Raw genomic sequence first — 144,179 nt, 5'->3', positions numbered from 1 at the left:
CCTTATCAACAGAATCAGGCTCCAGAGGTTATGGGCAAAGTGGAGCTTTTGAGGCCCTGAAGGTTGTGGGAAGAGTAGAACTGCTTTCTTTTGGATTAGAAGTACAGTTGGGCAAAACCTGGAGCAAGGGGTAAGAACAATCTAGACATGCTCTTCAGACTAACTAGACAGAAAAGTGGACGCAATGGGAATGTATAGGACAAGCAATAGTTAAAGCTGTGAAGCCAGCCTCTCCATATCTGAGCTCCTCAGGGTGCCCATCCCTCAGAGGCACCCATAAGCATACTTTATACCTCCCCATTTAGGTTCCTCAGAGGCAGGAGTGTGCTACAGCTGGTTTTGATTGATTTCTAACAATGCACTTAACCTCACATCAGCCCACAACCCTTATTTTAGCTTGCACAAGTTCACAAGAGCCAGTTGTCAATTTTTCAGAAATTGTGCAAACTGGTAATTAAATATAGCAATTTAAAAATTAAACCAAAGAATCACACAATCACATACATTTATAATAAAGTTACTAAAGTCCCCAAAATCCATCCTTAATTTATTAATTATGTTATGTCATATTGTTAGACCCCGGAAAACTCAAGTATCTGGGGTCTCAGGCCAGGTTCGCGGTCACCCCAATCACCAGGCGGATTCGAGAGCTTGCTGCAAACTGCACGAGGCTTTATTGTAATTTAACGAACTAACCCCATGTTAGCTCGGGTCTTTTACCCACCCGCCATGGCAGATGGCTAGAAAAAGACGGCTCCTTGGGTCTCCCAAAAGATCTTATAGGGCAGCGTAAGGGGAGTGTCTAGGGGTACGCACAGGCTCACGATTGGTGTGCCCTCCAGGCTTGGAGGGCTTGCCCTGTGTTGATTGGTCAACTGGTTGTTATGGCCCATAGGCCCTCCCAGGGTGGTTGCTATGCTCTCTACGTCATTGCTGTGTGCTTGTCCGTAAAGCACACCCAGGGTCGTAAAGCCTAGCGCCACCAGCTAACCTCTGATTGGCTCCTTGTCACGAGTCAGGCATCTGACTTTAGTGACTAGGTCAAGGTCATAGAAGCACATGTTCGACCATTATGGCTGCCAAAAGGGAAACCGGTTCCTTCAATATTATCTATGCTCCTGACTTTTTTCAATGTTTCTTGTAGTGTATGGTGAAAATACTCCATACTCCATAAGACTATGTGGCTAAGTATCTCTCTTCCAAATTTCTCATCAGGTTGGTATTCTGGAATCAGCCATGATGAAAGTAATTACCCCCATGGAAACTGGAAAAATTACAAACTGTACTGCTGAATTATTTCCTTCATTTAAATAAAACTATGTATGTACACTACATGCCTGTAATACCTGAAGATGCCAGAATAGAATTTAGAGACCCTGGAACTGGAGTTATAACAGGTAGTAAGCTGCCATGTGGGTTTTGGGACTGAAACCCAGATCCTCTGAAAGAACAGCCAGTGCTTTTTCTCTTTTCTTTTTTTTTTATAGAGAAACAATCATTTTACATATCAATCCTCCCAGTTCCCTCTCCCTCCCACCCTCCCATGTCCCCTACCAGCCCACCTAAGCCACCCCACCCCCACCTGTTCCTTAAGGATGGTGAAGCATTCCATGGGGAATCATCAATGTCTGTCACATCATTTGGGGGAGGGCCTAGGACCTCTTCCGTGTATCTGGGCTGCAATAGTATCCCTCCATAAGGAATGGGTTCCCAAAGTCCATTTGTATACTATGGTTAAATACTGGTTCCACTGCCAGAGGCCACATAGACTGCCCAGGCCTCCTAACCAGCACTCACATCAGAGGGCTTGGTTCACTTCAATGCTGGTTCCCCAGCTTTATGACTGGGGTCCATGTGCTCTCACTAGGCCAGGTCAGCTGGTTCTGTAGGTTTCTCCAGCACGTCTTGACTGCTTTGCTCATCCCTCCTCCCTCTCTACAACTGGATTCCAGGAGTATGACTCAGTGTTTAGCTGTGGGTGCCTGTTTATGCTTCCATCAGCTACAGGATGAAGGCTGTTCAGGGGGCCTGGTTTGGTGCTGTGTTGGTTCTCCAGCTGTCAGATTGGGGTCTATGCATTCCCACTTTCTCAGGTCAGCTGTTTCTGCAGGTTTTCCCAGCGTGGTCTTGACCCCTTTGTTGGTCATTTCTCCCTCTCTGAAACTGGATTCCAGGAGTTGGGCTCAGTGCTTAGCTGTGGATCTCTGCTTCTCCTTCCATCAGCTACTGGATGAAGGCTCTAGGATGGCATTTGACTGCAGCCAGTGCTCTTAACCAATGAGCCATCTCCCCAGTCCCCAGACTATTAATGTTTATTTTTGTTTGTTTGTTTTTACCAAGAGAGCTGTTTGTTTAACATTTGCCAACTTCCCAATAAGCATAAGGGAATTCACATAAAGCCATAACACCCATTCTCTGTTCCTACCAAGAACATCACCTATGGTACATTTCCTTAGCTCAAAGAATGATGTCCATAGTGCAGAAATTCCAGGAGAGTCACGTGACAATGTTGAGTGCATTGCCTCCAACATTGTATATATTCATTACATTTGAAGTTTTAATGATGTGAGGGTGACTGTGTAAAACGAAAACCCAAGGCAGTTTGTTTAGAAAGCAGGGGAAAGGTACTAAATTATGAGGCTATATCCGGCTATATCCTCCCCCCTTCTTTCTCCTCTCCCTATCTCTCTGTGTCGGTTTGTCTGTCTCTATTCCCCTTGTCATTGTGCTTTGAGTTTAATGTTGTAAGAAAAAAGAAATGCATAAATTATTAGCATAAATCTTACCAGAGATACATGGGCCTAATGGCTGTCAGCTTCTCTCACCAACTACCATATTGACTCTACTACAGCAAGACGGATGCCGGGCGGGGGGGGGTGGGGGTGGGGTTCTGAAGAAGTAAAGCTTGGGTTCTGGTGGGAAATGAGGAAATCTTGGAAATCTTTAAACAGTTGTACCAGGGCATACCAGGTATCTGAATAGGGTGTGGGCAAGATCGCTCCCACCAAGATGCAGCCTTCATTAAACTGTAACAATGCAAGTTTGAAGCAAGAAGGCCAACACTACACTATGTGATAAGATACTCAAAATGTGAGCCTGAACTCAAGCACTACTGTGTCCAGACTACTGGAGATAAAGGCAACAATGAAAACTAAGTCCTTCCCCTGTTCTCCTCACCAGTTCAACCTAATCCCTATCCTAGGGATCAGGAGGTCTGAGACTCCAAAGATCTGAGAAATGTGTCATGAAGGACCAGTTCTAGGGAGGAGGGAAAAGAATCTTTAAGGTATCGGCATGTATTCCTGTGTTTCATTGGACTTCATGGACAAAAGTAAAGTTAGAAGAATTTTGAGATGGTGACAGTAGACCATTAAGTCAAGTATGGGGTCCTTCAGAACACAAGGTCCTGAGTTTGTGTACAAGGCACAGAACCATGACACTGGTCTCACTCAGTTGCTTGTTCAAGTTCTTACCACAGGAGTTCTCTCTTCTGTTATCACAGTACTAGAATTAAAATGGTGTGCATATTTAGCTCAACTCTTCATGTAATGCCAATCATTGTCCTAATTTTATACTCTTTACATTTGAGCTCCTAGAATGTCTGAGTTGACTTTATTTGCCGTTGTCACCTGCCCCATTTTTGTCTGAATCCACACCAGTTTCTGTCCATCATGCCATTAAAACTGCTGCTATCATCAGTGCTGGGTTCTCTTCCTTTCTTTTTTCACTTTCAGACAGGTTAACTTAAACTTCCTGGTGACTGCATCAGCAAAGGCATCCGATATGTTTGCTGTCATCGATGTTGCCACCTTTTTCTGAAGTTGAGAATGAATGAATCTTGAAGCAATCTCCAAGACCTGTTTTATTCAAGACTTGTTTTCTTGAGAAACACTTCAGGTTTAACGAAGATTAAGGTGACAAATCAAGCTGTCTTCACTCAGAACGCCTGATTTATTTCCCTGTCATCTTGTAATTCTCATCAAAGAGAATGTAGACTCTGTGCAGACTGCAAAATCACATAACTGAGAATGTCCAGCTCTACCAGATTCACAACATTCTCAAGTTATCATTGCTGTAAGACGCTTATCTAGAGGCAATAATCTCAGTTCCACATTAGTCAATCGCTGTTTTCTACTTTAAACATGTCCTCAAAATGCAAATTAAGGCCAAGAGAGTGTTACTTTTAGTTATAAGACACCTGGCTTTTGGGATACTTAAGTAGCTATCTTCTAATCATGGCTGCAGATAATGTATTTTAAGACTAGACACATGTTTTCTTCTCTAGGATTTTTCTTTGGGAGATCACATCATCATCTTTCTTTTAGGAAAGGAGATGGGTGGCAAATTTGCTGCATACCAGCAACAGGTTTCACTTTTATGAAGCCCAGGGCAAAAGTCCATTGTGTTGAGCTCTGCCTGGAGCTTCAGCCATATGCAGCATGTCACAGCTATATCCACACTGCATTTCCATGTGGCAAACAAAAGCAAACCAAAATAGAAGAAAAAAACCCACCCTATTTACTAGTCTGCTTTTGACCTTATAATGACTAGGTCTCTTTTCTTCCTTCTCTGTCCTAAGAAGAGTTCAGCTTGTTACTTGATCATGTCTTTACTCTCCCAGTATTTTTAAAACCTCGTTTTTAGTTTAGTTTAGAATGCCCCTTCCCTCTCTCACCCTACTACCTTACACTTATTTAGTAGCATCATATCATGCAAGGATATGAAAGAAAAGATGCCCTGATAGAACTAGCCCCCCGGCAAAATAAAAAAAATTAAAAATGCTATCAACAAATTGACACAAAGAATAGAAGCAGTTACCTCATTACCTCATGAGAATAATGTTGGTGTATGACAGCTGCAGATATATCTGGTTCAGTTCCATGTAAGCTTCCAGAGGGCTTAACTTGCCTTTAGACTTGTGAAAAGTACACCAAGAACAGATGCTGACGCAAAATTCATTTGGAGTCAAGTATTCTGAGATGCGTGTTTTTGTGGGTCTGCAGCTTACAGAATTTAGTGTGTAGAGTGGAGGGCATCTACAAAGCCTACAAGATAGCAAATGCCAAATTAGGTACAGAAATGAATATTTATTTAGGGTAAGAATAAAGCTTGCAATAAATATATCAAAAGTTAAAAATAACACAATAGCTTATATTCATTAATTTCCTTAAATATTGAGATATATACTATTTGTATTGCTAGTTTCTTCATATAACAATACTTTAAATATGCAGTTTTTCATAAAAATGATAGAAATACTTCACCAACTGAAAATTTTTACTATAACTATAATCTATATTAGTATGATGTCCACACAATTCTTTTTTCCATTTTTTTATTTGAATTAGAAACAAGATTGTTTTACATGTCAATCCCAGTTCCCTCTCCCTCCCCTACTCCCCTACCACACCCCCAACTAAAACTCTACCTATCACATACCCTTTCTGCTCCCCAGGGAGGGTGATGCCTTCCATAGGGGGTCTTCAGAGTCTCTCATATCCTTTGGGATAGGGCCTAGGCCCACCCCCATGTGGCTTGGCTCAGGCAGTATCCCTCTATTTAGAAATGCTAAAAACTCATGACCTTGGGGTTTAAATATACATAGGATGCCAAAGTCCACACCTATGCTAGGGATAAGTACTGATCTACTACAGAAGGCTCCATGATTTCCAAGGCCTCCTCACTGACACCCAGGTTCAGTCCCATTCTGGTTTCCCAGCTATCAGTCTGGGGACCAAGAGTTCCCCATTGTTCAGGTCAGCTGTTTCTGTGGGTTTCACCAGCCTGGTCGTCCACACACATTCTTAATACTGATATTATTGCTACCAGCTTATGCCTACAAATATAGTTCAAATTGATCCTCTTTCTCTTGGTTAATAAAAGAAAAAGACACCATATGCACTTATAATTGTAAAGGCTGGATCTAAATGTATTAATATACTAGGGAGAGATACATAATAAATCAACAGAACTAGGTGGCTTCAAATAATGAAAAAAATGTATTCCTTAGAAGTGTTGGAAGCTGTATCTGAAATTGTGGTGCTGTCAGGTTCCTACATCCTTTGAAAAGCCTTTGCACTTTCAAGCTCCTAGTGGTTCCTGGAATCTTGGCTTATGGCAGGTAGCATCATTCAACATGAGACTTACTGAACTCATGGGCAATACTTCCACCTCTCATTATAACAAATAGAAATGCTAAAAACTCATGTCCTTGGGGTTTAAATACATAGGATGCCAAAGAGGAGTAGGTAAGGTTCTGGGTAGACATGTCTTATTGCTGAATATCTGCTATCAATACTTTTTTGAAATGCTCAGAAGAAATCCCCAGTCCCTCTTTGCTTTGATTCACTTCCAACATTTTTGTGGTAGGGGGTGATTATTGTGGCTTTCCTAATATAGAAAGAACATCTCATCCTCTAAAAATACCATAGATATACATGATTTATAGAAGACTAATGATCCAAAGACATACTATACTTTGCAAACTCTTAAGGATATACAGTGAAAATGTTAGATAGTAGCTTGAAAATTAGACCTGGAAAACGATGAGCTTTGCATGTCCTTGGGATAAATTGTATTTTAATGCACTATAACATATGATATCACTGCAACTGTGTGTTTTGTTGGAATTTTGAATGATTTCTGACATTTATTTTTTTCTTTTATTGAAAATAATTTTTTTTCATACAATACATCCCTATTGTGGTTTTCCCTCCCTCTACTCCTCCCATTTCCTCCCAACTTCTCCTCCCATCCAGATCCATTGCTGTTCGGTCTCTCATGAAAAAACAAATCAGGCATCTAAGAGATAGTAACAAAACAAAGTGCCATAAGACAAAACAAAAACAAATGCATCAGAATAGGACAAAACAAACAAACAGGAAATAGAAAGCCCAAGAAAGGGCACAAGAAACAGATACAGATGCAGTGACCCACTCATTCATACACTAAGGAATCCCATAAAAACACTAAACCAGAAGACATAACATATACATAAAAGACTTGTAGGGTAAAAAAAGAGAAAATAACAAATATGATACAATATGATAAAGAAAAGAAGGCCCTGAAAAAACATTAATGAGACAAGAAACCTCCAAAGTGCCATTGGGTTTGTTTTCTGCTGGCCACATACTTCTGGGCATGCAGCCTTCCCATAAGAGTAGTTTGTTTCCCCACTGAGACTCTCTTGGAGTGCTTGCCAATTGGAGATAGCTTCTTGGTTTGAGATGGGGGTTAAGTATCCAGTTCTGTTTTCAACTCTAGGACCTTTTCTGGTTTAGTCTGAAAGTCCAGTGAATGCTGCCTTAGTCTCTGTCAATTTGTGCATTGGTCCTGTTGTGTTTAGAAGGCCTTATTTTCTTGTTGTCCTTTATCCCTTCTGGCTCTTACATCCTTCCTGCCTTTTCTTCAATAGGGTTTCCTAAGCCCTGAGGAAAGGGTTTTGTTGGAGCCATCCCATTTAGAGTAAATGTTCCATAGTCTCTCACTCTTTCCATATTGTCTAAATGTGTGTCTCTGTATTTGTTTCCTTCTGCTGCAGGAGGAAGCATCTCTAATAATGGCTGAACAATGCACTGATCTTTTGAGTATAGCAGAATGCCATTAGGAGTCATTTTATTGTTACTTTTTTAGACTTGTAGCATCTGGGTTTACCCTAGGTCTCCAGGCTATAACTGGTTCATCCAAGTAGCATTGGGTGAGGGCTCCATCTCATAGAATGGGCTTTAAATCAGGTAAGAATTGGTTGGAAGCTTGCACAAGCTTTGTGTCACCCACTAGTGTATCGTGTAGATAGGTCATTCTTGTAGATTGAAGCATTTGTAGCTGAGTTTGCACTTACATTTCTCCTTTGGTAATGTGCAGAGTACCTTCGAGTACCAAGAACATGATCCTGTAGGGTGAAGGCTCTAGGTAGGCATCAGCTCAACTTCTCTGTATTCAATGAGTTGTCTAGGTATTGTCTTCAGTAATAGGGTTTTTCCATCACTTTGTGGAGAGCAATCTTATAGTCTTAGAAACAGCCTGTGTAGTTTGGGGCTTCCCATGGAACCTCCTTGACCAAAATCTCAATTAGATGAACCCATTCCTGGTACTGGAAGCTTCATTTGGTGATGAGAAATGTCTGCTTTTTTATTGGATTGCTTTTTTTCTTGAATCTAGTTTTTTGAGTTTTTTAAAAATATATTTTGGATATTAGACCTCTATTGAAGTTGGTAAAAATCTTCCCCCATTCTGTAGACTGCTGCTTTGTCTGAATGATGGTGTCCTTTGCCATACAGAAGTTTCATGAGGTCCCATTTATTAACTGTTAATCTTAGTTCCTATGCTGATGGTGTTCTGTTCAGAAAGCCTTTCTGTGCAAATAGGTTCAAGGCTATTCTGCAATTTCTCTTCTATCAGGTTCACTGTATTTGTTTTTTTGTTGAGGTCTTTGATCCACTTGGAGTTGAGTTTTGTGCAGGATGATAGGCATAGATATATGTGTATTCTACTACATGGAGACATCCAGTTTGACCAGCATCATTTGTTGAAGATGCTGTCTTTTTTCCAGTGTGTATTTATAGCTTCTTTATCAAAAGTCAGGTGTCCATAGACATGCCAATTTATGTCTAGGATTTCAAATATTTGTGTTGACCAACATGTTTGTTTTTATGCCAATACCATGCTGTTTTAATTACACTAGATCCAAGCAGACCTTGAAATCATGGGTGATACCTACAGCAGTTCTTTTATTGTTCAGGATTATATTATCTATCGTGTGGCGGGTGGGGGTGGGGATGTGCATTCAGGCATGTGCTTCCATAGGAAGCTGAAACTGTCCTTTAAAGATCTGTGAAGAATTGTCTTGGAAGTTTGATGAGGATTGTGCTCAATCTGTGTTGAATCTGTAGGTTGCTTTTGGTAAGATGGCCATTTTTACTATGTTACTCCTACCGATGCATGAACATGGGAGACCTTTCCATCTTCTGATATCTCCTTCAATGTCTTAGAGGTTTTTTTCTTTTTAAAAAAAAACCATAAAAGTCTTTTACTTGCTTGTTTAGAGTTACCCCAAGATATTTTATATTCTTGAGGCTACTGTGAAAAGTGCTGTGTCCTTTCTGGTTGTTTTTTCTCAGTCCATTTGTCATTTATACATAGGAAGGGTACTGATTTTAGGGAGATAATCTTATATCCAGCTACTTTGCTGAAAGTGTTTATCAGTGGCAGGAGTTTCCTGGTAGAATTTTTGGGGTCACTTATGTATACTATCATATCATTTGCAAATAGTTATCTTTCTTTTCCAATTTGTATCCCCTTGATCTGCTTCAGTTATCTTATTACTCTAGCTAAAACTTCAAGTACTATATTGACTAGGTATGGAGAGAGTGGACAACCTTGTCTTGTTCCTGATTTTTGTGGAATTGCTTAGAGTTTCTCTTACTTTAAGTTGATGTTGGTTATGGGCTTGCTGTAAACTCCCTTTATTATGTGTAGCTATGCCCCTTGTGTCCCTGACATCTACAGGACTTTTATCATAAAAAGGATGCTGAATTTTGTCAAAGACCTATTCTGAATATAATGAAATGATCATGTGTATTTTGTCTTTCAGTTTGTGTACATGGTGGATTACATTTGTCAATTTACCTATGTTGAAACTTCCCTGCATCTCTGGGACAAAGCCTACTTGATCATGGTGGGTGATCTTTTGGGGGTGTTCTTGGATTCGATTTGCAAAGATTTAATTGAGAAATGTTGCATTTATGTCTATAAGGAGCATTGATCTGTAGTTTTATTTATTTGTTCTGTCTTTATGTGATTTAGATATCAGGGTAACAATGGCCTCAAAAAACCAGTTGTAAAGTGTTCCTTCTCTTTCTATATTGTAGGATAATTTGAGGAGCATTGCCATGAACTTCTCTGAATGTCAAGAAGAATTCTGTTCTAAAACCATCTGGCCCTGGGCTTTTATTTGTTGGGAGACATTTAATTACTGCTTCTATTTCACTAGGGGTTATGGATCTGATTTAATTGTTTATCTGACCTTGAGTTAACTTTGGTACATCATATATATTGAGAAAATTATCCATTTCTATTTGATTATTCAATTGGTGAAGTACAGGGTTTTTTTTAAGTACATTCTTATGGTTCTTTGGATTTCCTTGGTGTTATGCACCACTTTTATCTCTAATTTTGTTAATTTGGATCATTTCTTTCTGTCTTTTAGTTAATTTGGCTAAAGGTTTGTCAATCATTGATTTTTCTCAAAGAACCAACTCTTTGCTTCATTGATTCTTTGTAGTGGTTTTTTATTTGTTTGTTTATATTTTATTGATTTCAGCACTGAGTTTGAATATTTATTACCATCTATTCTTTTGGGTATGATTTCTTCCTTTTGTTCTAGAGCTTTCATGTGCACTGTTAGGTTACTAGTAAGCGATTTCTTCAATTCCTTTATGTGGATACATAATGCTATGAACTTGCCTATTAGAACAACCCTCACTGTATCTCATAAGTTTGGGTATGTTGTCTTTTCATTTTTACTCAATTCTAGAGAGTCTTTAATTTTTTTCTTATTTCTATCTTGGTCCATTTTTCATTCAGTAGAGAGTTGTTTCGTTTCTGTTGTTCTGTTGTTGCTGTTGTTGTTGATATCCAGTTTTAATTCATAATGGTCAGATAGGACGCAGGGTGTAATTTTAATTTTCTTATATCTGTTGAAATTTGCTTTGTGTCTGAGTATGTGGTCAATTTTGTAAAAAGTTCCATGAGGTACTGAGTAGAAGGTATATTCTTTTGTGTTTGGGAGAAATGTTCTATAAATATCTTTTAGGTCCATTTGGTTTGTGATGTTAGTTAGCCTGAGAATTTCTGTTTAGTTTTTTTTTTTTTTGGATGACCCACCTATTGGCAAAGGTGTGGTACTGGCATATATGCATCTGGGTTTAGGATGACTGTAATTCAAGGTGCTTATGTCTGTTCTTGTCTTTGTTGGTTTTGTGTTGTTCCTTGATTTCTGTTGCCCTTTCTTGTTGTTATAATTATGTGTGTTGCCTGGTAAGTGATTCTTCTGGGATCCTGTCAGTGTGGCCTATGAGAGTTCAGGGTCAAATATGTTTCTGGGCATTTGGAGCTGACACTTAGGAATGGAGATGAGTTAGGAAGGGTGAGGGGATCCATAGGAGGGGAGAAAGCAGAATATTCCACCAGGATGTGCCTAGTCCCCTGGGAATGTGGGCAGAGAATGAGCAGAGGCCACAACAGGTAGTCTGTTACAGATCTGGGGATGAGACTGGGGGATTGGATTTGGAGGAGAGGAGGGAGAGTGAAAATCTGAAGCTTGCCTACCTGCTTTACTGGCCTATCTGCTTCTCTGGCAGGCTTGGGTGGCAGGTTCCAAGGGAATACTTTCTTTGGGGCTGGGAAAAGGGATGAGTGGGAGGAGATGATGACAGAGAAGGAAAGGCTGCAGCTGGGGTGAGACTAGGGTATTGGATTTGGGGGGGGTGGAGAAGGGGTGAAGATCTGGAGTTAGGCAGCCACTTTGTCATTTAAATATGCATATATTTATGTATGACAATTTGAATGGTATATAAACAAAATTCATTATGTGAAAATGAAATTAAAAATAATTCAATAATGCATTTGTTGAAAAATTACAGATTTTTAAAAAACTATGTAGTTTCTGAAAGTAAAAATCTAAAGCAACTCAGACCTTATATTGGATCAAAGAGAAATGACCATTTTTATTTAATGTATTAGTATTCCAGTAGCAAACAGACAAAAGAAATTCTTTAAAGGAAACATGATTTTTGGTAAATTTAAAATTTCTGCAAGCAATGTCAATAATACATAAAAATTATGGCATAAAACTACTTATAGATTTTGTGAGCAACAATTAAGATATAATGCAAGTTTATATATTTACATGTTGAATGGTTCTGAAAGATAACAAAAAGGAAAAGGATTCTTCTGACTTTTCCTAGTTTTATTCAGAAAAATTCTGATAAGAAAGAAGAGGGGGAAAAGCTAGGATTCTATAATAAAAACAAGACACATAAGCAATTTTCTTAACTTCACACTGTTCAGGAGAGTGACAAAACACCAATTGCCACAAGATGGCCTGTCTTACAAAATATGGAACATTTCCCACTCAAGTAGGTATCCAGGACATTCTGGGTAAGTCAGCCAAATCTGGTAGCAATAGCATGTAAATGAAAATAGCATCCTTCCCCATCCTGAGTATTCATCCGTTGTGTCACTGACATATTGCAGAAAGGATGCCAGACCTTCTCCTGGCATAAATATCATGTCTGTAGCCTGCTGTGAGGGAAAAAGCCACCACTTACAGAATGTAGGGTTTCTTTGTTGGTGGCTTGCACTTGAGAGGAGGAAATAACATACCATTTGGCATCCTTTAGGGAGGTCTGTGAACAGACTTGTGCTGGGTCCTTGTGCTGCTTTTTCAAGCTGCTAGAGATGTGCATGTGCTTTATGCTGCAACATGCAAGTGGCACATAAACAAACCTGTGCTGGTTTCCAGGAAAAAGCAATTATCATTTTAGGATAACCATCCCATTTGTCTCAACCCAAATGCTTTGGAAAATGAAGAATTGTTGCTTGTTAGGGTGGCTGTTAAGATAAATACTTGATCCCTAGAAGTACTATCCACAAGCTCAAGATGTGCTAGGCTGTGAAGTTAGAAACTAATAGCTGTTCTTCCTGTATTCCTTCATCCTTGCCACTTAATTGCATTCTAGCTTGGCTTCCACTTGCCAGAACATGCACTTCCTTGCCTTTTCTGGCCTCTGAGGTCTGCATTGCTCTCTCATATGATAGGTTGGAAGTGATGGGAAATTAATTCTGGTTGCCTGCAGTGATAATTGGCTTGATATTGCACCATGTATTGGCTGCCCTGGCTGTCTTGTTTCGCTTTTGTGCTTCTCTATACATTGTTTCCTCTGAGCAATTCTCAAATCAGCTGTGTGCACTTGTGCCTTTGTGTTCAGGTTTGCCTCTGGAGGAGCCCAATTATCTTCTCCTAGAAGCCCTAGGAACATGGGATTTTGACAGGACTCAGGATGACAATGTTTCAGATATGTTAGAATACTGGATGAATGGAGCACACAATTTCCAGTTTACTGAATGCCTCAGAAGTTATTTTTGCATTCTAAGTCAACCACTATGTCTTGATAGTGTGTCTCTTTGCTCTATTGCTCAGATAAACCACTGAGAGTCTCCATTCTTCTAGATTCCTACAACTTCTCTTGTGCCTAAAGATCAATAGGCTGCTTCCACATGATGAGGAAGCCACCAAGACACAAGAAACAAAGCAAACATTTGAGAGAAAGCACCGGGGAGGAAGCTAACTGTGCCTGAAAAATATGAGTAGAGCTAAGGCTATGCTGAAATTAATATTGATATATCTGATTTGGATGTACATTATTACATTCTTTTCTTTTGCTTAAGAGTGAGAGAGGGGCTTCTGGTTGCTTTGGTGCCTGTGGATTTAAGAAGACATGTAATAGCTGTCCTTTTTGTGTCTGAATTACCTTTGCTGAAACATCATATCCTCCAGGTTCATCCATATTATCAAAAATAATAGGATGAATTTCATTCATCTTATAGTAGTTATCAATAATGCATTGTATATTTTCAAATAGAAGAAAGGTACACCAATGACAGTTTATGCTAGAGAGGATGTGGAGAAGGGGGAACACTCCTCCACTGCTGGTGGGAGTGCCAACTTGTACAGCCACTTTGGAAATGTGTATGGCGACTCCTCAAGAAAATGGAAATTAGTCTGCCACAAGATGCAGCAATTCCACTCTTAGGCATATACCCAAAAGAAGCACATTCACACAAGGACATCTGTTCAACGATGTTCATAGCAGCATTATTTGTAATAGCCAGAACCTGGAAGCAGCCTAGATGCCCCTCAACCAAAGAATGGATAGAGAAAATGTGGTATATTTACACAATGGAGTAGTACTCAGTGGAAAAAAAACAATGGAAACTTGAAATTTGCAGGAAAATGGTTGGAACTAGAAGAAACCATTCTGAGTGTGGTAACCCAATCACAAAAGGACAAACATGGTATGTACTCACTCATATGTGCATTTTTAGACATAGAGTTAAGGATTACCAGCCTACAATCCACACTGCCAGAGAAGCTAGTAAACAAGGAGGACCCTAAAAGAGACATACATGGTCCCATGGAGAAGGGGAAAGGGACAAGATCTCCTGAGCAAATTGGGAGCAAGGGAAGAGGGGGGAAGGGAGCTAAGAGAATGAGAAGGGGAGAAGAGGAGGGATGAGGAAGACATGAGGGTGCAGAAAGGTTGAGTAGGGGGAAGAATAGAAGAAAACAAGAATGGAGATACCATAATAGAGGGAGACATTTTAGATTTACAGAGACATCAGGCACTAGGGAAATGTCTGGAGATCTACAAAGGAGACACCAGCTATCAATCTAAGCAACAGAGGAGAGGCTAACTTAAATGCCCTCCCCTGATAATGAGATCCATGACTGACTTATATGCCACCTGATAGCTGGTGGAAGTAGAAGCAGACACCCACAACTAATCACTGAACTGAACTGGAATCCAGTTGCAGAGAAGGACGAGTGATGAGCAAAGGGGTCCAGACCAGGTTGGTGAAACCCACAGAAAGAGCTGTCCTGAACAACGGGGAGCTCTTGGTCCCCAGACTGAAAGCTGAGATAGCAGCATGGGACTGATCCAGACGCCAGTAACATGGGTTTCAGTGAGGAAACCTCGGAAATCTACGGGACCTCCTATAGTAGTTCAGTACTTATCCCTAGCATAGGTGTGGACTTTGGGAGCCCATTCTGCATAGAGGGATACTCCCTGAGCCAAGACACACAGGGGTGGGCCTAGGCCCTTTCACAAAGGATATAATAGACTCCAATGACACCCTATGGAAGGCCTCACCCTCCAGGGGGAGCAGAAAGGATATGTTATAGGTAGGGTTTTAGTTGGGGGGGGTGGTAGGGGAGGAGGGGATGGAGAGGGAACCGAGATTGACATGTAAAACAATCTTGTTTCTAATTCAAATAAAAAAATCTGCAAAAAAGAAAGGATTTTGAATGCTATACCATAAAAATGCAAGTGTAAGAAATGATGGCTATGCTAACCTATTCATTAGATCATATATACATGTATCAAAACATCATACTATACTTCATAAATATGTCCAATTGTGAGCCAACCAAAAAGTGAAGTAAAACAGTGATGGGGAAATGGTTCTGGGAATAAGATCACTCATTCTAACTCCAACACTCATATTAAAACCAGGCATGGCTATATGTGCCTTTTTGTGGTTTGAATAAAATGGTCCCCAAAGACTCATGTATTTGACTTCTTAGTCACCAGGGAGTGGTACTATTCGAAAGGGTTAGAGGGATTAGGAGGTTGGCCTTGTTGGAGGAAGTGTGATTACGATGTAGCTCTTAACTATTGCTCCAGCATCTGCCTGAATGCCACTATGCTCCACATTGTGATGATAATGGACTAAACATCTGAAACTGTAAGCAATTCCACAATTAAATGCTTTCTTTCATAACAGTTGCCTTGGTCATGGTGACTCTTCGCAGCAATAGACCAGCAACTAAGACAGAAGTTGGAACCAGGGGCTGGGATTGCAGTGATAGGCCTGACCCATGCTGTTTGTTGGAGAAATATTGCCATATTTCTTTGGGACTTTGCACTACAAAAGCAACTAGACACTTTAAATGGATCTTAAGGGACCATCCTAATAGAAATATAGAAGACAGTGCTGAAAGCAATGCATTTTGAACAGCTCATGAAGTTTCAAAGGGGAAGAACATTAGTAAGTGGCCTAGAAACAATTCTTGTGATATTTTGGCTGCTATCTGTGTGTAGTAGAGACAAGCAAATCTTGAAAGATTGCTGGACAGTCATCTTATCTGAACTGGTCCAATGAAAGACTCTGTCTCAAGGCAATAAGGCAAAGATCAATAAAGGAAGACATGGCCCCTGCATTTGGGTGCCTGAGCTTGTACACACTCATGTGAATGCAAAAACACCTCACACGAAAACATACACACAAGTAAATAGATAAATAAAAAACATGAAAATGTGAAAGTAAACATCTTTTTTATTACTAACATAATAAATGTTTATTGATCTCTTCAAATGCTAAGAAGCAGGCATCATTCTCAGGCCCAATTTTGTGCATTGGTGAAGTTGAAAAACAAGTGTGAGGATTCTTGACCTTTTGTTTACACCTAAAAGGAAAAAAAAAAAAGGAATGCAAGTAGGGAGGGCTCATGGAAAGTTGATTGAAGTATTGGAACCTTTTTATTTGGAGCCTGTGACTTAAAGCTCTTTTGTCATCATGTCCATTTTATGACTCAAGTACCCTCCTCTTTGAGTCTTCTGTCAGCTAACTGCCTCACTTTCTAGTCTGCTGATCCTGTGAGGTCTGTCAACTGAAACTCCATCATGGTATGACCATTAGCAGTCCCTCCTCTTCAAGGTCTTTACTGCTAGCCTTCTCTTGGGCATCTTTTCTTCTTTCACTCCTCTGTTCATTTCAGTATCTTGCAATACTGGATGATCGTGTGGATCCAGTCATTCTCCATCATTACCCTATATGGCTTCTTGATTTGTGGCCACCCACACATCTGCTGTCTTTTAGGTAAGTGTATCTACCCAGTTTGCTGTGACCCACAAATAAAGTCATGTGGTAATAGAAGCATAACTTCTTAGTGGAAAACCATTTGAGAGCCAGGTATGGTGATGCACATCTTTAATACCAGGGCAGAGGCAGGCCGAGCTCTGTGAGTTTGAGGCCAGCCTGCTCTATATAGTAAGTTCTAAACCAGTGCTACACAGTGAGACCTGGGCTGGAGAGATGGCTTGGAGGTTGAGAGCACTGCTTGCTCTAGCAGAGGTTCTGAGTCTAATTCCCAGCAACCACATTGTGGCTCACAGTGAGACCCTATCTCAAAAACAAAAACCAAACAAAACAGAAAACACTTGAAAGCAGGGGACATTCATCGGGGCCCTCCAGGTGTGGCTGATGGTAAGAGGTAGAAAACATCTAACATCAATGAAGACTACTGAAAAAAGTCAGTGAACTTACAGACTACGGTCTTATTTGACTTTATTTTCTCTGTTCATTGGCTTATTTATTTGAGAATCAGTTGTTCTAGAGAAGTTGGAGCAGGTGTGAAGCAAGTAGTTTTCTTTCTCTACTCCGGGTATACAGGATGCAGAGAAAAGCTGTCTTGAAGGCAACTTAACAAAGGATATCTAAATCTTGTGCATCCCTTGTGATCTAAATTGGAGCTTGGAAAATATGTTAGGCTTTTAAAATGGTGGGTAAAGTAACTGGCTTTTTTGGCTTATGAAGTTTTTCAACTAAAGAGTTAAACCTACAAAGACAAGTGTACACATTGTAAGTATACAGTCCACTGACATTGTACAAAGTAAAAATCTGAGGAACTACCGGCCAAATCAAGAGACACAGCAGGAGGCTTTTGTGAGGGCTCTGGAGATACTCATTACCATTCTGTAGTTCATAGGTCATAGGAGCACAGAAGACAGTTTTGAAACAGTTTGCCCAGCAGCAGTTTTGAATAAACTGAGTCTTAGAATGGCTGAGTGTCATGTGTGAGGCAATGCAGCTAGAGACCATCTGTTTCTTTTTTCTTCCTAAAACATCGGGTAGTTATTTCTGTTGCTTAACTAAGCTAATGTCTGTGGCTGACCCATTCTGCATCCTCACTGCTCTTGTTCATTTGTTCTATGAGCTATTCTGATTTTTCTTTTTTTTCTTTTGTGCTCACCTCAAAGTAAAATAATCTACAACTAAGATTTTTACCTCAAGGTCTCTGTGCCTGATACAAGAAAAGAGAACTCTCTTATCACATCAGTAGTTAGTGGCAGTCTGGAAACATGTGGCACACACAGAAAAAAGTGTAATGTCGGCTCCAGGCCTGGAGCAGTGTCAGCTGAGAGGCCGGTATCACAGCCCAGAAGCAGCATTATAGAAAGGTCAGAGCTTCAGGCCCAGAGCAGCTTCAAGGGAGCCATGAGCCCCAGACCTGGGAGCAGTGTCAGAAGGAGGTCCTAGCCTCAGGTCCAGGAGCAAGAAGTGATCATCTGGTGACAGTGCCATCACCAACAACAAACATAAAAATAACAGGAACTAGCGATCACTGGTCATTAATATCCATTAATATAAATGGTCTCAATTCACCTCTAAAAAGACACAGGCTAACAGATTGGATATGAAAACAAAATCCACCCTTCTGCTGCATACAAGAAACACACCTCAATATCACAGACAGAGTAAAGGATTGGGCAATTTTTTTTTCAATCAAAAGGATCTAAGAAACAAACTGGTGTAGCTATCCTAATATCTAACAAAATAGACTTCAAACTAAAATCAATCAAAAAAGATGGATATTTCATATTCATCACAGGAAAAATCCATTGAGAGGAAATATCAATTCTGAACATCTATGCCCCAAACACAAGGACTCCTGCATTTGTAAAAGAAACATTACTAAAGTTTAAATCACAAATCAAGCCCCACACACTAAGAGTGGGAGACTTTAACACTGCATTCTCACTCACAGAAGCTTAAGAGAGAAATAAGGGAACTAACAGATGTTATGACTCAAATGGACTTAACAGACATCTATAGAATATTCCACCCAAACACAAAAGAATATACCTTCTTCTCAGCACCTCATGGAACCTTCTCAAAAATAGACTACATATTGGTAGCAAAACAAACCACAACAGGTACAAAAAATTGGAGAGGGAGGAGGGATGGGCAAAGGAACCAAGACGGTGCTAGAGAAACCCACAGAAACAATTGACCTGACCTCCTATTGAGAGCATGGAGACCCTAGTCATAAAGCTAGGGAAACAGAATTGGACCGAGCCAGACCCTCTGAATGTGGGTGCCAGCTAGGAGGCCAAGGCAGTCTATGGGACCTCTAACAGTGGAGCCAGTGTTTATCCCTAGAGCACAAAAGATCTTTGGGGGCCCATTCCCTATGGAGGGATACTATTGCAGCCTAGATACAGCAAGAAGGGCCTAGGCCCTCCCCCGAATGATATGATGGACTTTGAAGGTCCCTGGTGGAGGGCCTCACTATCCCTGGGGAGGAGTTGGGGGTTGGGTTGGGGGGGTTGGGGGAGAACATGGGAGAATGGGAGATTGAGGGAATGGGGGGCTGGATATGTAAATATGAGTAGTAATTAAAGAATTTAAATAAAAAGCAAAACAAACAAAAAATGGAATAAACCCTTGTACCCTATCAGATCACCAGAGCTTAAAGTCAGAATTCAACAGCAACATTAATTTCAGAAAACCCATAAACACATGGAAATTGAACAATGATCAACTAAACCACCACTAGGCCAAGGAAGAAATAAATAAAGAAATAAGACTTCCTAAAATTTAATGAAAATGACCACAAAACATACCCAGACTTATGGGACATAATGAAAGCAGTGCTGAGAGGAAAATTCATAGCACTAAATGCCTACATAAAGAATCTGGAAAAATCCCACACTAGTGAATGAACCGAACAACTGAAAGCTCTAGAACAAAAAGAAGCAAACTCACCAAGAAGGAGTAGATGGCAAGAAATAGTCAAATTGAGGGATGAAGTCAATGAAATAAAAACAAAGAAAAAATGCAAAGAATCAATGAGACAAAGAGATAGTTCTTTGAGAAATTAAACAACATAGACAAATCTTTATCCCAACTCACCAAAAGACAAAGAGAGAATATCCAAATTAACAAAATCAGAAAGAAAAGGGGGGATATAAAAGAGACGCTGAGGAAATCAAGAGAATCATCAGTTCATACTTCAAAAACCTGTACTCTACAAAACTGGAAAACTTTAAGGAGATGGACAATTTTCTAGATAAGTATCACATACTAAAATTAGATCTAGAACAGATAAACAAGTTAAATATATCTATAACCCCTAAGGAAATAGAAACAGTTATCAATAGTCTCCCAACCAAATAAGGCCCAAGGCCAGATGGATTCAGTGCAGAATTCTACCAGATATTCAAAGAAGATTTAATACCAACACCCCTCAAATTATTTCACACAATAGAAACAGAAGTAACATTGTCAAATTCATTTTATGAGGCTATAGTTACCCTGATACCCAAACCACACAAAGACACAACGAAGGAAAGAGAATTACATTCCAATTTCCCTCATGAACATCAATGCAAGAATACTCAATGAAATATTGGCAAACCAAATTCAAGAACACATCAGTAAAAATCACCCACCATGATTCATCCCAGAGATGCAGGGATGGTTCAACATACAAAAAATTCATTAATGTAATCCATCACATAAACAAACTGAAAGAAAAATAAGACACATGACCATCTCACTAGATGCTGAAAAAGCCTTTGACAAAATTCAGCACTCTTTCATGATAAAGGTCTTGGAGAGAATAGGCATACAAGGAATATACCTACACATGATAAAAGAAATATACAGCAAACCAACAGCCAACATCAAACTAAATGGAGAGAAACTCAAAGTGATTCCTCTAAAATCAGGAACAAGACAAGACTGCCCACTCTCTCCATATCTATTCAACATAGTACTGGAAGTTCTAGCTACAGCAATAAAGCAAAAAAAGGAGGTCAAAGGTATACAAATTGGAAAAGAAGTCAAACTCTCACTATTTGCTGAAGATATACTTTACATAAGTGACTCCAAAAATTCTACCAAAGAACTCTTACAACTGATAAACACCTTCAGTAAGGTGGCACGATACAAGATTAACTCAAAAAAATCAGTAGCCCTCCTATATATAGATGACAAAGGGGCTGAGAAGGAAATCATAGAAAGATCACCCTTTACAATAGCTACAAATAACATAAAAAATCTTGGGGTAACTCTAACCAAACAAGTGAAATACATATATAACAAGAACTTTAAGTCTTTAAAGAAAGAAATTAAAGAAGATATCAAAAAATGGAAAGACCTCCCATGCCTTGGATAGGTAGGATCAATATAGTGAAAATGGCAATCGTACAAAAGTAATCTACAGATTCAATGCAATACCCGTCAGAAGCCCAGCACAATTCTTCACAGACCTTGAAAGAAAAATACTCAACTTCATATGGAAAAAGAAAAATCCCAGAATAGCAAAAGACGATACTGTGTAATAAAGGATCATCTGGGGGCATCACCATCCCTTACTTCAAGCTCTACTATAGAGCTATAGTAATGAGAACAGCTTGGTATTGGCATAAAAACAGACAGGTGGACCATGACCTGCCCACACACCTATGAACACCTAATTTTTGACAAAGAAGCTAAAAATATAAAATGTAAAAAAAAAAAACATATTCAACAAACAGTGCTGGTGTCAACATGTAGAAGAATGCAAATAGATCCATATGTATGGCCATGCACAAAGCTCAATTCAAATGGATCAAAGACCTCAATATAAATCCAGCCACATGAAACCTCATAGAAGAGAAAGTGGGAAATACATTTGAATGCATAGGCACAAGAGACCACTTCCTAAATAAAACACCAGTAGTACAGACACTGAGAGCAACAAAAATAAATAGGACCTCCTGAAACTGAGATGCTTCTGTAAAGCAAAGGTCACAGTCAACAAGACAAAATGGCTCCCTACAGAATGGGAAAAGATCTTCACCAACCCCACATCTGACAGAGAGGTAATCTCCAAAATATACAAAGAACTCAAGAAATTAGACATCAGACTACCAAATAATACAATTAAAAATGGGGTACAGATCGAAACAGAGAATTTTCAACAGAAAAAAAATCTCAAATGGTGGAAAGACACTTAAGGAAATGCTCAACATCCTTAGCCATCAGGGAAATGCAAATCAAAACCACTCTGAGTTCCCATCTTACACCTGTCAGTATGGTTAAGATAAAAAACTCCAATGACAGCTTATGCTAGAGAGGATTGGAGAAAGGGGAACACTTCTCCATTGCTGGTGGGGGTGCAAACCTGTACAGCCACTGTAGAAATCAGCTAGGCAGTTTCTCAGAAAATTAAGGATCAATCTACCTTAAGACCCTGCAATACCACTGTTGGGCATATACGCAAAGGACATACCACAAAGACATTTGCTCAACTATGTTCATAGTAATATTATTCGTAATAGCCAGATCTTGGAAACAACCTAAATGTCCCTCAGCTGAAGAATGGATAAAGAAAATGTGTTGTATTTACACAATGGGGTACTACTCAATGGAAAGAAACACTAACATCCTAAAATTCACAGGCAAATGGACAGAACTAAAAAACTAAAACAAAAACATCCTGAGTGAGGTAACCCAGAACCGGAAAGACTAATATAGGACATACTCACTCATAAGTGGATACCAGACATAAAGCAAAAGATACTCAGCCTACAACCCACCACCCCAGAAAAGCTTGAGACAGAGACAGATAGAAGAAGATGCAGAAATCCACAACTAACCAATGGCCCAAGCTCCTGGAGTACAGTTGAAGTGAGGGAGGAGGAATAATATGAACAAAGGAGTCAAGACCATGCTGGGGAAACCCACAGAATCAGCTGACCCGAGCTAGTGAGAGATCATTGACTCAGGTCTGACAAATGGGGAAACTGCATAAGACCAAACCAGACTCCCCTAATATAGGTGACAATGGTGTGACTGGGACCACAAATGAGGCCACTGGCAGTGAGTCCACTAATTCACAAACTGACTTAGTGGAGCCCATTCTATATGGAGAGATACCATGCCTAGTCTAGGCACAGGGGTGTGGGGGTGGAGAGGTTCCTTGTTCCTGCCTCAACGAGATGACAGGTCAGACTTAGTAGACTTCCTAGGGGAGGACTTACCCTCTCTGAGGAGCATATTGGAAGTGGGGTGGGGGGAAGTGGGGTAGGTAGGAGGAGAGGAGGGAGGGGAAACCTGGATTGGAATGTAAATAAATAAATTAATAAAAGTGTAAACAGTAAAAAAGTGTAATGTCAATACCACACCCTTCCACAGAGCTTTCCTACACCCATCGGCAGCCTGAGAAACTGGAACTTGTTCCATCCCAGATGCTCAAGGCAGAAAGGAGCAGCTAAACATGAGGACAAGGTCTTTGCCTCCATAATGTGGAGTTGAGGCTAGAAAACAGCCACCCATTATGGGAGATGGTCATTTCTCAGACCTCTGAAGGTGGCCATTAGAAGACTGATTATTAGTAATAGAATGTGAGTTAAAATACATTTATACTTCTGAGCTAAGAGGCATAAGCAGCAAGTGTGCTTTCTGCATGACTTTTTTCTACAACCACTGACTCTGAGGACCCCAAGAATAAAGAAAGAGCTTGAGTGTCAGAGGTAAGCAGTAAGAGACTACCGGATAGCAGAGCCTTGGCTCTGGAAATGGTTTTGGCTGTGAAGAATAAATGATAAGTGGGCTAATCCACTGAGATTCTAGTGTTCCTGTAACAAACACGGTATCAGGGATGGAAGAAAGGCCCATAATATTTTGGAAGGCTCTTTGTAACTGTATCTTTTGCAAGTCTTGCCAACCAGACACTTGCACTTACATAGGAAGTACAATTCCTAAATATTATAAGCACAAAGATAAGCTACTGACCTTTTCACATGTGATAAAGCATTTTCTAGAATCATGTGGCTTTTTAAAGATAAGGATCCTTGTAATGACAAGGGAAACTTGGTACTCAAAAATCAGGAAAGCCCTGATTACAGCTACTGAACTGCTCTAGACATCCTTGCACTTCTACATCTTCTAAAATATTAGACTATCACCTGTATCTGTGACACAAGTTTTATTAGCAGAAACACCAGTTTTTTCTCTTGGAAATCTTGTCAATAAAAGAAGTAACCTTTATTCATAGTGTTCTTTGACCTATTTAAATGAGACAGGTGTTTTATAATGGAAACTTTAAAGAAATGACATGTAACATTATGATTCCTTTATAATGTTGATATTGAGAAAGAGCCATAATGGTGCCACTTTATTAGCTCGTGATACATAGCCACCATGTAGGCACCATGAAAATGGCTGTATTGGACTGCCTGAGTTTCAATCCAGTCTCTACTAAGTAGTAGTCAAGTAACCTTGGCTAGTGAATTAATTTACCTTTGCATACACATCTATGTATAAGCAGTAGAGCACTGCATATATCTCTATCTCTCAGTGTTTGGAGGATTAAATTATTTAAAACAGGTTAAGCAGTTGGAATAATGCCTACCATGTAGAAAACCTTCAACACATGTCAGCTATTAGAGCTGCAATGTTTTGAGACCCTTAGTTGTCTGTGGCATATTTGAATTTATGTGAGAATACAAGAAGAAACCAAGCCATTGCCTCTCTGGATCAGATCTGGAGTCCTTGTGTTTTCAAAAAGAACATTAAAAGGCAACCATATGAGCCTAGGGCATTAGAGAGATCTTATAGGCTTCTCTTTGACATCAAGCTCTACTTGAATTAATAGCATTCCTACATAAGAAATTGAGAAATAAAATATATGTCAAGAATTTCAAACACCATTTAAATTAATAAATTAACTTTAGGAATTTTGTGTATATTCTAATGTGTTTTATTTTTATCTAATAAAAATGCTATATGGCACAAAGATTCCTTTGAACAACAAACTATAATGCTGTATTGGGTTATAATCCAAAATATAAAGTTAATATTCCTGAGTCTGGACTAGTATAAATGATTGAAAAAACATATCAATAAATGAGAGGAAAGAAGTACATTTCTCATGTAGAAGAATTTCATATAAATTATGCAGCTAGTCTGCCTTCATAAGGTAGAGCAAAACTCACTAAAGTGTGGATTGCACAGTGGATTCTTTCCATAGAGCACAATAGGGAAAGAGGAGAGGTAAAAGGTAACTTTAGAATGAAGAAATCTAAAAAATGCTACACTGATCAAGGGACCAATGCCAATAGCAGCAGTCATAGATCGTATTGAGAATATATACTCCTGATATGCTATGATAAAAATAACACCTTTGTGATGTTTCTCACCCAAACCTGAAGCTACAGTTTAACTATGAGAAAAAAAATCAAATGAATTGCAATTGAAGCAAAGCCTCCAATATACCTGACCCATACTCCTTATAACAATCAAGGGCATCAAAAACAAGTCTGAGAAACTTCCACAGCCAAGAGGAGCCTAAAGAGATTTGACAACTAAATATGATCTGGTGTCTTGACAACCAGAAAAAAAACTAAAGGAAATCGAAAACTAAGGAACTCAAAGTAAATTATTATATGATGGCTAATCTTTTTCTTTTATTATTTTATTTTTTATTAGGGAAAGGGATCATAAAAAGGGGAAGAGGGAGGGGGTAGACCAATCTCTGGGGACAGGAGCAGTAGGAGAGAGGAAAGAGGGATAGATAGACAGATAGATAGATAGATACATACATACATACATACATACATACATACATACATAATACATACATACATATATACATACATAGATTCATAGATACATAGATACATAAATAGATAGAGGGGAGAGGGAGAGAGGGGAGAGTGATGGAGGGAGATACAGAGAGATGGAGAAAGGGAGAGAGGGAAGGAGAGAAAGAAAGAAAGAAAGAAAGAAAGAAAGAAAGAAAGAAAGAAAGAAAGAAAGAAAGAAAGAAAGAAAGAGAAGGAAAGAGAGAGAGAGAAAGAAAGAAAGAAAGATAAGGAAAGAGAGAGAGAAAGAAAGAAAGAAAGAAAGAAAGAAAAAGAAGGAAAGAAAGAAAGAGAGAAGGAAAGAGAGAGAGAAAGAAATAAAGAGAAAGAGAGAAGGAAAGAAAGAAAGAAAGCATGATGGCTAATCTTGATAATCTTGACTGTTAACTTTAGGGAATTGAAATCACCATGGAGGCAATCTCTGAGCATATGTGCAATGTTTTGTCTAGATTAGATTATTTGAGGTGGGAAAATTGAATAAAAAGGAGAAAGTAAGCTGAGCACTGGCATCCATCGTTCTCTACTTCCTGACTGTGAATACAATGTAATCAGTCACTTCAGGGTCCTGCTATCATTTCTCTGCCATTATAGACTACACCCCCCAACAAAATATACCCTTGCTTCCTTAAGTGCTTTTGTCAGGGTATTTTATCACAGAAACAAGACAAGTAATTAACACAGATAGACTGTTGTTAATAAGACTGTAACAAATGTACTCTACTAGCTTAAGGGACCTGTGGTGGGGAAAGCTGTGTAGAAGAGTGGGAATACTTTTTACTATCTGTTCATTTTTCTGGAAATCTTAAACTGTCTTAAAACATAAAGTACAATCAATTTTCATTAGCCACATTAGTTATGTTCTATGACATCATCAAGAACACTAGGTTAGTAAAATCTGAATTATTTCCCCTGGCTAGAGCCTCTAAGGAAATCTAAATTATGGTATGATAGTTAATCTTGATTTGCCAACCTGATGGGATTTCGAATTACCATGGAGACAGCTCTGGGCATATTTGTTAGGGATTACCTAGATTTGGCTAAATGAGGAAGGGAGACCCACCCTGAATGTGAACAGTACAATTTCATGGGCAGCAGTCCTGGCTGAATGAAGAGAAAAGAGAGCTATTTCCACCAGAAAATACCTTTTAAATATGTTTTTGACTTAAGTATAGGCTGCATTTAATATATATTGTTGTCTCATTAACATTGAACTCATAGCTAACAGCTGTAACTCCTGACTGGCTGAATCTTTTTTTTTTAACTATTTTTTTACTTGATAATTTTTTTACTTTAGAAACAATCTTATTTTACGTATCAATCCCCCATTCCCTCACCCTCCCATGCCCCCACCAAACTCCCAATCCACCCCCACCCACCCCCCAAGGATGGTGAGGCCCTCCAAGGGGGACCATCAAAGTCCTTCACATCATGTGGGGGAGGGCCCTCTTTCAAGTATCTGAGCTGCAATAGTATCCCTCCATAGAGCATGGGCTCCCAAAGTCCATTTGTGCACTAGGGATAAACACTGGCTCCACTGTTAGAGGTCCTATAGACTGCCCAGGCTAGCTGAATCTTATTGAACATATCTTTCTCCATAAGGCACATTACAGTTTCCCTTGTAGCTAGCTACTGCAGAGCTTTCCTGAGAATTTGCAATCATTGTGGATCTAAGTAGACCAACAGAAGGATCCTTATTTACACCCTGAGTGCTAAAACAAGAAAGCTTTACCTTGTTTGACCTTAGCAAGGAATGTGTGCATTGAGCAGTTTAAATTAAAAATGGTATTGGTGTATATTCATTGTATGCAGTGATGGATTCTAGAAACATTTTCATTCAAGTATATCATGTACTTTGACCATATTCATATCCTCACATCCTCCATATTCATTCCCCACTCATACTAGGCTCTTCCTCCCTCCAAAAAGTTTTGCTTCTGCGTTCATATCTCATGTGTGTGCTTTATTTATTTATTTATTTATTTATTTATTCATTCATTCATTCATTCATTTATTTATTTATTTAAAATCTCAGATCTACAAACGAGAGAAAACACGAAGTATTTGTCTTTCTGAGCCTAGCTTATTAAACTTGATATGTTGGTCTCCAGTTGCATCCACTTCCTAGTAAATGACATAATTTCATTCTTTATAGTAGAATAACACTCCACTGTGTGTGTGTGTGTGTGTGTGTGTGTGTGTGTGTGTGTGTGTACATTTTCTTTACCCATTCGTCTGTTAACATATATCTGGACTGATTCTATACTTTAGCTATCCATTAAGAAAACAAAGGATGTGGGAGAAAGAGAACATTACACACTGCAGTTAGAAATGTAAATTAGTCTAGCCCCTGTGGAAACTGGTATGGGAGTTCCTCAAAAATCTAAAACTAGAATTACTTTTTGACCAACTGTACTAGGTAGGGTTTTTTAAAGGAACAGAACTGATAGAATGAATATTTTACAAAAGGGACGCTATTACATGAGCTCACTTCATAGGGGCTGGGTAATCCAGCACAGGTTGTCTGCATGCTGTAGAGAAAGCAGTGGTTCTCAACGTGTGGATCAAATGACCCTTTCACAGGGGTCACATATCAGATATCCTGCACACCATATATTTACATTGATTCATAACAGTAGCAAAATTACAGTTATGAAGTAGCAACGAAAATAATTTTATGGTTGGAGGCCACCACAACACGAGGAACTGCATTAAAGGGTCTCAGCATTAGGAAGACTGAGAACCTGGGAGCTGCTCAGTCTGTAAGGATTGATGCCTCAGCAGTCCCAAACTGGTTCTGAGAGCCTGGAGAATTTGTAGAGAGCATTAGTCAGTCTTCAATCCATGAAGGGAGGCAAAAGAAGCTGGTTTCTGATGGCAGTGAAAGATAGCAGCACCAAGAACTGCATAGACGTGCTTATCAATAAGCAGCAAAGGCAGCCAAGCAAATTCCTGATTTTCTTGTACCTCTTTACTCCTGGGCTGCTAACAGAAGGTGCTACTCACTTTGGGAGAAGGTCTTCTCCCTCATTTAATTTTCCTGGAAATTGCCCCATACTCACTCAGAGCCCCATTAATTTGTTTATTTCAGATCCAGTGAAGTTGACAACCAAGACCAACTGTTGTACTCATTATTATACTACTCCTGGAAACATACTTGAAGGATAAAATCATAATTCAACTCTTCGTAGTTCTGTGAATGTGTATTCCCACAGATAGCCATAATAATTTGGGGGTTACAATTGAATTTTAGTGAGCAGAAACATTCACAAATGTACATTACATCAATAAAAAGAATCAACTGTATGTTCATTTTTTACAAAACTTTGATCTGTCATTCTTTAATTTATCTTTCTAAATTTTATTTACTCATTTTTCTGTTTATTTATTTGGCTTGTTTTTGTGTTCTCCAATATGATAGCCATTGTGCCACTTGTGAATATTTGGTGCTTGAATGCTGCTAGTCCAAATTAAGATGTGCTGTAAGAATAAGCATCACATTTTGGAGATTTCACACAAAATAATGTAAATCATAACATTAATGGTTTAATATGACTATAAACTGAAATGACAATACTTGAATACAATTGTTTGACTAAAGCACATCATTAAACTTCCCTTCAGCTGTTCCTTTCAACTCTTCTATGCGGCTACTACATCCCAAAATTGTACTTGCGACTTGCATTTTAATTCTTCTGGGCACTGCCAAGCTGTATGATCTCAGGGGAAAACCAGTTCCAGGTAAATGTTAGTAGCACAGGAAGAACATAGAATTGTAGAGTCATTTTCTTCTGTTAGAAGCCACTGGATACCCTCCTTTTAGACAGTTAAGGCACAAAAAGGTGAAGGATCTTGTCTAAGTTTGCTCAGCCAGTTGGTGGTAGAGCATCATGTTCCAGTTTGCAATGTCTTTCCCCTCACTCTTCTTTCTTATGTGCTCCCTCCTCACCAAAAAATCAAAGCCTATGTCTTTTAGAGAAAAAGCAACACTGGCTGCTCCTGAATTTTAAAGAAGACCATTTCATGAAGTCTGACTAAGTTTCTGTAAGTAGGGCTGCCAGTGTTAGCAAAACAGCAAACACAAAAATACAAGCTTCCCTGTGACAATTTGCATTTCAGACAAATGTATAGCATGTAAGTATTTTCCAAATATGTCATGAAATATGTATTCTCTCTCTCTCTCTCTCTCTCTCTCTCTCTCTCTCTCTCTCTCTCTCTCTCTCTCTCTCTCAGCCTCTCAGCCTTGTTTATGTGAAAACAAACTGGGCATTCAGGTTTTCAGTATTAAGTCTATCCCATGCCACATTTGGGATCACACACTGAAATTCATGTGTTGTTAATCTGAAATGCAAACTTAACCAGTACCCTGTATTTAGTATGGCAGCCCTACCATAAAGCCTTTCGGGAGAGAACATTTTCACTGATTTCCTCCAGGCACTCATCTTCCCTGTTCCTCCAAGAAGGAACCAGAGTGAGTCATTCATGAGCTCTGTAATAAAATCCGGAACCTCCAGCCTTGCCTTCCCATCTGCAGGCTATCTCAGCTGTCACTGCTATCTTTCCAAACAGCCAACTTCCCCGGGAATCAAGCTGCAGATCTCAACTGGCCCTCCCAACCTTTATAATCAATTTGAGTTGGGCAAGATGCCAGCTATAAAAAAATTACACAGAACCAACTCTTGTAACTATGGAGATAAGAGGGAAGGAATAACCCAAGGAAGCCGGCAAGCTTCCCTCTTCATTACAGAAGCTCTTAAATGGAACAGGCGGCAATCAGCACAAACATACCAGCTATTTCCTGAACATGTATACATAGCAAAGAGAACAAGGCAAATGTTAGCCAAATTGTACATGGCATAATTCTTTCCTTCATAATTATTATGTTGTTGTATACTAAGGGGGGAGGTGATGCAAGTGATCCCGGGTGCAGACAAAAAGGGGAGACAGGCAATAAGGGGTTCATCTCCTTATAGAATTTAAAAACAATAATAAAACTGACTAAAAGTTGCTCTGCTTTTTATTACCACAATGTTCTGGCGATTCTAAACAGTGTCATTGATAAAATACTCCTCCCACTGCACACACACTCCCTCCCCAACCCAGACTCTTCTCATTTTAAGCAATGCCATCAACCCTCTTTTTTCCTTTTTAAAGAAAACTGCTTTATGGAGCCTCTCTTTTTGTTTTTTGTTGTTTTTTTGGAGGCCTGTAGAAGATGGAAAGCAGGAGAGAAGAGCTGGATGGAGATCGGATGTTTAAGCAATCAAAACTGCAAGAACCATGAATTTCAATGAGTGGAAATTTCCTTCTTGTATCAGATTCTGTCTTGAGGCTCCCAAAGAGGGAAAAGCAATATTATAGTGAAAGGAGCACCAGAAGTCCAGTGACTTGGATTCAAGGTGGGGTTTTGTATCTTCATAGCATGTACATCCTATGTGTAGATGCTCTGACCACTCTTATTTCCTTCACCTGTTTCTCGCATACAACTGAGTGGAAACATATGAAAGCATTTGCAAACTAGAAAGTGCTTTACTTTGGTAAATAACAATTCATTTTAACAGAGACCAAAATAAAAGTAGCTCAGACAAAACAGTCTAGTTGGGAATATGTCCATGCTTGTTGATACGGCCTCTTGATAGAGTAAGATAACCTTCCTCTGGGAAGTGATCTAAGGACCCAGGTTCTTTGTTACTGCCCTATTATCTTATAGGGTGTCTTGCAGATTGAAATTCAACTACCATCTAGCAGAGCCCATTCTTACCCACTAGGCAGGACAAACAAGTAGAGAAGCAGTCTCCTTTAAGAGCATGAATCAGCTATTAATATCGTGTTTAATGACATTTTATTGGTTGAAACTTAGCCACATGTTTTCTCATTGCCACCATGGAGGCTGGGAAATGTAGTACCTAGCTGGGCAGCCATGTGTACAGCTAGATTCTGAAGATCCTATTTCTGTAAGTTGAGATGGATGTAGTGTAATATTGAGATAGTGTACATAAGACTTTGTTTTCAAGGAATGAAACAAGATGAAAAGCTACACGTTTCCTACATGACTGATAAATTTTGGGAACATGTCAATGTAAAACTTCCAAATTTAAATGGAAAAACACATTCCTACAGCAGTAGATTTCAAAAACACTTTCATCTAGGGTCTATCCATGACTTCCCCTCAGACCTTGCTGAGTTGAGATGCATATTATAAGTATAGCCCTGTGCTTCTTGGTAACTAGGTCCAAATCCCAGGAGAAATGTGGAAATGAGACCACCCAGCCATTGTTCTGACTCTTTTCCAGTCACCTGGGAAATTTTAAGTGAGAGAGTGGTACATCATTTGGTTAGTGACTGATCATCCTTGAGGCCTCGTGTCACTGCCTCCATAATTAAACACAGACCATTAGCTCTAACCCACTGCACCCACATCAATTATGCCAGTTTGGATAACAGCCACAGCATCCCTTCTTTCCTGTCTTAGCCTGCCTAGCAATAATACAGGCCAAGTTCCACCAGTATTGTTGGAGTTACCATGGCTTTTATAAGGTGTCAGATCAGCAAGACTGCAACACCATGATGGAACAGAAGCACTTATTCTTTCCCATGCAGATTAAAAGATAATTTAACCTCTTCCAAAGGTGGTCTAGCCAATCCCCAGAAGCACTGACATTGTGTTAATGTGAAATTGCTCCCCAGAGTGACAAATTGGCCTTCTGAGACCAGTATGAAAGCCCATCTTTACTGAATGGCTCAAGCTTAAAGAACAAACTCGGTTTCATCACCCTCTACCCTTTCAAATAAATCTGCATGGAGTGATGCATTGCATCTGAAACCCTGGAATTGTGCAGTCTGAAATGCACACCATTAGCCTTCTCAGTAGTGCTAACTATCCCAGCACACACTGCTTTCTCCAAAGTGCTAGGTCAAGTTCACTATAGCTTAGCAGCAATAAGGCTGATTAACACCTTGTTTCTCAGAGACAAGAAATGCAATTGACCACAAGAAAGGAGAGAAGAAACCCAAAAGATCCCAGAAGGCATAGGGAGCTTTTGTATTCACTTACCCCAATATTTTCATGTTTTTATGGAGAAACTGATGCCCCTGCAAACGAAATACATCAGTCAGCTATGCAGAATTCTGAGGCTGCAGAGATGAACAAGAAATCTTTTGTGACACAAGCTCACTGATTTTTTTTTTACCTGCCTCTGTTTATTCTGTTAACTAAGTACACACCAGCTGTCACATCATCCACAGATACTCATTCTACTTGTGTTACTTTCCTTGCAAAGAAAGGATTTGTCTTGCTTAAGAATAGGAAGCCATCTTCCTGTAGCTATCAGACATAAACATCAATCCACAATTTCATGTGAGTAAGAAACATTGAAATGTCTTCATTTTCAAAATATCCCCTACCATATCCCTGCTAAGCTGGAGGGAAATTCAACCACAGACATTCTTAGGCCTTTCACCTCGTTCACTAGGGTGTACCTTGGATCTGTGTGCCAGGTAGTACTAAGACATGAGGGAAGTCCTGGGGATCTCAGGCAGATAGATCACAGAGCTACCACCACACAGGGGTTCTTTAGCCCTTTCGACCCTTTAGGTCATTGGCCACAGAAGGGGCCGAGGAATCCCTGGCTGCTAGGAGCTAATGCTTGGCTAACCTCCAACCCTCATCTCAATGTCCACTTATTTTTCCTGTAACTGACAGTATGCAAAATATAGATACCTGTGGCTCTCCAGGCTCTCAGACTCATTACTCCTGTTTCCAGTTAGAATTTCTTTTTGGAGAAATTCTTAACTCACATTCTCTAAGACACTACTATAATTTTTGAGGAGGTGAAGTTTTGGAACCAAAATCCAGGAAGAGAAATATTTTGTAGGTAACTTTTACTCTCTGTCCAACTCCAAACCTTTGCCAGAGAAAGAAAGCAGAGTCGGATAAGAAAAGGGAAAAATGCAGGGAGAGGAACTATAAATTACTTCCCCCAAATTTAGGCCAGACATGGCATTGCATGCCTATAATTCCAGAGGTAGAGGCAGGAGGATCAGGAGTTCAAGGCTTTCCAGACTGGACTATATGAGACACTGTCTTAAAAAGCCGTTTAAAAAGTTATATAGTTGTCTCCCCTTATCTTCTATTTTACTTTTCACAATTTCAGTGACTAAGAAACTGTAGTAGGAAAATATTAGTTGCAGAACTAAAAGTTGTCAACTGCATGCCATTCTGAGGAGCATGATGAACTATCACATCAGCCAATTCCATCCCACCTGGAACATGAGACATTCCTGTGTCCAGACACCATATGTAACACCTGCCTATTCATCACTTTGTAGTCATCTCAGTTTCCAGATCCTCTATTTTCCTTCTCTAGGTGCTCAGATACATGATTTGCTATTATTATAGTTTCAAGCACCTACTGGGGTAGTGTCTTGGAATATATCCCAAATGTTGCTATATGTTAATATAGTGTAACATTATATTGGTCATGGCTACCACTTTGGCCTTTTCATTTCATAATTTCCTGTACTCAAATATGTATCTTTACAGAAAAGGAACCATTTGGTTTTAGAACTTATTTTGTCACTATGCCATGAACATTAACTGTACCATTATATTTTTTTTTCTTAAAATGCTCTTAAATTTTGGGCAAGTGTATTATCTGAGAATATTTTTTAAAAATCTATCTCCTCACTCTCCCTCAGTATATTTATCATTGGTATATAGAAAGAGCTGAAGGAGATAGGGGAGTAGTGATGTGGAGCACTGCTTGAAATGAACTCATGGCAGCTATGATGATCTGCAGAATATTGGAGCTGTCAACAACCTGTTGTGGAGCTGGGAAGAGCTTATAAAGCCTCAACAGTCCCTGTGTATTTATACACAATTAATGCATGATGGGAAGGGGAAATATTTATTTCAATATAGTTACTGGTAAAGTACACATGATTCTGTAAAAGAACTCCCTCACTCATTCTCCTGTATGCAGCTTGAATATAACCCATTGGGTAATTTTTAAAAAAAGGCATGCAAGCATTGGATGACTAGCTAGAAGAGGAAGTTGCTAATCAAGAGTGGGAGGGAGGTAAGAGAGGGGAATGAGCAATGAATATATATCATCAAATGTAGAAGAAGGACCAGTGAAGAAAGGAAGAGAACTACTAAAGGGGGGCTGGCAGTTGAGAGAAGGGATCAATAAAAACAAACTATGTGTTTGTATTAGTCAGGATTCTCTAATACAACAGAATGAATATATATTAAAAGAGAATTTTTCTCTCAGTTTATACAGTACAACTGGAGTAGTTCAACAATGGCTGTCTCCTACCAGAGAGGGTAAAATCCAGTAGCTGCTCAGTACATAAAGCTGTGTGCCTCAGCAGTCCGAATCTGATCCTAAAGGCCTGGGACATTCCTAGAGAGCCACTCATCTTCAGTCTTCTGAATGTTTTATGTGGGAAGCCTGAAGAACTTGATTCTAATATGAACAAAGCAATAGGTGGCAGCAACAGGGTAGATGAACTCAAGAGTGAAGGGAAAGCTTGTCTTCTTCCAGTCTCTTTTAAATGGGCTGTGACCAGAAAGTGCTGCTCACACTGAGGGTGGGTCTTCCCATGTCAATTAACAATCAAGACAATCCCCACATATACACCTACAAGCCACCCTGTTATAGACAATCCTTTATTGAGGCTCTCTTCCCATGGAATTCCAGTTGAAAACTCATCATCACAGTGTGAAAATCTTACAATGAAACACATTACTTTGTATACTAATTTTAGAAAGAAAATTCATTAAAAATAATAAGAAAATATATATGTGCATATACATATATGCACTGTGTGTGTGTGTGTGTGTGTGTGTGTGTGTGTGTGTGTGTGTGTGTGTGTGTGTGTATTGGAACTGTACTTCCTTATACTCAGTCAAAAAACTGGTTCAGTATTCTGTGAAGAATCTGGGAACCTGTATTTGATTGTTTTATTTGCTTTGCTCTCTCTCTCTCTCTCTCTCTCTCTCTCTCTCTCTCTCTCTCTCTCTCTCTCCCTCCCTCCCTCCGTGTGTGTGTGTGTGTGTGTGTGTGTGTGTGTGTGTGTGTGTGTGTGTGTGTGTGTGTGCGCGAGTGTGCATGCTAGGTGAGTATACACCCAAACGTGGAGGCCAGAGGTCCACACCAGCATGTTCGATCATCAGTACCCAACTTATTTTTTGAAACATGTTTCTCACTGAACCTAAAGCTCACAGATTCTGCCAGATTGGGTAGCCAATAAGCTCCAAGGATCCACCTATCTTCACTCCCCATCACAGCGCTGAGGTTTTAGACATCATGCCACTACATGGAGGCTGGTAATCTGAACTCTAGTCGTCATGTTTGCACCACAAGCATTTTACCAACTAACTCATCTCCTGAGCCCCATGGAAACCTATATTTATTTAACCAATTACCCAGAAAACGCTAATAGAGTGGTTTCCAGTTCCCAGTTTACTGCTTAAATACTGCTAAAACAGAACAGTATTTAAGGACTGGCTCATTTCTTGTTACATATTTTGTAAGTTATGTACCAAGCTCCACTGACATATATGTAGACTGGTTTCTAATTACTTAATATTATTACTTCTAGGCTTTCTTTACAAGTCCCTCAGTCTACCCACACATACAATCTGCTTCAGGGTAAATTTCTAGAAGTAGAATTTCTGGGTGTATAAAATTATATTATGTGGTACATTATATATTGCTGTATTGCTCTTTACATAATTATATTTTAGTCACAGTATATAATATATGCTATAGTGTTACATATTAATTTATAGTGATGTATTAAATATACAACAATTAACCTGATATATTAATTTGAACATGGTTTGGGTGGTTTTATCTGGCCCCTTGCACATGATTTATATTTATCAATATTACTTTCATCTGGTTATATTTCACTCATAGCGATAACTTTTCATTCAAAGTATTTGTTATTTTTCTAATCACCCACATATTTGATATATGGCTTCTATACTTTCATTCAAACCATGCAGGGGAAATAGTAAATAGGATAAAAGCAATAAAAGCCTCACTGTTCCATCTCAGAGTTTATCATTTAGTATTCTTGATCATTCTTCAAACATTGATAATAATTTAGTAGTAATGAGCTCAAGACTTTCCAAATTTTCTTTAAGGCTGTAATTACATAACATGCACTATTTGGTAACATTCACACCATTGCTTAGGGCTCTTGCTTAGCTATCAAGGGACAAACATAGTGAATTGATTTTCTGCATTCATCTTCACATTATTTATTAGATTCAGAGCTCTGTGAGACTTATGACATGAAGTGTATTTATCCAGTTCTTAACGTCTAATGGTGAATTGGGATATCTGTTAATCTCTGCTGGGCTCGCTTTGCATCTTTGAGTCAATTAAAATAGGCTGTAATTGGCTAAATAGTTTTGCTTCAGGCTATGGTGACTGGTGGTTCTGCTGCTCATTTCTCTTATGTTTTCACTAAGATTAATCAGCCTCTAATACAACAGTGGCAGAGGCAAAGGCAAGGGGAAGTACACAGGCCTCTTAGAGCAAATGAACAGAATAGACACATGGTCCCTTCTGCCTAGTCTACTCTCAGCATCTACAACATGGCCAATCCTAAATCAAGAGTAATGGAAATAGGTAGCTAGGGAGACAGCTCAGTTGGTAAAGTGATTTCCTTTTAAGCATGAGGATCTGAGGTTGTGCTCTGGGTCACATGTAAAAAGCCTAATGTGGAAGCACACATTTCAAACCCAGCACTGAGGAAGGATTGCTTGGGCTCTGTGGCAGGCCAGGCTAGCCTTATTGGCACACTCTAGGTCAATAAGAGATCCTGTTTCAAAGGTGAATTGCATGTTTTAGTATGACAAAGATTGTCCTCTGACTCTCTCTCTCTCTCTCTCTCTCTCTCTCTCTCTCTCTCTCACACACACACACACACACACACAGAGAGAGAGAGAGAGAGAGAGAGACACACATGCTAAATAAAGGGTGTGGCTCATTATACTCCACTTTAGCAGAGACACACATGCTAAATAGCATGCTTCCTTCCCATATTAATGGCATTTACTTTTCTAAATTTTGTTCTTTTGTTCTTTCTCTCTTTCTTTCTTTCTTTCTTTCTTTCTTTCTTTCTTTCTTTCTTTCTTTCTTTCTTTCTTTCTATTTTTGAACCAGGGTCTCATTGTGTAGCCCTAACTGGTTCAAAACTGGCTATGTAGACCAGAGAGGCTTCAAACTCACAGAGATCTACCTATCTCTGCCTTCCAAGTGCTGGAATGGATTAAAAGATGTGTGCCACCATGCCTGACACATACTTTTCAAGATTTTAATAAACAACTTTGTCTCAGAATCTATAACAGTTTAATATCTTAATCTTCACTTTATTTAATCTGCTTTCTTCATCCTTTTGAAAATCAGAAATAGTAATATCCATTTTCAGACTTGGGACTGTAGTGAATGATGCAGTGCTTTAGTCTATAAAATCTCTTGATTCTTATGATTATGTCACATTGTCACCAAAGGCTGAGTCTTTCATAATTTCACTTAGTTTTATCAATGCTGTCTCTGTATTAATAACTAAAAGAAGTAGATAGTAAAGGGGAGTTAATTGGCAAGAGATATTTGCTTCTTATAATGTTTCCTGTAGAGATTGCTTATTTGACCTATAATGAACTTGAAAGCATCTTCAGGAGAGACATATTCTGCAGGGAACAGAACCTTAATTACACACACACACACACACACACACACACACACACACACACACACACACACACATGATATAATATTAAACAACATATAAAAGGTGAATACAAGTGATGAATGGTACAAAATTTTCAAATATACAATTGAATTTAAAATAAGGACAATTTCACATTTGATGGTGATGTATTAAATATATTCTATACTAATGCTATCTACATATTATGCTATGGTTCAAAATTTTCAAAATAATCTTTCACAAATCTTTTTCTTGTTGTTTTTGTTTGTTTGTTTTTGGTTGTTGCTGTATGTATTCAAGGCTGGCACAGTACTCTCAATATATCACAGGCTGGTCTCAAATTCATGTTGATGCTTTTGTCTTAGACTCTCAAATCATGAGTCAGCACATCTGCCTTCTTCCATTTCCTTTAAAAACCAAATCATTTTATTCATTGTTATTGTAGGTGTTGAAGCAATTTAAATCTTAAGAGCTATGCATTCTATTCCTAGGTCAGGTACTCTCAGCTTAATATTGAAAACAAGTGGCCTTAATAGACCAAACAAAAAATTCTATAGTATTCTTGGAAAGATGCCTACATTTTTTATTTACAGGAAGTGAATACTGTTCAGGATTAGCATGACCTGAGCAGCTAGTGGATCTGAAATACTTAAGATAGGAAATAAAATCACAAAATTTGTTCCTTGCTGTACCATCAGAAAATCTCCATCACATCTTGCATAGTCTTTGTATAATTTAGGAAAAGGCACCTCTTTGGGGCATCTACTCTACTTGGAGCAAGGGCTTGGAATGCAGTCCATCTAGGGTCCTTTATGAGGGTTGTGGTCTGTATAATCTTGGAAAGAATGATAAAATTACTGCTAGTCCCTCTGGTTGGGGAGTGATCAAGAATAAAACAAAGAAAACAGGGTGCAAAGGACTAGTGGCAAAGGGGAGGGATTAAAAGGGATATAAGGGAAAGAAGCAAGCAAGGCCTGTAGGCTGCCTATTAGTGACAACTGATAGCAATAATAATAAATTCTAATATCAGCTGACCCTTTATTAAATGTCTAGCACTCTATTAAATTTACATGTGTGGATACTACTATTCTCATAATCCTTCAAGATTAGAATTACTATTCTCCCATTTTCAAAACAGAGGCTGAAACACAGGTTAAGAATTGTGCTTCAACATCACAAAATTATTAAATAATTTGGTCTTGATTTCCAACTTGACTAACTCTAGAATCAACTAAGAGAAAGTCCTATGGGCACACCTTTTAGGGATTTTCTTGATTAGAGTAACTGAAATGTGAAGACCCATCTTGAATGTGGGTGATACCTTCTGGTGGCAGCCTGTATATAAGAATGTCAAGGGAATTTTTTTTTGCATCATTGCTTTCACATCTCGCTGATGAATTCACCTACTCTGTTTAGAAGTTCATCTACACTTTTGCTGTTGCTACCATTATTCCCATATCCTGTAGATATTTAATCCTTTGGAGGCCTGACACCCAGCTCCCAGATAAATACACAGACTTATTCTTACTCATGAATGCCTGGCCTTAGCTTGTCATATTCCTAGCCAGATTTTCTTAACTTAAATTATACCATCTGCCTTTTGCTCCTGGGATTTTACATTTTTCAGTTCTATGTATCTTTTTTCCTTCTTACTCCATGGTTGGTTGTGTGGCTGGGTGGCTGGACCCTGGAGTCCTCTCCTCTCTCACTCATCCCTCCCCTTCTCTTCTATTTATTCTTTCTGCCTGTCAGCCCTGCCTGTCCCTCCCTGCCTAACTATTGGCCTTTTTAGCTCTTTATTAGACCAATTAGATGTTTTAGGGTGAAGAATCACAGTTTCACAGAGTTAAACAAATGCAACATAAAAGAATACAACACATATTTGCATCATTAAACAAATATTCTATGGGCATAAATGAATGAAACACATCTTATTGCAGAATATTAGTTTAATATTCCCTTATGGACATGAGAACCCAGTTTCTTTAACCCTTCAACATACTAAAGACAGGTGGCTCTCTAGGAATCTTCCAGGCCTCTAGTGACAGATAGGGACTGCTGAAGCATCCAACAACATAGACCTAGGAGCTATGTGTGCTCACCCTTTCCACTGTAAAGGAAGCCACTGTTGGACTACCCATATTGTATCCTAATACATTAAATATATATTCTAGTGTTTGTGTTCTTCTACAAAATCCCGAAAAATACACATAGCATGTCCTAGTTAGGGTTTCTATTGCTGTGAAGAGACACTGTGGCCATGGCAACTCTTATGAAGAAAACATTTAATTGAGAGGAGGTCTATTACAGTTTCAGAGGCTCATTCCATTATCATCATGGCAGGGAACATGACAGCATGCAGACAGATGCTGGTGAAGCAGCTAAGAGTCCTGATGGGGGATCAATGAGAAGTCGATTGAGACACTGGACAGTATGCTGAGCATAGGAAACCTCAAAGCCTGCTCTCACAGAGACAAACTTCCTCCAACAAGGCTATACCCACTCCAACAAAGCCAAAACCATACCTCCCAATAGTGCCACTACCTTTGGGGAGCATTTTCTTTGAAACCATCACATGGCGTAACTATAATTTTGCCTGGGCTGTCTGATGTTACCAGAAGCATGTGAAGTGCTTATTACAGTGCATATTATGAGCTACACTGTCACCACAATCCAGATATGAATATAGCACACAAACACACACACACACCATAAACAGGCAGAAAATTGCCCTTGGACTTGTCTTTGCTATATACACAGAAATGAATTAGTCTTAAGACTTTCTCCTTATGCTCACTTATGATCAGTATTTCATGAAAGGGGATCCAAATAGTGCTTGTCTTTGGTCCCTGACTCATTCTGGTTTGCAGGATACAAGTTTTAGAATCAAAATTCTCACATCTAAGGTAATCCCTCTTCTAAATCAAATCAGGAGAATTTGTCACACTGCATATCCTAGAATCAAGAACTGCACATTTTAATTATTATTTCATCTGTAATCATTCAGTCCCATTTAGTAATGTATGCCTCAAATATTTAGTGTGCACCTAATCAAAGGTTAGACTGCTGTCTCCGAGCCTAGTAATGAAGACAGGATAGAGTGATAAGTATGGGGAGCCAAGGAAGCCCTGAATGAAGGTGTAAACAACGGATGAACTCTTGAGTGAATATGTATCATTGACATAGGCTCAACCATGATAAGAAGACCAACATTTCAGACCCATAACAGTTGCCAAAGCCTTACTCCGAGAGAGACCCACAGGCAATGCCAAATCCTTTCTCTGGCCCACGTGAATATTTATGAATAATAAACCAGTGTATACAAAAGCTAGCAACTGCACCTTCCTCTTCCTGAACCACCCATGAAGACCAGCTAAGATCTCCTCTTGCTGAACATGCTAAACATACTGAAATTTCATGCTGTCCCATAGTTAATGTTGTTCCATCAGAGTGGATATAACCTACCTACCTTATCCCAGATTTCTATAACATATGTCTGTGTGTCTATCCTTTCCTGGACCAAGTTGTGCTGGATGTGGAGTACAAGAAAGTGAAAAGCGAGAAAGTGAGAAAGTTAGAAGGAATAAGATGTGTATTTAAATGAAGAAACACTATCACAGCATTTACTATGTCTCAATCACTATAGTAAGGGCCTTTACATTTGTTCCTGTAAATGAACACCCTGTGAGATAGCTACTATTATTGCCATTCCCAGTTTTTAAAAAAACAAGGCAAAAAGAAATCAAGTACCATGACTGACATTATACAAGCAAATGGTAGGTACAAAACAGAAAACAGGTTTTGACCCATTTTTCCAGAGTCTGTGACATTGGTTACTGTGAATGCTAAACTCATCAAAGAGCCAGTACCCCATAAAGAACAATTTTTGGTCTCAGTATCTCTGGCCTTTCTTAGAGGTTCTTCCCTATATCAGTGGCTTGCAATATTGGTTCCACATTAATAATAATCCAGAGTTTAAAAAGCAACACTAATTTCCCAGAGCTCTACTTTCAGAGAGACTTGTATTTAACTGAACTGATTTTGCCTGGGCATCAAGATGTTTAAGATTTCCCTGTGAGAAGCTAATTTGTACCTTGGTATGAAAATAAAGATAGGCTAGATCACCCCTTTTAGCAATCTGGGTTACCCAGTGTTCTCTAATTTGGTGCTGTCAAATCTTAAGGCACAGCTCATGAGCAAAGGACCTGATTGAAGTGCAGATTCTGATTCAGTAGTTTTGAGGAGGGGGGAAATTTAAGGTGTTATGTTTGTAACAAGTTCCCAGCAATCCTGAGGCTATTGGTGCATGAATGTAGCAAGGATTTTGAGCTAAAGCCTAGCATTTAGACCAGAACCCTCATCATCTTTAGTTTGCTAGAAATGAAGACTCTATATCCCCACCCATTCCAGACTCATGTAGAGTCTGGGAAGCATTTTAATTCGCATTAATTTTCAAGAAGCTGCTCAAAAGCTATTGGCAATTGATAGCTTCTGGGAATGAGAGTCCCATTCCTTCTGGAGTATGACATTGTATAGGGTGTCCATGCCCCCAGTGGATGAATTTATACACACACACATACACACAATACTAGTTTAACTCAAGTTGTTATTTAAGAGATAGCACATGAAGTTGGAAAAGGGACATGGTGTAGAGGGTAGGTGTGATTAAAAAACGTAAACACATGAAATTCTTAAAGAATGATTTTTTAAATTATATTTTTTAAAGAGCCACTCAAAGCCTAAGATCCCCCACATGTACTAGGAATGAATTATGTATGTTCTATCCATGTCCAGTGTGTGGCTGGCAGGCTGTATGCATCCTAGGATAGCTATAAACATAGTCTAACATATTTGTAGATGGCAATGTCAGTTTCAGTGTCAAACGATCAGACACTTCCAAGGGTATTTCCTCTCCTCAGCTCTTAGGAAATGAGACAGTGACTCTCAAGGTCCAGCTACAAATAGCATTACTGAACTTGTGTGCATATAAATATCATAAATTTCAATACTGGTCAGGGGGCCCTGCTGTAATGGAGTATTGTTGCTTTATTCCTGTATATTCCCAACAAGTCTTTACTACACTTTCTCCTACCTGCATGGTCTTTGGTTAGCCTCATCAAGATCTTGAAGGTCTATCTCATATTGTAATTCCTCCTTCTTGGAACCATTCCCATTTACACACGGCTATTTGAACCAAGTGGATATCTTTTCACACAACAAAAACACATAAAACTTTAGCATTAATTCATTTCATTCCTGTTTTACATGTCATAAAAACTTAGGCAAGAGGCTTACAATTGCTCAAAGTCAATCCATTGGCAGTTTAGAGGTTCAAGCTCAATTAATCTGGCTTTAGAACTGTAACATTCTTCTAGTGGTGTGGACTTAGAGAAGAATCTGGGAATAATACATAGTATGGACAATGAAAGAAAGAACATTAGTTTTCTGTGTCTACTCTAACAAAGCACCACACACTGGGTGGCCCAAAACAACGGAAATATGAATATTTCACTATACTGGAGGCTGGAGATACATTATCAAGTTTTTAGCAAGTCTATGTTCCCTTTGTAGGCTTTAAGGAACACTCTTGCATTACCTCTTCTGAGCTTCTGATGGTTGCCAACAACAATCCCTAGAATTCAATGGCTTGAAGATGTATCACACTCTTATCTGCCTCTGTTGCTACATTACCTTCTCAGTGTATCTCTGTCTTCTCCTGTCTTTATATTGGACCTTATTTATTATGGCTCATGCTAATTCAATGTGACTTCACCTTACCTACTTATATGTCTTATTTGCAAATAAAGCCACAATGCAAGGTGTCAGGTAGACATGAACCACTACTGTTTATTATTATTATTATTATTATTATTATTATTATTATTATTATTATTATTATTAGCAGTGGGAGAGCTAGTCAACATAACACATAAGAGCATAGATTATTTCAGGAGGAAAAAATGTTATTTAAAATGCTTAACTAGGTACCAGTTTGAAATGCTGCTGAATCCTTGGAACTTGTAGCTGATACCCTCCAGGCTCATTGGAAGAGTGACCCGTGCAACAGCTGCAAATTTCAATCAAGCAACTGCAATTTTTTCAGCACCAAAATGACATCATTTTCCACTTCTACACAATGTTCAACATCTGCTAGTGCTTGCAGTTTCTCCCAAGAAAAATCAATCCACTTGATTTAATGTGTACAATAGGTGCTATCAAACCTGCTACTATGTGGAAGATTCTTCAGGAAGAAGGTGCCAAGATGACCTGATCCCTGTTGGAACGGGCATACAGTATTTGGGTTAGCTGAGAGTCAGAAGTGGTAGCATCTAAACAGTAGCAGCTGTGTTCTACAGTACTATGGGATCTTTGGGTATAAGTACTTGGTGATTGCAGCTTCTCTGACAGATCAAGCCCTCTCTCAGATAAACTAAGGAAGAATCTTGTGGTGGAATATTTGTATACTGTTTGAAGATGTATTACTGTATTGGTATAATAAAAAGCTGAACAGCCAATAGCTAGGCAGGGAGAATAGGCAGGATTTCTGGGGAAAGAGAAGAAGAGGAAGAATCTAGGTGTGTGAATTATGCCATAGAGATGTCAATGAAACATGGAGGGAGTCGGGCATACAGAATTAAAGAAAGGTAAAAAGCCACATGGTAAAATGTTAATTAATAGAAACAGGTTAAGTTAAGTTATAAGAGCTAGTGGGACAAACCTAAGCTAAGGCCAAGCTTTCATAATTAATAAGTCTCTATGTGATTATTTGTGAGCTGGCGGCCCAAATAAAAATACAGCTACATCTTGTCACCATGACTCTGAAGCTATAACAATGATATTCAAGCTATAATGAACTGGAGTGAAGAACATTCCATTTGAAGGGGAACTGAAGAAAATGGTATTCCCACGCAGAAATTCCCCTAGCGAGAAAGCTAGATCATGCCACTGCTTCAGACTGAGTGACATGTGAGCTCCGAAGGAGGCAGTAGCAGAGCAGTTCGGAGGCTGAAATAAAACACTAGAAGCTGCTGAGGCTGATCAAACCAGTGGAAAACAAAGAATGCAAGCGACAAAAAGTATGACAAAAGTGAGATGGGAAGGCGACCTTAAGAACTCTCTATCCTTAAATGATTGCATGGATAGAGAAATTACTCTTACAGATAAATAGGTAGCATTACAGAGAAGAGAAATTCAACTCCTCAAAGTGTTCCTGTAGTTGGAACCTTGAGAAAAGATGGGCATTCAGACTAATCTAAGGTTTTGGGTCCTTTGTCACTGCCATATCTGAAAAAGAGGGCCAGCTCTCAGTTCTGAAAGCCCAGGGATGACCTCAGGCCCAAAGGAACAAGCAGCTGGCATTTCAGAACAGAAGCTGCCCAAAGAAGATATGAATGGCTGGCAAATTGTCTTGAAGCCATGCAGTGTATGTCAGAGAGGTCAGCAGGCAGGAATCTTACTCATAGGCTATCCTACCATGCCTCTTGTTTTCACTGTGCTGGGAGAGTAAAGAAACCTGGGCTCTGCATCCTCTTTGGAGGAAGATTTGGCTTGTTATGAAGGTTTGAAAGGCACAGACAAGATGCAAAGAAAGGATAAGCAGGGCCAAGTCAAATGAAAGCCTCAGCACTGAGCATCTCCACTCAGTGTGACCCACTTCATACCCCTAGATAGTCTTGCTAACTTCTCTATGTCCAGCCTTCCTTTATTCTGAAATCTTAAAAATTGAGATCATGTCTTTTAAATTAGATCATCAGTTTGGAGACTCCATTACACAAAAGCTGTTATAACCACTACATGCTTCCTCCTAAGAGAAGGTCTGAGGAAGGAGCAACTGCAAAGACAAACAGAGAAAACAGAAAAATATATTCATTTGCTAAATTAGCTGTTCTCTGCTGGGTATTATCCTCGTATTTTTCCTTTCTATTAGAGAATAGTCTTTTTATTTTATTTATTTTTTATTTTTATTTTGAGACAGGGTTTCTCTGTATTGCTTTAGAGGCTGTCCTGGAACTAGCTCTTGTAGACCAGGCTGGTCTCAAACTCATAGAGATCCACCTGCCTCTGCCTCCCGAGTGCTGGGATTAAAGGCGTGCACCACCAACGCCCGGCTTAGAGAATAGTCTTAAACACAAAAATTCTCAGCAGCTACTAGAAAAACACTAACATTAAGAATCACAAAGCCATAAACAATTTGATTTTGTTTGTTTGTTTGTTTTTCAAGACAGGGTTTCTCTGTGTATCTTTGGAGCCTATCCTGGCACTTGCTCTGGAGACCGGGCTGGCGTCACAGAGATCCGCCTGCCAATGCCTCCCAAGGGCAGGGATTAGAGGTGTACACCACCAATACCCGGCCAATTTGATCATTTTACCTTTATAGTCAAGCTATATGGTGGTTCTAAGAAACGAAAAGTAAAAATCTAAAAAAATCAAATCCACGAAATGAAAACAAAATCCATCAGGAGATATCTTGACGTAGAACTAGAACAATGATTAGTGAACATTTTTGCTAAAATATACTAAAAATAAACTTTAAACATTATTTTATTTTCTGTCTATGAGTATTTGGCCTACATGTATATATGTGCACCATGTGCATGCCTGGTGCCTATAAAGTCCAGAAGAGGATGTCAGATCCCCTGGAACTGGTAATACTGATAGTTGTGAGGCACTATAGGGGGTGCTGAGAATCGAACCTGGGTCCTCTTCAAGACCAGTAAGTGTGAATAATTGCTAAGCCATCTCTCCAGCCCCTAAAATAACTATAGGTGGCTGGAAATATAGCTCAGTGGTAGAACGTTTGGCTGTAATTCATAAGGCCCTAAGTTCAACTTAGTGCTGTAAAACAAAAATTTTGAAGAACTGTACACACTTCCATACATTAAAAATTGTGATGAATTATAGACACACTAACTTGGAAGAGGGAAATCTCATGGGTTCCATCCCTAGACAAAGAAGTACAGGCAACTGGAGAGAGAGAGAGAGAGAGAGAGAGAGAGAGAGAGAGAGAGAGAGAGAGAGATTAGTCTCTCTCAGGGATAAGCACCCTAAGTGGTTATCAAAGTCAGCCTTGAAATCTTGCACACAAGCAACACCAAATAGACTCAGAGGGCATATTTCTCTCTCTCTCTCTTTCTCTCTCTCTCTGTCCATCTCAAGTGTGTGTGTGTGTGTGTGTGTGTGTGTGTGTGTGTGGTTGTGTGTAACAAAACTAATAAAGAAAAAGAGGCCATCATCAATTTGAGAAGTGAGGGGGAGATATAGGAGTAGTTGAGGTTGGAGGAAGGAAAAGAAAGGGGGTAAGCAATAATTAGGTTTTAATTCAAAATTTAAAATATAAATAGATATGCTGGGATGTGATTCATACACAAGAAAATAAAAAAGCTCAGAAAGGTTTTTTGCCTATATGGTATAAGCAGCTGGCTAAGCACAGATCACAGTAAGCTATAGACCATTGCACCACCCCAAGTTTGCCCCTGTGCCTCTTGTTAAATAATCCTGCTCACACATTTCCAGACTTTCATTCTGAATTAATTTCCTTTTGTGTGACTATCTTGCAAGGTTTTAAAATAAATTACTTACAAGGCAACTGACTAGCTAAGTTTTGCATAGTTCCTTGGTGATATATAATTGCAGATGCTTACTGAAACCACCTTGAGTATTGCTTGGAGCTTGATTCATACAGACTTGGAACTGAAGCTGCTTTCTTCTCACAGTTTGGGCCCTGGGATTGATTTAATCATTTTGTGCTCTGTCTTCAACAAAACATTAATAATATCATTGGGGAAATAAGAACATTTGCAACTGTGAGTTTGGTACTGAGAGGGAGCCACCCATGCTAACAGTGCCCTTTCCAGAGCAGTTGCTCCTTTTTGTTTTGTATTCGGCCTAGGGGTTTGGGTTGTGGTTAGTGGGAAAGAGAGAACAGAAAGAAAGATCTTATTCTATAGAGGGCAGCAACTCCTTTAATATCTTTTGAATCTAAATCTCTAATGGTACACACAATTTGTAATCAAGTTTTACTAGTGGCTTTCTAGCTGTAAAAATTAACAGTGGAAAAATAAACAATAAGTAGCTGGCAGTTTGGGGAGGGAAACAACTTGATACGTAAGTGTTAATTTCCTTTTTTTATAAATTTTGGGGTGGTATATCTATTTTATCTATCAGTTTTGACCACAGAATGAGACAAGTTGAAACTATATAAGCCGCCCTACTATGGCTTGTCCTCTACTGGGACCTAAGACATCTCTAATCAACTGAAGGGAGAGAGAGAGAGAGAGAGAGAGAGAGAGAGAGAGAGAGAGAGAGAGAGAGAGAGAGAGAGGTTCATATGTAAGAGGTTTCTATGGGCCATGATGCCTGGAAGTGGCACATGCCATCTCTTCCCAAGGTCCATTGATTTTGATTAGATCATGTGGCCGTCCATCCTCAGCTGCAAGGGAGACTAGGAAATCTTATGTAACCATGTGCACAAAAGGAAAAGAAACTTCTGTACAGAAGTTAGCACTGAAACTGTCTATGCCACTTAAATGCTTTACTAGAAAAAAAGGTGGTTAAAAAAAAGACAGATACCAGAGAAGGCTTTCTAAGGGATTGGGCATTAGTTTTACAGAATAATTAGGAGGGTGAAAGGAAGAGTATGGGAAAAGATCATAGTATGTGCATAGCAGCAAACATGCTGATGAATTTTGGGCAAAGTGGCTTCCCCTTCCTTGAGCAGTGGCTGCAGTTTGAGAGCCTGGAGACATCCTGGAGAGAAAGGCAAGCTGCATAAGACTCAATATAGGTGACTCTAGAGTGTAAGCAGAGGCACAATAGAATCTGGGTTCTATTAGAAAGAGCATGGGAGGTAGGAGGAGGGTAGATAGAGGAAGGAGATAGGGGATTTTTGCAGTGAGCCAACCAAGGAGTAATTTAGGCTTGAAATAAGTGGTAGAGTGTTATTGTGGGATAAAATATGAGAAATGAGATACTCATGAGTCAAAATTTACAGGATTCATTGCATATGGTAGATAAGAGTCGTTTCTTTGGTGTATTTGTTGGTTCACTCATCATTTGCTAAATACTTATTGACCATGTATTCCTCCAAATGTTGGAGATACAATAGTGAGTAAACAAGTACTGTTCTTGTCCTCATACAGTTTGCAATCTGGTCGAAATTTCAACGTTGCAAGTAAGTCTATGTTTATAGTACTATTCCAGTTGTCATTTAATAAACAGCATGCTGTGCTTGAGATTCTTGTAGGACATCTGTGCAGAGCTTATTCAATTTGGAAATTATTTCTGTAAGTCTGTGTCTTAGGAGAGAAGCTTTGGGCACAGATGTGGATTTGGGAGTCATCAGCATGTGGAGAGTTCCAAGAGACAAACAAAACAAAATCAATACAGATTATAGTACATGGAAAAAATTCCTTAACACCTTTGGCTTCAGACACCACAAAACACTGGGGGTTGTTTCTTCAGCTTCAGGCATAGCAAGGGTGAGTGATTTAAATAACAGTTCAGGCTTGTATGTTTTTTTTTTCTTGTTTCTTATAATCTCTTGGTCACAATGGCCTCTGGAAATGCCAAGGCCACAATTTGCAACTGTTCACTCAACAACCCCATCAGAGTTGTAGCTTTGTTTTTCCTTGTTTACTAACAGCTCCAACAAAGTCTCAGTGCAGGCTATGGTTGATCCACTGAGGATTACATGCCCATTCTTGAATTAAGCCCTATAAGTGGGAGTTAGCATATTTTGATATGAAGTCATGCACTTCAAACCTGGGATCATGGGTGGGAAAAGGTAAGGTACGTGAAAACACGCAGCCATATTCCTCCCAGAAATAATTTGTGTTCATTTTTATCCCCCATTACTGACCAGCAACTTCTTCTTCTCCCACTAAATTCTTTCCTCTTCCAACAAGTGTCCCTCCCACTTTAATGCTTTTATTTTTGTTTTTTTTAACTCACCAAATTTAATACCTTTGTGGGAGGTTGGACCTCATGAGACCCTTTCCTATCTATGATGAAATGTTGGTGCACCCAGTCTGGTGCTAGTCTTGTGCAGATAACAATCACTATTGTGAGTTTATGAGTCCAATAGCCAAAGCATGTTCAAAGGACAGAATTTCACAGCACTCCTACCAAACCCTAGCTCTTACATTCTTTCCACCTCCTCTTCCACAACATTCTCTGTGCTTTGGGGAAGGAGGTGATACAGACATACTCTTTAGGACCACACACTCAGTAGTCACTTTTTCTTAGCACTTTGATCAGGTATTAGTCTCTGTATTAACTAGCTGCTTCCCACTGCAAAAAGCAGCTTCTAAGAGTAGCACTAATCTGTGGGCATAAATATAACTATTTTGAAGACAGTTTAGTGGCATATCTATCGATCAAAACAACAGTACTACCTACTTTATGCATTCCTATTTGCTGGATATTTCTAAATCAAGCCCTAGATAACACTTCATGTCATCAGACACATATTCTTAGTTTAGTTGGAGGCAAAATAAGTGTAGAGATATTCTCTGGTATACATTTATATATTTATTTTCACTTCTAAATCACTGTAAAGGGATTCAATTAAAAACAACATTTTTAGCAAATCAGACAAATTGCCACTTGGCATTTTGCTGTTTCTTTCTTTTGTGTTTTGTTTTCTTTTGTTCAAAAAACATTTTAAAATAAATCAAATTTTTAATAAATGGCACTAATAGCCTATGACATGAATGTCAAACAGAATATTTGTGTTACACACACTGTGAGCTAGGCTCAAGTCTTTAAAAAGTACACATTTCTTTAAGGCTAATTGAATAATAGCTAAAACAAAAAGATTTCATCCTAATTATATTTTTAATAAGAAAAATTACAAAGAGTCAACATCAGCTGGTTTCTATTTGAAAGACAGCCTGAATGATGACACTGTTGGCAACATCTCTGGGCTCCTCTCACACTTCTAAGCATTTAGAGTGTGCTGTTTTTCAAGTAGATCTTGGCTCCCTTTGAGAATTGTTCATCTTATTACCTGGGAAGCAGAAGTAATTCAGACTCTGAGACATCATTAGTTATTGACCACAGGTCATCAACTGTGGAGATTTACAGATATGACCTTGCTTTAGGTTTGTGGAAACTTACTGTAAGATTCACAGTGACACTCACTCTGTGAATTCACAGTATGTCACTATGTCACTCCTGATGTGCTACCACAAACAAAGACAAATGGCAGCCATATTGGCTTTTACACCATGACAAACCCAGGAGGGTAATGAACCTTGTCCTAGTTTAGGTCAAGCAAAGAGGAAAAGAAGAGAAATTGAGCATTTTCAGTGCCAACAGCAGAAAAACCTAGGCAAACAAAAAGTCATTGGTTAAGACCGTAAATTGGAGTCTGTTATGTCCTTTGGGATAGGGCCTAGACCCACCCCATTGTGTCTAGGCTCAGGGAGTGTCCCTCTATGTGGAATGGCCTCCCAAAGTCTATTCCTAGAATACCCCCTATGGAAGGCCCTGGAGAGCAGAAAGGGTATGGATAGGTAGGGTGTTAGTTGGGTGGGGGTGGGGGGGAGGAAGGCAGAGGGAACTGGAGTTGACATGCAAAATAATCTTGTTTCTAATTTAAATAAAAATGGAGAGAAAGAATAAACAAAACAAAAAGACTATAAATTGGTTCAACATATTTGCAAACATTCTAGCAGGACCAGTTAAAACTAAACAAATTTATACCTTATGATACAGCAATCCCACCTTATGGCACTAGAGGTCAGAATAGTGTTAGGGGTACTGGTGGGAGAAGGACATGGGTAGGGGGTGCTGGTGGGAGAGGGGTGTGAATAAGTGATTTGGGAGCCCAGAAATATCCTATAGGTTGATCTGATAGTGATCAAGTGTAGACACAGCTAGATATTCATTAAACTGTTCAATCCATATTTGTACCATTTTCTACTCATAATTTCTGGAAGTTATATCTCTAAAAGGGAAGAGTTATGAGTAAAAGTTCCTAATAAAGAGCCTTTTACAGCATGTTGGTGATTTAGAAAGATGTAGGTCTTGGAGTGAAGACAATGTTATGTTCACAGGAGATCTCTATAGTTACATTGTCACAGCTAAAGCCCTCCCCATAACAGGTGGAGATATTATTTGTGTTTCCCCATCAGAAGAGTGATCTTACCCACCTCTTTTTCTAAGAACCTAAGACCCACCAAGAGAAAGACCTGACTCACCTAGACGACCATTGGTCTTGTCACGGGCACTGATATAGACTCCTGAGACATTTATTTCTGGCACATCCATGTTCAATTAACCTTTCTTCGATGAGTGGCCAGTTTAATCTTAAATTGTCACCTCTTAGCAAACCCAAAATTTGTTACTAATAAGTCATATGCTATAAGTTAAATGGTAGGCTCTGTTCATGCTGATTGCCCATGTTTGTATTGGTGCTTCTTGAATTGAACATTGGGTTTGAACTTCTTTCTGTCACTTTCTTGGCATTTTAATATTCAGTTGCATCCATTTGGTAGTAAGGCACTGAAAACCAAACCCAGGTAAGATTTGTGTTGCTATAACATCAGCTGATATCTGGTATGTATTGTGGGCAACAAGCTCATCTCTGTTTACTAATTCAGATACACTTTACTTTGTAAAGGAAGACACATCTGTTCTTTACCTGGGAAATTATGATGGGCTCCTGGTGAGAACCATTTATGATAAGAAAATGGGAGAGTAAAAACATTAAACTTTCAAGAGTACAAGAAATACTCATGACAGCAAAAATATGGATGGCTTGAGGCACATTTCCTAAGTTGAGATGGTTTTATATTTGTTTATATGTAGGTTTAAGAAATATGATAGCATTAATACAGAATATGGAAGTGATTTGGAAAGAATTGATGCTAAATTGGGAAACAAAAAGAAGTTCCATGAACTGAGATGGGATATGATTTTATTATTCATGATTAGGTATCTCATTCAACCGTATGGAATCTTTTAAATATTAAAAAAAAAACTGTGAAGATGTAATGAGTTAAAGCTGTTGGAAGCTTCCTAGAGACAAAAATCTCTATTAGAGATATTACATCCATAGAATGTTTTTATTTTATTTTAATTCAAGGAACAAATTTTTATGGTTGAGTAAACTTGAGAAAGGTTCCATCAGCTGCCTTGGCATTAGTGTTATACAGAGAAACAGAGTATACCTTTGCTATGAAATTTTTTTATAAGAACAGAACATATGTTCCACTTCATGGTATCAAACACAGAGCAAAATTACTCTAATTGAGAACATACTTGGGTAAATGATTGGACTAAAATGACTAAGAGTTATAAATGTCTGAAATGTCTATTTCAGGCATAAGTAGGGGAAATGGCACTAATTTCTAAAGTGTGCACATAATGATTAAATTATCCCACAGAGATGATGAGTATATTGGCATGTACTCTGGGAAGAAATGCCATGTGCGTAAGGAAAGAGGCAAGCAATCCCTTCATGAGAAAGTCTTTCTACCTCTATTGTCACACAAACCGTAATTGCATCCATTTCTCAACAATCTCATTACTCTCATCTATTGTATCTGCTAAACTAAATAAAAGTGACGTATACATCCTTAATTTTTACCGAACTTCCCTCTTTTTCCTTATGTTCCCCGTCTCTCTCCCCTTTTCTGTGTGTATGTGTTTGTGTCTGTCTCCCGCCATCCCTCTCTCCCTACCCCTCCTTGTCCTGGGTTTCACATTTAGAGGTTTTAAATTGAGTCCCATGAGATACACAAGGTTGTCATTTTTTATAGTGAAAAAGGTTATCAAAATTTCCACTTTTGACTTAAATTCTCATCACCAACAGTCATGCATTTTCCTGAATAACTTAATTTTGGAATAAGTTAGTAAATTTTAGGCACATAAAAGATACAGATAGATACTGTCTACATACATACCAGTCTTTCACACTTCTCTTTTTCCTTGATCATGACACTGAAATACAAGTAAGATAAAAGCCTATCTCCCAATCTTATGCCTGCCTTGTGTGTGTGTGTGTGTGTGTGTGTGTGTGTGTGTGTGTGTGTGTGTGTGTGTGTGTGTTAAATATTCTAAATTAAGAGAAAACATTCCAAATGGCAGCAGGTTTGGTGTGTGGGTGTAGACTAAAGGGTCAGTAACCATTGGTGGTGACTCTTCTCATATTCCTTGTGCATGAATTCTTCCTCATTTGTTAGTGGTGTTTTATATCAATGAGTATTTGTGACTTTGTCCTTGTGAGATTCTTTCTGGGACTGAAAATCAGGAGGAATTATGGAATAAGCTCCCAGGAGAGTGCCCCTCCTTCAGTATAGGGAGGACATTGGGGACACATCACACATCATCTGGATAGAACCCCAAGGCTCTCCCACCCCAGCCAGAGGTTTCTAATGGAATTAAGCCCTAGTTAGGCACAGCCAATGTGCTCAATAGTACACCCTCCCCACCTTTCTGTGGTATTTTTAAAACCAGGGCTTCTTAACTTTCTCACTTGCAATCTTTGTTTGCTCCAGAAAACTTAATATAGTCCCAGGTATATAGGAATATTAAATGAGCATTTGAATCAAACATTTATTGATTGCAAATCACAAAAGGTTTATTTTAAAGCAACTCTTATGTATACACATAATTTTACAAATTTTTATAGACAAAAGGAAATTTGCACACTAATGTGATGGATGTGCTTATTTAATTTTACATGAAGAATTTCATCTTGGCTGAATATTTGATTCTACAGGATTTAGAGCAACTTCAACATTTTTCAGAGTTGATCAATAAGATGATTTTTATAACCATCAGTTCTGAGAATGTACTTTCACTTAAATATATAGTACAAAATGTCAGAAGTAAGTTTGGGGTCATCTCAGAAACTGTTAGCAATTCTATAATAATCATAAGCCAAAATTCACTGAATACTTTTTAAAAATAAAAACAAACCATCAATTCAAAAAATATTTTTAAAATAATATGCAACAATGCATTCCAGAGATATACTAATTAACTATTTATATTCTCAATAATAGCATTAGGAAAATATTAATAGTCTTTTTTCTCCTATAATTCAACCATTGTACTTCTATATGAGCAAAAAAGTCTGTATGTATGGTAACAACACTGTACTTCATAGCACAATTGTCTGGACTTTGAGCATAGGTAGGTCTTCAAAAAAGTGTTTGTTGTCGTTGCATGGTGTGAACACACACACAGTACAAAGTGTGTGTGTGTGTGTGTGTGTGTGTGTGTGTGTGTGTGTGTGTGTGTGTGTGACATGTTTATAACTAAGGTCTTAGTGACAGCTAGAAGTACAGCACAGGTAACTGTGACTAGAAACACCATGGGTTCATTTGCTTTTGAATTAATTTTTCTTGGACTTTACAAATATTTCACTGTTGTCACATTTTCATGACATCCTTCCCCATTCAGTTATACAGCCCCAAACACAGTTTAGGGAGCTATGTTTTATATTGCCTATCAAAATCTATGGATATTAGACATAGAGCAATGGATAGCCAGTGTACAATCCACACCTTCAGAGAATCCAGTAAACAAGGAGAACCCTAAGAGAGATATACATGGTCCCCCAGAGAAGGTGAAAGGGACAAGAGCTCGTGAGCAAATTGGGAGCATGGGGGGAGGGGAAAGGGAGGTAGGAGAAAGAGAAGGGGAGAAGAGGAGGCAGGAGGATATGAGGGAGCAGGAAGATTGAGTTGGGGGAAGAATAGAGGAGAGCAAGAAAAGAGACACCTTAATAGAGGGAGCCATTATAGGTTTAAAGAGAAATCTGGCACTAGGGAAATGTTCAGAGAACTACAAGGATGACCCCAACTAACAATCTAAGCGATAGTGGAGAGGCTACCTTAAATGCCCTTCCCCGATAATGAGATTGATGACTAACTTATATGCCATCCTAGAGCCTGTATCCAGCAGCCAATGGAAGCAGAAGCAGACACCCACAGCTAAACACTGAGTTGAACTCTGGAATCGAGTTGCAGAGAGGGAGGAGTGATGAGCAAAGGGGTCAAGACCAGGCTGGGGAAATCCACAGAAACAGCTGACCAGAGCAACTGGGAGCTCACGGACCCCAGTCTGACAGCTGAGGAACCAGCATAGGACCAAACCAGACCCCCTGAACGTGGGTGTCAGTTAGGAAGCCTGGGTTGTCCACTGTTAGGAGGCAGTGGAACCAGTATTTATCCCTAGTGTATGAATGTGCTTTGGGAGCCCATTCCCCATGGAGGGATACACTCTCAGCCTAGATACACGGGGAAGGCCCAGGCCCTGTCCCAAATAATGACAGACTTTGATGATCACCCTGTGGAAGGCCTCACCCTCCCTCAGGAGTGAATGGAGTATGGGATGAGGGGGTCTGTGGGTGCATGGGAGGGAGAGGGAACTGGGATTGATGTGTAAAATAAGATTGTTTCATATATATATATATATATATATTATTATATATATATATATATATCCTGCACTTACATCCTTGTTTCAAAGTCAGTGTGTAGGAGACCCAACTTGGCCAGTTGGAACTCAATTCCGCATTGGAGTCTTGCCTTTGTGGTTGACTGCAGCCATATGGGAGCTATTTGGTCATCCTTAACCTATTTCTCCATCTGTAGAATAGGAATAACAGTGTGCCTTTGCTTCTTACCATCTTGTTGGGAAGAATAAGTTGATGCATGTGAAAGTATTTCAAAGCTTTCCAGGAACATACAAATATTGTTCTTTTTTTTTCATTTTACCCTCACTTGAGAAAGGGACGTTTTTGTCTAGTAAAAGGACTTCTCAAAAATATTTTATTATAAAATAATTATAGACTCAGTGACAGATGCAACAAAAATATGCAGAATGTCATGTATCATTCCACCAGCTTCTCTTAAGGGTGACATTATGTGAATGTTATAGGCCATCAAAATCAGACTATTAATATTTATACCGGACTAATAAATATATTATACATATTATCCAGTTTTGTGCTTTTTACCCATCTGAAATTCTGTTTCTCCTCCATTTTTTGTTCTCCACTTTCTCTAGCCACAGTGATCTTTGAAGAGTCTAAACTAACCACTTGAATTAAGCCATTAACTTAAGGTCTGCCATATTCAAACAGGTTCTGACTTAAAATCTCTATCCCTTGTCCTAACTATACTTGAAATCTCTGTAAAAAATTCTCTTCTTTTTATCTAAATACTTTCTTTCACTGTTCATTGGCCAACAAATGGGTTTTACTGAAAAAATCCCAAGATCTTGGACCTCCTCAGCAGCTTACTAACATGGTAAATGTAGCCATTATCAACAAACTTGCATCAAATGACAAATTTTATATTTTCATCAACAGTTCACATAATTTTCTTTGGTTGTTTAATAGAAATATTGTATAAATTCTTTCTTAGTTGATTCATATCTTTCTTAAATTTTAAAGTTGTTCTGTCAACCTTCCTAGTACTGTTTAGAATTTCCTTAGTAGCTAGAAAATGTGGATAGAACTTGGGGCTGGAGAGATGCTCAGTGGTTAAGAACACTTGCTGATCTTCCAGAGTACTCTTGTTCTGTTCCTAGTACATACATGTCAGCTTACAATTCTAATTCTAGGGGATCTGATACCCACCTTAGTTATCAAAAACACATGTGGTGCATGTACACACAGACAGGCAAAACACTCCTAATCAGAATTATTTTAATAAAAAATAAAAAATTTGAACCCTTTCTCTATCAATCTTCTCATTAAGACAGGATTGCGGAATCCTTTTCAGTACTGCTTCAGTATTCTTGTTCTCTATCCCTTAAAAATATTTTTGTAATTGTATGTATATGTCAGTAATCCTGTGTGGGTTTATGTACACTAAGTGTGTACAGGTGCTTTGGGGGATCAGAAGTGGACATCATCTATCCTGAAATTGGAGTTGCAGGTGGTTGCAAGCTGCCTGATATAGAGGCTGAAAATTGAACCCAAGTCCTCTGCAAAAGCAGTGACTTAAAAAGTAAATGGGGGCTGAAGAGATGGCTCAGCAGTTTTTAAATAGATTATTCTTTCTTTATGAATGGGTAATTGTTCTCCAATTGCCTTCTTGGTTAAAGAGTAGCCCCATCAAGTTCAAACCCTCAGAATACTCAGGGTCCTGCTTTCGACAATGTTTTTCATAACAAGAAAACAGGAAATGTATCAGGGCCAAGTCTCAACAAAGTACCAATTGCCCTGCATTTCTTTCTGTTTGATGAATATGGGTCATACTGACCATCCATAAATACAAATGCTTTAGGACAAATATTTCCAAGGGCCCAAGACTGTTTCTCTTATGTCAGTGAAGGGCCCATTTATCAAGTGCTGGGAATACATCTCTCAGAGTTTTTGAAGCCCTCATTCTTTCCTGTATTCTCTCTTGGAGCTCTCACCATTAAGTAATAGACAGCTTCCCATTAGTAACAAAACCCCTGAGATAAGCAATTTGTGAGGAAAGAGGTTTTATTTTGGCTCATAGCTTAAGTACATTTTCAGACAATGCTATTGATTTTAAGCCTACAGTGGGAAGCAGCATCATGTCATGGCAGGAGTGCATGGCAAAACAAAGCTATCCGCTTCATGACCAGGAAGCTAAAGAAGAGGTGGAGTTCCCACAATCTATGAAGGCACAGCCCCATTTAAGAAAACATTCTCTGGTGGGTTGCATCTCTTATATGTTCCATGGCCTCCCAATAACACCAGAGGCTAAAGACCAAACATTCAATATGGACTTTTGTAGGACATTGAAGATCTAAACCATAGCACAACCTTCTCGGTTTCAATACATTAGTCATGTTTATATCATAATGAAGCACCTATGTACAATCATTAAACAATAATAAAAAGGAAGACATTAGAAAATAACTCTACAAATATGATTCCCAAAACTACCATTCTCAAGCATTCCCAAGGGATTTGGTGTGATACTTCAATTTGGCTACAAGTTCCACCTTGAACAATGCTAATATCATTCTAACCACTTCTAATACTGAGAATATAAGGCTTTGTAGACCCCCCTTATTGTTTTTTTAAAAGTGCTCCTGAAACTATACATTCCAATTATGTCACTCCTGCCTAACACAGACACCACATATCTAAACATTTCAAGACCTCAAATGTCCAAGAAATGGATTTTAGTGGTTTTCTAACTTTGAGCAAATCAGATGAGACATTAATAGAATGAGTCAAAAGACAAAAACCCACAAATCACTCTCTCTGTCTCTCCAGTTCTCTGTGCCCAATCTTAGACTACTAGTTTTAGCTCGTTTATTTTTCTTGACCAAAACTATGTTCTTGACTCTTTTTCTCTCTGTAATATTCAACTCAGTTAAGGCATCTGGCTATTCCCAACTTTGCTACTCCCAGTTGTTAACACTAATGCTATACAACTTGAAACTGTTTGCTCATGTTCTATAGCCTTTATCTTCCTCAACTAGATTGCAAGATCCTTAGGGGGGAGAAACAATGTCTTTTGTTTTTGCAATTTCCATAGTTGCTGAAAATGCCTCATTTCAAAGTGGTGTTATATTCTTCAGGATGAGCTAATTGCATATTCCCACTAATATCAATAAAATGGAAAGGTAAATTTTTAATTTATATTTTCTCCCCACTCCTCATAAATCCTCACCACTTCCCCACACACCCAACCCCATGCACTTTCTCTTTTCTTTTGAAAACAGACAAACAAGACAAGCCAACCAGAACTTTTCTCCAAAATAATATTTGTATTATTTGAGAATTTTACATGATGCCCCCTATCTCCCTCACTTCCCACTCCTCTGAGGTCCACCCGCCCACCCTTGTGATCCCTCAAAAAAAGAAAGAAAAAAGAAAAACAAAATACAAGTCTAATTTTTGTTGCCCATATACTCACTGGAGCAAGTCAAACTCACAGTGTCAGGCCCTTAAAGAAAACTGAGCCCTTTACCACCCACCCCCACCAGAAGCCATCAGTTGTGGAGAGCTACACTACAGAATCTACAGACTGTAGACACCAACATGGCTCTGGGGAATATGGACCAATATGTTCCCAGTAGCAACCCACAGGTATCAACATGGCTTTAGGAAGAGCCACAGACTGTGGACATGTTTTTGGCCAATGGAGGCCACATGGGCCACAATATCAACATGGCCCCAAGCTGTACACGGACCCCCAACAAGGTGTTCGGCAGCGGGATGAACAACAGACATCAACATAGTCTCTTGTGGCTGCACAGACCACTCACATCAACATGGCCACCAGCAGTAGACTGGCCCATGGACATCAACATGGCTTTAGGAAGCAGCACAGACCACTGATATCTACATGGGATTCTGTGGTAACACAGGCCATGAACATCAATACAGCCCCTGGTTGTGGCAGGACTATGGACCAGAACTTAAAAAAAAACAGAAACAAAATTCAAGAAACAACACCACACACACACACACACACACACACACACACACACACACACACACACACAGGGCAGGGAAAGAAACACAAAACAAAACCAAAAATATAAAAACACAAAATTGGAAACCATAATATACAATCAAAAGACCAGTAAAACAAAAATGCCCAAACAAAGCAATGTGAGATAAAATGTCAACAAAGGTACCATTTAGTTGTTTTGTGTTGGTCATGCACTGCTGGCTATGGGGCCTACTCTTTTGTGTGAATAGTTCCTGTGAAACTCCACTGGAGAAAAGTAATTTTTCCTTGAATATGGATGTCAATTAAAGATAGTTTCTTGATCAGGGATAGGAGCCCGTGTCCACTTACTCTTCCAGCATTTAGTCTTCATCTGACTTGAAACTGAGGAGGCCCTATACATGCTGCCACAGTCTCTGTGAGTTCATACATGTGTCAGGCCTGCTGTATCTAAAGTATGCTATTTTCTTGATGTTATACATACTTTCCTGCTCTTAAAATCCTTATGTCTCATCTTCTACATTGCTCCATGAGCCCTGAGGGGAGGTGTTTGACAAAGTCATTCCGTTTAGTGCTAAAAGTTCCAAGGTTTCTTACTCTTTGCACATTGTCCAGTTGTGGTCTTCTGTGTTATTTCCTATGTATTGCAAGAAGAAGCTTCTCTGATGATGGCTGAGCAAGGCACTGATCTAAGGGTATAGCAGAATGTTATTAAAAGTTATTTGATTACTATGATGTAACCACTTGCTTTCTTAATATGTTTTAATTGAAATAGAATATCACTTTCCCCCTTGTCTTCTCTCCAGACTCTCCAAGCCTCCATCTCTTGATCCCTTTCCAAGTCTCCCACTCCATTCTCAAGTTGATATCCTCTTTTTATGTTGTTGTGTATATGTTAGTTGTGGAAAAATTATACTGTCCTTGAGGGACAGCTTGTGTTCGATGAGTGGTCAATATTGCAGTATAAAGATTCATATTTACCTTACCTGAGGGGAACTCAGACAGATTATATTGTTCCAGACCTTCTGTGGAACTGGCTGAAGCTTCTGCTACAAATGAGTTTAAGTTCAACTTTTTCTTCTGCCCAGTCTCTCCTCTTTCACTCCCTCTGCAAGTGTTTGTAAGAGTATGCAAGTGTTTCTAGGAGCGTCCATAAGCATCTTTCTGCACACAGAGGTCTAGTTATTAGTTCATTATCTAGGCTTTTCATTTTTGTACTTTTCATTCTGTGTATTTATGCGGTATGCATACATATGTATGTATGTTTCTCTGTATGTGGGCACACATGTGTGGGGGCACATGCACATGGATGCATGTGCAACTAGAGGATCAAGCTTGAGGGTGAGAATCATCCTTAATTGCTTTTCTATCTTGTGCAGTGGGGCAGGGTCTCTCTCAGTCAAATTAAGAACTCAGGAATATGGCTTTTCTTGCTAGCAAAATTGCCCTGGGAATCAACTGTGTCCATCTTCCAGGGCTGGAGTTACAAGTAGGCTGCCATGCCCAGATAGTATTTACATGAATTTGGAGGATCTGAATTCTGGTCCTCACACTAGTGTGACCAAGCACTTAAACACTGAGCCATCTGCTCAGCCTACTGTTTCCTTTAAAACATTTCATGAGGATGTAACTCTTGTCTATCCTACTTATTGCTGGATCTAGAATAGAATCCAACATTTGATTGGTGCTCAGAAATATTTTGTGGACCATGAATAAATGAACAAAACATTTTATCTAAATTTTATATGCCTGCTATTTTTCTATATGGTAAGTCAAGGACAGAGAAGCAAATTAAGTCCCCTAAGATCACAAAGTCAGTCAGTTATGGAATGAGGCCTTTGCTTATATGAATGCAATATCCACATTCTTTACAATAGCAAGCTTGGCCTCTTGATGTCTTTGTCACTGTAAATAGTACCTCTCACTTGGCTGAAGACATATCCCTTTGGCTCTTACACTCTGACTAATCTGGTACACTTGGCATGGAACCTTCAATTTAGACTTCAATCTCTCTCTCTCTCTCTCTCTCTCTCTCTCTCTCTCTCTCTCTCTCTCTCTCTCTCTTTCTCTTTCCATACACACTAGCCCCACCAATTACTCTACATGTAACTTTACTCCAGTGTTGGGCCTTTTCTTCTCTGATCTCACTGATTTGGAGTTGGAATAATCCCAAATTTAATTGCTCTAGTCATTGCTTTGATTCCATCCTCCATGCTCTCTTCTTCTCCAGTTAACTGTATATGTCATTCCCAATTCTTTTCATCACCTCAGTCAGGATCTAGGTAGTATATAAGATTCACAGCCAATGCTTTAAATGGGGAAATTTGATGCAGGAATTCACTGGGATATGGGCTAAGTTAGGAGGACCAACTATGTTGGCACAGCATTTAGGTACTAGCAATAATGGGGAGGAATTATTACCACTAAGTCTGAAAGAAATAGTATTAGCTGAGCATAGTAAGAATTGGAGCCATTGCATATAAGATCTCTATGCAGTGGCTTCAAAGCGTCTTTTCCTAGCCACTAGTCATGGTGGATGAGTGAAAGGCCTGAGCTAACATGGAGTTAGCTCGTTAAACAACTACAATAAAGCCTCTTGCAGTTTTCATCAAAAAAAATAATAATTGGAGCCATGAGGTAGGAGTCACTTAGTGAGAACTGTAATCCAGCCAGAATGTGGATGATAGCAGAAACATGATTCCAAATCAGGGAAAGAGTTTCTGTCTAGCCATGGTTGAATGTACAGTTGGTCTCTTCTATTGGCCTACCACAACCAGATGCCATATGACAAGAGAGACTGCTGATGCAATAGCCTGGGGGTAAGTTTCTGAGGAATAACAGAGACAGTAACTGGGGATTGTGGTGGGCACCAGAAGAGCCCAGGTCAATTCTTTCATGTAAATAGGATGGAAATTTTTCATCTTCTCCACAACACCATCCCACAATATACTCCAAAGTATGGGTTAGGGTACAGGATATGTACTTTTCATCTTATGATATCTCCATAACTATTATGACCTACCCTGCTATAGTTTTGGTAAGTGTCATCCAAAGGATGTATAGTAAAATCTTGCCTCCAACCCATGATGCTATTGTGAGGTGGTAAAAACTTTAAGAGAAATTATCTAGTGGGAGATATTCTACTGGAGGAGCTATTGGAGAGGCTGTGAGGACTCTGCTCCCTTCTTTTCTCCTTTACTCCCTGACCCTAAAGCAATTCAGGTTTTCTATGCCATGCCTGTCTGCCATAATGCACCATGCCACCATAAGCCCAAAGCAATAGGTCCAATTGGTCATGTATTTAACCTCATGAGACAAAAGAATCTTTCCTTCTTTATAAGTTGATTTATCAGTAGTATTTATCAGCAGTATTACCATAATGGAAACATGAACTAACATATTCCCCATTTTATAGATAAACAAGTTTAGACAGTGTGTGTCTCTTCCAAGACTGTCATCACAGAGCTAAGAAAAAAGAGCAGTTAAAACAAGAGCCTAGATTTGTAAGTTCAAAAAATATTTCAGCAAAATCTGTTACACAATTAAGGCGTACATTTTGTTGAGTAGATGTCCATTACTACCATTTCCTCTTTCTACATAATACATCACTAACCCACCTCCAACCCTTAGCTTTCTGTTTTTTTCTCAGCAATTTTGATTGAGATATTTTTCATGCCTCCTCATTGTCCTTCTTTTCAGTTAACTCAGATCCATCAGCTCTACCTTTTGGCACCTTAACTATTTACCATCTTCCTCTTCCATATAATGTTGAAAGTGGGATCATACACAACTGTCCTATTCAATACAGTAGGCACTGTTTGCTTAAAATACAACTAGTCCCACTCAAGAAGCCACCTACAATTAACAACCACCCATAAAGAATAATTACTTTCTCCAGTGGGGTCTCACTGCATATATAATTCACATAAAGACAGCCCCCCCCCATGACCAGCATTAGATGGCCAACACATAATGATCTCAAAGGTATTTTTGGAGATATTTTTGTCTCATATTACTGTTTTGGTGGGGGCTTTTTTAACATTACTGGTCTTTTCCTCAAATATTGTGGTTTCCACTTTTGAGTTTTTAATGGGTTATATGGGTTGTGTGTGTGTGTGTGTGTGTGTGTGTGTGTGTGTGTGTGTGTGTGTGTGTGTGAGTGTGTGCGTGCGCGCCTGCCTGCCTGCCTGCATGCATGTGTATACATTTCTCCTGCTTTCTTAGTTTTGTTTTTTATTCTTTGTGTTTGTTTTGTTTTACTGTTGTTTGTCTTTTTTGTTGACCTATTGGTTTTCTTAGAGAGAAACAGAAAGTATGGAATTGGAAGTGTAGGGAGGTGGGGAGCATCTGAGAGGAGACAAGATAGGGGAAACTGTGATCAGAAAATACTGAATGAAAATGACTTTATTTCCAATGAAAAAATTTTAATAACAGAGCTATTGTGACTATAGAATTAATTTTTAATTTAATTTCAAAAAGTGAAATTTTAAATTAGTACTTATAATAAACTCCTTACCACATACCATCCTTAAGCATCAGCTCTGCTTACTAATGTACTTTTGCAATGGAGAAAAATGTAACAAAGTTCAGAAACCTGACACCAGTGATCAGTCATATTGATAGCATCCACCCTTGATACATTCTGGTGAAAATGGTACTTCATTTCTGTGATCATCTTCTCTCAAACCCATAAGTACCAGTCTAATCATGACAAAATTATCAGTCAAAGCTCAACGGGGAAACATTCTTCAAAATACCTGCCTTGAACTTCTCAAAATTGTGCAAGTCATGAAAGATAAGGAAAGTTTGAGAAGTTATCCAAGCCCAAAGAGAATAAGATTGTGTGATTAAATGCAATTTGGTATCATGAACTGGACCTGGAACAGAGAAGAACAATAGTGGAGAACTTTGGAAAGTTCAAATAAAGACTGGGATTCAGGAACAGTAAGCTATAGATGTTGCTTCTTTCATTGTAATGTGCAGGGAAGTGTGTTAGAACCTGGTACTATTTTTGCTACTTTTCTGTGAATGCAGAATTACCTGAAATGTAATGATTATTACAGAATAAAAATAAAACTGTTAATTCAGTAACTGGAAACTACACAAATATGTTTTGTGCAATTTGAGAATGTCTATCTAGTTTTTAATCTATAAATTTTATTTAAAAATCTATCCTCGTGTTCTTCTCCCTCCTCCCCTTATTCCCTTCCCACCTCCTTCCTTTCCCCGCCCCCCCTCCCGGGAGGGAGGAATAGAGGAGGGGCAAGAAAGGAGACAGAACAGGTTAGGAGAGAGGTCTAGCACAGGGAACATGTTAGGGGATTCACAGGGATGAACCCAACTAAGAATCCAAGCAGTGGTGGAGAGGATGCCATTGATGCCCTTCCCCTATAATGAGATTGATGCCTACCTTGGTTACCATTCCTAGAGCCTTCATCCAGTAGCTGTTCGAAGCAGAAACAGGAACCCACAGCTAAGCACTAAACCATACTACTGGAATCCAGTTGTGGAGAGGGAGGATGAGCAAAGGAGCCAAGACGGGACTGGAGAAACCCGTAGAAACAGTGGACCTGACCTACTGATAGCATGGAGACCCTACATATAAAGATGGGGAAACAGTATTGAACCAAACCAAGCCCTCTGAATGTGGGTGCCAGCTAGAAGGCCAAGACAGTCTATGTGACCTCTAACAGTGGAGCCAGTGCTTATCCCTAGAGCACAAATGGACTTTGGGAGCCCATTCCCTATGGAGGGATACTGTTTCAGCCCAGATACAAATGATATGACAGACTTTGAAGGTCCCCTGTGGAGGGCCTCACTAACCCTGGGGAGGAGTTGGGGGGGTGTTGGGGGTTGTTGGGGAACATGGGAGGATGGGAGGGTAAGGGAATGGGGGATGGATATGTAAATATTAGTAGTAATTAAAGAATAAAAATCTAAATATCTAAGGATATTACACAAAAATTAAGATTCTACAATGAGATTTCTTATAAGTGCCAGCTATGAGGCTAAGCATCCACAACACAGAACAAGGCAGGGAAAAGTAGACAAAGATGGATAGGGGCTGGGGGCAGACAAAGAAGATAAGCACAATGACCCACTACCTTTGTGGCAACTAAAAACCTAAGGCACACTCACCCAACTTCTGTGGTTCACCCTTGACTCTCAGAAAAATCATGTTTAATGCATTTTGCCTAGCTACACCCACTTCTCAGTACATACAGATTCAGCCATTTCCAGACACAGAGATTCCAAGCCATCACCAGCTCTGAACATCATAATTTCAGAAACATTTTATATATGTGAAGAGATGCACAAGTTTTATCCCCCTACTGGATATTTGCCTTTATTTTGTAAGAATGGTTGATCTTTGAAGGCACAAAGCAGATATTCTGAGTACCATGTACACTGTAGCTTGAGCTGAATGGTGGATGAAGACAATGGTGATGATGTTGATGATGATACCTTCAGAATTGTATTTTTAGTCAGTTTTCCCCTTACAGAATTCTCCACTTTTCCCAATGTTAACCTTAGCTGGCCAAGTAATCATTCTCTAAAAGAAATGAAGCTGGGTTGATCTTCATGCAGAGTGGAATTATCTTAGTGAATCAATTTTACTAGCTTTCTTCTTATGCTAGCCATATGGCCTTGCCTCTTCTCAGTTTTTCCAGTATAAAGAATCTAATCATGGATTCCATCCAGCCTCTGGGCCATTATGTAAATAGGGATCCTCTAATATCCACTCACATCCCTTAGGACTCTCTAATTCATTAACTTGAGTTCATAAAAGGCACGATGTTAGGTGGTCTTAATAGTATCCTACTTTGAAGTGTGGTTCTATTTTGAAGGATAAGGAGCACATGGTTTTATGATACCTGCTACTTAAGTGCTCAATATAATTAAGCTCCTAGAATCCTCAGTTGCCCACAGGGTTGCCCAATGGGCTATTTCCTCTGCCAATAATTATATACTTTGGATTATTTTATTAGACGTATACAAATTGAGAAGCATTTTCTACTTTTAAATAATCTAATCCTTCATCACTATTTAATGTTCCTTTCTAATTCTCTTGATGCTTTTTCATATTAAATTATATGTTTCTCAATGTAGCTTTATTTTCAGTTACTATTTTCTTAGTGTGCCTTTGCTTGTTTGTTTGTTTCAATCCTGTTGCTTTCTATCAGTCTGCATTCACATGCCTTGAAAACAGCCTTTATAATCAATATACAGCTACATTAAAAAGCACTCTTTTTAATGGCTATTTCTGTTTTAATTGACTGTTTTAAGTTGCTTGCAGATATGCCAATTAATGGGACTTGTTATATTTACTCTTATTAAACCATTCTTTGGTATATATTTTGGCCATATTCACAATTTCTTGTTTTAGATTGTTTAAAATCTATTTTAGAGAAATTTTAGGTTCAGAGCAAAATTGAGAGGAAGGCACAGGGGTTTCTCATAGGCCCCCTTTCCCACATACACTCACTTTCACCCATATCAGCATCTAGCCCAGAGTGGAATATTCATTAGAAGTGATGAACCTACACTGACATATCACTATTATGTCAAAGTACATAGTTTACAATAGGGTTCACTCATGGTATTGAACATGTGCGGATCTGGACCAATGCATGATGATATGTAGCCACCACTACAGTATCATAAAGTATTTTCCCTGCTCTGTCTGTTCTACTCCATTCTTATTTCCAGCATCCAGGAAACTCTGATTTTCCTACCGCCTCTGTAGGTTTGATTTCTCCATGCTGTACCGTTAGACTCACACAGCACAAAAGCTTTTCAGATTTCCTGTAGTCACTTAGTAATACACATTTCAGGCTTTTCCCTGATTTTTCACAGCTTGCAAACCTATTTTATTTTAGACTTGAGGCAATTTATACTTCCACCCATTTTCTTAATTTTTCATTTGTCTTTCTTTTTATGTTATCCCTTTTTCTCATTTCTTGCTATCTTAGGGCTGATTATTTGTGATTTATTGTCTATATTATTATTTTAATTAGAAAGAAGAGTATTTTACATGTCAATCCCAGGTCCCTCTCCCTCCCCTCCTCTCCTGTTCCCCAACTAACACCCTACTTATCCCATACCCTTTTTGCTCCCCAGGGAGGGTGAAGCCTTCCATAGGGGGTCTTCCAAGTCTGTCATATCCTTTGGGATAGGGTCTAGGCCAACCCCCTTGTGTCTAGGCTGAGGGAGTATCCCTCCATGTAGGATGGGCTCCCAAAGTCCATTCCTATGCTAGGGATAGGTACTGATCTACTACAAGGGGCCCCATAGATTTCTAAGGTCTCCTCACTGACACCCATATTCAGTCTGGATCAGTTCCATGCTGGTTCCCCAGTGATCAGTCTGGGGCCAAAGGCTCTCCCTTGTTCAGGTCAGCTATTTCTGTGGGTTTCATCAGCTTGGTATGGATCCCTATGCTCATCAGTCCTCCTTCTCTGCAACTGGATTTCAGTTCAGTTCAAGGTTTAGCTGTGGGTGTCTGCTTCTACTTCCACCTGGATGAAGTAGAATGCTGGATGAAGGCTCTAGGATGGCATATGAATTAGTCATCAATCTCACTATCAGGAGAAGGCATTTAAAGTAGCCTCTCCTCTGTTGCTTAGATATTTAGTTGGTGCCATCTTTGTAGCTCTCCAGACATTTCCCTAGTGCCTGATTTCTCTTTAAACCTATAATGTCTCCCTCTATTATAGTATCTCTTATCTTTCTTCTTTTCTTTCTTCTGTTCTTCCCTGTAGGGGATGCTGTAGCCATGCCTGCTTAGGGGCTGGCTACAGGTGTGCCTGACCATGCCTGTGGGTGTGGTCAGGGTGATGTAGAGTGAGGGACACCCCACTCTCACCACTGTACAGGTCCAACAGACAGAAACTTAACAAAGAGACAGAGGAACTAACAGACGCTTTGATTCGATTGGGATTAACAGACATCTATAGTACATTCCATCCAAACACAAAAGAATATGGAGAAGTCCAGTGTAATTCTGATAGGCTTGTCTTTATATGTTACTTGGCCTTTTTCCTTTGCTGCTCTTAATATTTTTTCTTTATTCTGAATGTTTGGTGTTTTAATTATTATGTGACCAGGGGACTTTCTTTTGTGGTCCAGTCTTTTTGGTGTTCTGTAGGCTTCTTGTACTTTCATTGGCATGTCTTTCTTTAGGTTGGGAAAGTTTCCTTCTATGATTTTGTTGAATATGTTTTCTGCACCTTTGAGTTGTGTTTCTTCACTTTCTTCTATACCTATTATCCTTAGGTTTGGTTTTTTCACGGTGTCCCACATTTCCTGGATATTTTGTGTTAAGGATTTTTGGATTTAAGATTTTCTTTGCTTGACGAGTTTATTTCCTCTAGTTTATCTTCAGCATCTGAGATTCTGTCTTCCATCTCTTGTATTCTGTTGGTTATACTTGCATCTGTGGTTCCTGATTGTTTACTCAGCTTTTCCACTTCCAGCATTCCCTTAGTTTGTGTTTTCTTTATGGTCTCTATTTCAGTTTTCAGGTCTTGAACTTTTTCCTTCAGCTGTTTAATTGTATTTCCTTGATTTCTTGAATATTTTGGTTTGTCTTTTCTTCCATTTCTCTGAAGGATTTTCTCATTTCCTTTCTTAGGGTCTCTATCATCTGCATGAAATTGTTTTTAAGGTTGCTCTCTTCTGCTTCATCTGTGTTGAGATGTTCAGGTCTTGCTGGTGTAGAGTCCCTAGACTCTGGTGGTGTCATATTGGTTTTCCTGTTTCTGGGTGTGTTCTTTTATTGCCATCTTCCCATCTCTTCTTCCAGTGGGTGCAGGTGGTGTCTCTTCCTTTCCTGGTGTGTATGGGTCCAAGTTTCTCTTCTGGTAGGTGCAATTGGCTTCGATACTCTGGTGGGTCTCAAGGTGGGTTCAGGATGGTTCTAGGCACTCACTTTCTAGATGGGTGAGAGTGGGACTAGTGCAGAGATGTCAGCAGACTCTGGGTTGCTTGGTCCTCAGGGGTGGAGCCGATCTGCCTGCAGACCTCAGGATGGGGTTTCTCAGAGTTGGCAGGAGGAAGTTGGGCCCAAGGCAGGGGCTGAAGCAGCTTACCTCTGCCCTGCATGGGGCAGGAGTAGCCCATTGATCTCAGTAGACTCAGGGTCACTTGGTCCTCAGGGGCCGAGTCAATCTGCCTACAGACCCCAGGACGGGATTACCCAGAGTGGGCAGGCAGAACTTCTTGTCTATATTCTTTGTTTTGTTGTACTTTTTAATATCTATTTGGAGTTTAGAGACGCTATGTCTATACTTTTGGTAATTGTTCTTTAATCATAAACATTTAACTTACAAAAAAAATTAAATAGTATTTATTTAAGAGCCCAAAAATCAAACCTATGCAACTACAATCTTTATAAATAAGCTTATATTGAAATCCAAATATGTTTTTCAATCTTGTATTGCATATGGCTGTTCTTGTACTACAATGACAGTTGAGAAGTTGTGACAAAGATTGTATGGGCAGTAAATTAGAATATTTTCTATATAATCGTTATCAGAAAACAGTACCACCTTCTGCTCAATAATAACAGATTTTGACTCTCATCTCCTATTTTCATTTTTATGTGATTATTGGCCAGTATTTTATTTTTGTCATCTTTAACTCAGAAAAAGGTCGGTATTATTCACTTTACCAAATTCCTTTTTGCTCATATGTACAAATATTTTCATCATTTTTTTCTGCTCACCATTTCTTTTTGCATCTTAGATCATCCTTCTCCCATGATTTTTCTTCTTCATGAAGAATGTATTTTAAAGGCATTACCTTAGCTTTGGTTTTAAACCCCCCCCATGTCACTGTTTCTTCATGTGCCTCCACATATCACCATCCTATCCTCCATCCCAAAACACAATTTTTATTTGACAGTTATTTTCTTTCAACTATTACTCCACTATCTTTTGACAGTGTTCTCACAGACAACTATTTAGGAATAAGGAATTATGGTTGGTACCACAGGTGGCAGGTTCCCAGTCCCATGCTGGGACCGCGATCCATGGCAGATGATGGACTGATGAACATGGGTGGATGGGGAAGCAGAGGCCTGTAGACTGACTCATTGAAAGTTTTATTGAGGGAGAGGTAAGAAAATAAGGTAAAGAGACACAGAGACAGAGAGAGGACAGAAGAGAGGAGGGAGACAGGAAAAGTCCTGTCTACCCCAGAAGAACAGTGGGAAAGAGATTGTAAGAGGGGTGTCTTTATTTGCAATATAACAAAGTCCCATTGCTGGCTCAGGATATATATATATATATATATATATATATATATATATATATATATATATATATATGGGTCACATATTTTCCTTCATAAGATCATAAAGCAAATCTTGCCACCCTCTCTGGTACACCCTCATTTACACTCTGATGCATCTTTCTGGGATTTTCTTTTTAAAAATGAGAGACAGACAGACAGACAGACACACACACACACAGAAAGAGAGAGAGAGAGAGAGAGAGAGAGAGAGAGAGAGAGAGAGAGAGAGAGAGAGAGAGACCACACACAGCATGGAAGTTTCTTGTCAATTTCTCGACTGTGGCAAGATTTTAACCTGCTGCCCTAAAGAATACCTGAAAACCACCCCTGTTAGGTAAGATGTGGTGGGGTGGCATTTGTGTGGCCTCATTTACTGCCCACTGCGGGTGCTGGCTCCACCAGGACACCAGCACCCTCCCTTCCCATTTCTCATGGTTTCTGATAAGAGTCTGGAAAAGGAATAAAACTGGAGGAGCATTATAGAACCTGTGGCTTTGTGCTATGGATACTGAGTGGCAGACAGAACCTCACACTCCCTCCTCTGGCCTGTCCTTGCCCCACCTGCCCCGCCCTTGGGTTGCCATGCAGGTAAAAGGCATGGGCAACATAGGCCAGGGCAGGCATGCAAGGTGTTTTTCTTTTAAAGGGGTCCTTTGTACCTGCATGAAGACTACGTAGCCATGGAACCCTGGGCTGACCAGTTTACTGCCTGATTGCATTCTGCCAGGTGACAGGAGCAGGCCAGAATAATGACTGAATCTTTACAAACTAGTGCAATTATCATTCTTTGGAGGATGGTCATCTTTTCCCTCTAGCCCCCTTTAAGATCATTGAGCAGTTGGTTCTCTAAAGTTGAATTATGAAGTGTTAAAGTGTGAATTTCCTCTTTTATTATTCTACTTGGTATGTGCTATTTTGTTTTCCACCAGTCTTGAAATATTCAGGCCACTGTCACTTCAACTACTCTATCTGTGTCTCTGTGCCTATCCCTGTCTCTTTCTCTCTGTCTGTGTCTCTGTCTCTACTCTCTCTCTCTCTCTCTCTCTCTCTCTCTCTCTCTCTCTCTCTCTCTCCAACCCCCATACCTCCCTCTTTCTTTAGGTCACTATGGGAGTCCTATTAGATTTATGTTTCACCTCTGTGGTGCGTTCTGGGTAATTTCTAATCTTCCTTTCAGCTAGATTTTATCTACTGTTTTGCTTATGGTTTCCTTTTCATCTATATGACTGCATCATTTATTTCTTTAAATATTTTACAGATAGCTGTTCTCTAGTCTGTGTATCAGATTTCCTTTCCTCCAGCCAATGTGGAGATCTGAATCTATGTATATTGTTTATGTTGCTTCTGACTCATGGTGGCTTGCCTTAGCATATTATGAGATTTTTGCTTGATTTTAGATAATAGGAATTCTGCAGGTCTAAATGGGGTTTGCTTTAGGTAACAGTCAGAGATGTTCCTGATCTCTTTTCAGTTACTGTGCAGATTGATAATCACAGCTTATTAAATGAGTCCCTGAATCACCATTCTCATCACAATGCTGACCCGACATTAAGCATCCCCATAATGGTGTTGTTGTTAATATCTGCTCTCCAAGTAGTCATCCTGCTTTTGTCTGGACTTGCCTTAGTTCTGAATTGGGTCGAGGTAATTGTAAAAGCCTTAGAAAATATTTTTCAATCACCTTGTAAGACCAGAAATATAATAGCCTCAAAGAGTGTCTTCTATTCAGTATACAGCTATTATCTGCTACAAAATAGCTGAATTCCTCAGAGCAATCTTGCATTCTCAATATCCATGTGAAACTGTGCACACAAACACATCCACAAATTTGCCCAGTTTGCTGTATTTATATAAGCAGAAGGCTTTTTATTAGATCATTTTTAATTAAAAAATTTTCATTTTGATCCTGGTTTTCCCTCCTCCAACTCCTCCTGTGTCCTCCCCACCTCCCTGTCAAAACAATTTTATATTTTCCTTCCCTTCAATCCCCTCTCTTCCTGCCTCCAAAAAATTAAAAACACAAAACAAAGAAAAAATATGACAAGAAATTCAATAATAAAACAAAGAGCCCACAAAACATGGAATCCATATTGTGTTGGCCAACTAATATTGGGCATGGGATCTGTCCTAGTATATGGTATATGATACACTCAGTGAGACTCCATTGGAGAAAACTGATTTTCCCATTGTTGTTAAGTATCAGTTACTGCAGACAGTTTTTGCTTAGGGACCCTGTATCCACTGCCCCTCCCCCATGAGAACTTGTGTGGCTTGAACTTATGCAGGTTTTGTGCATGCTCCCACAGTCACATGAGTTCATATGTATCTCAGTCCTGTTGTACCTGGAAGACAGTTTTCTTGGAGTTATCCATCATCTCTGCTCTTCCAGACTTTTTGCCCCATTTCTACATAAATCCTTGAGTCCTGAAGGAGAGGAATTTAATGAAAACATCCCATTTAGAACTGAGTGCTCCAGAATGGGAAAAGATCTTCAAAAATCCCATGTCTGGCCGGGTGCTGGTGGCACACGCCTTTAATCCCAGCACTTGGGAGGCAGAGGTAGATGGATCTCTGTGAGTTGGAGACCAACCTGGTCTACAAGAGCTAGTTCCAGGACAGCCTTCAAAGCCAGAGAGAAACCCTGTCTCGAAAAAAAACAAAAACAAAAACAAAAACAAAAACAAACAAACAAAATCCCATGTCTGACAGGGCTCCAATAGCTTAGGCTTGTTACTAACTAGCTCTTACAAGTTTAATTAATCCATTGTTATCAATCTACTTTTTGTCTTGTGGCTCTATTATCTTTACTCTATACTGCCCATGTTGTTTTCATCCATCTGGCTGGCAACTCCCCATGTCTCTGCATCTCTGCCCTTCTTCTTCCTAGTGTCCTCTCTGCCCACCAAATTCTTCCTAGCTATTGGCTGTTCAATTACTACAAGCTGCTACAGAGCTCCTCTTTAGATTTTCCATTCTTAGCTAAGCCAAATTTATAGCTATTATTACGGTGATTGCATACCTAATGTTTTTATTGGGGATACAGAAACATAACTAGGATATGCAAATTTTGGAAAGCATCTTTTTTCTTCTTTTACTATGTATATATGGTGTGTGTGTGTGTGTGTGTGTGTGTGTGTGTGTGTGTGTGTGTGTGTGTGTGTCTGTGTGTCTGTGTGTCTGTGTGTAGGCCTAAGGTTGATTCTGGAGGGGGGTTACTCTCAACTAAACCCAGACCTTAACAATAAGGCTAGTCTTAATAGTCAGCTTGCTCTGTGGATTCCATATGTCTGCCTTCTGATACTCAAATTACAAGCTAACCACCCAGCTTTCCAAAAGTGGACTCCATAGCTAGCCAAAAGACTTCTGTTCTAGAGGGAAGGGAATAGGAAATTATTTGCAAGGAGATATTGACAAAAATGTGGGTGGACATTCCATTCCGTTAGCCATGGGTCCATGAAGCTCCTAACCTCAAAAGATAGAGTCAAGGAAATAAAGAATTGAAGAGTTGGGTTACTGTTTGATAATCTATGTTTTCTAACTGTGCCTTCATAGTTCTGTGTGGAACTTCAAGGAACCCAATAATTTTAAAGTCAAAGTTGGTCTTCCAGATCTTACAAAGATATCTTTATCAAAGTTATGAGGGTAGACATGTTTTGATTGACAGCTTGTAGCTTGCTTCTAATTTGAAACTATGTAGATATATGTGTGAGGTTTCATTTGTTTCAGGGCTTAGGGTTCAACATGTTGTGCAAAAGCTTAAATAGCACTCTACCTCTCAAATAGCAAATACAACATAGTCACCATGGCCTTTCCCCTGTTTTCTTCCCACTTGTTTTATTATTTTCCTTTTCTCTTCCTAACATTCTCTTCTAGTTATAAGAATAAATCACTCATAAGCAGGAATTTGGCTTTATATTTATTTCTAGCCTTCTGGTCTCTTAGCACAAAGCCTTCTGGGTACACTGATTCTGTCACTGCCATATCCCAACTCTGAGTTTAAAACATGGATTCCCAAATTCCATCCCAGTAAATCTGAAATCCAGAATTAGGGAATCTGGATATTTTTAAAGTTATACAAACACCAGTGCTACCTAAAATGAGTTACTGAATACAGTAACTCATTCACTTACTGCCTTAAGATCAGTATCTCCAGATATATTAAAAACAAGAGTGAGGAGATAAGCGTGGAGTAAAATAAGAAGTAGATTGTACTGGGCTTTGTAATTCCTCCCTTAAAGCTCTTTGGCATCTGCATTTCATTTTTACTTGTCTCTTGTCATTAGAATGATGTATTTATCATTTCCCATCGGTCAAAGTCTGATCATGGATTTCTAAATCATGGAGGTAATAGTTCCCCAATCTGTATCTGTATCCATTTACAGTTTTTACAGGTACATCCCCAATCTTCTTGTACAGTTTCTTAGACAATATTGTGATATAATGAAAGATATCAAGTAATTTACTTTTAAGATGCATGTGTGCGTGCGTGCGTGTATGTGTGTTACAGCCCTGAAGGCTGGGAAGTTCAATATCTGGTAAGGGCCTTCTACATCTACCTCACACAGATCGGGATACCCTGACAGTTAAAGAGGTAGAGGTATAAGGAGAGGGAGAGGGAAGAGGGGGACAGGGAGGGGAAGGGGGAGCGAAAGGAGGGGGAGAGAGAGAGAGAGAGAGAGCGCTTTAAGGTCAGTCATACTTTCCATTTGAAATGACACCACATCTATGATAAATAACTCAATAACTCATTCATATGAGAAGGCATGAATCCATCCTTGAGGACAATGCCCCCATAACTCAAATACTCAGCCCCCATTTCCCAGTACTACCACATTAAGGATGTGATTTCTAATACATGATCTTTGGGAGACACAAACTACAGCATGCAGTGACTGGAATAAAGTGGCTATTTATTGATTTTGATCTAAGAAAAATATCTTAACCTGAATATAAGGGGCACTGCCATTGGTCCTGGGAAAATGCTGGGATTTTATGTTTCTAGAATCACTGAGGGGTTTTTTGTTTTGTTTTGGTTTTGTTTGGTTTTTTTTTTTTTCAAGACGGGGTTTTTCTGTATTGATTTGAAGGCTGTCCTGGACCTCACTCTGTAGACTAGGCTGATCTTGAACTCACGGAGATCCTCATATTACTCTACCTCCAGAGTGCTGGGATTAAAGGAGTGTGCCACCAATGCCTGGCCAAATCACTGGGATTTTATATTCAGTTCTCATCAAAGAAATGAATTAGGGGTTTCTAGTTTTACATAGCTGTTGACCAATAAACTAATCTAGTTATCAGCTACTGCCCAAGGTTAGAAATATGAGGACTTAAAAATCCCAGTTATGTTAAAAAATACCTGCCAATGTCTTTAACCTCATATTTCATAGGACATTTTAACAAATACTTCAGACATTTATGCCTTAATATCACTATTTAAAATATAGGTAGGGGGTTGGAGACATGACTCAGGGGATAAGAGTACTTATTGCTCATGCAGAGGACTGCAGTTCAGTTCCCAGGGCCCACATTGTGCAGTTCAAAATCATCTATAATTCAAGTTCCATGGGAATCATTGCCCTCTTCTGACCGTCACAGACACCAGGTACTCATGTGATACACATATGTGTATGTAGAAAAAGACTCATACACATAAAATACATATAGACATAAAACCCACAAAAATTAAATGCAAGTAGGTTCACTGATACATAATAGCAAAATTCTTGAAGCACTTAGTGGAGCATTTATTTTTTTGCACTGTCTTCGTGTGTGTGTGTGTGTGTGTGTGTGTGTGTGTGTGTGAGAGAGAGAGAGAGAGAGAGAGAGAGAGAGAGAGAGAGAATGTGTGTGTGTGTGTGTACATGCATGTGACATATGCTTTTATGCACATGTTATATGTTTGTGCTGTTTGCATGTGCAGCTGTATTCATCTATGTAAGCATATGTAGGGGACAGAGTTTGATGTCAGGATGTCTTTCTCAATATTTCTCCACATTATATTTTAAGACAAAGTCTCTCGTTGAACCAGAAACTCACTGTTTCAGCTAGACTAGCTAGCTAGCAAGCCCCCTAGGATCCACCTGCCTCTGGGCTTTTTCTATTTGTGTATGGAATCAAAATTCAGGTCTCCATGATCACACAGCTAGCACTTTATCCATAGAGCCATCTCCCCTGCTCCTTATGCTGCCTTTTAAAGTAAAGGTAAGTTCTTTTTGTAAAACAAGAATACACAGCAAAGCTGAAACCCAACAAATATTTAGATAACACAAAACAGGAAAACCTCCAATCGTGGAGCCAAATGTCCTGAAGAATTTGTCTAAGGCAAAACTCTTTGAGATGAGCTGTCTCTGTTGGTTTGCTGCCCAGCCCTTTTCTCATTGGAGTTGCTATTGCACAAGAGTATAACAATGACTTGATCTTTGTCTAGATCTCAGTTATTTTTGGCCCTGATAAGCTGGGATTATTTTCAATAACTACAGTGGAAACAGCTCTATCAAGTCTTTTCTTTGTTTCATGCCCCAGATCTTGACTGAAAATAGTACAATGGCTTCATTAGGAATATAAAAGGCTCATGCCAGGAATCCTTAGGAAGCCACAATAGAAAGATACCAATGCTGTTTAGGGGGATGAAATGGGAATAACAATGTACCAATGGGCCAATTAAACATGCTCTTCCTCCTTTGCCAGAACATGCAAAGACTCAAACTTCAGCACTTGGGGTCTGCTTCTTGCAATGGCTGTTATTGACTCATCCCACAAAGCACTATGCCCTGGGGTCATCAGCCTCAATGCTTCATTTAAGCCACACTAGGAAATGAGTGCCACGTCCAGGTTCCCTTGAAGGAAAATGTTAAATTGAAACCAAACTCATTGACAGAGTTTCTCAGAATAAAAAGAGTCTGCTAAGTGGGATGATTATAAAGTACCATCTCTGCCACACTGCTTTTTGCCTGAGTATTCTATTAACTAAGCGACATTCAGAGCCTTGTCAGAATTCCATATTACAGTTCACAGATTTAATTAGGTCCATACAGAGAGAATAGAAAAGATGGGCTAAATTTCCCAGGGCCTTGAGTTTGTTGAAAAGAGGGTCACATATTGTGGGTTATGCTTGAGAGGGATGTGTAGCAAACACAAGGACTCAAATACAAGAACAATTACAATCTAGAATAACTTAAATCTATTTAGCTTTTTCTTTTACATGAGAAAATTTTAATTAAGAATAATTATCCAGGAAAAGAGTCTAAAAGTAATCCTCTTAAGTTTGTTACCTAAAGTACCAGGGATCCATAGATGTACAACTACTAGATAGAAGACTCAAGGTCACTCAGAGAAATCTCTTTGTACAGTGAATGGATCTCATAACTGGTCAAAGTGCAGAGGATAAGTGTCAGTGGAATGCTCAGCCACAAATGGGACATCAATATCACACACACACACACACACACACACACACACACACACACACACACACACACCATGATATCATAGTTCAAGGCCATCATAGTAGAGAAAGACAAAGGTTGAGGAAGATTAGAGCAAAACAGTCTCATTAGGACATGAAAGTAACACTGTATTCATGAACTCAGAACATTTGTGGTTGCTTGAACAAGACCTGTGCAAGATCAGGCCAGTCAACATACTAGCACTGAAGGAAAAGGGGTTCATGAGCTTTCACCACTAACTGAGGCACTATTGGCAATTGATGGATTCTGGAAGAAGGACTGATCCAATGGATGCCCCCCATACTCGTGAGTGTAACAAAAACTGGACTCAGTGGGGTTTTAAGGAAAAAAATACATGAAGTTGGGAAGGGGTGGGGAGATGTGGGGAATAAATCTGAAAGGAGTTATAGGGGAGTACAGGGTGAATATGATCAAAATAATTTGTATGAATTTCTCAAAGAATTAAAAAAATGTTATAAAAATTCCTCTGGGTCACACCATACAAATTTGAGTTGTGGCTTATCTATGCCCACTTGTCTGTGTTCAACTGTTAAAATAGTAGCTAATGGTGGTCAGGGAAAATGTTTGAGTGAATGAGGGCTCACTCTCCACCTATAGCAACAGAAGATTAAGAAGGAAGCAATTCATGAACTACAACCTACTTCTTTACATGAAAAGTGCACTCAAATATGTACACTATCTTAATACTACAGGGAAAAGACTACCTTTTCATTATGATCAAATCAGGTCACAAGAAATCTTCCTAAAACTATTGGACAAGGGAACATCTAGAGTTCTGGGATTTTTTGTTTTTTATGTTTTCTCTTTGTGTTTATGATATGTTGTGTATGCATATGCCACAGAGCATACATGTAGATAAAGAACAAAATATGGAGTCAGTTCTCTCTTTACATTATATGGAGGCCGATGATTTAATTCTGGTTGTCAGGTTTGATGGCAAGTGCCAAGACATCTTACTGGCATGGTTTCAATTTTTGAGTGCCATCTGGGCTGTTACGATGACTCATGTACAAGTAGCATATTACTAAAATATTTGAGCTGCTCCACATAACTCGAAATCATGGGATTTCATCATTAGAGGCTCAGTTCAACATTCATGAAGCCAATTAAGGAGTTGTTTATTCATTATTAAAACTCTTTCTTATATTTGCTGTTCTTGTTAGCAAAACCTAGGTGATTTAGATAAGCAGAAACAGGTAGAGCAGAGCCTCTAGAGCACTGGTTTCTCAACCTTCCTAATGCTGTGATCCTTTAATAAAATTTCTCATGTTGTAGTGACCCGTAATTATAAAATTATTTTTGTTACTGCTTGATAACAGTAGTTTTGTTACTGTTATGAATCATAATGTAAATATCTGATATTCAGGATACCTGATATGTGACAACAGTCAAGGGCTGTTCAACCCCCAAAGGGGTCACAACACACAGGTTGAGAACCTCTGTTGTAGAGGATGGCTTCTCTGCTTAAAATATATATAGACCAACCTTGTTATGTGTACATTGGCATCTGGGTTATTGCTTAACCTAAACTCGACACATATAATGCCACTGTGTAATTGGTAAGGAATTTAAATTTTGAGATATGATTACAGGCCTCTTAGTGATAAAATAAAAATTCAAACCCAGGTCTCCAAGTTATGTTTGAAAATCTTTAACAAAAGAAATTGGGATTCTCTGAAATTAGTGTTCTCTAACTTTAACAGAGGGGTAGTTTTTATTTTGTTTGTTTCTTTTCGAGGCAGGGTTTCTCTGTGGCTTTGGAGTCTGTCCTGGAACTAGCTCTTGTAGACCAGGATGGTCTGGAACTCACAGAGATCCACATGCCTCTGCCCCCCCCAGCCCGAGTGCTGTGATTAAAGGAGTGTGCCACCACTGCCTGGCACAAAAGGGTAGTTTTTAAAGATATTTGAGGACCCACAATTCTCCAGAGCTTCCAGCAGACACAGGGTGACTTTTAAGTATTATGGCACATGAGACTCTAATGTCACTTTCTGGTTTGGTGGAACAGACTTATTCCGTATGGTGACATGGACCCATAATAGTCATTCAATGAATACTTACAAATTTGTGGTAAAATTCCTCCTGGTTGCTCCAGAAAAATGAGAAGGAAAATGTTGGACTTATCCATGCGGCACTGATTCAAGTTTAAGATTATTTATTTCAAATTCAGTTCATCAGCTTAGGAGACAGTTCGGTAAAATGTCTATCATGCAAGCATAAAAATTTTAATTGGAATTCCCAGAACCCGGGTAAAAATCAAGGCATGGTATTTTGTGCCTATAACCTCCAGTAATGTGAGGGAAAGGCATAGATTCCATAAGGGTCATTGGACAGCCAACCTAGAAGAATGGATGAGCTTCAGATTCAGTGACAGACTGTCAAAACATAAAGGCAGAAAGTGATGACAGTGATTGAGGTAAAATAGCTGATATCTGCCTCTAACCTACATACATACACACACACACACACACACACACACACACACACACACACACACACACACACGTACTTTCCTATACTAACAAGTATATATACATTGCACACATACCATAACACAACACATCATACAATATACCTCCCCCAACACACTTCAAAATAAATAACTAATTCTGTCTCTTCCATTTTGTGTAAACCAGTGATTTCTGTCATTAGCTTCATGTTAGATTCACCCAAGGGCATGTAAAACTACGGTCATGCGACTAAATCAGTCTCAGGCACTGGAGTCTAGGCATCAGGGTATTTTTGTACAGGTCTTAGGTAATTTGTATATGTTGCTTTGAGAACAGTTAAGTCTGCATTTCTCAAACACCACAAAGGTATCTTATTAGGATATGGATTGACACTCAGTTGTTTTAGGGTGGGGTATGAGAGGCTGAAATTCTAACAAGCTCTCAAGATAGACTACAGTTGCTGGCACACTCACTACAATTTGGGTGGCAATTTCTACCCAAAGAATTTTTTAAATAAAATCATTAAATCAAAATCAGAGATATGAGGGGCTAGGGAGATGGGTCATTGGCTAAGAGTACAGGCTGCTCTTCCAGAAGACCCAGGTTTGATTCCCAGTACTCACATGGTCCCTCATAACTCTCTGTAACTATAGTCACAGGGCATTTGATGCCCTCTTCTGGCCTTGGTGGTCACTACATGCACATTGTGCCCATGTAGATAGAATACCCATACATGTAAAATTAAATATATTTTTTTTTAAAAAAGTCAAAATTGGGATTGTAAACTAATCTAACTGAACCACATAGCTTACCGTCTGGAGAATGTGACTAGTCTAGCTTCAGAGTCAATCTGAAACAAAAGAGCTACACATGTAAACATTTGAAAAGGACAGAAATTTGACTTCCTATAAATTTACCCTAAATGTTCAGAATATTTTTCAGTGCGCAGAAACATCCTGTCTCTAACTCTGCAATGAACAGTCAAGGTGCTGCAAATAGCCCAAGTGGCTGCAAAGGAAGGGGACATCTTTATGTGTAAACAAAGGAGCAGGCTTGACATTATCACCACACCTGCATAAGCAGTGACTGCCGTCAGCCACAGCAGCAGAACTCTCAAGGATGAGTCAGAAAATTCTGCAAACTCAGGAAGAAACATTAACTCAGGCCACTAGCCCCACAGAGCCTATGGTGCAAGCACACATGAATTATGCAATCAGCTACACAGCAGGACTGTGGACAGCACGCACTATGAACAATCTATAAATTACAGGGGTCATTTAATGAGAAGATCAAGTGTAATTAAAACGCAAAGGACTTTTTCTTTTTACCTGAATTAGAAAAAAAAAAAAAACCTCTGCAACCTCTCTGGTTCACACACGAGTGCCTCAAATTGTCCAGAAGAGCAGAAAAGTGTGTGGGGGAGGGGAAACTGATTACTGGACTCAAAAAAGGCTTATGTGCAATTTGTGTTCTTTTTATGTAGATTAAATGCATTGACTGCAGCTTGTACTGCTTAGATACGCAGCAGGGAGTCAAAAGCTTGGGTATCAGTCAACCACAGCCAGAAGCAAACCACAGAGCCAAATCTGTTATTGTGACTTAGAGGAACACTCAATCTAATCTAATGGGAGCAAATCCCACTGGACAAATAAAGAGGCATTGCCAGCAGCATGGTAGCTTTAATGCTAAAGAAAAACACAACGTATATTTGGTGATAATATAATTAATGACTTTTCCAGTCTGCTGCTTGATCCTTTCAAACCCAGCCTTCCAGATCACAGGGCACGTGTTCATACCCTGACAGGGACTCTTGGATGTAAATGTCACAAGGCAGCAGTCTACCTTCCCGTCATGGCAGGAAGTCACGTGTCCTGAACATACCACAGTCACTCACCACAAAAATGTACTTTTGTTATGAGAAAACATTATTAGATTTTGATGAATATGCCTCACTAGAGAAAACAAGAGCACAAGAGGTAAGATAAAAAAAGACAGTGAAGCAGAGGATTGAGGGCTCCCGAAACAAGGGCTGTACATGTAAGCCAGGATGAAATGGGAGACAAGGATCACAAACCACTGCTGTTAGCAGAAATGAGGGTTCATTTGGAAGACATGATCTCCAACCTGCTCTAGGCCAGGAAGTGATGCTACAGTGTTCCTTTCAAGTTTTGAACCTATTTCTATAAAAAAAGAAGCTACTCTTTCCAGAAGTAATCCTTCTAGATTGAATTCCCTCCCATTCTCAAGTAACCAACAAATGATCATTAGTTAAAGGTTTCTCTGGATTTGAAGCAAACACAAATACTCTGGAATCTTGACATAACAAAGACTTTAATTTGAGCCAGGCAGTGGTGGTGCAAGCCTTTAATCCCAGCACGTGGGAGACAGAGGCAGGCAGATCTCTATGAGTTCCAGGCCAGTCTAGTTTACATAGCTACACACAGAAACCCTGTCTCGAAAAACAAACAAACAAAGAAAAATTAGTCCATTTGCCATAAGGCACAAGACACTGAAGTCCTAGCCAACTTTCAGGTTACATCAGTGCTGACCATGAACCACACTTGAAATAGAAAAGTTTTGGAAATCTTATTGTTCTGAAAAATCCAAAATTTTGACATTACAACACAATGTTTTCATATGTAAAGCTCATGCTCCAGAACCTCACAAGAATTCCTCCTACTATTTTCAGTCTTCATATGGGGCATCTTCAGAGCTATCCTTGCTTAGACACAGCCACAAGCCTGAATTTGTCAGTTTGTTTTAATCTGGTGCTAAGAAGACCAAGGGTTCTGAATTCTCCTCACATGGTCCTCTCTCCTTCATGACCAGCTTGAACCAGCTCATGCATATTCTATGGCTACCACTCTTTAAACCTCCAGTGTGTTAGAGCATTCTAGCAAAATTCAGAGTCCATTCTTGCAGAAGGTTCTTTACATGACAGACATGAAAACACTTTTGCCAAATTTATTATCAGTCACTGGTAACACATCACAAATCATCTTAATAGTTTAAACAATAACTATTTATTATCTCCCAAAATGTCTGAGGATAAGAAACCCAAGTGCACCTTGGACAGATCCTTCTGCCTTGAGATCTCTCCAAAGGCATTTAAATGTTAGCCAAGGCTGGGTGAACTACATTCTCTTTTGGGAATAGAAGTTCTGATTCTGAAGTGGCCCACTTACCTGCCTGGCAAATTAGTGCTGACTGTTGGTAGGAAACATCAAATACATCCCCAGGGCAGTTTGAAAGTCCTCATAGCATGGTAAGTGGCTTCTCAAGAAGCAAGTGATGTAAGGCAGAAAGAAGTTACAGCAGCCATTATGAGTAATCCTCTGTTGCCAAAACGTGGACATTTCTGCCATAGTATAATGGCTACACAGAACAGTCATGAATTCAGTGTGAGAGGCGACTATATAGTGTATGAATCCAAAACATCAAGGATCCTGTGGGCCATCTTGAAAGTGCTGATCACCCAAAATTTACCAAGGCTCCATATCTGTGCTATAAAACATAAAGTCCAGAGGTTCATGGGCCACTGACTATTCAGGGTCTCATTGATCAACCCATCTTTACTTCTATTGTCTATGGCTCAATTTTCCCCTCACTACAAATTGATCTGTTTCAAGCCTCTTATGATATTTTCTCCAAATGTGCTTGTTATTAAAATTAATATATCATGCAAATTGATGAAATGTGAATGGATAAGAGAGTTGTTTTATGGAAACTAAATTTTAGATTTTTGGAAAATTCAAGTGGTGGTGGGTAGCTTAAAATGCTACTGAAATATTTAAAGGATTAAAAAACCGGTTAAATTTTGTAAAATTATTCACTGATGCCGGGCAGTGTTGGTGCTTGCCTTTAATTCCAGCACTCAGGAGGCAGAGGCAGTTGTATCTCTGTGAGTTTGAGGCCAGCCTGGTCTACAGAGCAAGTTCCAGGACAGGCTCCAAAGCAATACAGAGAAACCCTGTCTCAAAAAAAAAAACAAAAAATAAAATAAAATAAAATTATTCACTGAGCTGACTTCACAAGTATCTGAAAGTAGATGTCATAGACAGTGCATTTAGGTATGGTCTATGGCCTGTAAACCCTACAACTCCTAACAGCAGTTTCTTACTTAAGAAAATAACTTAGGTATGTGCAGAAAGCTTTGTGAATGAACACAAATTTGCATGCTTGACATAAATAGGATGCTTCAACTGTGTATCTTTTATATAATGACTCCCTGATAGCCCTTTTTCAATTAAGTAATTAAATTCTGGTTCAGATAGTTGGATATGATAGCATACATTATAAATGAAGAACTCTTCCTTGGGCTGATACTTTGCCTAGAAGTAGAAATACAAGCAAAGGACAGGTCCTGCCTTGCATAGTTCTGAGGCTGCAAGGACATTGTCTCCTCTGACATAACTTACTTGCTAGCAAGTTAAAACCATTGTTGTCCTATAAGTACCTTTAGTTTCATACCTTTTAGGAATTTGTCTTCTTTTCCAAGGCACGTTACCATTTATTTCAACCTGATTTTATTTGCATGCAATGGCTAGGAATCAATATAAATTGCTGGCCTCCAGAATTCATGCTTCCCTTTTGATGGTTTAGAGTCCATGCTAAGAAATGGTTTTACAGATAGTAGCTATGGCCTACAGCCCTATTGCCATCAAGATCTGGGTTTGCAGTCAGTTCTCATTGATGAAATAGAACTGGAAATGATTAGTAGTACTTCCAACCCAAGGTCTTGAAGTAGATGTACCTCATCAGTAGTCTTTCTCCTGTTTGTACAGGACTATCAGATACTATCAGGTAGAAAATGCCTAAACCCCAAATCAGCACCTATAGGAATATTACTCACTTGTTGACCAGAGGTACACACAAAGGACTGTTATGTGTCAAGACACACATATTTGAAGAATTACTTATTATAGTTGCCAGTGTTATATTACAAGGCCTGCTTGTTCTGCAACCTGTCCCATTTTATTATTCTGTATCCCTTCTCCTGCTCTAGGTTCTTCTGTTTTACTGAGATTATTGCTCTTACTCATTCTTTATCTGAAGGGTCCTTAAAATTAATGACATAAAGTTTTATCTATCAGTGTGTCTTTATAAGAAGGGAGTCCAGTGTTCTATGGGACTTCTGGAGAAGCCTGGAGCCCCTCAATTGTTCTAATCAGCTACTCCAAGAGATTCTGCTCCAGTGTCCTGTTACTAATTCAGATTGTGATGTTAATTCACCTTATAATTTTCAGATGGGAATGTCTATAATAAACCATCAATAAAAGGAAAGTGGCCGGGCATTGGTGGTGCACGCCTTTAATCCCAGCACTCGGGAGGCAGAGGCAGGCGGATCTCTGTGAGTTTGAGGCCAGCCTGGTCTCCAGAGTGAGTGCCAGGATAGGCTCCAAAGCTACACAAAGAAACCCTGTCTCGAAAAACCAAAAAAAGGAAAGTGAAAGCAAAAGTGAGGAGCTCTAATATGACTATGAATGTGAATGTGGGGACACATTATGTTATGAAGAGACCGGTGGTCTGGGGAAGCCCACCTCAGGGACTTATTAAGTAGCTGCCTTTCTCCTGTTGCAGTTAAACACTGCCCCTAAAGTGTCTCCTGGTAACCTCAAAGAGATACCATGTTCTTTCCAACAGCCTAATTTATGGCTTCAGACTAGGGAGATCTTGTTTTGTATATTCTGAGAAGTAACTCTACTCTAGTTCAACTCCTGAGAAGTTAATGTCCAGCAATACCACCTTAAAGCCAAGGCAGTAAAAAAATGGCCCATAAGATTCTGCTAGGAGCTGGAAATATGAGACACTGGGTCATGCTTGTCCCAAACACTAAAAATTACTAGGTGGAACGAAGGATTTCCAGAGGGTTCGTGATTCATAGGAAGGTGTCTAGTCTCTTCAGAGGCTGGGAATGACCTGCATTCTAAGCCAGTGGCTGACATAGTGTTCCCATTTTACTTGGTGTCTTTTAATAGAGCAGATATAAATACATCACTTTCATCTTGAAAGAGTGTGGAGAATTATGGTGCCACCACAGCAAGTCCTCTTCTCTAAGAAGCAAGCTTGCAGCTAGGAGGTAGAAATGTTCATCCAGCTAAGCTTAGGCATATTAACCATTCAGAATCCCTCCTCATGTTTTCCACTAGAGTTTATAGCTACCATCTGTTGTCTCAATTTTGAGATGAGGCTTCATATACTTTGTTCTGTGGATATCCTTATCTTTTCTCTATGCTGTGAACTTTGGTCCACCAAGTAGTTCTCAAAGTCCTCAGGCCATCAGCATCAGCAAATGCCTGCAAGCTACACCAAACCTGTTAACTCAGACACTCTGATGACTGGGCCAAATGAGCTTTAAGAAACCTTCCTGGACATTCTGTTTGCATGCTCAAGAGAGAGAACTTTTTGCCAAAAGTTTGTCTTCTACTGCCTTAACCTCTCTTATGCAGTCTCTTACCAGTTATGCATCATCTTTCTTTTAGGACTGAAGTAAGTAGTTTGCAAGCCATTTCAGATTAGGAACAATCTAAGAGTCACAATGCAAGAAAACAAGTTTGCCCTAGGTAAAATTAATACTTTTATGTTCAAATAGTCTTCCACTTATGATGGCTTGACAACATTTTTTTTTAACTTTACAAAAGTTCAAAAGGGATTTACATTCAGTAGAAACCTTATTTTGAATTTTGAATTTGATCTTTCCCTGGCTAGTGATGCTGTCTGGTGATACTGGGCAGTGGCAGTGATCCACCACTCATAGTTCTTCAATCATGAGGGGAGACAACTGACACTCTAGTGTGTTGTGTTGCCAAGCTACAAGGGCAATAGGTTAGGTATTCAGTGCACTTTAGACTTATGGGAGAGTTTTAACTTACAATAGGTTTACTGGGGTGGAGCCGGATCATAATTCAAGGAATGCCTGTACTACAAAATGGACCCCAGTCAGGCATTCCCGAGTCTCCTCTGTCTCTGGATGCCCTTGAGGTGTTGGCTCCGCATAAGTTGCAATTTTGGGGAAAAATCTGCTGAGTACTCACAACTCATCTATTCCTGCTTGAACATTGCAGAAAAGACATTTCTCGCAGGCTAACAATTAGAGTGATAATCTCTTTGACTTTAATCTACCCCTTAGATCATGCAGCTTGCAATGCTCATACTTGCTTTCAGAGTTCATTACAGGGAAGATTGCTTTTTCACTTGCAAAACTTTACAGTGATTTATTTGATACAGAAGTCACTGCCCAGGTTCCGATGATATCCACAACCACCCACATTGTTTGAAATGTTCTTCCAGTTCTCTCTTCTTCCTCTGCTTTTCCTATATTGGGATGGCTGGCCTCCCTTTCTGCCTCCCACCCTGTGCCCTGGCCTTGTTTCTCTCTGTCTATACACAGAACATTGCAAACTCACCCTTCTACAACTTATACAGGAATCTTGTTTAAACTACAGGGGTTAGGTCCTGCTCTCAACCTCCTGAATCATCACTACAAAAGACAGCCCAGGAAGCTGCCCATCAGTGGTCCTTGTGGTTCTAATACTCGCCAATTTAGCATTATTCTTCCAGAGCTTCATGAGAAGTGGCATGCTGTGGAACAATCCTTTTCTACACTATGAATATGTATTACTCTCAATGGCTAATAAAAAGCTGACAGGCCAGTAGCTGGGCAGGAAGTTAGGTGGGAAAGCCAAACTGAGAATGATGGGAAGGAGGACAGAGTTGGGGGGATACCAGCCAACCATTGCCCAGGAAGCAAGTTCTAGAGGACATGTAAAACCACCAGTCACATGGAAGCCACCAGCCACATGGCAAAAATTAGATTAATAAAAACATGTTAGTTTAGATGTAAGAGCTAGTTAGTAATAAGCCTGAGATATTGGCCAAACATTTACAAATAATATTAAGTCTCTGTGTGGTAATTTGGAAGCAGCTACATGAATGGGTAGCAAGCAGTCAGGGCAGGAAAACTCTATTTACATGTGGTGCTTCAACATGCAGCTGGAATTTCCACATAAGACCAAACAAAGCTCAAAAAAAAAAAAAAACTATTCTAAACACACAGAAACAGAGCCGAGAGCAACTTCTTAGTCTTAAGTCTCTCATGTCTGCTGTGATACAGAGATGCATCTCCTGACAACTGCAAGCATGTTATGAGCTAAGCCACATGGTGGTTCCTGCAGTCTAACAGGGTGGTGGTACAGAGAGGCTTCTCCCAGCTGCATGCTGCATGGTGGGTTTAGGGTTTTTGCTCATGCAGACAGAAAAGGTTACAGATACACAGTAAAGACAGATGCAGACAGGAAAAAACTCTAAAAAGGTTACAGTGTGTTTAATAATATATGTAGGCTTGGGAGAGAAAAGAAAAAGTGCAGAAAAAGTCCTTAAAAAGAAATAGAGTAATAAAAAATATAATAAGTCACATAAAGATGGAAAATACACAGAGAGTCTGTATGTTTTATGTTGTCTTTAAGTTTTTTGGCTGCTATGAGACAATGTGTTATGGAAACTGCTATATTAAACCAAGCTATATATTTTAAAATTATCTTGACTTCAAAATTTAAACCAAAAGATATGTTACTTTGCAGGAGAGATTGTTTCTATTTCCACAGGAAATGAGATGCTATGGATTCGTTCTGGGTTAAAGAAAATCATGTTTGATTGAGGAAGACCCCCTGAAATCCTGACTACAGACATAGGGAAATAAACATAAAGGAACTACAAGACATGTGATATATATATTTTACCTGCTCAAACTCCTAACAAAATATCTTTGACTAACTTGTATACAATGCAGTCTATACTTACATACGTGTGTGTGTGTGTGTGTGTGTGTGTGTGTGTGTGTGTGTGTGTGTGTGTTACCTTTAAAAGTTTATGTATTTTCAGAGCAAGGAGAGCAGACATAATAAAAATGGCCCAGATGATCCATCATCCAAAAAAGCTTTAAGGCTGCTGACTGAGGTGATTGAGCCTCACAGAATACTCTAACCAATACTTAACAATTATCTTGATTTTCTCAGGGTCCCTCAAAGATTACCAGAATGTCCAATCAGCAAGAAGTAGTCTAGAGAACTACTCCCACATTCCCAAAATATTGATTATAAATGTTTTCATTTAAGGGGAGTTGGTTACAAATTGCTATTGGTCATAGTAAAAATAAGCTAATCTAAAAAATTAAATTCAGAGATCTTTCTAAAAAATGAAAGAGGGATATGATATAGAAATGATAAGATAAAAAGGTAGATTATGGAATCAACATTTAAACCAAAAGGCAACTACTAATCTTAAGTATTTTACATTGGTATGGATTTTTGTAAGTTGATACAAATTTAAGGTTAATTTTGTTATACTGTATGTATATTTCTAATCTTGTTTAAGGTATTGTGTTTATGCATCTCATTTAAAATATAATGTATAGTTAAGAAATACAGGTATAGTCGTGTTAGTTAGGTTTTCTAGATATACAGAGATATATTTCAGATAGATAGGTAATCTTTAAATACTTCAAAGACCTACAGAATATGGCATTTAAAATGTTTTAAGAACATAGACTTCATTGCATATCTCTCCTCCTTGAACCTACAGTATAAAGCATTTCCCAGTTGTGGGCCTAGATGTGATTGCAAATTCCTATATCAGGTCTCTATGGCACACACACTCCTCTACACACACTGCAGGCTGTTTGCTCCAAACACCTGCAGCTTCTACAAAAATGCACTTGGCTGGTACTCAGGCATGGTGAAAGGATTGGAGGGTTGATGCTTCTGGAAGCATTCTTTAAACTATGCTGAAAAGAAAATTTTGTGCAGAAACAACCCAGCTTCCTTGTCCTTCATGGGGAATTACTTTGAATATCATGATTACCAGTGTCCCTCATAGCTTCTAATGAGATTCCTCTCCAGAGCCCTTGCTGGTGACACTCTTATTCAAAACATGGGTACTTATGCTATCCTTCCCTCCTCTCCCAACTTTGTCATTTACTGAGCAATGTTTTCTGAAACCACCTTTGAAATAAACTACTTGCATTGCATCTTTGTCTTGGATATGATGTTAAAGGACAACAAACCCAAGGTATCCCTCATGCCCTAGTACTCAGCAGCATCAAGGTGAGATACTGTGAATGGACCTACAACCTGTAAGAGACACGAGCTGAAATGTACACAGATATAGCATTGTGGCATAAGCTTCATCTGACTTACTTCTGCTTCCTTGTGCCTGGCCTTCGCTCAAAACCTAGAGATATCAAGGACACTTGATATTCTGTTTCCATCATTGTTCCTAAATAATGATCCTTTTGTTATCTAGTATGACTAGAGCAGAGCCAAGTAGCCCCCTTCACCCTTCTAAATACTCTCCACATTCACTCTATGTCAGGGAGTTAATCTTCAAGCACAATCTGTGGGCTTGCAGAGCCTCCTGTTTACATTCCTAGAAAGTCCTTTAAAAAGTAGAAGCACTCCACTTTGGTTCATTGGCTTACCCTGCATCAATATTGCAATTGCTGCCAGTTAGAGCACTGTTTGTTGTTGTTTTGTTTTGTTTTGTTTTGTTTTTTGAGACAGTGTTTCTCTGTATTGCTTTGTAGCCTCTCCTGGAACTCACTCTGCAGACCAGACTGGCCTTGAACTCACAGAGATCTGCCTGCCTCTGCCTCCTAAGTGCTGGGATTAAACGTGTGTGCCACCACAGCCTGCAATTGCTGCTAGTTAGAGTCTAGGTGACATAGAAGCAATGTGTGTACGTTAAATATGGCCAAATGGAACCTCTGCTAGATGTAACCTCACTAGTCTTTATTCTGAGGGTCTCTGCCATACAATAAACTCATACCTCCTATTGTGGGAATTAAGTCTGAACTTACTAAATAAATAGTCTCTGAGAAGCCATTCTTCCCTGCTCTGTGCTCCATCTTGGAAGCAGTGTTATCCTTCCCTTGATTAATAATCTTCCTTAGTGCCACTTTATCTGTAATGAACAAACTCTAAATTATATGCATAGCCAAAGGTTATCAAGTTTGACAATGAATTATTTTTTAAGATTTATTTTACTTGTTTTTGTACAAGCACATGTAAGTAAGTGCACATGCCTGTGCACAATGGAGGCCAGAAGAGGACATCAGATCTCTTCGAGCTGGAATTACTATTATTTTCAGGAGTCCTGACTTGCAACATATATGTTGGGATCTGAACTGCAGTCCTCATGATTACTCAGCAAGCGTGCTTAACTGCTGTGTCAGTTCCTCCAGCCCCACAAATAATATTTGAACTTCTTTTTCCACCTCATTTCCTCTTCACTGGATTGTTTGCATTATTACAAACATTCTAAATCCCTGACCTTTTTTTTACACATGTAATTTCTTTCCTAAACCTGTATGTCACTTACCACTTCAGCTAAATGGTACTCTTAATTGAGCACACAGTTAGAACGGTGCCTCTTCTATTAAGTTTTCCCCATCCCTCCCTCACCCTTCAACAAACAAGTCATATCCTTTATGTTCCTTGCTGTCTTGACACAAGAGAAAGAAAGCTTAGTATTTATCATACTATACGTTCACCACTGCAGAGCTTTGCTTCTCTAAGAAGACTACGAATACATAAAAAGCAGGGATGTTTGTGTTTCATGTATCGTTGTTCCTTACTTGTGTATTGCACTGTACATCGGTAAGTACCTTTGAATGACTACACACATCCATCAAAATGAAAAGGAAATTCCATCTTTTTTCTTTGACATGAGTTCCACACTTCTGAATGGCAATATCAGGATGGGCTGTTTATACAGCCTTTCTGTTTCAGGTTTCATGGTTACCTGTCACTGACTTTAGAGCTGAGCTCTTGAGGTTGCTCCAAGGCATGAAATCAGTAGGGCCTTCTGAGATGTTAGGAGCCAGAGATGAGCAAATGTGTATTTATTTTCCCAGGAGTGTACTCACACTGCTCTCATGGTACTGATTCTGCTGGCATGAGAAGGCAGGGAGTTGACCACATCATGATCCATCATAGAATAATTTACAGGGTCCATCAATTATTGATAGCTGTCAAAGAGATTTGAGATAGAAAAGGAATTCATCATGGTACCTTAGGTCTAGAGGAATATGGGTGCCATCCTCAAGGTAGAGGGATGTCTCAAAAACGCAAGCCAAAGAGTGCCTAATAAACACACATCCACAGAAGAGGGGCAAAAATGCACCAGTATCACAGCTGCTCAGGTGAAGCCACAGAGCTGGCAATGGTGGCAGTTTAGATACCACCTTTGATCATCCTTAAATTCTTCACTTATGTCAAAATTTATCTCAAACTATTTTGCATATTATCTATAAAGTGTGAGACAACATGTTTCAATCCAAAAAGTTCTAGACTTGAGTAATACTTACCATGGAGCAAGCACACTGTTGTGCTTTCTGTGTATCCTCTCTGTTCATTCCCATATCACATCTTGGTTGATAAATATTCTTACTACACACATATGCCATATTACATATGTAAAATCTGAGACTCAGGAAAGTCAACTTGGACATATACAGCAATTAAGTAGTAGAACTAGAACTCTTCTTGGTGCTAGATGACTCCACAGTGTGTATTTGAGGCCATCTGGATACAACATCAAAATGTTCAAGTGAAGAGACATCAGAATATAGAGATGAGGCAAGGATGCTCCGGACTAGCATTTGAACACCACCTAACTCTGTGGCCCTGGATAAAGCACCCTATCTTTCGGGATCGATTTTATTTCCTCAATAGGAAAACATGAAAGTTAGATCAGATAGCTATAATCCTTCTTAAGTCTAGCCTTCTATGTGCCTCTAGTAGAATCACATTCTCTCAGACACATGACTATTATGAATGGGCATCTGTGCTCCTACAAAGGAACAACTTCTGGGAAGCACAATTTGAAGCACATGTGTGCCCCTGAGTCATGGAATGGGGAAGAGCATTAAATGTCATTTTTAGGCTAGCTGCCTGGAGATCCAGATTTTTGGCCTCCTTGGCACATTGTACTTCCCAAATGTTAAGTCCCATGTGTTGAAGCTACTCATTGAAGGTTGTGCACTTGTGAGCACAGTAACCTTCTTTAAGTGGCTATGTGAAATCCCCAGAAAACAACACCTATACTTAGTAATTAAACCACTCCTGCTGTATAATAAAACAAGCCCAAGTGCCAGGTGGTGGAAGTGCATGCCTTTAATCCCAGCACTTGTGAGGCAGAGACAGGTGAATCTCTATGAGTTCCATGTCAGCCAGGGCTACACAGAGAAGCTTTGTCTCAAAAAAAGCCAAAACTCCAAACTTGGTGACACGGATACTGAAGAATCAATCGTGTGTGTGTGTGTGTGTGTGTGTGTGTGTGTGTGTGTGTGTGTGTGTGTGTGTGTGTGATTTTTAGGATTAAAAAGCTCAGAGAGGATCAATAACTTTCACATGCTCACATATATATAAAGTACCAATTTGAACCTGGTGATTACAATGAGTCCAGCAACTGCATTCCTATTAATATGCCTGTATTCTGCCACCCAACCTGTCCCTTCAGTTTATCTCTAGTGCTAATGGTTAGATTATTCAGAAAGACCAACTACACTGTGCTTGAAAATGAGCAAGTGATATGACATAATAAGTCAAAGTCAGGCCTGGTTCAACTAAGTTTTAGTAAAAGTTACTCGGAGCAAAGATGATTACAGGCTCCAAAAATGGTCCTTCATAAAGAACACTGAGTTGGGTGTAAGCAAGGACCATGGTGGTGTGAATGAACAAGGATCATGGCAGTGTGAGTGGGTGTGATTCAACATTTTTTAGGCCTAGATTTGAAGGCAACTTCCCAAAGTTCAAAGTACCATTGCCTCCTCCTCACTTAACCTATTTATACCTTATTTTCCATGCCTCAGAGATGGTAATAATATATGTTTGGTAAGGTTAATATGAATAAACATTATGATTAAAAAGAATAACCACTTCCAAACAGTGTCTGGCATACAGTTAGTTCTTTATGAGAACTCAACAACATCTCCACAGCATAACTTCCAGGTTCTAACATTGTTCCTAACATATGATAGGTGTTCAATAGGTATTTGTTGAATAAATGAAGAGAGACATATTAAGTAGTTTTAATAGTACTCATCTGTTCTTAATTCTCAAAAAAAAGAAAAGAAAAAATCAAGTTCCCTTTTAATTTAACTTATATTTTTCCATATGTCCAAGCTTGATTCTGTGGTGATTAAAACCACTTTTCATTGGCAAAGCCTAAAGGAGCCTGAGGAGCAGCTGTTTTCCAGTTTGTTGCTTTCTGGGGCCCATTCTACTAAGGAAGTTACAGCTGAATGCTGTGGAAAGCAAAGTCTCATTTACAAGTGCCAAAAACTCACTTCCAACTGGAAGAGACAAGGAGGTAGAATTATAGAACTGACTAAAACCTCCTGTGATGACTTCAAGCATGATGGAACTCAGGGGTTCAAATTATGTCATTACAACTTGGTTCCATCTCTTGGCTGTGCTTTATTCAATGATAGTTCACTTCTTAAGCAAGTTCTCCCTCTGTGGTTGCAAACTCCAGATTTAGATATAGTTGTATCAACTTGGATCATGTGTTTACCCTTGAACCAATCACTGTGGCTCCAGATATGAGCACATGGACTATGGAATTCCTGTATTTGGTCCTTTGATGATAAGGAATATAGATATCCTCAGACAAATGAAATAAATCAGGGATGATATTACCATGGGGGGAGAGAAGGTGAACTGAGCAGGTACAAATAACAACCAGAACAGCCATAAAGCAGTTTCTTTGCCAGGGATTCTATTTCTGTGAAGAGACACCATGACCATGGCAACTCTTATAAAGGAAAACATTTAACTGGGGCTGGATTACAGTTTCAGAGGTTTAGTTCATTATCATCATGGTGGGGAACATGGTGGCATGCAGGCAGACATGATGCTGGAGATGTAACTGAGAGTCCAACATCTTGCAGGCAACAGGAAGTTAATTGAGACACTAGGTGGTATCCTGAATGTCGGAAACCTTAAAGCCCACCCCTATAGTGACAAACTTCCTCCAACAAGGCCAGACCCACTCCAACAAAGCTATTCCTCCTAATAGTGGCACTCCTTCAGCTTATGGGGGGCAGTTACACTCAAAGTACCACAGGTAGTGGCAGCCAGTCTATACCACCTTCCTCAATGAGGTAGTAGATATATGTTCCCCCATTCTTTAAAGCTTGCTCTCGTGTCACCTCCCTCAAACCTCTCCACAGCTTGAATGTAATAGATTTTCAACGTTTTACTTCTACCTCCAATCAAATATGAAATTTGTATTGAGAAGTAGTATACATAGAACTTAAACATATCTTATACCATATAGTATTTAGTCTTCACTACCTATAACATATCCTGATTGTCTCTCTAGCCTAACCTATTACACTGTTTTTAACTTAATGTATGCTATTATAATAATTTCTTCTTCTTTTGCTGTGATTTTTATTTGTCAGAGCAATGCTTGCTGTATGCTGAAACAAACAACCTCTAAATTTCAGTGGCTTCACAAACTAAAAGCCATGTCCTAGTCCAGTGCAGAACAGAGATACGAAAGTGAAGAGGGACAAAAGGAGGGGGAAATAAGAGAGGGAAAGGGAAGAGGAAGTAATGGGAGGGAAAAGAAAAGAGAAGACAACTACTGAGGGAGTTCTTTCTCCCTCTAAGTCAAGGTATCGATACATAGTCCGGATTGTCTCAAACTCAGTTATCCTCCCAACTCAACTTACCTCGGGAGATTTTATGGTCAGACTTGACAGTGGCTTATATCACTTTGCCTACACTGCCTACACTGCATTAGTCAAATCTAACTAAAGGGTCATGGGAAACCATGGTTTGAACCCCTAGGAACTGGAGTTGGTATGTGCCATCTAAGCAGTTTATGCCACTGTGGCAACCATGATTCTTATCATCCTTCACTTTCTCTCTCATCTCACCTAGATGTTTCTTTACCCCACCAGCCCTGGGGCCCGTGGGAGCAGAAAATAAATGAGGCCAGGTTCAATGAGCTGTATATACCTTTGGTCTTTTCCCTAGGCTTACTCCAGCATCTGGCAAGGTCAGGACCGATGTAATGGAGCTAGCCAGGCATGTAATAAGATAGCTCTTTGGCCCTGCTACTATGGTGAGTGGTTATAAGATCTGACTGAAGCAACATTTTTATCTCTGCAATCGGACTCAGAGTTCATTATCAAAAAGCATTGGCTATTAGCACAGTAACAAATCTGTTACCATAGAATGAGTGTTTCCTTTAAAACTAAATGGGGTAGAGACTAGAACCCTGGGCTCCTTGGTTAAGAGACATTTGGTTCTGGAAGAGCTGTAAGCTCATGGTCATTCAATTTGATAAGCAAGTTTTTTGTGTCATGGTGCTCAGCATGTACTAGACAATGCACTGGGTTGCTTCTAATTATAAATTCATTTATGAGTCACAGAGCCCAGCATGGTGGTGCACACCTTTAATTCCAGAAGGCAGAGACATGTGAGTTTCTGTGAGTTTGAAATAAGCCTCATACACATAGAAAGTTCCAGGCCAGCTAGGGCTGCATAGTAAAATTCTGTCTTAAAAAGAAAAAAAAAGTCACAGAAACTTGGAGGTTAGATGGTCCAGCAGGTAAAAATGCTTGCTACTGAATCTGATAACCTGAGTTCAATCCCCAGGACCCACATGGTGGAAGAAGAGAACTGACTCCCACAAGTTGTCCACATACACACCACAGTGGGCACGAAGGCATGAGTGCATTCGTGCACATACACACACACACACACACACACACACACACACACACACACACACTAAAGTAAGTAAATGCAATTTAAAAACTAAAATTACCAAAATCTATAGATAAGGGAACTTAGGTCCAGAGACAGAAGAGATTTGCTCAATGTCACACAACTAAAAAGTAGAACCAGCACTGAAAGTGTAGCAGTCTGGCCTAACATGCTGCTAAATTATCAGGAATTTTATAAGCCACTTGTGAACCATGGTCATTCCTAAAATCAATCATCAAAAAAGGTAATAGCTGTGTCAAACACATCAGTTCTTAGTTCCTCTACTTTGTTTTACTATTGCTTGAGTGCGTCTGTTGTGTCCAGACAAGAGAATTAATGGATGACAAAATCCTTGATGTACATGTCTGTTCCCATGTGTTTGATCTCTCTGCTTCATGGATGTCTGCTCGTACTCCACATTGGATTTCCAGGGCCTTCCTCTCCAGTTCCTCATAAAGATTACTGCCTGGAGCCCCCAGTCTCTGTTTCAGATTCCCCTTTCCCAGAAGGCCCACCACGAATGGCTCATGTATGTCCTTAGGTGGATTGGCCTGCTGATACTCAGCTGGCCTGGTGGCTCTCATTCTGCCCAAGCCAATTTCTACATTCATCTTTGCAACTTTCAAGCTGCAATACCTATCTGCCTGCCTGCCTGCTTTCCTTCCTCAGATGCAGGAGCCAATAACACCAGAGGTCCCCCAAAAATCCCTGATTCAGATTTCTCTCCCACAGTCCATCCTACCTCATCGGGTGGGCCAAGGGATGGTTCATTTGCTTCTCTGTTTGTGTTCAGAGAGTCAGGGAATCAGTTGCACATCAAAGGGTGATACTTGCCTAGCCTGAACACATAACACCCCTACTCATGCCATACATTCTCAGTCATATCCAGTGCTTCTACTTGGCACCTGGGGCACTGATTCCAAGGAGGCAAGGATTCTTAGTGAACCATGTGAAGCCAAATAAACACAAAACACAATGTTTACCTTCATTCATACTCTCAGGAACCCTTAGATTCTAGCTCTCTCTCTCTCTTTCTATGTGTGTGTGTGTGTGTGTGTGTGTGTGTGTGTGTGTGTGTTGTGTTTATGCATAGCAGAAGTGTCTTACTCTATCTCTCTTCACTTTATTTTTGAGATGATATCTCTCACTGAACCTAGAGATGGCTACTTTAACTATATTGATATTGGTTGGCCAGCCAGTCCCAGAGATTCAATTGTCTCCACATTTCCAGTACTATAGTTATAGGTGCACATTACCACACCCAGAATTTTACAGGTCTTCATAATTGTACAGCAAAGACTTTACTACCTGAAATAACTCCCCAGCTTCTAGATTTGCTTTTAAAAATTATGATTCTCTTTTATTCACTAGTTCCTTTACCATCACTGAGTTTGTGGGACTTGAGAAAATTCTCCTAATATATGTAGGATTCATTGTATGCCAGGTACTGAACTTGAATGCTTGAACAATCTGAGGGGTTAAATACTGTTATTACAACATTTTCAAGATGAGAAATGAGAGCACAGAAGGGTTAACTAATTTCTCAAGGTCACAGACCCTTGACAGTTCTTTCCCAAATGATCTCCCTTCAAAGTCTGTGTTCTCACTGGTTACACTGAATAGAACTTAAATCTAAGCCTGTGGTTTTCAATCTGTGTGTCACAACCCCATTGGGAATCAAATTACACTTTCACTTTACAGGGGTTGCATATCAGATCCTGCTTATAAGATGTTTACATTGTGATTTATAACAGTAGCAAAATGACAGTTATGAAGCACCATGAAATAGTGTTATTGTTGGGGGCATCAGCACAGCATGAGAAACTGTATTAAAGGGTTGCAGCCTCAAGAAGGCTGAGAACCACAGGTCTAAGCAGATCTCTGAGTTTCGACGACATTCTCTTTATACCTGATGTAAGAACTCCCTGCGTTTTAATGTCATCACCTGTTTGACTTGTCTGTCCTCTCACTGCCTCTGAAGTCAGGAATTAAGAGCTGCAGAAAAGCATTGTCTAAGCCTCCAGGGATGTTTTATTCTTATTTGTGAGCTGAATCTACTACAGAGGCTGACATGTGCTAAGTGCCCACCCAATGTTAGTTCAAAACATGACCCTCATCACTTTGAAGATAAAGAAAGTAAGGCTCAGATATTTAACCAAGGAAAGTTCAGACCTCAACTTCAAGTGCCGTGCTTTTTCTGCCTTTCCTCCCACTCTTCTTGTTGGCTGATAGGACCAGACTATGGGGATCTAGAGCAGGCTGATAAGGCACACTGACAAGTGTTTCTTGGTCAATGGCTTCTCCTAGAAAGAATCACATGTCCCAAAGCTACCTCAAGGAGAGACTGGACAAAGTCAAATGTTCATAACACAGATTACTTCCTGCAGTACAAATGGGCACAGCTAACACAACTGGCCAGCCTCCAGCCCCATGTGGACAGAGTGAGGATAAACAAACATCAAGAGCACTTGGGACTTAGGAGCAAAATTCAGAGACTCCTTATCCACAATTTATTTGCACCAAGATCATTCAGCTCCAACTGTGAGTAAGAGGAAAAAAGAAACTTCCTAAAGCATGAGTCTTTCTCCTCCCCCATGTTTTCTGTCTCTTAATAGGAACTTACCAGAATCTTTATTCCCCAGTCCCTTGTTTTAAGCCTTAGGCTTCAAAGGACTGTTTTCATCCTTGCCTTTAATTCTAAAGAACAAAATTGTCTTTGGTCTAAAAAAAACAGGAAAGAAAAGGAGGGCCATGTTCTGTGTTATGTTATAAAACATTGGAAAAAGACAAGCAAACACAACAATAATGGGAATTTTAAAAACTCAGTTAACCTCCTGTGATATCACAACTCCTGAGTCATTCATAGGAAGTACATAATCAAATGTTTATAGTATCACTGAGGTCCTGGAATAGACTGAATTACCTTTGACAGATCAAAGAAAAAAATAAAATATTATTCCACTTAGGTGTGGTATTGTGAATAACTTGGTGTTCCACTTCTTTGGTAATGATTAACTTCATGTATATTGATGGTAACAATCCACTTTCTGGCATAATGAATTAGGCATTCCTCCATTGTTCCATTACTTGGCTTCATTCTGCATGTGTTTATCAATGGCAATTCTCTCTCTCTCTCTCTCTCTCTCTCTCTCTCTCTCTCTCTCTCCTCTCTCTCTCTCTCCCTCCTCCCTCCCTCCCTCTCTCTCTCTCTCTCTCTCTCTCTCTCTCTCTCTCTCTCTCTCTCTCTCTCTCTCTCTCTCTCACACACACACACACACACACAAAAAGAAACACACCCATAAGTTCCCAGAGAAGAAAACACCAGCCTCCAAGCTGATTTATTTTTATCACCCAGTGTAACCCTACTTCCTACCTGAGGCATGAAACCACATCAAAGACCTAACAGATTTTACATCTGTAAGCTCAGAAGGAAATCGTCATTCTTCAAGATTGGAGCTCAGGAACCTTTTTAGAAAAGTGTCCATTTTATCTAACACTCGTCTACAGAAAAACCCTTATTTTTATTTAAATTAGAAACAAGCTTGTTTTACATGTCAATCCCAGTTCCCTCTCACTCCCCTCCACCCCTGCCCCCCCACCAACTCCCTATCCCATCCACTTTCTGCTCCCCAGGGAGGGTGAGGCCTTCTCTTCAAAGTCTGTCATATCATTTGGGGCAGGGACTCCCTCTATTTGGGTTGGCACCCAACGTCCATTCCTGTAATAGGGATAAATACTGGTCCACTACCAGAGACCCCATAGATTGTCCAGATCTCCAAATTGACATCCTCATTCAGGGGATCTGGGTCTGTCCTATGCTGGTTTCCCAGCTATCAGACTGGGGTCCATGAGCTCCCCCTTATTCAGGTTAGCTGTTTCTGTGGGTCTCTCCAGCCTGGTCTTGATCCCTTTGCTCAACACTCCTCCCTCTACAACTGGATTCCTGGAGTTCAGCTCAGTGTTTAGCTGTGGGTGTTTGCTTTTGCTTCCATCAGCTACTGGATAAAGGCTCTAGGATGGCATATAAGGTAGTCACCAATCTCATTATTGGAGAAGGGCATTTAAGGTAGCCTCTCTACTATTGCTTAGATTGTTAGTTGGGGTCAAACTTGTAGATATCTGGACGTTTCCCTAGGGCCATATTTCTCTTTAAACCTATAATGGCTCCCTCTAATATGGTATCTTTCTTCTTGCTCTCCTCTATTCTTCCCTGACTCAATCTTCCTGCTCCCTCATGTCCTCCTCTCCCCTCCTCTTCTCCCCTTCTCTTTCTCCTAACTCCTTCTCCCCTCCCCCATGCTCCCAATTTGCTCAGGATATCTTGTCCCTTTCTGCTTCTTCAGGGGACCATGTATGTCTCCCTTAGGGTCCTCCTTGTTTCCTTGCTTCTCTGGCCGTGTGGATTGTAGGCTGTTAATCTTTTGTTCTATGTCTAATATCCATATATGAGTGAGTACATACCGTGTTTGTTTTTCTGTGACTGGGTTACCTCACTCAGGATGGTTTCTTCTAGTTCCATCCATTTGCCTGCGAATTTCAATGATTCCATTGTTTTGTTTTTTTTCTGCTGAGTAGTATTCCATTGTGTAAATGTACCACATTTTCTCTATCCATTCTTCAGTTGAGGGGCATCTAGGTTGCTTCCAGTTTCTGGCTATTACAAATAATGCTATGAGCATAGTTGAACAGATGTCCTTGTTGTATGAATGTGCATCCTTTGGGTATATGCCTAAGAGTGGAATTGCTAGATCTTGTGGTAGACTGATTCCTTAATTCCTGAGGAACTGCCATACTGATTTCCAAAGTGGCTGTAGGAGCTGGTACTCTCACCTGCAGTGGAAGAGCATTCCCTTTTCTCCACATCCTCTCCAGCATAAACTGTCACTTGTGTTTTTTATTTTAGCCATTCTGATAGGAGCATGATTGTATCTCAGAATTGTTTTGATTTGCATTTCCCTGATGGCTAAGGATGTTGAGCACTTTCTTATTTTTAAGGACCATTATTTTGAAGGAATACTTTTTCCAACAAAGATTTACCCATCAGGCAGACCACTCACGATTATGTGAAAAAGAGAAACAACCCCTAAGTGGCTGGTACACTTCAGCAATAAGATGCAATCAGTCTCTAATTTCTAAAAAATCCTGATTGTCTTGTGACTGTGGAAATTTTTAATTTGCAAGACACGAATAGGAATGAAGTAACAGAAAAATCAACTGGTAAGATATCATTATTAAATGCCAATGTGATGTCTCCAAGGTTTGTTTTATCTTGTTTGCTTGTTTATGTGTTGGTCTGTTTGTTCTGAGGAGCTGCTTTGTAGCTGCTTCCTAAAGAGTGCTAATCTATCTCTAACATCCTGACATTTCCCCATATTACACTAAGCCAACTCCCTGGCATTTAAAAGTGAAATATTTGCTTCGGAAATGAAAAAGATGGGCAATAAAATGTAGCTGTAAACAAGGCTTTATGGCTTTATTTTTCACAGATAAATACACAATAAGTTCAAAATAGAATTGAATTCCTAAAGCAATACTCTGCTAATCTGTATTCAGAGGTCTCGAGCGTATTATCTGTAATTTACAACCAATTTAAATGGCATTAACAGCCTTCCCCTTATGGGAATTTAAATTTGCATTCCACCATTGAATTAAACAGTGATTGCATATTTTCTATAGGGGACAGAATGCTCTTTGATGCTTGTTTTGAATAATGAAGCATCTATTCATGCACAGAGCGTGATGTGCTTCTTTGTCCTCAATGTAATTGAAGCAAAATGTGAGCTAAAGGGATTTCTCCTCTTCACCAAAGGTTTGTTGATTGGTGCTTATTTCATCTATTCAAAATTAAGAAAACAGTCATCTTTCACTGAACTGGAAAATCGTTTACTCAGAAAGGCTTTGAATGAAGGAGGTCAAGTTTCGCCTTTATGGTCTTTATAAAACATAGAGAAACATAACAGGAAACATTGGAGGGAATTGGTATCATGGAATTTGAAATTCTTTTCTCTGACCAAAACAAGAATATCCTAAGTACAGTATAAGGGAAAGAGAAAGGATGAATGTTTTTCTAAAGTTAAAAAAAAAAGACAACCTTGCTCACCTAGGCCAGATTCTACTGAAATGGAAATGGTGGGTTTCTTGTAAATCACAGATTCTGAGGCCCTAGAAATTCAAAGATGGCAAATTCATTGAGGTTTCTATCACTTTCCATAGGACGCCTATGCTGGACATCAATAATCAATTATAGACCTCATTGCAACCAAGTGATGATAGAGCACTCATTATCAAGTGCTCTGAGAAGCCATTGATCTTAGGGAAACCTATTTGCCATTTCAGTTAATCTGCCTCTCTCCTTCAATAAATGGTTTTAGAAAGATGAAGTCACCAAATGTTTCAGAGCTGTCCTTTCCCTAGGCCAGAACTAAGGGACTACTTCTGTTCAATAGAGCTTTTTCTGCCTAGCAGGTTTCAATAATTATTTCTTTTGAATGAATGAATGAATGCCTGAGAGAAATTACATATCTTTAAACATTTCTTGTAATGCAAAACAAGTTCCTTTTGGAAAATAATGTAGGCTCTGTTCAAGACTGATATGGTTAAATAAGGTGCAAGCCAAATTTTCAAATACGTTTATAAAAGTCTTTACTCAGAAATGGAGACAATCACAAGCATCATGTCAACAAGAAGAAAGTGCCAAGAACAGACAGGATTTCCATAGACCTTAGATCATTTTCATGAAGTTTATCAATATACACCTGGTATGCAATTGTAAATCCTTATTCAGCCAAGAGGTGAAAAAGAAAACTTTGATGCATTTGAAAGAAAAACATTTAACATTTCATATCAAACTTGTCAATAACTGAAAGGGGGCTTCTGTTGGTTCTTACTCCATGTTACTAACCTTCCCTTAAGAAAGTGAAACACTAAGCATTCTTGACATCTCTCTTTAGAGTATTAAAGTTCCTTGATGTGAAATCTCTTCCTTTTTCTCTTAGGATAGGAACTATGCTCAAGACTGTAAGTGATAGAAAATGCAAAAGTTTACCTTAGCACAATCTTGAAATACGTATATACTGATGTTTCATCCACGAACAACATTGCCCTCCCTATGGAACACTTGGAAACATCTAAAGCCATGTTAGTTGTCACAAGTGGGAATAAAGTCATACAAGCTTGGATGGATAGAGCCCATGGACACTGTTGAAACAGGCACATGCACAGGACAACAGCATGATCCCCATGAAGTTGGTAGTGACAAAGCTGATAAACCCTACCAAACTTTCTCTACTAACAGCTATTTATAGTAGTTTGGATTCCAGCTCAGTTTTAAATCAATTTCTCTGAAGAAAAAAACAAGAATTTTACCTGCATTTACAAAACTCTGAAGATAGTCTGTTTTCTTAGGCAGAATGAAAGTAGCTACTTGATGTTCTTCCTCTTTGTCTTGTACCAAAATCACACTAAGGATTCACTCAGATAGCTCAATTCCGGGTTTCCTCAAAGCACAGAGAAGTTTTGAGAGTCTCTATGGTCTTGCAACCACTTCCCTACTGTACTTCATGTTGACCAAATAAAGGTAGGCAGGGCCGTGAGCATCCACGGCTAACCTCCTGTTTATACTGTATGAACCATTTATACAGAAGCAGTGGATCTTTTGCTTTCTTGCTTCTCTTCTATTTGTTGTTCTGGTTTCACTATAATTTGTTTTGAGACCTATAAATTATGGGCCAAGAACTCATAAGTTCTGTTCCTCTGGTGTTTTATAAGTATATGCCCTCATGTTGCCCTGTTGAAAGCTTAAAAGAGGACAGTAAAGTCCCAAATGTTTAAAATACTACTCAGTGAGGGTAGATTTCATAGCTTTGTGGGATAAGAAGTAATGTTTTGTTTATCCTATACCTTCAGAACCTAACTGGTGTGAAGCACAAAAAAATGCTTAGTCAGTAAGTATTGGCAATGTTTTGTGAAGAAACATCAGAAAAAGCTGAGCAGTGTTCCAGCAATTAGGTAGGTACACAAGAAGTTTGTGTGCATGCCCTGCAAAGGATAATTTCAATTGAGTTCATAGCAGCTTCGCTAAGAAAAAAACCAAACCAAACCAAACCAAAAAGCACTTACATGTCTATTAGCAGGCAAATAGATAAATAAAATATGTTCACACAATGGAATGATACAGCAAAACAAATAATTCAACTATTTCATATATAAAGATCTCTCTGTGAGATGCCTGGTAGTAAAGAACAGTCAATAATGCAAGCCACAATAATTGTTGATGAAAGGTCAGCATATGCCAGGTACCTCTACAGGGTTTACACACACAGGACCATTTAGGGCGCAGAATAACCCCACAGAAATTTTTGCTATGTAACTCAGGCTGGCCTCACTCATGGCAACCTTCTTCCCTCTGCCTCCCAAGTGATAGGATTACAGATGTGAGTTACCATGCCCAGCTAAGGGGTTGTTTGTATTTCTATTGACATTTTACAGAAGGAAACAGTGGTACACAGAGAGGTTAAGTACTTTTGTTACCTAAAATTCTGATACACTCTTAAACATACTCTACTAGGATTTAGATATGGATAGAGCATATCTCCTATCCCAGATGTTTTCCTCCAGGATTCCTTGCATGTTTGCAAGTTTATTCCAAATGAAGTGATATTGAGGCAATAGAACTTTAAGTAGTGGGACCTAGGACCCGGTGTCACCTAATAAGATGACAGACATATCACCTTCACATAGGATAGATGTTAGTCTTGAATGCCTACTATATTTTCATTAAGAGGTAGCTGCATATTGAAGCTACCTCATATTTCTTACCCCTTTGCATGAAGTTAGCTCCTTGTCCATTTTTCTACCAATGTTGTGATACAGACAAGGATCTTGACCTTTTTCCAGACCTTTTAAAAGAGCGCCATGCTCTTAAAAAATCATAGAGGTGAACTAAATAAACTTCTTTTATTTATAAAGTACTCTGCTTCAGTTACGCTGTTACAGCAACACCAAACAGTCTAATGCAAGTATAGACTGTGCTTATTCAGGCAGCTGTAATAAAATACACTTAGTGACTTATATACAAAAGATAGGTATTTCTCTCATTTCTGGAATCTGGAAGTCTCAGAATAAAGTGCCAGTATTGCCTGATTCTAGTAAGGGCTCTTTTCCAGGTTGAAGAAAGCTAACTTTTCCCTGTGTAGTCATATGGCAGAAAAGCTTCATAGACACCCTTTTGTAAGTACAATAATCATAGTCCTGAGGGCTGCTCTTTTAGGACTTAATCACTCCCAAAGGCCTCACTTCCTAATATAATCATATGGTGGGTTAGGACTTAAATGGTGGATTTTGAGGGGCATGACGTCTGAATTTAATTGCATAGAAAGCAATAGTGGGGAAATTAAAAGTAATAGTCTGACTTCTGTTTAGTGTGGGAATGCCTTGCCTCATCTTTGTAATAGCGCTTTACTTCAGAAGTTCTCCATTGCATTCCCTTTGCCCAATACTATTTCTTAGAAACAAAATCTCAGAAAGATAGCACTCTTGTGATTGCGGACTAGCATCTTAAACCCTCTAAATGGAAGCTTGAGAAAGGATTTTATCTCAGCGCTGCCTGTCCTCCCACCTACAAAGCTGCCTCTTGCCTAGAAATCAGTTTGATAAAAAGCTGAGAGCAAAATTTTAAGACAAGCCTAGGCAAGCATAGGGACCTCAGAATCTCTGCTTCTCAAATAATAAAGGTTGTGGACCAGGAGTGGGGAGGAGAAATAGAAAGAACTACCAGATAATTTCAAGGTGTCTGTATTTTAAAAGGTGTCCATGTTATAAAGTAGGTCTACAGAAATATCCTTCAAGCTGCCCTGTTCTTGCACTGACTTAAATGGTTCACCTTGTTTGGTATGGTATTACAGAGGGAATTTTGAGGTTAGGAAGTGGAAAGTATTACTAGAGTCACAAGCAACTGAGGTTGTATCTGAATTATTCATGCATTTATATATTATTTTGTCTCCATTAATAAGAAAATAAAGACAGATAATGGAAGAATACTCATCTCCCTGCCTTACTGGAAGGAAACGTTGCCATTGGTAATGACAGGTGTGTGTGTGTGTGTGTGTGTGTGTGTGTGTGTGTGTGCGCGCGCGCGCGCGCGCGTGCGCGCGCGTGAGAGAGAGAGAGAGAGACAGAGACAGAGACAGAGAGACAGAGAGACAGAGACAGAGACAGAGACAGACAGACAGACAGAGATTCACACAGAGAGACTAAAAGGCAACAGAACAAAGAGACAGACAAAAAGAGAGAGATGCAGTGATAGAGACTGAGAGACAACACACAGAGAGAACCTAAACACATGGAGAGTTGTAATCACACTGCATCTGCAAGCTTATTTATGGCTTGCTTCAGATTATTCCTCCACCCCCATCCCTATATCCCCAGTGGCAGGATTCTGAGAGAGCAGGAACAGGACCATTAAATCTCTTCATCTGCACCACATCTCAGCTCTCAGTGGCAGATGGTGCCTCCCCTCTGTGGATGCCATTCCCTAGGAAGCTGGGAGTTCTGGCTAAGGTGATGGATAGGTTGAGCTTTGCATTCTTGGGGTCTATTTTAGACATAGTTTACCTAAAAATATCAGTAGGTGCAATATCTTTGGCTAGACTTAACAGGCTGTGTTTAGTGGTGCCTAAAAGAACGAAATGACTAAAATATGTTTAAGGATGAATCTGAGGACAGGTCAAGACTAGGTCTTAGGATTCTGAGAACATTCATTTTCTTTAGGAAAAGCTTCTGGCACTTTTAATTTTAACTATTTTCATATTAGTATGAATTGAAATTTACTAACTGCCTTTAAAATTGTACAAATCATAAAGTGTCTCTACAAAACATAAAATTGACAAAATGAATAAATTAAAAACAGTATTGAAAAACCAAAATTGTGTACATAATCTTGCAGTTTTCCACATGTGCTTGTGTGTGCATGCTTCCATAACTGTTGTTAATGGAATATTACTGCACAAAGATTGTGACCATGGGGCTGGAGAGATGGCTTAGCAGTTGAGAACACTAGTTGTTCTTCCAGAAGACCCATGTTCATTTCCCAGGACCCACACGGCAGTTCACAACTGTCTATAACTGCAGGTCCAGGAGATCGGACACAGTCACACAGACACACGTGCAGGCAAAACACCACTTTAAATAAAATAAAAATCATTAAATAAACAAATTATGACTTTATTGTTAAGAAGTAGCATTACTTGAATATCTTTATGTTGTAATCAAAGTCTTCCTCAACATTTGTTGTGGTTGCCTTATTCCATTGTGGTAAAATCTATTCAAATAATCTTCTTCATGGATACACTACTGAACAGATTGCTTCTAGCTTTCCACCATTAAGACTAATACTAGTGAAATTTTGTTTATATTAATGGATGCTCTTTTGAACTAAACTGCTGGAATCAATATTGGTGGGTCAAGAGCATTTTAAAGGTTTTCATATTGCTATGTTGCATCAAAAAAAGAAGCACTGGCCCATTCACTTGCCAGGAGTGTATGTGAAGGGCCTATTCCCCTAACACAGAAGAATTTATTTAAATCACATTTTTAAAGCCTGTGATTAACTTCCTTCCTAGCAATCACCTCTCCTCTCATCCTATAATATCCTTGGCCTTGCTATGTTCTCTACCTACTGCTCTGATAATCTCAGAAAGCCATGAGAAAGGGTAGAACTGGTTTTGGCAAACTCTCAAGGAATTTCAATTTCATGCGGGAACGAGACGACACAAAGAGCTGCTCATTCATTCTGTGCAAGAGGATATTTACATTACATTTTATAACAGTCATAAATGAAAATGGCATTAATCTGCCAAGTTGTTGTTTTTAAAAGAGAAAAGGGGAGGAGGTAGTTGACCTACCAGAGAAAACCCTGTGTCTGCCAGAGCTTTGCTGTGCATACGATTTTAAATAGCAGGGCAAAGGTGATGAAGCCAGCTCAATATCTCCATCTCCATGGCAACAGCATCCCTGCGCTGAGCCTTTGACACAGCCGCAGGGACCAAAATACACTCCTCGTGCACAATTGCACTGCTAGTTGGGAATTTCTTTTTATTCCTTGAAAATGCACAATTTAAAAATATGAGCAAGGATAGAGAAAGAGCAAATCATGCACAGCTAGAGGAGTGTCCTTAAAATGACTAAGCGAAGAAAATGAACATTCAAAGGTTTTGATGAAGTCTGCAGCCTACACTTACTATGTTTAGAAGTTGAAAATCTTTCTTGTATGTGAAATAATAATCTATGCATACACATAAGTGAGTGCATTAACATTTTTAAATGTCCTTTTCCTAAATTTCCTAAATGTCCTAACCTAATTTTCATACAGGTTAATCCTTGCTCTTGGCATATACTCTCAGCTCAGGCCAGATTTAATTAATTATAGCAGCCATCCAGTTTACATAGCTGGAAGATTGTTACAGGCTAAATCCAGCAACTTCCAAGAAACTGTTTGATCGCTGAGTCATGGAAAGCATAATTGACCGACCCACTTCAAGGTCAGTTAAACCTACAAGTGGTCACTAATGCATTCCTGAATCTTCTGGAGATCTAAACTTCTATTTCTTTGCAAGGAAATTTGAAAATAAAGGAATGCAGAATTGTGACTACAAACTGAACTGATGGCTCTGCTAATGAATGGATAAGTAATGATGAGTGAGAAAGGGGAAGATGGAGGAATATGTCAGAGAATTTTCTCAAGGTACATAATATATTTGTATGAAAATTTCCTTGTGAAACCCAGTCCTGGGTACAATAAATATATACCAATAATAAAAACAGAAACCTGAAACAATGATATAAATATTAAAGTTCTTTAGCATTTACTTCTTATAGCATGTATCTCAATAAATATTGAGGGGATAAATGAGTAATTAAAAATACCAAGCAAATATGAAGGGCTGAAGAGGTGGCTCAGCAGTTACGAGTACTAGGAACTCTTCCAGAGGACCTGTGTTTGATTCCCATCCCCCACATGATGGCTCACAATTGTTCTTATCTCCAGTTCCAGGGGGGTCCAAATCCCTCCCTCATCTGGCCTTCTAAGGCACCAGCTATACATGCTAGAACACAGACATATATGCAGGCAAAATAAGGAAATATGAACTAGATATGTGATAGGTTCCCTATGCATGTACTGTCACTGAGTGTGACACAATAGCCCATTCAGTGGTCCTCAAGTGGGAGTGATTCTTATACCCCTCAGTTGGCAGGAGGAGGAGAACTGCTAACATCTAATGGGTAGAAACAAGGGACACTGCTAAACAGTCACAGTGCACAGGGCAGCATCCACAGAAAAAAAAGTTCTAATCCCAAATGTCAATAGTGCTAAGGTTAAGAAGCTTCTAGTCTAATTGTTCTCCTGATGAGTTGCTTCAGAGAGCTCTGAAGGGAGATTAAATCGTTACTAGTTCTCTATTTCATAAAAGCCCAAAGTCTCTTGAATTGAGCCATGGTGTGTGCTTCATTGTTTTTTATTGCCACATGATCTTCTCTTTATTTTAAGTACACAGTGTCCTGTTTTGTTTTAGGTCAAGACTCCTGAAAGTAAAACGTAATAAATGGAAAATGAGAGGTAAGGCATAAAGAAGAAAACCACAGAATACTTTCAAAGAAACTGGCTGCAAAGTGGCTGCCACAGACAGATGCTCAAAGTAGTCAGCATTTTTCTCTCACAGTGTTGACCTTTAATATCAACACTCTAAACATCTTAGAGTTTCACATCAGTGAGCATGTTAGGTTTTTCTTTGAAATTTGAACTTCTTGGGCCTTATTTACAAAATGTTCCCCACCTGTTGTCAATATTTTCTTCTAAATGTTTAAAAATTTTGTCGTCCATATTTAAAAATTTTAATCCATATAAAATGGGTTTTTGTATACAATAAAGGAGATGCCTCAATTGTATGACATATGGTAAGGTAAGTATTCATTTCCATTCTTTGTCCTAAAGATAGACAATTAGCTCAGGACCTGACATTGAACAGTTCATATTTTTTCTTACCAATTTGAAATTTTAACTGTCATATATCAAGCTTTCTTGTATGTGTGAGTCTATGTTTGGGTTATAATTCTGTTACATTGCATTGCCATTGTTGAAGAACATGCTGTCTTAATTATCATTATATAGTAAACAATTATATGTAGAGCTCCAAATATTTCCACCTTCTTTCACATCTTTAGAAATCATATCTATTGTTGAGCATATATATTTCATAGTTTATTGGGATATATTTTCAGAACAGATCCAGATAGTAGGCATTATATTAAATTTTCAAATCAATTTGGCAACTATCTTGATGTATTAAACCTTCTTACCTAAGAACATAGTAATAATCAAATACTTGCCTTATGTAGGTTGTCTTTAACATTTTTCAAAAGTTTTATAACCATCTATCTCGTAGATATTTTTTGTACATTTTGGTAAATTTATTTCTAGACATATTATACATTTTTTCTACTATTGTATGCTGCATCGGTTTTAGAATTATTTTTTGACACATAAAAGTACTGATATAAACCCGGGAGGTGGTGGTGCGTGTCTTTAATCCCAGCACTTGGAAGGCAGAAACAGGCAGATCTCTGTGAGTCTGGTCTACAGAGTCAGTTCCAGGAAAGGTTCCAAAGTCATACAGAGGAACCCTGTCTGGAAAAACAACAAAATACTGATGTATAAAAATCCCAGTGATGGTGCTGGGTGGATAGTTCAGTCAGTAAAATGCTTGACATGGAAGTACAGGTATCTGAATCTGATCCTATAAACCTGCATGTGTCCCCACCCACTGAGCCATCTCACTGGACCAGAAGGAAAATTTCCTCTTGTTCAACTTCTTTATAACTTTCATGGACTGTTAACCAGATTAAATGCAAGGCATGGGAGCTATGTTCTTTCTAGAAGCCTTAGGGAAGAATATTCTTCCTTGCCTTTTCCATAATGAGATCCCCTTATCCTCACCTGCCATTCAAACTCTCCCAGTCTTTAATGTAGAAGGACACATGTGATTACAGTTAGGCTCCACCTTAGTGGATGACCCAAGGTGTTGTAATTAAAAAAAAAAAAAAAGTGATGCGCTAGAGAAAAGTGATGCAACAGAGTTCAAGCAGAGGGTTTTTTGTTTTTGTTTTTGGTGTGTGTGGGTGATTGTAAAAAGGGGAGGATGGAGACCAGCCTCTGGGACAGGACCAATGGGAGAGAGGGATTAGAGACAGAGAAGAGAATGAGAGAAAGGAAGAGAGAGGGGGAGGGAAAGAGAGAGAGAAGGATGGGAAGTGGGAAGGACCCTTTTAAAAGGGAACACAATGAATACGCACAGGTGGTGCTCTTAGGGGCTGCAGCTGAAGACATATCCTGTCAGAATTCTAAAGGCAGGCTAGTGCAGATGCCTGAATACTAACAAAAGGTGATCTCCACATCTCTATATCTGTAACTTCAGCATCTCTGCATATAAAGTTTCTTTTACCATATAAAGCAACAGTCATGGTTCAGGGATTTGGACTTGAACATTGCTTTCTCAGTTGACTACAAGTACCTAAGTGAAATTTAGTATTTCTTTACATTATAAATGTATAACCATAATTGTTTTAGCAATATCTGGGAATTTGTTACCAATATAAATAATCACACATATTTTCTATATTAAGTTATGGTTTCTAGATGTCATAAATTCATGGAACAGATTCTTCTCGACAGATCATATAGTAAATGTATTACATAAAATGTATACATAGTATTAGTCACAGGTTTGAGGGTTTTGTTTTGTTTTGTTTTTCATTTTTGTTTTTGTTTTAGCCACACTGTTGATTTATGTTTAACATTTAACAAAATGTTAAACAAGTGTTCTACCACACGCTCTATAAAAATTCTTTTGATCTCATCACATTGACATAAAAACCCCTCCCTAATATATTATCACTGTCTGTTCCAATAATGAACTTAGACTGAGGGCTTATCTCATCCTACCCTGAAAGTAAGCAGACAAAATGCCCAAGAGAAGTAGTTGCAATGTCTTTACATAACACAGAAGGTTTACACATTATTTCTGCTCACATCCTACTTTCTAGAGTATTTGCATGCATGGGAATCTCCTGAAGGGCTTGTTAAAATAGACTGCTGGCACCACTCCCGCTTTATGATTCAATAGAGTGGGGTAAGCCTGAGAAGTTTGCATTTTTAATAGCTCTCAGGTGATGCTGGTGATGTGAGAACCATCCATCTAGTCTCTGGAGCACAGTGAAGACATGGTCACAAATGACTGCAAGGAATACTAGAAGATGTTTGTAGCCAGGAAGTTATAATTATTACTGTGTAGCTGTACAGAGGAGTGGAAATGTAAGAACATAGCAGGAGGAGTTCAATATGTCTGACCTAACTTTATTACTAAAGAAGAAAGAAAACCTTGGTTTGGAGGACCAGCAATTAGCCTTCCCCATAATCTTCTTTTGCACTGCCCTGCATTTCTTATAAGGTATGTAGAAATATGGGCTCCTCCCAAGACATATTTGTCCAAGTGAAAGAAAAGGTGTTCTCAGTCTTATCCAGTTCACTTTGGGTGATCAAGAGCATCTTTCATAAACACTACATGGAGTATATCCATTCTCCTTGCTATGGTCCCACAAATGGCATAGAAACACTGGATTCCAGGAGTTTGGCTAAGCACTGAGCCAAACTCTTGGAATCCAGTTGTAAGAGAGCGAGGAGAGATGAGCAAAGGGGTCAAGACCCAGCTAGGGAAACCCACAGAAACAGGTGAACTGATCAAGTGGGAACTCATGGACACCAGATTGATATCTGAGGAACCAGCATAGGCTGTTTCAGACCCCCCGAACATGGGTGTCAGTTTGGAGGTCTGGACAATCTCTGGGGCCTCTGGTAGAGGATCATTATTTATCCCTAGTACAGGAATGAACATTGGGAGCCCATTCCCTATGGAGAGACACTCTCTCAGCCTAGACAGACAGGAGGAGAGCCTAGGCCCTGCCCTAAGTGATGTGACAGACTTTGATGATACCCAATGGGAGGTCTCACCTTCCCTGGGGAGTGGATGGGCATGGGATGGGGGTTGGTGGGGGACATGGGAGGATGGGAGAGAGAGGGAACTAAGATTGGTATGTAAAATAAGATTGTTTTTAATTTAAATAAAAATTAATTTAAAGAACATTTTGAGTGTCGAAAAAAGAAACACATCTCTTGAGGAGAAATTCAATTGCTTACATTGTGCACCATACCTATACAGCCCAAGAGGGAAATCAGGATCCCACACTGCTGCCATAAATGTAAGGCCATTTCAGTAATGAGCAAGTGTTATAAAATAGGAGAAAGAATGGTTGCAGGTTACCAATGAGACAGCATCCAACCACAATGGCAATATCACACTAGGAAGAAGCTCACCATCCCCAAGAAATATGTGCTCAAGTCATTCTTTATGAAAAGCACAGGGTGAGTTTTGAGAACTTTGCTTCAGGGAAGCTTTATTGGAGGATAGCAATTTTCTTTTTGAGAATATCAAAATCTATTGACAAAATATGGGTAAATTTTCCAGGTTCTATAAGTACATCATCACATTCAAATTGAAAGCAGTTACTGCAGAGTCTCTGAGAAATATTTACTAAATATCAGACATCCTTGAGGCAGGTTAAGGCATGAAAGAAAGTCGAAAGCCTGGAGACATTTTATGGTAACTTGGAGTTTTTTTTTTTAAAAAAATCTTTTACACCTTACACCAGTAAGTTTTAATTAGGACAACAGTCAAGTTGGGGCTTCTTGTAAATAGTCCACCATGGGTTCTGGTTCTACAAGATTGTCTGCCTTGAGTCACTGTATATGTCTTGCTTTGGTACTGTAAATATATTTTATTTTCAAGGATACCAAAATGAAAAAGATAGCTGTGGGTGTCTCACAAATTTAAATATCATTTTAACCTTTGCACTGCCATCTGCGAAATGGGAAATTATATTATTAGTCTGGAACAAATAGCAGTTTGGCATATCAGGAAAGATCACAGGCTAAGAGTTCAGTCTACTTAGGTCCAAACTAAAGAAAGTGTTGAACTGAAGCCCCTTGAGCCATTTCTTCATCCCTAAAGATAGAGAGGATTATTGTCACTTTATAGCACACAGGTAGAGGCTTTAATCACACTGGTGAAAATGGCTGACACAGTGTAGGCTCTAAACTACCCATCATTAGTGAGCTTCCATTCACTTCTACATATGCCTTCCTTTTAGGAAGTCTGAGTATGCCTTCATTGTACTTGGAACATGAGTTACAGGAAGTTATGGAAATCTTCAACATAATAAATGGTGTATTTACAATGGCAAGGGATTAGTTGTGACAATACTAAGCTGTTTGATGGTTGTTGAGCCCCAAATAATGGAATAAAAAAGGAAAATTTGCCCTGGGGAGCAGAAAGGGTACGGAATTGGTAGGGTGATAGTTGCAGGGGGGGTAGGGAAGGAGGGGAGGAAGAGGGACCTGGAATTGACATGTAAAATAATCTTCTTTCTAACTGAAATTAAAAAAAAAAAACAAAAGAATTTTCAAGGGTGAAGTTGAGTAAGCGGGGAAAGGGGAGTGTGTCTAATTTCAATGAAGCATCTCAGTGTCATACTCAAAAAAAGTAAAATTTGGGCTACAGTTTGAAAATGTATGCTTATTAGGAGAAAATATGTTTCTTTTGCTCCCCTAGTCCTCCTTCCATAAAAATTGTTTTCCTTGTGGATTTAAATGGGAAAAGTGGAAAAGCTGGGGATTCTTTGAAATAGGCAAGTGAGCTCTTCTGTTCCTTTTTCTTAAAACAAATCTAATAGCTAAAATTTTTAAGAAAAACTTTGTGAACTTTAATTGTAATTTCAAAACCACTAATGCAGAGAAATCTGGGTTTTTCTATATATCTTGCTATTTATTTTTGGATCATTAAAATTCCTTATAGGAATGGCAACCAGTTGTTTTGATTCCGGTTGCAATGGTCCTGGAACAGAAATCAGAAAGCATGCCTCTGACTAGAAAGACTTAGATGAGCAAAGAACACTGCTCTCCGGGCCCCAATCTCAACAAGCCCCTTAAGCTTCCTTTTCTGAGCCTGATTAACTCCGGAGAGCAGAGTCCGGGAAAATGCTTTTCAGTCCAGTTAAGCTCTTTCTGGCTCTGGCTCTTCAATTCAAGGTGCTGAACACACACTCTTGCAGACATGTCTAACCTTTCAGCATTGTAAGATCACACTGTCATCAACAGAGGTCATGCTTGAAAACCACCCAATACATTTACAAAAAAAAATCACCAAAAAAGAAAGCTTCATAATGTCTTAAGTTTATAATTTTGTGTGGAGCCACACAGGGACGAAGGTTGATATGTATGGGAGTCTAAAGTATGCTGGTCCTTTATATAGTCAGGATTATTCAGTCCCTGGAAGGAATGCAAAACAGTTCCTTCTAAGTGGCTTTCAACTCAGAGGTTTGCATCTATCTTTCAGCACCCTCAGAATATTAAAATAATTCTGACTTCTCTGCCATTGAAGAAAAATAGGAGCTGACAGCCATTATTAATAGGAAATTGGAATAACAACGATGAGAACAACAAAACAACCAAGGACCATGTCTGAGGCGACACCATTTTCCTTCTGTATATTTCTCATAGACTAATTTCTCCCTCAGTCACATGGTTTGAGTGATAACATGTCCTTGGTGCTGAGCAAAGCACATTAGTTTCATCTATTCTACTCTCTGTGTTCCTGTGGCAGGGAGGGCAAGACTAGAAAATGATAGTGAGGACAGTAAATTTTTGTTATTTATTGGCAGAACTTTCCTGCCCTTTGCTAAAAGCTCTCATTGGGAGAAGCTGGCAGCAAGGAAGAAAGTATTTCTTTAGCATAGCTGTCATTTTTCAGAGAACAGAACGTAGTAAAAAGGTCACAAATGCTGCCTCTATCTATTCACGGGGTAGTATCATGGCAAGTGCCAATATTTCATATTGAAGTTAAAATCAATTAATTTTTTGACATTTCCTGTTTCCAAGTAAGTGGCTACAATGGGGCTACCTTTCAGGGCTTTATTAATTGTAGTGCCAGCAATCTTTAGGGGCTCATTTAAAATTTAGCATCCTGAGACTCACAAGTGGTGGCTCATGCTTTCCAAATTATTGAAAGCTTATTTCATGTCTGGCTGTAAAAATACAAATTGGCCTCTTTTTTTTAACTCTCCACCATTTGAGAGCAGCTGTTTATGATATAAAAATATCATGGCTGGCTGGTTTACAACATTGACTATAAATACAGGAGTATTTTATTTATCTGAAGAAAACCATGGATTGGATCAAGACAAGCTAGAGGGGGACAAAAAAGAAAGAAAAATTGGGACTTTCTATTTGAATGAGTTCACAAACATGGACTAGGTAGGAGATTGCACTGGAGGTTGCTTATCTGGCAGAAACTCCTCTCACTTTCCACCACACCCCACTGACTTGTAGAATCCCCAGAGCCATCATCTGGCCTAAGGAATTCCTCTTGTCTGATAGATACAGAGGCCATGCAAAAAAAAAAGAGGAGTCCTTGTTGTGTGATTTGGATACTAGAATTCTATACAATCAGGTTTGCCAGAAGCTGCCTGATAAGTTATCTAGCAAAATGTACTATATATCCTGAAGTGCTATGTCAGAACTGACCAAACAAACAAGGTGAACAGCCAGTTCCAGTACCAGAAAAAGGCATTGCATTATAGGGTGAGTTATTTCTTTTCAGAATCTCACACTGTTTGCATATTAGGATAAAGTTTGGTCCCTTATAGCCTGACTTCATTGGCTTTGTTCTGGTTTGTGTTAAACCAAATTTATTGTGAGAAAGACTCTGTGGGTATCCTTATATAAGGAACTACAACCTAATTTAGCATATAAACAAACTGAAGAGCTAGCTTAGGAATGTATCTTCATAACAAATATCTTGAGTCTCAGCCAATAACAACAGCCAAGCTCCAGTCAATCACAGACAGCCAACTGTTCAAATTATGTTCAAATGCCTAGCTATAATCAATTCATCTCCCTTTGTACTTCACTTCCATTTTCTACATGCCACTTCTTTTTCTCTGGATATAAACATAGCCTATACATGGTTCAGAGCATTCTGAACCGCTTTGGGTTCAGACAATTCCCCAATTCCAGAATATCATATAAAAGCCAGTTAAGATTCTCCAAATTGGTTTTTTGTTTGTTTTGTATTTTTGGAATTTTGCTATTAAATATATGTATCCTGCTTTTTCCATAAAGAATTTGAGACAGTTCCCAAAAAGTAAGAGCACATGTTATCTAGAAAGAAATAAAAAAACATAGAGAAACAGGTAAAGAGATGACTAAAATTGGTGAATTTTGGGTAGCTAAATTCAAAGCAGAAATGTATTTCATATGATCTTACAATGTTGTCAAAAGGGGCAGAGCCTTGCTGTGGATCTGTATTTCCTTATAATCAAAGCAAAGAGACACAGGAGAGCAAGGACATGTATACATTTTTTTCTTGCTGTTCCCCAAGACTTAGCTAGGCTGGTGCCTAGAATCTAGCAGATGTTTAGTCAGTATACATGGAATAGATGTTGAATGAAAGAATTCAATGAACTAAAAACAAATTATGATAAATCAAAAAGAAGAAATTTTTCAGAAGAAGCAAATTCTGGAAATAAAACTCAAGAAAAGGTGCCCTAGTTCCTCAAATAAAAAAAGAGACTGTAATGTAGTGAAAGACATCCTTGGTAAATTTCCTATAATTGGTAAATGAATGCATTTCCTCCACTGGTTCTTTTCAATGATACTCAGTGTAAATGGAAAGTCTGAAGTGCTTGTCAGGAAAAAGACAAAGAATGAAACACAGTAAATCTAGGGAGGTTTAACTCCAGGCATTTTGGAGGTGAAAATATCTATCTGTTTCTGGAAAGTTATTTCTCTAGATGAGCAAAGCTAGGGGCTATGGAGTATGAAGTCACAGATCCAGCATGGCACATCATCTCCAGATGTTAAGTTTACTGGAAGATGAAGGCAGGAGCATGGAAGGTAAGTACATAGACTAGTCCATAATTTTAACCCTTGCCTTTCAAAGTTTGCATAAACCAGAAGCTTTGCTTTCATCCTAGGGCACTGGTTCTTAACATGTAGGTTGCAACTCCTTTGGGGATCAAATGACCCTTTCATAGGGATTGCATATAAGAAATCCTGCATATCCGATATTTACATTATGATTCATAATAGTAGCAAAATACAGTTATGAAGTAGCAACAAAAATAATTGTATGGTTGGGGGTCGCCACAACATGAGGAATTGTATTAAAGAGTCACAGCATTAGGAAGGCTGAGAACCAGTGACGTAGGTTTTTTTTTTTTTTTTCAATATTCAGCATCTCAGACTCTCCCCCAAATCTAGGGAATTGGAACCTGAATTTTAATATGATCTTCACATTATTCATACACATAAAATCAGGACAGTAAGCATTGCGTTCATGATTAATATCTTTAGAGATACATGAGTCCACTATGAAATAAAATGTTAGAGTATTATTTTCAAAGGTAACAGAAACATAGGGATTTTCTTTTCAGTATACACTGGAAGTCTCAAACTGCCTCGCTTGATGGGTGAGGAGGTTGTGAGAGCTGTAGGTATACAAGAAGCATTACTCTAATTTGCTAAAAAGGAAAATCTAAACTATAGTCACCCCTTGAACCACATGCTGAGCTGCACTTTTAAGAGAACATTAAGGTTATTCCTAGCTACAGGGAAAGAAAGGATGAAAGCACAAGAAACAAACGTTATACTGAAATCTTTAATCTGTGAGAATCCAATGCTGTACCAATTCACAGACTTGAGGGTCACACAACCTAAGTCTAATTTGGACTCTGCCATTTTCTAGCTATGTACCCCCGGCAAATTCTTAACTTTGCCCTGTTTCAGTTTCCTTGCTTGAAAAACAAGGAGCATTTGATGAGGCATCTCATAAAACCATTAGAAGGAATCTATAATACAATACACAAAAACACTTGCCACCAGCATCAACATCAAGGAAGCTACATGGACCTGCTTTCAGATAGCATCATTTGGCTTTGCCAGTCAGATCATCCAGATATGTCAATCCTCCATCTTCTTTTCCCTTCTTCATCACTTTCCTAGGAACCAACTGTGGTTCTACTATCTCATCTGCCAGCTCTTGAAAGGACCCCAGCTGCAATTTGCCAGGCTTAGAGAATCTTAGCTTATTCAAAGAAGATAGGCTTAAAGATAATCTGCTCAATATTCCTTCCCTTCTCTTTCGAGCAGGTGAGGACCTCATACTGAATCAATTCTATCGCCTCACATTAGAATCTGTCTGGAACTTTTTTGCGGCTTTAAGTTTTTGTTGTTGTTAAGAAAACTTGCAGAAGAAATATAAAATTGGCATATTGGGTAGGCAGGCAAAGCTATTTCAAGCAAAAAATGTACAGCTTTGGAGAACTGGAAAGTGATTTGTATGGTAATTAATAGATCTAGTGATCTTGTTTCTCCTTATTTATCAAGAATAGATATTGAATAAGATATTCTCCACACTGGATCTATTCAGTATTCCAGTTATTAGCCACACATGGCTACTGAATATTTAAAATGTAGCTATTCTTAACTGACATATGCTACTATTGTACAATACACACCACATTTTGAAGGCTTAGTACCAAAAGAATAGAAAATGTATCATTCTTATTTTAAATTGCATGTGTAAATAAGGATGTCTTGGATATATTCTGGACTAGCAAGATGGTTCAGGGATAAAAATACTTGCTGCCAACCCTGATGACTTGAGATGGATCCCCAAGACCCAATGATGAAAAAAGAAACCATGTCCTCCAAGTTGTCCTCTGACCTCCACACATGCACGATGGCACACAGACACTAAATAAATAAACAATATCATAAAATGTTAAAGAATATCTTAGAGCATGAAATAAAATGTTATTAAATTAGATTCACTTGTTTCCTTTTCAGTTCTTTAAATATGGTTACTGGGTAAATTTAAATGGCACATGTGGCTTATGTTACACTTCCATTGGACATTACTATTCTACTCGGGAATCCTCTCTGATCCCAAAAGTATATTATTAGTAATATTCTGATTGGCTTGTTTTGATAGTGTTTTTAAAAATTAAAGACTGCCATTGGTAGGATGACATGCAACAATAAACTCTCTAGTGGTATTCTTCAGTGATTTCCCTCCTTTTATCCATCCCTGACTGGTAAAAATGGCCCTGTTCCTGAAGTTGTATTACCAAAAATAATGACATAAAATTCCCATCGTGATTTGTTTCCTGCAGAACTGTCAGGTGTTCATAAATGTAAATAGTCCTTGCCTCAACTTTCAAAGTAATATAGTAACAACATTTGCAAGTGAAATTCCCAGAGAAAAATTCTTCAAATTACTTGAAAAATATCTGACAGGTTTTATTCTGATTTGTACTGGAACCACCTAAATGAGGACGACATTTTTGAACTTTGATTTGGGGGGATTGAAATGTTACATTGGTGTTATAAACAAACAGGAAAGGCAATTTATTTTAGAGTCTCTTATAAAACATCTCATTCCCCTCCTCTATAGTCTTAGTGAAGGGGGTCAATTTATAGCTAGGAAGAGGACACACACACATACTCAGAATGAGAGAGAGAGGAAGAGAGAGAGATTTTCTAAAAATAAATTTTTTTAAATGCTTTAGAAAATTGCTTAAAATAATTAACACTATCATAAACCTGAATTCTTCTGTGTGTGGGGAGGGTTATTTAGTGTTTCTATTTTATGATTCCAAAGATATGTTAAAATAAGAGATTTCCATATTCAAATTATGTGCCTGGTATCACAGGCCCTGGAACCTTGGGTTTATTACTGGCATTATGGATTTGAAATAAAGATGCTTTATTTCTAACCTCTTTTATTTTCAGAGCTGAGAATTGAATCTATATCCTTCCCTTTGCTAGGCAAATGCTCTACCATTAAGCTAAATCCCCAACCACTGACTCTGAACTCTTAATAAATGATTTTCTCTTACTTTACGTTAAGCCTGTTGCCAAAATTTGTTAGACCCAGACCATGAAAAAGAATTATTAAATTACAGAGAAGGAGCATTTACAAATGAAAAATGCACACACAAACTTTTCTTTGAAAAAATCAACATTAAAAATAGTCTACAATGAACCCATCAGTTTCCATTAAATCACCATCTTGACAATGAAAATTTATACATTAAATGTGTAACACACATTACAAACTTTGGAATAATATCATACATGTAGCTATGAGTGATGAATGTGCAGAGAGAAATCATGGCACAGCACCCAAAGATATAGGTTTGAGTCATAAAGCAAAAAATCAAACAATTTCCTCGTTTTTCCAAACAGAAGGCATTTATTTTTCACTTCTGGGATGGAGCTGAAAGTAAAAATGGAAAAGGGAATAGAAACAGAAAACAAGGGCCCTTAAGATTAACTTTTTTTTCTACTTGAAAATGTTGCTTTAAGCTACTCAAAGTCTTGCGCATAAAATAAGATGATTATACCTTTTTAATTGACATAATATTGGCTAAGCTTGTCCTGCTTTCAGAGATTCAGATTCAATAAAGCCTTCCTGAGGAACTATGATCCTCTGAACATTAGCCACATAAAATGTCAACCAGACCCTTTCAATTTGCTGGGCTCATGCACAGAGAGCCATTTGCAAGAGGTCAGAGCACACATATCGGATCAGTGAATGCCCCGGGTAAAAAACATTCTAGGTCTTGTTTATCCTTTGGGAACTGTTTGCCTTGCATTATTTGCATGGGCTGTTATCTTTGTCATAAAACCCCCCTTGTTTGCTTTCTAGAATCACTTTATCACCAATGACAAATATTACAAAGCATTTTATGTGGGTAGGATAATATCTTAAGATCTGGTGCTATAATGTAAAAGGAGAAATAGTTTCAGCATTCAAGAAGTGTATATTGTAGATGGTGAGAAATTCGACTGAGGGCCGAAAAATATAAATAGTAATATAAGTGTGGGGAAGGCATGGGGCATAGTATCTTCTCAGTGGGACTCACGCGCATGACCAGCTATCCAGGTGAGTAGGCCCACAGGAAACCTATTACCTAAATGCTGGATAGCTTTTTAAAAAATGCCTCCCTAACAGAACTAAAAAGGCCAGGAATAACATGTTCTTACCAGCAGCAAAGCACAAGGAAATAATTTCTTAGTAAGACATAACAGTTGTACTATCACTAATCCATCCCTAAGGAAATGTTGTTTGCATTCTAGGAAGAAAGAAAGCTGTAAATAAATATTTACTCTCAGTAGAAAACTATAGAGCATTTCAGGAACAGCATTCTTTGAGACCTTAATAATATTCATTGAAGTATAACAAATAGGGGCTATGGTGGCCTCTGTAGTCATAACTATTATTCTCCAAATAATACCTAGTCTACAATTTCTGGACATATAAATTAGGTTGTATTTCTTTGGGGCTTTATGTCTAGATATTCATGGTAACTAGTTCTGACATGTAGGCAGATGTATGCAAGTGGTAAAATATTTGAATATCTATGATTCTCATGTGAACAGACCCAGGAAATGTCTACTGAGGAGGAGACACTGATGAGCCAAATAAAAAAAAAAAACTATCCTATTGATAACAGCTATCCCTTGTTGTTAGATACCACAGAACTGGAACAATGGAAACAATGGTATAGCCACAATAGCAGAGATGAAAGTAATGAATAAGCCCATAAGGGAATATTTTACTGACATCTGTCAGCAACATAGATCAAATGCAGTTTCCAATCTGGTAATTTTCCTCAAGGAAACTGATTTCCCCCTTTATAGCAATGACTTGACTGAATCCCTTCCATTCTAGAAAATCTTCTAATTCACTCAGAAACAGATGCTTATTCCAGTGTAGGTTTGCCTTGTCTACCTGCAAAGGCTCAGCCGTGTCCACTGTGCAGGGGCTTATAAAGCTTCTGATGCAAAGGGGTGGGACTGCATATAACAGCATCTAATCGGGATGCCCATTTAACAACAGACAAGGTAGGCAAGTGGGTCCATGATTAGGAGGTCCAAATGGATATATTATACACTATACTATCCATGATACACTGAAGCCCTATACAATGAAATTACCTGTTGAAGACACATATGAAATGCCAGTTAAGAGTCAAGACTCTGCAAGGATGGAGTGCCGGCCTCTAGAATTTAATACAAAGCACCAATCAGAGACTTCTACAAAGCACTATATCTACCCACAGCAAGAATATGAGTCTGTGAACCAGAGGAATTTATATTTCTCAACCTTCAAGTTCAGCCTCTACAAGATTAGAATGCCCCAAGATGGCATTTACGACTCCTTTTAGAGGACCCAACAAACAACTTCTGCCTGGATGTTCTTTACTCTGTGTGTCCTGATTATTAAGTAAATGAGTTGCCAACTTTTAGGATTTATTGATTATGAACATTGAGAAAAGGTAGAACTGCATTTTCAGAGTGGAGCAGAAAGGAACACTGGAAGCCAGTGATTACCTCCTACTCCTTTGCCCAATTATGACTGATGGACACATCAACCTCAGTCTGAGACTGGAGCAGTAACTGGGGTTTATAATACTCTAGATTAAGGTTTGGGTTGCATCACTGTGTAAGCCACTGACACTAGCAGAGATGGTGCCTAATAGTGAAGAAAATTTAGAAAAGATGGTGTATGAGGAAGATGACAAGAACCATTTGAAGGCCGGGATCCAACTTTCTCAAGAGGATTACAATTCATGTCATTATTATCTCCCTTCCTCTCTCTTCTAAGTTTCCCTCAGAATGAAATATCACTGCACTCTGGAGTAATGAATCCTTGAACCTGTATGGAGAAGTGGATACATGTGTCAGCCATCACAAGCAAGTTCTTGATTACCCGGAGACATTTTTCTACTATACATATCCTGTGTCCTCTATAACCAAGGACACAGAGATTTCAGGTCTGACTTGAAATCTTCACCTTCAATGAGCACACCAAGACCCTGCATTCTACATTGCCACTGGGGCCCCAAGTAAATGAAGTCTGAGACCCTAATTGGTTTTGCTTCTGTATCCTTAATATTTCTCCATGTAGATGCTCCTCTGGCATTTACTTTAGCTTGGTTATGTTTATTTTATGCTTATGCTTTTTTAAAAATTAAAAATATATCCTGACCCAACTTCCCCTTCTTCCACTCCACCCAGTTTCCTCCAACATCCCCTTGCCCCCAGATCCACTCCAACTCTGTCAATTTCCAGAAAGCAATCCTCTGTCCTAACATCACCCTGTGTTGTTTGGGTTCTCCATGGGACCCCCTCAAACAACAACTAAACATAACACTTATTCTTTTCAACACTGCACCACAGTTACTACATCCTTCATCCTAAATTGTTTGGATTATGGAAGATAGTATTGGGGGTAATGCTGTCTAAATATCATTCTGAGTCAGAAGAATGATTGAGCAGCCATTACTATGGAGATACTTACACACAGTCTTACAGAGGACTGAGAAGTGTTATCTCTTGATCACATCATTTAAAAGCCTAAAGAAGCATACCCATACCCTTGCCAGAGTTCACAAATATAACAACTGGGATCCCACCTGACTCCAGTTTATCTTTGGGTTTCAGTGTAATAGTCACCTAGAGAGACTTGGATTAATTTTGTGGCTTTCATCATTGTGGTTAGACTTTCATATGAAGCAGTTATATATGGGCCTACAACCCAGCTTCCCTGAGCCCAAGCCCCTGCATAGCCATTCATGACACTTGCCATTAGCTCTGAGAGAAGACAAACCCCACTATCCCTTATACCCCCTTCATCTCTCTCTCTCTCTCTCTCTCTCTCTCTCTCTCTCTCTCTCTCTCTCTCTCTCTCTCTCTCTCTCTCTCTCTCTACCATACAGAAATTATTTGGATCATTCCCTATAAAAATGAAGCACTTTTTCATGGTACTGCTCCCTTTCTAATTTTGGGTGATAAGGCATTGGGCAACTGCCTCTACTTGCCTCCTAAGAAGTAAGAAAAAATGATGCTGTTCCTACAAATGTATGCAATTCACCTTTGATTCAATGAGGAGGACCTCAGTGTTGTAGTTATGGGGACACTCAGCAGGGAGTACCAGTACAAGAGGTGATACAGAAATCTGAATAGACATAGGATGCAAAGCTATATCAAAACATAGAGGGTCTGGAGAACAAAGCCATAAAACATATACAAGAATACAGAAATTTATAACAAAATATGAATGAGGTTCAACAACAGAGAGCTGGTCCCAACAATGACAGAACATACAATCTGTGTCAAATGCACATACAAAAAATATATTCACCAAAAGTTGTCATGGGACAGATTATCAGTCAAGGCTCAACAAATTTACTTATAATGTATTTTCTAATCTTAATGATTTTAAGCTACAGGTCACAACTTCAATCATTAAAAGACTACTAGAAAATTAATGACCTCTTGCAAATTAAGCAATGAAATTCTAAATAGCTCACAAGTCAAAGAAGAAATCACAATGCCATTTAGAAAATTTACACCAAATGACGGAGAAAGATATTACATATGAAAACTCAGGTGTGTAGGGATGGGGAGATAGTTCAGTGTTTGCCTTCTTAAAAACACAAGTCCCTAAGCCTGATATCAGAACCCACATGAAAATGACAGGTATGGGTAGTGTAATCCTAGCCCTGGAGAGGTAGAGCTAGGCAGAGTCCTGGGGTTCACTAGCCAACTAGTCTAGCTTATTTCACAATTTCCAAGCCACCAAGAGAGACATTGGCTCACAAAAATAAAAAATGAAAATTGAACATGGGAGGTAGAAAGTAACTGAGGAGTATCACCAAAGGTTGTCCTCTCATTTCAAAAAGTATGTACACACAAGCACACACACATAAATACACACATACATGCACACACATTCCCACACTCATAACACACACACACACACACACACACACACACACACACCTAAAACCCATTAGGAGTACAGCTAGAATGGTACACAGAGGGAAAAGTAGATATGAATGCATATCTATATTTCATATAGGCTGAATATCAACAATATATATTCAAAATATACATCTATTTCAAAAAGATAGAAAAAAGTAAAACAAATCAAATCTGGAGAAAGTATATGGGAAAAGATGCAAACAGAAATCTGAGAAGAGAAATTAATAGAATAAAATAAAAAAAAAAACAAAAGTTGCCTTGTAGAGCTCAATAATGTTAACAAAAATCTGGAATACTAGAGAACTTCCACATCCAGGTACCAAAGAAAAGCATTGGAATCTGCTTTCATTTCCCTTACCAGGGCCCAAAGACAAATTAAAAAAAAAAATACGTGTACTTCCCAGCTGTTGGCTGTCCAAGCATTTAACAAGGACAGATTATGAGATGTGAATGTTTTACTGTATAATCACAGGGTGGTCAGGTCCTGGAGTTTCAAGTAAATGTAATACTTTCAAGTAAATCAAATATTTTCAGTGGTCTCAGTCTAAATCAAAGACTCAGGCAGATGCCAGGAACATCATGTTGCACCTCCAGCTCCAGCTGGCTCCATCCTTCTCTATGGGATGGCCATAACAGGTCCAGATGGGATGTGCAGACATGATAAATCCCAAGCCGAGAAAGCGTTTCTCTTTCCATATCTTTTGGGCCAATTCTCTTAGTAGAATTTTTTCCTTAATGTCTCGCTGGCTAGGCTTGAGACAAATAATCTTTCTTAGCTTACTTTCTGATATAGGATTACCATGATTGGCTCAGACGAATTAAAAAGCAAATTTAACTGAAGTATAATATGCCTCAAAATACGTGTGCATCCCCTCATATCTTCATAAATTAAGGCTATCTATACAAAGAGTACCTGATAAAAGACCTTAAAATTTTTGTACCCAACATTTCTTAGGTAGTGTGGCAAAGCCAAGAAACCTCTTCTAAGAATGTTTTTGAATGTTTCAATTGAAACATGTAGGATTATGAAGGAATACAGTTATTTGGAAATGAAATTATCAGTATTTCAATGCATTTGTTCAGGTTAATTAAAATTTAATTTAGCCATTCAACAAATTTGTGGTATAGTAGTACATGTGTTTGTATTAATATATTGCATAAGAAAACACAGTAGCAAGCATAATTACAATCATAATTATGAATTGGTGATGATCATAAAAATTCCATTAGTGACAAAGTCATAGGTCTTTATAATGCTATTGTGATTTGTTGCCTGTGTTTAATGCTGAAGCAAATGCTACATTTCAGTTTAGTTACAAGCAAAGGAATTTTTTTCTCATGCAGTCAAAGATTTGTTGAATTCTGTCAATGGACCAATTAAAGACCAATGGGCTTAAGTCAGAGACCCTTGGAGCATTATATACATAGATATTAGGGAGCTGAACACCATAGTTCTGGATAGTAGATGGACACTGGAGACATGGGCCTTGAAGATTCATGTACTCCCACAGTAATTTATCATACTTCATCTACATGTTAGGCACCATGCTACATGTGGATATGCAGCAGGCCATTAACTAGATGTTATGTTTCCTATCAGGCAGAATATAGACTTATGGAGAGGAGGGATAATAAAGTAACTAAGGTAAACTGAAAATTCAAAGAGATTCCAAATTGGCCCCATGAACTGGAATACAGAGAACCAATTCATTCTAAAGGTTGATCAAGTTGCAATCTTTGCCAAGAGTCTGGGCAAACCAGAGTTTGAAGTCAGCCCATTCTGGAGTGTTGATGAGTCATCCTAAAGTAACCTTGTCAGTCTTCAATCTGGTGCTTAGTTCCATTGAATCAGAACTGCCTGTTCATGTTCCTCCAAAACTTCCATGTTCAACTCTAATTTCTAATAGGATATCATTAAGAAGCCTGGCTTTGGGAAAGTGATTGGGTCATGAATACAAAGCCTTTATAGAAACATGCCTCCAAAACAAAGAAGATCCTAGAAATTCCCTTACCATTTCTATTATATAACAACAGTGAAGTTACCATGTATGAATCAGGAAATAACCCCTCACTGAATACCAAATATGTTGCCAACTTGATCTCTGATCTCCCAGCCTCCATTACTATGAGAAATAAATGATTATATTTTTTAGAAGCCATCAAGTTTAAGATATTTTGTCATGGTGGCTCAACCAAGATATTGTCTAATAAAATTCATATGACTCTCCTTGCCTTGTTCATGTTTTCCACCAAAACTTTCTATCAAAGCCAGGAGTTTGGTATTTCAGTGATTTACTCAAGATTCTATCTCTTACTGATGAGGTATCTCAGTGGGTAAAGTCCTTACTGGGCAAGCAGGAGGACCTGAGTTTGGATCCCCAGAACCACATAAAGCCTGGTACAGTAACACATGTCTAGAATCCCACTACTCCTATAGCAAGATGGGAGGTAGATATAGGAAAATTTCTAGAAGCTCATGGACCAGTTAGCTTAGAATACACAGCAGCAAACAAGAAGGCCCCTGCCTCAAACAAGGTGGAAGATGAAGAACAACACCCGAAGTTATCTTCTGATCTCCTCATGTGTGCCATGGAATATGCTCCACACTCACACATGCTCTTTACTCATACACATGATGCTCTGTGCTCACACACATGAAGCACAGACACAGACACAGACACAGACACACACACACACACACACACACACACACACACACACACACACACACACACAGGTGGAGGGTGGGGCGAAGGAGAAGGAGGAAAGAAAAGATGTTCTGACCACCTGCTGGATAATAATTATGGTGCTGGCAGGAAAACAGGCCCTGCACCCTGCCTGGACAGCACACTGGAGCTGACCCTGTTGTTCTGGACACATGTGAGCCAGCCCTGCAGGCATGATAGCAGGAACACTGACTTCAACCCCCTTCTATACTCCCTGCAGTAGTCAGGAAAGAGGGTTTTGCACCTCATCTGGGCAAACAGTTGAACTGGCACTTGTGGTGTGAAAGTAAGTGGGCTAGATCTGGGGACCTGCCTATTGCTGCAGGCTGCATTGGGTGAGCTAGCCTAGGCAGTGCTGGAGAACTGGCCTGGGTAGTGAAGATGAGGGACAGCTGAGGGCTAACCAACCAGGCTACTATCCAGGTCCAGAACCAGTGCTATGGGTTGGCCTACCCCAACATGCACTGCATCTATGAACTATTGGAGTGTGGGAAGGGGAGAAACCTACAAATACAAAACTTCAGTATCTCCATGACACAGGACAGCAACAGGATATCCAAGAGGGGCCCCAGTTACAGCTCATTATCAATAGTGTAGCAGAAGCTAGAGGCCTCAAGCCAGACCAATGAATGACTCATAGCAATGAACAGTTACAAGTACAGATGAATGGACTAAAGGGTAAATAGTGTGACTCAACAGGCCACACTATGGAGAGATAAGTGGAATCGGGATGCATGATGTAACATCCACAGAGAATCAATAAAAGCTGAAGAAAATAAAACAAGCATAGTACTGGAAGCAAAGGCCATAGAGATTAGTAAGTCAGCCCTGCCCATGTACAAATATTCTAGTGATAGTAGAAAGACATATAAACCAGTAAGTGTTATTCAGCATCCCAGATGCTGGAGTAATCCCTGCGTGGATTGTAATAGGGATACAGAGACTGGATTGGACCATTTCAATGGGTCAGAGGAAAGGTCAGGCAGGAAAGAGTTCATAAGAAATAAGTTCTTGGGCTTTGTCATGGAAGACAGGTAGATAGAATGTTGACAGTGGTTAAAGTAAAAAAGACTGTTCTCAGCTATAAATTCACCTTTCACCACAGCCCCTACCCCCATTCACCCAAAAGAACCATGAATTACTCATCAAAACTCCAAATGAGATGTCATTAGAATTAGGAACAACTATTATTCAGCCTTCCTTTCCTAAAATGTTGTTTGAAAACACATGAGCACTAAATGTACATAGATAAGGGTAAGAAATTAATGAGATCTAGGCTGGAGAGAAAAAATCAGTAATACCTGGATAAGAGCAAGGAGGAGAAATCAACACCAATAAAATAAAATAAAATAAAAAAGCCAGGCAGTGAGTGGTGGAACACTCCTTTAATCCCAGAACTTGGGAGGCAGGTGGATCTCAGTAAGTTTAAGGCCAGCCTAATCTACAGAGTGAGTTCCAGGACAGCCAAGGCTACACAAGGAAACCCTGTCTCAAATATATATATATATATATTTGGAAGGGAGCAAATATTTTATGGTCCTCAGATCATGAAGAGCAAATAATCTTACATCTCCTTATACTAGAATACATAATTTTCAACTGTGGCCACATGAGAATCCCTCAAAGCCCTTTTAAAATTCTAGCCTATACTCCCAAACAATGAGAGAAGTATTATAACAGAGATTCGCGCACCTTTACTTTTTAAGTTTCCCCCAAAGCAGTCAGAGTTAGAGTCAGGTCAGGGAACTCTGGCTATGCAATCTTCTGTAACTCTCAAGTCTACCACTGTAGCAATGAAGCAACCAAAGACAATATATAAACAAATGGCATGCTTGTGTTCAGATCAAACTATTATGAATTTCACTTTCTACATTTCATCAAAAAATTCCCTTTCCCTCAAATGATTCAAAAATATAAAACTCATTCTTTGTTTGCTGACTCTAGAGAAACAAGAGGCCGCCAGGAATGGGCCACCAGCCTTTATCATTTGGGTCTCTCGCTGTAGTTACCATCAAAGGAGAAGAAAATGGAACACTTCTTTTGCCTCCTTGGGGAAATGTTAACTTAAAGACAAAACACAAATCCCCATAGGTTGAGCATCTCTATCTTCACCTTGGATTTTCTCTTCTAAACTCAGGTGTAGTATTACACACATGGCTACAATTACATCTCATTTCATTTTTTGCCTTCTTTATTTTTTTCGGGTCAGGGTCTTTCTGTGTAACAGCACTGGCTATCCTGGAACTCACTCCATAGATCAGGCTGGCCTCGAATTCACAGAGATTTGCCTGCCTCTGCCTTCCAAATGCTGGTAATAAAGGCATGCACCACAATGCCCAGCTCTTTGCATTTCTTGCAAGCGAATAAGGTGGACAATATACAAAAACAGGTTTTGAAATATGACTCTCTAACCCTATGCAGTATCTACCTTCAAATTGTCAATGTTGCAATCCACTTTGAAATTTCCTCAAACTAGCAGAAACAATTGGATGGGTTTGGAAAGTGGTGACTTGCCAAATGTTGCCTGCTCCAGCAGAGGCTGGAAACAGTCTTGCTGATGAGCTTGGTGAGTGTTCACACAGCTATAACCAACCTGTTCTCAACCAAGTAATTACCTTCTCCCAGGGAGAGAGAATGCTATTATAAATTGTAGGAAGGCAACACTGTAGGGGGAGAGGAAGAACAAGTCAGAGAAGAAAAAGGAAAAGAAAGATGGGGGTGCAAAAGGAAATGAATCCCTGAATATATATATATATATATATATTATATATATATATATATATATATTATTATATATGGACTTACTAAAATTCCATCTGTGGAAATGGTCCAGTAGAGGCAAAAGGAAACTTATAGGGCTGGCAGGTGAATAAGCCTGGCTTTTAATGGCTTAATAATAGGGATGTTTTGTAACCAATGAGGTTAACGCAGGAGTGGCATAAACCAACAGGGGGTCTTGCAGGGAACTGGCTGCACATACTAATTGAAGGACATTTAATACTGGCTAATGGCAGAAAGAAGGGCTGCAGCCAAATCTGCTTCCCTTCATTCACAAAAGATGAGCTGGCAGAATTTAATAGCTTGGCATTGTCATTTAAGAGGAGCAGTCTTATTGAATGAAATGAAGATTTTTTAATGTGGGAACCAACATAGGGAAGGAAGCAAGAAAGGGAGGAAGGAAATGAAGGAGAGAAGAAAGGGGAAAGGAGGGAAGTTAACAAATGAAGTTAATGAGAGACCCTGTGGCTGTGATTTCAGGATTAGCCAGATATTATCTGCCATTCATTAGAAAATGCCCCATTAATGCAGTTGATCACTAGGCTGCCTTCTCACACTTTGATGTGCAAACAAATCACCCCAGGAGCTCATTAAAAGATAGAGCTTGATTCAATAGAACTGGGGTGGGTCCCAAGATTCTGTATTTCTAGAAAACTCACCTTTAATGTGTGGCTGTTAGTCCAAAGACCACACTAGGTAGCAAGGCTCTAGACATACACTATTTCTGCACTTGAAATATAGCCTGTCCAAGATAAGGTGTGTTGTAGGTTTTGAAAATTTAATAAAACAGAATCCAAACTATCTCACATAATGAAATGATAGTGTTTGGGATAAATGAATTCTTTTTTAACTTTTAATTGTACTTTCTGGAATGTGACTACAAGAAAGATATAAATGCAGGCATGGGATCATGTTGCATTTTTACTAATGTTTTGGTTAGCATACAAAGTGTTTGTATTTCTAATGGAGAGCTCAGCTTTAGACACGTCCTCTTATTGTATCCTATGGCTTTTTGCTTATATCATAAAACTACCCTGAGACATTTGCTTTGTTAACTTTCTGATAATGGGCAATGTATTCTTCCATAATTTCCCTTTATCTTTTTTCCTATGTCCTCACAGATGCTGCTCTCTACCCCCATTTGCACCAGGAAAATATAAGAAAACCTTAAGCACTTTTAAACATGTGGTAAAAGGTTCACTGCTCCACACTGATTGACACTATGCTCATTGAATGGCACAAGACATAAAACACATCAGACTCTGTGCTCAAATAGGTGTAAATATAAAAGACAGCAGTAGAGAACTTGGTTTAAGCCAATCTCATTGTACAGAACTTGTCTTCTTCTGTACATGAGCTGATAGGCAAGTGATATAGCCAATCCATGCCTAAGTTTTTGCATGTTTAATGAGAGCAATTATGTGAAGTATCTCATAATGGATTCACATTATTAAGTACTCAGGTTAATGTTTGACACATAATAAGTAAACTCTGTATGCATGTGAGAATAGACTGGATTGCTGTTGTCAATATGTTGTTGACTGATGTTTGTTTTGTTGTTTTGGGGTAGGTTCTCCTTGTTTATCCTTTTGCTTTGTCCGTCAAGGTTCAGGGATAGATCCCTATGCTCTTATACACAACCCTTGGTGATTCTTTTCATCACAACAGTTTAAATGTATTTGTAATCTCATCCCATCTCAATGACCTCCTGCGAGTCAGCACTCATAAGACACTGTAGCTGACTCAGCAGATGAAGACATTGTAGTTGGTTTGTGATTGAATGCTACACGGAAATGAAAACTGGATTGCTATTCACATGACCACAAATTTTCCTCCCAGACACAATGTGGAACAAAAGACACACACAAAAAGCACATGCTGTGTGATTCCATTTATATGAAGTTCAAAATTGGGAAAATTGTATGTTCCAAAAGACCGTATTTACCTTTGTGATGGGTGTGCTGGGGCCATGTCTGAAGTAGGTTTCTTGGTGTTCATAATATCCACCTTTCTTTTAGTAGTAGTTCCACGGGTGTGATTCTTTTCCTGAAATTCATTGAGCTGCTCATTTGAAATTTCTATACTTCACAGAATGTGTTTTATTCCCCAATTTAAACAAAAGACAGAAAGGGAAGCTGCAGGAGAGTTCTTTCTCAGTTGGAAAACCCAGCCTTGAACACTGGGTACAAAGATGTCAAAATCTACTTAGCAGGGAGAGGTCAAACCAAACACTTTTACAAAATTATCTGATGCATTCTGCTCTAATTCTTTTGGTCTCTGACCCAGAACTAATCCTACCTAAACCAGGAATAGTAGGTGATGGAGGTGAGAAGATCAGAGTAAGTAGGGAAGAGCAGAATGTAACAAAGCTTCTGAACAGCCCAGGAATACTCAGAGAGTAAAAATTGACTGGGGAAAATACTGGCCAAAAGTTCTACTTGACAATTTGTCCAGAAACACAGGTCAATCTGCAGTGTTTCTTCAGTTCCCCCATTGCACTACTATTTTGCAATATTTTTGGATTTATAAACATTTGGGTTTTTTCCATTTTTGTTTCTTTTATTTCATTTTACATTCTAACCACATTTTCCCTCCCACCCCTCCACTCACCCCCTCGCCTCCCCTCTAGCCCACCCCCAGTGCACTCCTCCTCACAGGTAAGGGCTCCCATGAGGAGTCAACATAGACTGGCACAATAGGTTGGGGCAGGGCCAGGCCCCTCTCCCATGTATTGAGACTGAGCATGGCATCACACCATGAGGAGTGGGCTCCAAGAAGCTGGCTCATGTACTGGGATTATATCGTGGTCCTACTGCCTCTGAGCATGGCATCCCACCGTAAGGAATGGGCTCCAACAAGCCAGCTCATGTACCAGGTTTGTATCATGATCCTACTCCCAGAGGACCCTCTCATAGTTCAAGCTTCACAACTGTCTCCCACATATGGAGGGGCTAGTTCAGGCTCTGGAGTCGCCACAGTTGTAGTTCTAGAGTTCATGAGCTTCCACAATCTTGATTCAGTTGTTTCTAGATTTCTCCATTATGATCTTAACCTCCCTTGATCATACATTTCCTCCTCCCTGTCTTTGCCTGAATTCCCAGAGCTTGGCATGGTTCTTGGTTGTGGATCTCTGCATCTGGTTCTGTTAATTACTGGATGAGGCCTCTATGATGATAGTTAGGGTATTATCAATCTGATTACAGGAGTAGGTCATTTCAGGCATCCTCTCTACTATTGCTAGGAGTCTTTGTTGGGGTCCTCCTTATGGATTCTTAGGACTTACTCTAGCACCAGATTTCTCCTTAAGCCCATAGTGGCTCTTTCTATTAAGATATCTCTTTCATTGCTCTTCCACTGCATGCCTCTCTGCCTAGGCCATCTCCTTCTCTCCTGTTCTCATCCCTCTATCTCTTCCCCCTATCTCCCTATGCCCAGTTTCCCTTGTGGATATCATCTAATTTTGCTTCCCAAGGCAATCCATGTGTCCCTCTTAGGATTCTCCTTGTTACTGAGCTTCTCTGGAACTGTGGACTTTAGTCTGGTTATACTTTGCTTTACATCTAATATCCACTTATTAGTGAATACATTCTGTGTTTGTCTTTCTGAGTCTGTGTTACCTCATTCAGGATGGTTTTGTCTAGTTCTATTTGCCTGAAAATTTCATGAGGTCATCATTTTTTTTTCACAACTGAGTAGCACTCCATTGTGTAAATTTCCTTATCCATTCTTCAGTTGTGGGGCATCTAGGTTGTTTCCAGGTTCTGGCTATTATGAATAATGCTACTGTGAACAAATCTGCTGTTCAAAATGTTTCTTACTCTCAGCTTTACCCAATGCATTCTTCTAAAGTAATCAATGTGATGTTTTCTTTTTTAACCTAGAGGAAAAAAATATTCACTGGACACCACTGATCTCAAAGAACGCTTCCTGTTTGTTTCCGTATATTTCTTTCCTCTCTAATATTGAAAAAATCCAATGTTCATTCCCACCGCTTTTCATCACAGGCCAAGGAGGCTGAAAAAGACAAATACTTACTTTTCCAGGTTACTTAAGGGGGTTTGCTGGCCATTTTGCTAATTTTGGTGAGTGTGACTGATGGCAAACTGGGCTAGGAGGATTTGCAAAAGGAGAAGAGACACACATATGAGGAGGTAGATGTTTTGACAAAATCTCTCCTCACTTTCCCTTGATGGCTACCAAGTCTCAAGCCACCTTGTCTGCATTAGAGGGGTGGGCAGGCCAGGCGTTGGTGGCACACGCCTTTAATCCCAGCACTCGGGAGGCAGAGGCAGGCAGATCTCTGAGTTTAAGGCCAGCCTGGTCTCCAGAGCAAGTGCCAGGATAGGCTCCAAAGCTACACAAAGAAACCCTGTCTCAAAAAACCAAAAAAGAAAAAAAAGAGGGGTGGGCAGAAGGTAGAAGAGTTCTCCTACTGAGAACTCCTATATCTCTGTTAAATAAATGACTATTCCTCTGCTGTAAGCCACTATTAATCAGATTGTTCTTGCTGTCAAAAGCATACCAACATGACACAGAAATGTTTTGTTGTTGTTGTTGTTTTGTTTTTCGAGACAGGGTTTCTTTGTGTAACAGCCCTGCCTATCCTGGAACTCGCTTTGTAGACCAGGCTGTCCTCAAACTGACTGAGATCTGCCTGCCTCTGCCTCTTGAGTTCTGAGATGAAAGGGGTGCACCACCACCACCCCACTGCATTTTTTAAGGTAAATGTTTTATCGAAATATAACATACATACAGGAACACACACAAATCCTAGGTTTACAACTTGGAATCTTTTCTCAGAATGTCCTTTGTTGCTAAGTTCCTATCACCCAAGTACTTTGGATTTGGCATATGGTTAAGAGAATAGACCTTGAACCATATTGTGGGAGCTCAAAACCCAGTTGTACCACTCACTAACTCAATGACTTTGGTCAAATTAAGTCTCTGCCTGTCTCAATTTTTGTGTTTTTATTCAGAAATGATAACACTACTAATTTCATGGGGTTGAAGAAAGGATTAAATATACTAATATTTAAATCCACATGCCTGGCATGTAGTAAGCACCAAGTAAGAGTTATTCATTAGAAAAATAATGTTGACCAAGGCATAACTCAGGGGGTAGACCAAGTAAGGATCTGAGACAATTAAGAGTTATTTGAGGGTCTGAGACAATCTTGGAAGTAAAAAAAAAAAATTCTAGTGAGCTAGAAAACACTGAAACTATTTTATAGCCTAGAGCTATATTGTAAAGCTACAGAGCACCAGAGCTTGGGTACAGTTTCTAAATCCACAGCATAACAATTTTTAACTGGAACCCATCTTTCCTGCTAGAACACTTAAAAATAAATATAAGTGGGCATGCATATATTTAACTTAAAAGCAATCCACAACTTAAATCAAACTTATCTTCCTGACATCGTAACTATGGCCCCAAGATAGGCCATATAATACTTCAACAGGACTGTCACACTTACTCTTGGATATATCTTTCCAGAAGAAAAATGAGCTCAAAGGAAATGTTACTCTACCTCAAAATTGCGGTGGTGAATTTTGATGATCAACTTCATTAAATGAAGATGTGCATTAGTGAGGCATTTCTAGTGAAGCATACTTTCTGGTGTTTCCATAGAGGCATTTCCAAGGAGGATTAAATGAGGGGGAAGACTCTCCACTAATGTGGTACTAAGCTCTGGGCTAGGATTCCACTCTGAATGAAAAGGAAAAAAGGAGAGAGCTAGCTGAGAACAGGCAATCTTATCTCTCTGATATCTGATTCACCAAGATTCGAGTAAGCAGCCTCACTGGTATTGCTGTCATGCCTTGATGGAGCATATCCTCTGAACCAACTGTGAGCCAAAATTAACCTTTCTTCCTTTAAGTTGTTTCTTGTCAGATATTTGGTCACAGCAATGAGAAATGTAATGGAAAACTCCTGCAACTTTCCAACTGAAAGCACTCAGTGGCTCACTAAATAGAATCTTGGTGCATTTATAAATGAGGAATTGTGCCCCTCACTAGGGCTTACTCTCATCTACTCCATATCCCAGACAGAACCAGAACATGACTAAGTATCCTGGCTCAACATCTAATTGTTTCCCCAAGTAATATTTTTGGTGGCCAAAAAAGTCCTACCATATCACTTCAAAGTATCCCTGGCCATAATTGCTAGTTATTCTGTACTGGACCTCTTAAACATGGTTGCTAGGGGGAGCCTGGACAAAGGTGCTTCAAGTATTGTATTTGTTTCATTGCTACAAACCTCGGAAAAACTATAATTAACCAAATATCTTATATGTATCTTAGGGAAAAATAGGAAAATTAAGCAAATAATTTCCTATCAATCCAATTTTTGCCTCTTTCTCTCCTTTGATAAATCTTTAAGAATGACTTTCTCATTGTGTGAATATGAGAGGCACAAACAGTCATTATATACAATTTGCATAAACCTAAACAAGTTTATAAATGCACACTGCTATTGCAAAGGTGGGGACAGAGAAGATGGGGGCACATTGAGTGACAATGATGCCGATGCTGAACACAGTTTATCAGATTTACTGATGAGGAATATATGGAGTCTAGTATCAGTTTCTGGTTAAACAAGGTACATGCGTACATGAATATATATATATATATATGTGTGCGTGTGTGTGTGCGTGTGTAGAAAAACTGGAATGTTTTGGATCTCAGCTCTAAGACCTGTCTGCTGCTTTCCCACTTCTACTAGGTTTTTGATGAATGTTGTTCCTGAATTGTCAGGAGATCTGGACTTCTTTAATTATGTAAGAAGGAGATAACAGACAAGCAAACAAGGAGAATAGGCTGATACAACTGGGACACATTTGCCTGACAACAATGTAAGATTCATTGATCACCCAGGCTTCTTGTCAAGTATAATGGCAATACACTGTTTCCCACACTGATACACAATCACACTTTATTACTAGAGCAAGAGGTTTTCACTATGGTTCTTGCTTTAAAATGAAAAGAACCACTCTAATTGTTGTCCACATTCCATCCTTTCTTTTACCTTTAACTATGTGGTCTTTCTCCCTAAAGCAGTGGTTCTCAACTTGTGGGTCAAAACCCCTTTGTGGGTCACACACACATCAGATAATCTACATAGTAGATATTTATATTACAATTCATAATAGTAGCAAAATTAGTTACGAAGTAACAATGAAATAATTTTATGATTGGGGCCCAGTTACCTCAACAATAAGGAACTGTACAAGGTTGAAGCATTAGGACAGTTGAAAACCACTGCCCTAAAGCCTTATCACATGCCTACCTTTTGCTTCTGTTCTTCCCCAACACCTTCATTTTATAAGACGCTCGGCCAGTAAAAAGCTGGCACCTTCTAAGGGAAGTCCTGGCTCATTTTTCTTTGTCAAACAGAAAGTTGAGTGGGTGACCTTTCTGCATGAGACAGGCAGAGCTCATATACAATTGCATGGAAAAATAGGTTTCTCTCAGACAGAATGGTCAGCTACCGGGAAGTGTAGCACCAAGGAATGCACTGTGCCTTCCCTCAGGGAAGACGGCTTCTCCCCAATGCCCAGTTCACAGATTTAGCCTTCCATCCATGTGCTCTTTCTCCAGTTATGGGTTGAGCTAGTCAATTTCTAGCTGCCTTAGCTAAATTAGAAGGGATGGATGTGAAGTAAAGGGAGAGGAGTGTGACGGAACTAGATGAAGAAAAATGTGCTTAAATTTGTCTCTGAGAAAAAGAATCCTATACTTTAGAAATTCCCCAAAGAGCAGTAACAAGTAGTTGAGTCTAAGATACTATCATTTACCCTTCTCCAAGTTGACCAAGGAGGCAATTTTTAGATAGTTTGACATAGATATTTACCTTAACTCATATGAGTTTTTTATAAAGGTAGATTACACTGAAGGCAGTGGAACCCCCCCAAACATGTTAATTAAATTCATTAATCATTGAAACATTTTCCAAGTGCAGGCAAGTCTAATTCCCAGGATGGCTACTGCTTTTCTCAAAATGAGACATGGTTAGGAGCTGGTCCTTCCAGGTGAGGAAGGCAGCACTTGGAAATTGGACTCATGAGACAGAACTGCAGAAAGCAGCCACAGCCTGCAGGAAGCTCTGGACACCTAATTGCCATCCCAGGCTTTGCTCATTCTTCAGGCCCTTAATGCTCAGAAGCAGTTTTGCAAAGTTATTTGATGGCACAGGGCCTACTATCCTGGCATTAAGGAGGCTGAGACTGGAGGATCAAGAGTTTGAGGCCAGTTTGAGTTACAGAGCGAGACCCTATCTCAAAAACTTAAACAGCTAAGTTTAAGAGGAAATCAACCTGCTGAAAGCTCACAGAAGTTTGCTGTTCCCTGAAATATTGTTCCAGTCAGGCTTCTCTGAGACAACAAGTGTTCCATTCAAAGACTATTGATTGAAGTCTATCTGAAGGACTTTTTTTACTGTGTTTTCAGATGTCTAAAGTGAAGTCTCAGGGATCCTGAGCTGGTTTCCTCTCTGCTGTGACCAGCAGTCCTAACACACCCCAAAGGTTTCTGAAGCCTACTAGTGCTGCATCCAGTGGACAGGTAGAAAATGCAAACCTGAGGCCAAGAGGTCTGGGATGAGGAAGTAAATGTCCCCAACATCCATGTGGTAAGAGACCCCCCCCCCGGCCTCAGCACATAATATCTCCTTTAGAAAGCTTCCCCACAGCCTCAGATTAAAGGCTTTCTTCCCCCTACCTCTTACTCAACAGTGCAAGGTTTACGTTGTGACCAAAATCAAAATATGACCTGCAATTATGGCCACTACCCCTCCCCCAACACACCATTCGAGCACCAAAAGGCAAAGTGGGAACAAAAGACATTTTTGTTCTATTTTTAACAGTGTGTATTAGCAATAAATTAATGCTCTCCTTCAGCATCTTTTAAACACCAGCAGAGGCCAATTCTTTTGACTACATTGTCTTCCAAAGAGCAGCTGATGGATCATGCTGTCATAGAAGGCAACCCAGTGAAACAGCCCTGGAAAGTCACATACTCACAGCCTCATGCTGCACATCTTCTGAAAGCCACTTTACAATGGGCAAAGCACAAGTCCCCAGTTGTGGCGTCTGGTGTGAGTCTAGGAAGATGTGGGAGGTGCACATTATTCTTACCCCAGCAAATCTGCTGTTCCGGCAAAAGGGAACGGCTGAGATTAATGCAGGGGATAGAATTCTCTTTTTCTAGATTTGTGTTGTTACTGTTGCTGTTTAGAAGGAGAGCAGCAAAATCTTGGTTAACTCTTCATTTGCTACATCTTTGGGGGAAAAGATCCGGCATTCCATGCCCCTATTAAATGGCAATAGCTTCCTCTGTTTGATATCCATTAAGGATATAGATAATCAAAATTAAAAACTACCTGTTTTTCTTCACAGGTGCAAGTACCTGACCACTATCTTTAAGACCATTTGTTAGCATGTTAGCATCTACTTAGACAATTGGGAAAGAAATTGTTGTCCCACACACTTTCATCTTGAACTACTGGAAGAATGGGGATATTAGGACACTTGAAAATTCAATGTATTAAATATTTCTTGAGCAGGCACAATACTTTCCTGCTACTAACCAAGAATACTTCAGGCATTCAGGATCTTCACATGCTATGTTAATTTTGGTTAGTTATTGGAACAAATCTTGAAGCTTTGCAATACTTATCATGGTCACACTGACTTGGATATTCAAGCAGTGCTAAAGACAGCTGATATTGACATCTCACTGGACTTTAAAGAGATAGAGGCAGAAACCTGGATTCAGATTTCAATTCTAACAACTGCTAAGCCATGTAACTCACTGTTCCTTAGTGTCCTCATTAATAAAATGGGGGATAGTAACAGTAACTGTCTACTAGAGCTGTAATGAAGATTAATGTAATTGATACTTATAAATTGTATAAAATGGAGTTGCCCAAGATCTGTAGGGAAAAAAATCCCACAAATGTTCCTTAGAAGGTATCCAAGTGTGCATTTGTTTAGAAGTCCACTTTATTCCCAGGCTGTTGGACTTTGGAAATGCCTGTCTTTCTAGGGTAGACCATGGGCTACTAATGGCCTTCACATTACTA

The sequence above is a fragment of the Cricetulus griseus genome, chromosome X, assembly GCF_003668045.3.
Source record: "Cricetulus griseus strain 17A/GY chromosome X, alternate assembly CriGri-PICRH-1.0, whole genome shotgun sequence".
NCBI lineage: Eukaryota > Metazoa > Chordata > Mammalia > Rodentia > Cricetidae > Cricetulus > Cricetulus griseus.
The sequence above is the reverse complement of the archived record's forward strand: the minus strand, read 5'-3'. Positions refer to the sequence as shown.